Raw genomic sequence first — 141,328 nt, 5'->3', positions numbered from 1 at the left:
CGGAGCTCTGCCCTGGCTGTGGTGGCTGGGAGCAGAGGCTGCAGCTGGGGGTGTGTGCTGTGCCCGCAGGTGTGGATCAGCCTGGCGCAGTTCGAGCTGTCGGCGGGGCGGGACGAGCGGCTGCAGCGCTGCCGGCAGGTCTACGAGGAGGCCAACAAGGCCATGCGCAGCTGCGAGGAGAAGGAGGAGAGGGTCATGCTGCTCGAGTCCTGGAGGAGCTTCGAGGACGAGTTCGGCACAGATGCCACTAAGGAGAGGATAGATAAACTGATGCCTGAGAAAATAAAGAAGAGGAGAAAGCTGCAGGCCGAAGATGGGGTAAGGAAAAATTATGGCAGCAGTAGCTGTGAGCCCTCGGTGGCTTTGTGCTTTAAGGAATCAGCTGCTGGGCAGGGGATAGCAAACATGGGCTTTCATTTTATATCCTAACTTCTTTTTCTTATTAGAAGCACCTCCTAATAGCCAATGTTAACATGCAAATTAAACTTGCTTTGTGGTGTTTTTCTCCCTAGTCTGATGCTGGATGGGAGGAGTACTATGATTACATTTTCCCAGAAGACACTGCCAATCAGCCCAACCTCAAACTCCTGGCTATGGCAAAGCTCTGGAAGAAACAGCAGCAGGAGAGCGAAGCTGCAGCCATGGATCCTGACAAGGACATTGATGAAAGCCAGACTTAATACCTTGCCTTTTCTTACCCCTTTCTTGGGCCACTGTACAGTATTTTCATTGGTGATAAATAAATGTATTTGGAGAGTTTTAGTATTACTGACTTGAGATGAATTTTGTGTGGAAGACAAGCACAATCTTGGGGTGGACTCCCTTTAATAGTCCAGCAGGTGTCCATCAGTTAAAGGAGAGGCCCTGGGAGCAGTGCAGGGCTCTGCAGCTGTCACCAGTGCCAGGAGAACTGAGAGAACTGGGCAGTCACTTCTCTTTCAGCACAAGGGCCTGTCCAAGGCTCCCACAGCCTATCCCAGCACTGCTCAGGGACATTACTGTGCCAGGGCAGCAGACCTTGAGTGACAGAGAGGTCTCCAGCCATCATCCCTGATGAATTCTCCTGTAATTCTGTTAAATACAAGAGTATTGTGAGAATAGTTAAAAAACAACCTGGTCAACTATCCCAGAAAACTGTAAGACTGAAATATTAGAAGTTATGTAGACTGAAAGTAGGCCCTAGAGGACAAGGCTGTGGACATCAGTACCACAGTCAGTCTGTGTTTGAACACTTCCATGTCCTGGCAGACCCCAGCAGAGCTGTGTCACTGCTCTGGGCTGGGTATCACTCTGGCCTGTCCAGATCTGGCCTGTCCAGAGCAGCCTTTTTCTGCCCCACCTGCACCTCTAATAACATGTGCCTCCCCTCTCCTACCCTCTCATCTCTGTGTGTTCCTGCTGATCCACACTCCATTACACTGTAAATCCCATTTCTGTTTTCCCTCTTTCAATCCCTCCTGCTGCTCTGTGCCCCACTGCTTTTCACACTTTATTTGGATGTTTCCCTCTGTCCTACTCCCTATCTCTGCTTTTTGATTTCATTTAGTTGAATTTGTTATGGAGTTTTCAGCGGTGGTAAGACTATTTTCTTGTGTATATTGGTGAGGCTTTTTTGGATGGCTTATTGTGTGTATGGGGAGAGGTTTGTTTCTTTGTTTTTGTATTGATTCATTCTCTGAGCACTGCATTTTCCAGGAATTCCTTCCTTTTTTGAAGATGGAGCCTTGCCTCTTTTTCTGCTAGCTTTGCTGCATACCATGTCAGTTGCTGGTATTTTCTCTCTTAATAAGGCCAATAGTGAGGTTGTCAGCAGGGGCTCAGGTGAGCATCTTGTCTGTGTCTGCACAGAGAGCTTTAGCAGCTCTCCAGGAAGCAGCAGGGCTGCAAGGCACAGGGTCTTGCAGGGGAAGAGCCATTTGTTACTCTGAGTTAAAAAAACAGACTTTTGGATTTTCAAGCTAGGTTGATTATTGTGGGGTGGTTGTTTGTAAGAACAGGATTTGGATTTTTTTTTTCTTTTTCAAACCCTGAAACTCCTGTGATGAGTGATCTGGACTGACACCCTGAACTCAGCACTTCCAGGAGTAAAACTATTCCCCCTTTGGAGCACTAGTGAGACTTGGGGGTTTAATGGATTTTTCTCCTTCCACAGCCGTGTTCCCACCCCATTTCTCTCCCTCTGCCCTCCTGTTACAAGCCCGTCTTGAAAAGGGCAAACAGGAGGTTTTTATTCCATAACAAGTAAAGCAAAACATACCAGCTCATGTGACTTCTGGGCAGTGAATGGTTCCATGGTTGAAGCATTGCTTCAGGAGTGATGACAGACACAGATTTCTGCCCCCTTTTCCCTTGGAACGTGTGAGGCACCTGTGAAGCAGCAGCTTTGTGCCAGAGATGTCAGGCTCTCCAGGAGCTCTTTCCCAGACTCATGCCTCTGTTACACCAAGCATGAACCTGAAGTGTTCTTTGAACACTTTTAGCATTAATCTTTTGCACACTTCCAAAATGGGGAAGCCAAGCTCAACAGTGGGGCTCTGTTTTCCAGGGATCTACAGCAAGAGTTTTCCCTCACTCAGACTTTAGGTTGCTGAACTGAAGAAGGAAGGAATTCTTCCCTGTGTGGGTGGGGAGGCCCTGGCACAGGATGCCCAGAGAAGCTGTGACTGCCCCTGGATCCCTGGCAGTGCCCAAGGTCGGGTTGAAGGGGGCTTGGAGCACCCTGGGATAGTGGAAGTTGTCCTTGCCCATGGTAGGGGTGGCACTGGATGAATTTTAAGGTCCCTTCCCACCCAAACCATTCTGGGGTTCTCTCAGTGCTTTGTGCCCTGCTGCTTGACTCCCAGTAGCTCTGTCCTCTCTGAGCTCGTGCTCTAAGAGATGCTGAGATATTCCTGCCCATCTGATTTATGTCCATTTGCCTCGCTCCTGCAGAGCTGTGGGTTCTCACGTTTAAGTTATTAAATGCCAGTGCCCTCCTGGCTCGTGCCTGGGTTTATCACCAGGCTGGGTGGAAGAGAAACACTCCTGCTGGAGAGGAGAAGGGGGACACCCCAGTGGGGAAATAGCCCTCTGGAGAAATGGCACCCCAAAGTTTAACCCCACAGCAGCCTGATGCCTGAGGGGCTTTGGGAGAATGGCACTCTGGAGAAATGGCACCCCAAAGTTTAACCCCACAGCAGCCTGATGGGCTTTGGGAGAATGGCATGCTTTTAGATCTTGCAAAAATCAAGATTTTTGCAAAAATTCAGGTGTTCATGTGGAAGAGGGAACATAGAGTGTGGATTTGTGTAGTAGAAAGGTGATCAACTCAAGTGGCAGAGAAGGGTCCACAGTGTGGGCAATGGAAAGCTGTTGGGATTTAGGATGCATTTATTCTGGGATAGCTATTTCAAACCAGATTTGTACATGGAATTGCTTGTTTAAGAGAGGGCTGACTCCATCACTAAGTGAGGAGTAAACAGATTTTGTGCTCTGGAACTTGTGTGGCACAGCTTAAACTGTCTCTGTCTCCCACTGATGGAGCAACAGCTGCTGTGTTGGGGTGTGGAAATCAGTGAGCTCACAGGCTGCAGGGTTTTTGGGGAGCATATTTTTTATGTCCTGACCCTGTTCTGCATGGTATCTTTTGTAAAGCTGCCTTTTCACCTGTTTTTTATGAAAAATATCTTTCTTCATGAAGGATTTAAAATGTTTGTGTTCGTTCCACTTGTGCAGATACCATCAGTCAATAAAATGCTGCACTTGAAAGAAGATAAATGCTTGTCTGTGCTTGGAAGTTGTGTTCTATTAGTGGATGGTTTATCTGCTGCTACAAGAGCTCAGAAGAGAGATAAATCCCAGGACCAGTATGGAATACTCAGTGGGAGCTGAGCCCTGTGCAGGTGGGAGGTGAGGGCTTCTCTCACTCTTGGTGGCAATTTGAGCTGTTTCCTCATACCTGTGCCAGAGGCACAAGGGTGGGCAAATCCCTGGTGGATACAAGAATTCCACATGTCCAGGGAAAGAGGAGGGGCTCAGCAGTGAGGGCCTAGGAGTCACACCAACTGTAATCTTCTCTTGAGCAGAAATGGGGGGAAATCTGAGCTGTTTCATGGGAATGTGAGTAAACTGGCTGAACGTGTAACAATTGAAGAGACAAATTTAGGGTAACATGGGTGGGAATAGTGCCATTGTTTTTGGGGAAGAATTCCCAAGAAGTCATCTTCCAGAGAGGGGTAAATCAGGGATTTCTTTTTGCTCCTGGCTGTGATACAGGAAATGTAACATCTCTGTTAATGGTCTGCAGCAGCTTTGCAGTTCCCAGCATTATTCTGTGAAGTGGGTTCGGAGAATGCCTTTTGGGAGTTGAGTGTATCCATCTGGATGACATTGGGAAACACTGATTTTCATGGAGAAAGTAAGGACGTGGGGCAGCAGCTGTGGGATGGGATCTGGATCCAGAGCTGTAGCAAATGTCTCTGCTCTCTCTGTGAATGTCCACGTAGGGCTCAGCTAAGGTTGGCTCTGCCCAGGATGATTTTTGGTTCTCACCATTTGGGGGAGGCTTGGAGTGGTGGAATCTGTCTGTTTTGTGAGGAATTTGGACCCAGTGAGAGGCAGCCAGTAAGAAAGGGAACAGCGAGAGGTTTATGAGGTTTCTCAGGAAAGTGACATGGTGACATCTGAAAAGAACAGAAACCTTTGAGAGCATTATGGATAACTATGGAATTCAAATTTGGAATGTTCTGTGCATTTTTCATATCCCTACCAGGAGGAGTATAGCAGTTCTAATGTTTAATGCATGTACAGTAATAGAAGGCTGAACTGATCTCCACGGGCCTGTTTGTTCCATTACTGTCCAGAGGGAAATAAATTAGATTCCATTAAATTCTAAATTCTATTATATTATATTTGGACCTGGATGGTGCAGAGGGAGAGATCAGAAAAAGGAAAGCTGAGTTTTAGAGGGTTGATGTTTGGGTGACATCAACATAACATGCCCAAGGTGCAGCTCAGTTAAAACCAACACCAGTGAGTGCTGCTCTCCTTTGGGAGTGTGCACAGGACCCTTAGGCTGAGCTCAAAATCTAAAGGTCCTCAAGAGGAGCCATTTTATTCACAAGAGTATTTTACATTTGGTTGGACTGACGTGCTTGGTGCCCAGCCTGCTCCAAGTCCCAGAATTTGAATAATGGGAACATTTTGGAGACAAATGATTGTGCCGCGCAGTCTTTAGAGAGGTTGGTAGAACAACCCTGGGTTTTCTTCTTGGGTGTTGTACTGAGACTGTTGAGAAGAGTTTGCAGAGGTGTCTGTGGAGTTCTGATCTCAGAACAGGCACAAAAAGACCAGAGGAGATTTTGGACAGCTTGGAGTATTTTAAAGCATCAGCTTCTATGCCAGTCTCTGTCCAGACAGAGGATCTTCTCCAAGATAAGGAAATCACCCTTTATACACACTTGTCTGCCCCATTTTAATCTTTCTTTCCCAGTTATGTAAATAGCACCAGACTAATATTCCCTGTGTACCCCTGGTAAGCTGATTCGCTCGCTCCCTTTATCAGACACAAAAGCACTGCAGGGCTGGTTTGTAAATTGAGTTGGATTTTTTTTTTTCTACATCTGTGTTATTCCAAGCTCTTATGTAAATACTTGGAAAGCAATTTCTATATATACTCAGTTTGTTATGCAACTACTCTGTGCAATGATGCCAAAGGGATTTAATTTTCTTATCGGCAGTTTTTAGAAGAAGTGATCAAGCATTCTTTCTGTGGAAGGCTCAGGGAATCATAAAGTGAAAACCAATAATAAATGGTAGAAAACAAGGGCAACTACAAAATTAAAAAGAGGGAAAATGAAAATGTTCCTGAGTTACAGAACTATTTAGGGGGGCTTTCACTGAACTCTGATTATTGCTCCAGTGTGAGTTGGCTGCCTTTGTTCTTTATGGATATTATTGAATGATTCAATGCATACATCTGTATTTCAGCCCTGTGTGTGTGCTATTGATGAAACTTCTCATTTAGAGCAGATGTTGTTGGGCTGGCCACTGCTGGCTACTGCTGGCCACTGCTCTCCCAAAAACCTCTTGGAAACCCGAAAACTCCTTGACATAAAAATCGATTTTTAACTGAAACCGATTGAATTTTGCCATGAATTAATGCGTTACATGCTGAAAAGAGAACACTGAGGGAAAAATGAAGGCTGAAGCACTGAGCACTGAGGCTGCTGTAGCAAAGCTCCCGGAGTCCCAGAGGGCTTTTCTGCCCATCTCAGAGCCATCCCTAGAAAGCCACTGGAGAAACCCAGTCCTGATTCCCAGCAGGCTCCTCTGACAGCGAGCTCCCTCCGTGCATCCCGAGCCACTGCTCCCGTGCAGCTCAATGCATTCAGCCAAGCCTGCAGCATGCAGCTGGGTCGGGACATCCGTGCCATGTATCCCAGAACCTGGCTGGGATGTGTCTGGGACCAGCTGGACTGCTCCTGGAGCTGGCTCCAGCCTCCCCATGAGCTTCAGGCTCAGTTCTGGGCCATTACTATGGACAAGGAGATGATGAGGAGATGCTTCCACCAGAAGCCAGCTTTGGCCATCAGCTGATTTATTTTAGCATCCTCGGTTTGGTTTGCAAAGCTCTGGGAGCCCAAAGTCCAATACATTGCTTGCTTAATCCTTTGGAAGTCAAGGCAAACACATACTAAGTGGATTTTAGAAATGAATGTCAGTAATTTTACACATTTCTCTTTTCAAAGTAACCATGCCAGTTGGAGGTTAAACTGCAGCAAAACCCACGTGTCTTTTGCCCCCAGAAGGGATGGGAAGAGGACAGAACTGCATCTCGTGTGCTCTGGAGTGGTCCTGCAGATTTGGTTCGTGGCTGTTGTGTCTTGTAAGAGCAGTGGAGCTGAATGCAAGGGCTCTTGGGCATTAACCACAGGATTATCTGACAGCTGCTGCATCCGCGCATCTCCGACGGCCGCTGGGAACGCGGCTGCACTGCCGCGCCATCCAGCCAGACCCTTTCCCTCTTTCATCAGGGATCTGCCTCATCCAAATGCCCTTGCATAAAGCTGGGGGGTGCTCGTGGGGTTAGTTTATGGCTGTCCAGAACCCAGCTAGCTTGTCTCCTGGTTTATATAATGTTTCTGAGTCGCAGGACAATCTCCGCAAACTCAGATGTCTAAGTTGCCACAGGCTGTGGGCAGGAAATAAATTTGCTTTTTCCTTCTCGAGGCTGATGTGAATTTCATTTAAAGGGGAACTAAAAGGATTTATTTTTAACTTCATTGCTTACTTAACAGTTGGACTCTATGGTCTTAGATGTCTTTTCCAATTTAAGTGGTTTCCTAACTATAATTTTCTGTATTTGAAGAAGGAATACATTGCCCTTTTACCACTTAAAAATACTGTTCCTTCTGCATTTTGCTCTGTTTCAGTAATATAAATAATGGCATTAATTTAATTTTGTAGTAATTTTCTCATGCATGTAATGAAATCTAGTTCTCTTGTTAATCCAGCAATCTAAGCAAACACATTACAGGAGAACACTTAATCCCCCACCTCTTGTTTCTCTCTAATGTGATTTTGACTTTTTTAAGGGTGAAATGAGAGTGTTTCTGTGCAGACAAGGCCAGGTATTACCTTTCCACCTTTAATACCCAATTTTAGTTGTTGATGTTGCTGATACACATCCCGCAGTTGGTGGTGGTTTCTGTCTGTACAATTTTTGTGTTTGGGAAACCAAACCCCTGCAAAGGGGCTGGAACATGCAAGTTTCAGACTGGGGGAAGAAACTGCATCCAATTCTCAGAGAATTCTTGTTGGGTTGGGTTTTGTTTTGTTTGCTTTTTAACTCTGAGAGTTTTTGCGAAAGACAAATGGATGGTGGAGGTGATGTGACACCTTTGTCTCTGCAAGGACACAAAGCCTCTCCGAGTGCTGCCAGGCTTCCCACCAGCAGCATCCCGTTCCCAGGGCTTTGTGTCTGTTGTGTGCTGTTGAATTTTGTCAGGCTAAAATTTGGCAGAGGAGCTGCAAGCCCAGTGTCAATCCTGAACCTTTCCCAAGGTGGCTGCTGCTCCGTGTTCAAATAAAAACCAAATGCAGAGACCCTGGGGCTGGGCTGAGCTGAAGCAGAATTAAGGCTCTGTATTGAAGGTCTCACCCACTTGCTGGTCCCTCTGTAGCTCTGAAACTCTAAAATCCACAACCTCTGCAGAAGCCAATTTGATTCCGTGGGGGCATCCCCCTGAAGATGTCTGCTGGCCCTGATTTATGGCTGTGCTGGGTTTGGGGTGGCTGTGGTGGAAGCAGTGAGAGATGCAGTAGATCACAGAGACTGGCCAGGCTGGTGAAGTGTCCCAGCACAGCATCCACGAGCACTTAAGGAGCTGTTGATCCGTGGTCCCTGCACTCTGCTCCTCTGAGAAGGGGGGGAGAGAGGGGAGGTGATGGCCAGCTGAGCTGCCTGGCCACCCAGAATTATCCCCTACATCCAAAGCACAGCACCATTGCACCAGCTAAGAGGAAAACTACACCCCAGCCAAACCCGGGACAATCACAGGGAGAATCTCATGGAATATTTTGTCTGTTTTATTGCTGCATGCACTGGGAGCTGCCATTTTTATAGAAATGCTAAAATTTATCATTTCTTAAATCTCCTGCGAAGATATTTTTGTTACCTTCAATGTTTTCTCCTTCTCTTTTCTTTGTGCATAACTGATGAAACCTCTCAGAAACAGTGGCAGAAATGGGAGAAGACCGGAACAAACGGAGCAAGACACATCCTGTGACAAGGGTGACCTCAGCCCAGCAGGAGCAGATGTCACTCAGGGAGGACACTCAGACAGAGCCCCAGGAATGTGTCTCCCTCCTTGCAGTGAAGCAGAACCTGGAGCCTGTGGAGAATTGCCTGGGATGTGCCAAAAGGTGAATGATGACAATGCTGTTAATTTTGGGCTGGCAGCAGGGCTGGGGCAGGTCCCTCTGGCATCACCCTCTGCAGCACATGACAGCTCCCAAGTCCCAGGCACCACATGGGCTAAGTGGGGTTTGGGGTTTTTTTTCCTTCTCCTCCTGACTCAAAACTTTGCTTCCAGGTGTCTGGGCAGAGAGCTCGGGACTCCACAGCCTGGGAAGAGAGCTGAAAAGCACCTGTACATTCAGCATGTGTCAGGCTGTCTTCTCAGGCTCATAAATAATGAATTGTATGGATTTGAGGCTCTCTCTTGAATCAGAACATCTAAACCTGGGCACTCAAAATGTAATTTAAACTTTAAATTTGAAGGTCATCCATGCTCCCATCTAATTTTAGATGTTAAACTTGTTCCCACTTGCTCTCTAAAACCAGTGGAGATGCCTGAGTGGGCCCCTCCTCTCCAGAGCAAACCTCAGGGTGTACTGCTCCTGACACCCCTGGAAGAAGGTGCCATGATCTCGGGAAGTAAAGGAGAGATGTGTATTTCAATCTCTTTAAAAAGTCTGTCAGCTCCCAAGGTGCATGAAAGCAGACCATCTTCCTTTTCCCCTGTTTTTTGCTAATGGTGCCTGTGTATTTTCACTCTTTGGTTCCCTCATTTGGCTTCAGTTCTGCCAGATGACTCATGTCAAAAGCTCATAAAGGCTGCAGTAAACAGCCTACTGTTCATCAGAGCAATTTGGGAGCTCCTTCTGGGAATACATTTCGGATTGCTTATGTTCCAGCCCCGGGGGCATTACAGTACTGCTGCTTTCAAAATCATTGGGAATCCTTGGGTGCCCTAAATTTTTGTTCCTCACATGTCTAAGTGTGTTGTTTGGAAATTAATAACTACACCCTTTCCTTTTGAAAGCAATTCCTGCCCCCTGAGTCTAGTGTCCTTTGGACTTGAGCTGCTCCAGATTAGTGGAGTTGTCCATGGAATCGTGGCATGGTTTGGGTTGAAAGGGACCCCAAAGTCCACCTAATTCCAACCCCCTGTTCTTCCAGCACTTATGTCTGGGCAGGTGACTTGTCCAGCTGTCTGTCCTTCCTGAGGAAGCCAAATGGAAACCATTGTGTGGGCTGCAGAGGCACCACTTCCTGCGCTGTTCCCGATGCCTCCCGGCTGCTTCTGGATGCCCCAGTCCCTTCCAGCCCCTCGCCCTCTGCTGAAACAGCCCTGATTTCAGACTGTCAAACATGCATGGAAATGGTGCCAGGCACTGAGGGATCGTTTCTCTCATCTGGGTAATTAAACCCTCAGCTGGCTGCGCAGTTGGATGTGAGCTCTGCCGAGCTGTTCATCAAACCCTTCCTTCCTATTCCCACCCGTGCAGCTCAGCCCGGGCTGTGATTTACACAACCCAACATCAAACACTGCTCACAAAGCTGCTGGGAATTTGGTTCTTTATTCCTTTTTAAATCCTTCCTGGCAGTCAGAGATGGAGCAGGGGGATGCCTGTTTTTACACAGGGTCATCTCCTCTATGTGGCATCAATTTGAATTAAGTCACACAAGGTGTTGAGTACACTTCTGGGAAGGCGAGAACTTGTTCAGGATGGAGCTTCAGAAGGAATCAGGACAACTTCCAAGCCACTGCTCCTGCTTTCCCTGGGCTCAGGAAGCAGCTCTGGCCACATGGGAAGGGCTGTTCATTCCCTGGACTGGCTGTGACACTGCAGTTGTGTAACGCAGCAGCTGCATCAGATGGGCTCCTGCTCCCCTGGGCTTCATGCTGTGCAGCCAGCAGGCTCATCCATGTTCCTCTCCAGCCAGAGCCCTGCTGGGAGGGAGAAGGTAAGCTCAGAAAACAGAGGGGAAAAGGCACTGCTGATCAGCAGCTGCTGGGGCTTCCCCCGCTGCTCCTGGATGTCAGCTGGGAAAAGAGCACTGCCATCAGGCTCTTCTCAGCAGCATTTTAAAACACAGGAGCTGGGATGCTTTAGGAATGTAAAGTAACAGTTCAGCACTGGTTTGCATGCCATGACAATAAGATGCTTTTTTTTCAGCTGAAAGAATCCTATTTTCCTCTTTTTCTGTTTCTCTGCAGCTCTTCCTCATGCAAAATCTCCAAAGGACCCTTGAAGGGTTGACAGGAGGCCTGGCTGCTGCTCCCCTCAGGGAGCATATTCCCCTGGCATAAATATTCCCCTGGCACTCTGGAAGAGGACAGAAAATGAGGAAAGAGCAGCAAGACCTGAGAAGGCCACGCTTTCTCAGGGTGCTGGAATGTCCCAAGCCAGGTGCTGGGCTCGTGGCTCAGAGCAGCAGGAAGATCTGCCTGTCTGCAGGCAGCTGCTGCTGGCAGAAGGGCTCCTGCTGCAGGTGCTCTGCTTCCGACACAAATCCCAGTTTTTCCTTAAATTTCAATCCTGAGCACTGACAGGCACACTCCATGCAGAGTCCAGCTCTGCAGTGCCATTTCCAGCTCCCTGTTTTTGGCTGTTCCTCACATCTCCTGTGTAGCTGGGCTCTAAAGAGAGGTTGTGTGCTCCCAGTGAACATGCTCTTAAAATTCCAGCCAGGGTCTCTTGGTGGGGTTTCTGGGAGCCCCCGTGGTGCTCCTGTGTGCCAGGCAGGCAGTTTTCCTGTTGGAAATGCCCACCAGTTGCCAACACAATGCCAATCTGAATACAAACCTTTTTTAGGACTTCTGTTAAGTGCTGGCAAACAACAGAGTGGCTGAAAATTACTGCTATTGAAATTCACGTTCGTATTCTTGCTTGAGCAATTTACTGTAGTTTTCTTTAAAACCTGTTTTTATTTTCTCAATAGAAAATTCCCCAAGGAAATCTCCATGGTAACCAGAGATTATGTTAGGGGTCCTATGAAAATGTACTGCTGGTTTTCATGGACTCTTGGAAGACAAAATAATTTTGCCAGTAAAAAATCCTGGTCAGTTGGTATCTCCCAAATATTTCGGGCCAGGTGCTGAATTGAAGGGCATTTTCTCTCCTCTCACTTTCTCTGCTCTCCCCACAAGCTTCTCCAGCCCTCTGAAGCATGAGATTTATTGTAGGCAAACCACAGAAGCTCTTTAAAGTGTTCCATGCCTTGTTGCCTTGTTAGCACAAGGAACAGGCACTCCTGATGCCTCAGTTATTCTCCCTGCCAGACTCTGGAGTGAGCTCATTCCCTTGCCTAATTCCACGCTGTCTTCTTTTCCTTCCTCCCTCCTTCCCCATCACTTCTATCTCGTATTTTGCTGCAGTCATAATAATGGCTGGTACATGCAGTGAAATCAAGTTGGATTGCAGTGATTCCTTCCTCCCTCCTTCCCCATCACTTCTATCTCGTATTTTGCTGCAGTCATAATAATGGCTGGTACATGCAGTGAAATCAAGTTGGATTGCAGTGAAATCAAGTTGGATTGCAGTGAAATCAAGTTGGATTGCAGTGAAATCAAGTTGGATTGCAGTGAAATCAAGTTGGATTGCAGTGATTTGGAGCTGAAGGGCTGTTGGATGCCTGGTCCAATCGTTTTGTTTGTGAGGAGGGAACAAACCTCACCATTCAAACACGTGGTGGGAATGAAGGTTGGCATACTGGTGAGGCAGAGCTCCATGGAAGCAGCCCTGGACAGCATGGACAGCAATCCATTGCCCTGGATCCCAGGGATTTCTGCATTAATGGGCAGTGCTAGAGCCATGACTCACTGGACCACCACTACTGTTGTCTAAAAATACCTCAGGAGAACGTTTCAGATGGATATTGCAAGTGAGTCACTCTTCCCAAGAAAAGGGCTTCAGGAAAAGTGTGTGTTCTGCTGGAAATGACTGATCTCCAGGGCAGGGGTTTTCAGGGAGCACAAGGGCCTTGGACATCCCACTGCATCCATCCCAGCTGCTCCATCTTGTACTTGCAGGGTTCCCAGACGAAGGAAGGAAATGATGAATCTGACCCCACGTTCTTAGAAGGCTAATTTATTATTTTATGATCTATATTATATTAAAGAATGCTGCACTAAAACTATACTAAACTATACTAAAGAATACAGAAAGGATACAGACCAAAGGCCAAAAGACACTAAAGAAAAACTCATGACTCTTTCTCTAGAGTCCGACACAGCTTGGCCCCAATTGGACAATAAGTCAAAAACAATTCACATGAAACCAATGAAACAATCACCTATTGGATAAACAATCTCCAACCCACATTCCAAAGCAGCAAAACATAGGAGAAGCAAATGAGATAATATTGTTTTCCTTTTTTCTCTGAGGCTTCTCAGCTTCCCAGGACAGAAATCCTGGTGAAGGGATTTTTCCAGGAAATATGACAGTGACAGCTCCAGGATGGCTGTTACCCCAGAGCCTCTGTCCTAGAAGAATGAGAACCTAATTAACATCAAAGGTGAAGGGTTTTGTAAAGGACAAACCCTTTGTAAAGGACAAAACAACTTACTGTGGGTAAGTTGTTCAGTTTCCTAAAGACTGTGAGGAGCAGCTCCGGAGGCAGGCAGGGAAATGCCTGCTGAATTCAGGCAGCCCCATTTCCTCCTCTTGCACTGCTGCCTCCCATCCAGGAGCCTGAAAATCTGCACTTGGAGTGTTAAAATCTGCACTTGGAGTGCTAAATTCTGACCTTGGAGTGCTAAAATCTGCTCTTGGAAAGCTAAAATCTGCTCTTGCAGTGTTAGCCAAAACTTTATAAAGTTTTCCTGTGCCACTGCTCACAGGGACTTGCAGGAGCCCAGTGCTCAGCCTGGACAGCTCTGGAGCTCGAAGTGCAATTTATGGTGTTGTTTGGTCACTTTCTGACAGTACTGTGTTCCTTGGAGATTACATTCCTCTACAAAATAGCTCCAAAATGAAACACTGCTGTTTTCTATGAGTTTTTATTGTGGGTAGGAAAAGAATAGGATGGGTTGGGATCTGGCCTGAGGCAGTTTGTTAAGCACAAGGAGGAGGCTTATAAACAAAAGGACAGTGAGGGGCTGGAATAAGGCTTGGGGCAGATTTAAGAGCAAATTTCGTAATTTTTTCCAAACATTAAGAGAACTCCATCTCTACAGCTGCTTGAAAGGAGACTGTGAGCACAGGTGGGGCTCAGCTTCTTCTCCTGGTTAACAAGTGGCAGGAAAAGAGGAAATGGCCTCAAGTTGTGTCAAGCCCTCAGACACTGCCTGGAGAGATCATTGGGGTAAAATGAGGGGTAAGCACACACAAATACAGCAACTGTGCAGAAGTCCCCTTATGTAGCTGGCTGGGCTGGAGCAGAGCTAACACATGGATCCCTTCACTTACCTGGGCTGCTCCCTGTGCTCCCAAGCAGTGGAAGTGTCCTTGGTTCCTTGTGGCAGGGTACAAACATTCACCCTCTCCTTCCTGACCCCGTCACTTTGATCCCTGTGCTTTTCCAGCCATGCCTACTGGCCATGGAAAAACACACCAGCCTGAGCTGATCTGCTTTTCCTTCGCAAACAAGTGCATTTAGTCTTGGGAAGTGGGACAGGGAAGGGAGGTCATGGAGCTGCAGGACAACCAGCACATCCCTGACAAGGCTTCAGGCGTGTTGGTTATTGCAGGCAGTGGAGATTTTGGGTCGTGGTACCTCTGCTGCTTAGAAAGATTTGATGTCTCTTCTTTGGTGCCAGACAGGAAGATGTTTGTTGCTTCTTTTGCCATAAGGAAAACAAACCCTAAAGTGTGTAATGTCTCTGCCCCCTCTGAAGGCTGTTTTGCTTCAGCAGAGAGGATTAACAGGAAAAGAGAAACTTAGGAAATTGTATCAGCATAATTCCTGGGGCCAGCCTGGGAGTGAGCAGGGATCGGGTGCTCCTTTTCTGGATCCATTCTATTGCTTTTGAGTGCTTATCCCCATCCCTTCCCTCCCTCTAAAGCTTGCAGAACACGAAGAATGAGCCCTGCTTTGTGAATCTCGCAGCCCTCAAGGGAGCCCCAGGATTTGGGGGGCTTGACACATAATTTCTGCATAGCTGGGGCTGGCAGCTCAGCATTTAATAGCTGTGTGCCTGGAGGAGTGACTATAAAAAGTCATGTTTAGATTTCTGCAGCATTCATCATTTATTTGAGAAAATACAGCAGCAAGTGTGGAGGCAGCCCCAAATATGGTAACTGCTCTGCCATCCCTGTCCCAGACAAAGGAATAATCCGGGTTCCAGTGCCTTCTTCTCACCCTGACCCACACCTGACACTAGCCATACATCTGTTAAGGCTGTTCAGCACTTAACCACTGAACTCATGGAAAAGCAGGCCCAGCAATTAGCAGTTTAATGTCTAGAGCTTGGAAATATTTTCTTGTTTTGTTTTGTTTTTGTTTTGTTTTTCTTGTCTATGTAAGTGGATTGCTTAAACTGAATTTAACATACACGGGGTCAGTCCTCTCTGATTGAAAGCTGTGTTAATATTATTTAAGTTTGGAAATGACTGGAGGTAAATCAAATTTAGGCCATTTTGCTTCTGAATAAGAACTTGCATTGAGGGATTGAATGCATTTTAACTAATCCACTTAAAGTCAAGCAGTGACTTAATTTAGATTATTTTTCCCAAGCAAGTCTGTCTAGGTAAGACGTTGCATTGCTTTCCAACCCATCCTGCCTCACTCTGGTGGAGCGGTGTGCCACCAGCAGAATTAAATCCACGTACACAAATCACAGTGCTGGGTTCCAAAGTGTGAAATTAAATACAAAATATCTATTTGGGAGCATGAAGTCATGGCCTGGATGAGGTTTTATTTCTCTCCTTTCTAAACAGCCAGTGGAAACACAGCACATGCCTATTTTGGGAAAAATAGAGTACATAGGAGAAGAATTTGAAGCCAGTCCAGAGACTGTCTTTGCTGTCCCTGAGGTATTACACAGTGCAGCAGCTGGGTAAGGGTCTCAAGTGATTTCATGGTCCCACCTGCCTTCAAAATACTTCTTTATCTGTTTTTTTTACAAAATACACTGTCCTGATGAGTGTCAGCTTCTTATATGTGGTGTTTGCACGGCAGGCTGTTCCAGGTCACCCAGAAGAACTGGGGCTAATTTGTCACTGAAACAAAAGAGAGCACAAGTGGGTGATGTGGCTGCCTTTCTTCATGGTGGGGTTGCTCACTCAGGAGGTGGTGAAAGTGTTGTCCTTCAGGTGAGCAGAAGTTTGGTTCAGTAGTGCAAGGAAGTGTGATCCTGGATGCTTAATTAGGAGTTCATTTCACCACAAATTAACCCAAATCAACCCTTGCTGAAGTAGGGATTGACTGTGCTGCTTTTCCAGCACATCTTTACACAGAATCACTTAGGTAGGAAAAGTCCTCTAAGACCATTGAGCCCAACCATTCCCCCAGCCATGGCCAAGGCCACCACCACCCCGTGTCCCCAAGTGCCACATCCACATGGCTTTTAAAGCCCACCAGGGATGGGGACTCTGACACTGCCCAGGGCTGGACAGCCCTTTCCATGAAGATATTTTTCCTGATACCCACCCTGGCAGAACCTGAGGCTGTGTCCCCTCATCAGGGTCTCCCTGGCCGTGCCAGCCCTGGGCAGTTCAGTGCCGCAGCCCCTCGGGCAGAACAGCCCAGCTTGTGAGAGGTGTTACACGAAAAGGGATCTGAGGAATAAGCCCAGGGCTCACAGACATCCCTGGCTGGCAGCAGACCTCCCTGTTTGGGCTGGATGTGATGGCTGTTTCCTGCTGGCCGCGATAACGTATTGGGAATCGGGGACGGCTGGGAGCCAGCCTGGGATTATCAGCTCCTCGCAGGGCTGCTGCCCTCTTCCCTGTGGCTAAAAGTGCCAGAGGGCTGTGCTGCATGCTGAAAACGTGCTGGTAACAGGAACCCTTGAAAACAGAGCAGAACTTTTGCACTTGGATATTAATTTCTGAGAGATGTTGGAGATATAATTTCATTTTACGATAAAGATTTGAAATAAATTTGGCTAAATTACAGATACACTTACGCCTGAGAACTTGTGTCAATCTAGTTAAACAAAACAGTAATGTCTGTCAGAGCGCAGTTGTTTTAGGCAGGTCAGGCCATGCCAGTTCAGAAAGTGACAGTGCTGCTCCAAACTGTTACCTCCTGACATCTGAAGCACACTGTGTGCCAGAACCTGGGCAAATATTTTGGTTAAATTAGATGTCATTGAGACAGCAAAGTTTTCCTTTTCCTTTTCCTTTTCCTTTTCCTTTTCCTTTTCCTTTTCCTTTTCCTTTTCCTTTTCCTTTTCCTTTTCCTTTTCCTTTTCCTTTTCCTTTTCCTTTTCCTTTTCCTTTTCCTTTTCCTTTTCCTTTTCCTTTTCCTTTTCCTTTTCCTTTTCCTTTTCCTTTTCCTTTTCCTTTTCCTTTTCCTTTTCCTTTTCCTTTTCCTTTTCCTTTTCCTTTTCCTTTTCCTTTTCCTTTTCCTTTTCCTTTTCCTTTTCCTTTTCCTTTTCCTTTTCCTTTTCCTTTTCCTTTTCCTTTTCCTTTTCCTTTTCCTTTTCCTTTTCCTTTTCCTTTTCCTTTTCCTTTTCCTTTTCCTTTTCCTTTTCCTTTTCCTTTTCCTTTTCCTTTTCCTTTTCCTTTTCCTTTTCCTTTTCCTTTTCCTTTTCCTTTTCCTTTTCCTTTTCCTTTTCCTTTTCCTTTTCCTTTTCCTTTTCCTTTCTTTCTTTCCTCTGTGACATGCCCACACAGTGGCTGTGAGACCCTGGCATTTGCTGTTTCTGGAGTGCTGAAGGACTCAGTGACCAGAAGCAATGGAGCTGCTTCACCAGCAGTGTACAGGAGCTCTCCCAGAGCAGCTCTCTCTTCCCACAGGGATATTTTTGGGTGGCTGTGCTGGTTTGCATTACGCTGATGCCTCACTAGATGTCTCCAGGAGCAACCTGTGTGCTCCGAGATTCATCGCCTGATAAATCCGGGGCTGGAACGGGGCTGGAGCTGACTCCAAGCAGGAGCTGGCCTGTTGGCATGCTGACACTGCCTCTTCTGGAAATGAGAACCAATCTCTGCAGCATGCTTTCTTGCTGAGAACTGGTGACAAATTCTGTCATGTAACACATTTATAGGCAGAGAAGTGAGGGCTACTGCTGGGCAGGGGAAAACATCCCAATGAACTCTCTCTTGTCAGCCCTGGGAGGTTTCACTCACAGTTTAGGATGCCAGTAAAGCTTCCTACATAAACTACTCCTCCATGCTCTCCTATATCTGGAAATGAGGAAAATAAATGGTAAGCAATAAACCATATCTCTGCTCACAGGAAGGATGATCACAGCTTCCTTCCAGTGACTTTAATTAAGCTACCGTGGCTGGGCCAGTAAGTTCAGCTCCCTCAGCCAAGCAGCAGCATTTCCCCTCCTTGTAATTGTGAGTTATCTCATGGAGCTGCAGCCCTGCACTCCGATTGCATCAGCTCATGTGTGAAGTGCTGATGAGCTGGTTTCAGAGAGGGACCCGGGGACAGTCCCGGGGATCTCAGGGAGCTGTGTACAGGTCCTTCCAGTGCCGAGGGAACAAACAGCCCCCGGTGCTGGAGGCTCTTGCACCTCTCCTGCAGACCGTGTGCTCCTCTCCTGCTGGCAGTCGCCCTTTCCAGCCTTCCATAAATCCAGGCACGCTGCTGGGAGGGTGGAGGGGAAGGAGGAGAGGAAGGTTTATCTGCTGTCTGAAGGGAAGTCACACAGAGTGGCCTGGGAGAGGCCACTGGAATCACCCCAGGGCAGCCACCTCTGCAGAGCTGAGGGGATGGAGACCCTGGAGGGAAGCGCTGCTCACAGGCTGGTGCTGCTCAGTCCTTGTGAGACACCTGGGGATGGTCAGAGCATCCCCCTGGCAAGCCCAAGGACATTCCCGAGCTGGGGAACTGACCAGAGCACAGGAAGGAGGTAGGGCTGCCATTCAGGACAGTGGGCTGGCAGGAACCAAGTGCTGGTTTGCTGGATGTGCCCCTTTTGTGGAGGGCAAAGCCTCTCTCATGTGCTTGCCATGGCATCCTCCAGAGCAGCCCAGCGTGATGGTGCTTTTTGGAGGACAGCATCCCTCACAGGCAGGCCACTGGGGAGGGCTCCAGCAGTAAAGGGGGGCAGAAGCATTGGTGATGATCCAAGATTTATATTAGATTTCATGGTCTTTTTTTGTTTTCTCAGACTTTTACGAGCTGTAAACTGTGAGATCTGGATATACCAATGTTAGGATTCATTCTGACACTGCTATTTTCAATATTTACACAGCTACCCATCCTTCTTCTTCATTTCTGAATTTATTTTTTTTTGGCTTCAGAAACATCTTCCTGTGGCAAAGGCTCCTCCAGGGCAATTTCACTGCATGTAATAGGGTTTCATTTGCATTTGTTTTGAATTGTCTGCCCTTTAATTTTATTAAATGTTGCTTTTTTTCCAGCGCCATCGGGCAGGTAGAAGAGCCTCTCTTTTCTCTGGAGCAGTTGTTACTCCCTGGACGTTTCCAAGGTGGGATGTGCACACACACACAGATACACACACCACCAGCCCACCCTGTGCCCACAGAAGGGGAGGGCAACACCCAAGGACAGCCCATAAGGAGACACAGAATCACCCTGTTTGTAAACCTGACCATTGATTGGAGAGCAAACAGGCTGCTGATGAAAGAAAAAAAAAAGAAAGTGTCATCCTGAGGCATTCAGCAATGAGCTATGCAAGGCACAGCCTCAAACCACAGGAAGCCCTGATATCCCATGAAGTAATAAATATTTTTCTATAAATACCAGCGTTTTTATTGCCTCTTTCATCCAGAAAGAACCCTAGTTGGTTTTTATGCACTGCATACTCAATTTGGTAATTGCTGCTCCTCACCACTGGAACACAAGATATTCCCAAAGATGCAGCAGTAGCAGAGGGTTAATTGCTGGGACTAGCAGCTCCAGCAGGGGAGGGCTGTCCTGCTCCATCCTGCCTCTCTGGCTCCCACCCCCTGGCCTCAGTAAGGGAAAACAGCACCCAAAAAAAAGGGCTGCAGGAGAAAATACCTCCAAGCCTCAAAAAAGGGACAAATACACATACAAATACAGTGTATACTGTTTCTTTAGTCTGTTTGCTCATCTGTGTGTTTAGTTGTGAATCAAGAAGGGAGAATGTGGAAAGCTTTACAAAAATCTGTCTAGGGAAGGGTACAGACCAGAAAAGGAGTGAGCAAGCTGGATACTGCTGCTTTCCTTTAACTACCAAAGACCCCAAAACCCTCTGGCAGAAGGAGAGCCAGAAACTAGCTCTGTCACAGCCCAGTTTGTTTTCCCAGAGAGCTGACAGCGTGTCCCCTCTGCTCCCTCCCGTACAACAGGCCTCCCTGAAACCCTGAGCTCACCACAAAGCCTGTAAGCACAAACACTTTTGTTCAAGCTTTTCAGAGAGAGGAGAGAGCTGCCAGCCTTCAGGAGGAGGACACCCAGCTTTATCCAAGGCTGTGACCTTAAGCTCTTTCATCCAAGCAGATGCAAACTTATTTAAATGTCCTTAAATAAAACGGGAACAGGCGTAGCCTAAACTCCTGTAAACTATTTTTACATTAAAATCGCCTCAGCTGGGCAGCCTTTTGAACCAGCCTGAACCTGGAATACGGGTGCATGGCTGGGAGGAGGAGGTTTGTCCTCACTGCATGAGGCACTGCCGGGAGCTGACCAAAAGCATCACTCCTTCAGCTGCCAGTGACATCCCGGTGTACACACAGCTCCCTGGGCTCCCTCAGGGCACGGCTGGCTGGATTTGCTGAAACCAGCTCCTTCAGATGGGTAGCTCTGTTAAAAGTAGGTTAGGAGCTGTTGTAAAATAGTTGATAGTTGTTAGGCATGTAGTGTTAGTTTGGCTGTTATATAACATTATATATTACATATATATTACATATATAATGTTAGTTTGGCTGTTATATAATATTATACATTACATATATATATGTAAAAGGGGTTAAAAGGGTAGTTATAAGAAATAGGCACCGTATTACACACAAGTAAAGTGCACCCCTCCCCAAGCACAACCAGCCAACCTGGACAGAACTGTAGTGGGCCAATCAAGTGCCTAAAACCCTCATGCAAATGAAGGATCCAAAAAGTAACCAATCCAAAGGGACAAAAAACAGGTTAAAAAGGGACATCTGACCCAGGGAAGCAGTGCTGCTCCACCTGGAACCTCAGGGACATCACTGCTGAAGAAGACCCAGCACCGGTGCCACAGCATCCTTGACAGGAACGCTCCTGCTTGCCCGTGGGCCCCCATACTTTAGGCCTTCATTTTTATTATAATAAATGCTGAAATTAGTATTGGGAGTCTGTTCCTGTTTTTAACATCTCTACCTGGGAGCAGGGCACTTGGGCAGGCTTTCAGCCCGCTGAGCAGGCAGGAAGGAGAGAGCAGTGGCAATCAGCAGCGTGTTTGATTGCATCCTCTCTCTTGCTTGTGTGTCTAAGGTTTGTGGCTTAAACAGCTGGTTTAAGCCAGCTCCTCTTACCTCACAGGAGAGGCAACCATGCCAAGCCACCCTTGCTGCTGCTTTTAACCTGGAACTGGAGCTCGGCCACAGCCCTGGCAGTGAACTGCTCGGGGAGGAGGAAACACACCTAACACATCCAGCAGCACACGCCTGAGGTGAGGGTGCAGCTTTCCGTGTAGGCAGACACTGGCAGGGAGGGTAGAGGAGCTGTGCTGCAAAGGTAGGGCCCAGGACTGGAAGCCAAGGCAGGGAACTGTCCTGCTGTCCTCTGAGACCCGGCTGGAGTGCCACAGGTGGGGCTCCACAGTTCTCTGTGTGTGTGGAACACATCAGCAGTGAGACTTGGTGATTCTGCCACACAGCACTGCAGCACTGCCCAGCCCCAGCCACATGGTGCCCCTGTCCATGTTTGGCTCCATGTTGGGGTACCAGTTGCTCGTCTCTCTGGGTCTGGATTGAAGGCACTGGAGATGGTAGTTCATATTCGGACTCAAGTGTTTATTATTTCATTTCAGTAAAACAGTCTCACTGCTGTGAGTTCGGCAGCTTTTCATTAGAAGGCACAAAATGGCCAACAGTCTCTTGTTACAAGGTCTTTTAAGACTAAACTATCCCATTAAGAACTGACACCTAGATTATTTTCCCTTTTAACCCAATAACTGATCCCACAGAGCCCACAATGTGGATTTTTCTGCCCAAACCCATGAAGAAGAAGGAAGAAGCATGAAGAAGAAACCCAGGACAACACCCTGTACCCTCCATCTTGCTTCCATCCACAACATACTAAAAATCCCAAAACTTAAATTTATCAGCAAGTGATACACCTACACTACTCTCTATAATCTATTTCACACTTTTGTGGATTCTAGTCTATTTTGAAGCCTAGGAAACTTTCTCCATGAATAAGGGTCAAAGTCAGTGCTCCCCTGGGGGTCAGGGCACCCCAGAGCAGACAGAGAAATATTCTTGGTGCCCTGGGCTTCCACAGGGAGCTCCAGGGCCACTCTGAAGTGCAGCTCCCTTCAACCCTTCAAACTGGCTTGGGGAGCTGGGATCACCCTCACTGGCAGCTGGATTCTGCCCAGCCAATGCGCATCGATTGTGCTCTCCTTGAATCCCAAATATTTTTTCTCCAGAGCTGAAAGCTCTTTGTGAGCGTAATCTGCAAGTCCAAACAGAAGAAGAATCTCTGTTTGGTCTGAAGCGCAGAACTTGGCGTGGCTCGCGGGGGAAGATGCCAAGTACACGAGGGCTGTTTGCTCTCCTTGCAACAGTCACGACTGCTCCTCTGCTCCGCCGAGGCACATCTGGCTGTCATCTCTGCACATCTGTATCCTGCCATTTACACAGCTTTCTCCCAGTGCTTTATGTGGCTTTGCACTGTGGGAAGAACAAAAGCGCATCTTTCTGCCCCTCTGAGAGCCAGCTCTGTGGGAGCCTTCCAAGGGCCCTCGTGGAGCAAGGGGATCTCCTCCAGAGCCTCCGTGGAGAAAGCTCTGCGTGGCAGCAAGCGTGGCAGACGGTGGCAGAGGTGCCACAAAGCAAACCCTGTAATGCTCATCAGCGTGCTAGTCACGTCTGGTCTTTAACAGGTTTTTTTTTTGTGCAGAAGACTCCTGTAGAAGGTAAATATAGAGTGTTTGTTCCAGAAGAGTAACATCCACCACGGTTCCCTTCCTTCTGTTTCTTCCAGCAGACGGAGCTGCTCAAAGCCTGTTCCACCCACACAGCGGTTTATCAGTGGGAGAGAAGAGGGAATTCTCCTGTCTTATGCTCCCCAGAAATGCACATGCTTCAGGAGCTAGTACTCACTACACTAGTAAGGCATTCGCTAACTTGTAATTCTGAGTGGGAAATTTGTTCCTGAGCTTCGTAGGCTTCTCGGGTAGTCCCAGTCTCCATTCTCAAGACAGTGAGCTCTCACCTGGTATTTACAAGCAGCCCTGCAATGGGACCAGGGGAGGCTTATGATGGAGGCATGAGTAATGATTTTGCAGTGACTCTCAGGGCCACATTTTCAAGAAGTTATAGACTTCAAAGGGACATTTAAATTTAAAGGGAGTATTTCAGGAGCACTGTCACAGTGCTTTGTCATGTCAGTAACAGGGGTTTTCACCCCTAAGCCTCTCTCACCGCACAGTGTGTTGATTGCTTTCCCATGGCATCAATTGGTGACAGTCAGGATCTCTTTCCTCAGCTGGAGTGACTTGCTGTAGTGTTTGACAGAGCTACAGGTTTCAGAGTTGTTTACCATGGGATAAAACCTGCCCTGCCAGGGGGAAGGGAGTGTATCCTACCCAGAAAAAAACACAAACCAAAACAAAACCCTTCTTCCACGGTTATATCCTAAGCCAGTTCTCAACTCCGTTTACTGTTTGGATGGGAGCTGGCTCTGCCTATTCCGAGCCAACAGAGACACCAGACTTGTTAAAGTTGTGTATAGGAGCATAAGCAGTAAATGTGTAAGAGTAGAGTTGGGAACCAACATCCTGGTCAAGCTCAGAACTGGCAGAAACCCTTTCACGAGAGGGTGGGTGCACGTAATTTGTTGCTGCCCCCAGAATGAGAGTCTCTTTATTGAGAAAGGCTGGTAACTAACCAAAACTACTGACTGTGATGTTTACTTTCATTTCAGTCTGCGTCCAGCACGCCATGTCAACTCTTGGGGAACAGTCAGACCTTAGGAACAGAGGTAGAACATTCGTTCTACAGAGGTAGAACATTCGTTCTGCTGTCCCATTCATCTCAGCCGAAGGCGGCTCTCCAGCCAAAAAGGTCGATCCCTTATGAAACTCCAGGGTCCCTCCTGGATAATGGTGTGTCTGCACAAGTGTGGGCCCTGTTCCCTCATGTGGGCAGATGTTCCCTCGTGTGTGCACAGCGCTCCGGGTTCAGCACAGCCCCTAGGCGTTTGTGTCAATGCTCCAGCAGCAATTACCACATTACAAGAGGTGGGGAAGGAAGGTTCTGGCTGGCCCAGGTTTCTCGAGCACGGCAGCCCCAGCAGAGGAGGGCTGGGGTGGCTGTGCGTGGGTTGTCCTGTGCCAAGCAGGTGGCACAGCTCTCCACAGGTGTGTGAGCCGGGGTTGCCCAGCAGAGTGATGGGAAGCAAGAGGGCTGGCACAGGACTGAAGGGCAGGTGGCTGCTCACCCGGCAAAAAGTTCAGGGCAGAGTGTGAGAAAGGGGCAAAAATCCCCGGCCACCCGCAATGAGAAACCTCCCGCTGGTCTGAAAGGCACAAGGGGGGCAGCGAGGGCTGCGTCCGGCCGTGCCGGGGATCTCTGGTGAGGGCTCAGTGATGCACAGGCCGTAGCCCAGGCGAGGATGCCGAGCGCCCCAGCGGCGGCGGGAGGCGCGATGGAGCGACGCCGAGCCGGGCGATGCCCAGCAGCCCCCTCCCCGCCCAGGACCCGCGGGCAGCCGGCAGCGGGCCCCGGGGGTCCCGGCGGGCACCGGAGCGCCCCAGCGGAGCCGCCGCCCCCGGGGGTGCCCTGCCCGCCGCGCCCCGGCTGCGCGGTCGGAAGCGGTGCGCGCTGTTGCCGTGCGGAGCCGTGAGTGTAAGCAGAATTGAGGCAAGGCTTGTTTGCCTTTAAGAAGGGGAGAGCGTACGCCTCCGTGACTCGAATTTGCTTTTTGAATAAACAGTCGTGTCTGAAGGGTTTCACGGTGGTGTCCAGCATGGTGCGAAGAATGCTCTCATGTTCGGAGAAGAGCACAAACACCAGCTACGGCTTGAACGCAGTGTTTCTTGTGGAGTATAACGATGTTGGGATGTATTTTTAAGATTCAGGACTTTGATGCCCTCAATTTAATCGAATTGTCTTTATTTTATTTTTTTTTACATGTCTTCTAAAACTTATGCTTTTTCTTACGAACGTGGTGATTGCTTCCAAGAAGTAAGGCCAGGAAAAACATGAGCATCGTTGTAAGTAAGCAGGAGTTTATGTACGTACTGAGGTGTATTGAAGTCTGCCAGCACGGAAGATGCAGATGTGTGACACCAGTGTCCATCCTTCCTTTACCTAAACTTCAGAGGCTGCGGGTGAGAAGGGCTGTGGTGTTGGGGCCTCACCTGTGCTCTCTTCCCCCTTCCCATCAGTGGGAAGATGATCCGTGTCCGGCTGAGCAGACTGGCTGACACTGCTGCCTTTGCCACACAAAATATTAATAGGTGATATGGCAAGGGTGATTTTCACACTTTTAAAAGTACACTTAAGTGCAGTGCTCCTTCCCATCCTGTTGTTATAAATGAATTATCATCTACCACACTGTGTTTTGGGGTCTCTGCCCGTGCAGAAGGAGCTCCATCTGCTGTAAAGGCTGGTGCCACAGGTGCGTTTGTGCTCTGCCTGAGCTGCCCGAGTGTCCCCCAGCTGGTGCAGCAGCCTTCTGTCAGGGCTCTGGCTGCTTTGCTTCAGTTTGGGAGCCTGTCTCACGTTGTGGTCAGAGTTTGCATCCGAGAGGTGAGGAATGGTGTTTGCAGAGCCAGGAGTGGCAGGGAGAAGAATCGTGTCACAGGGAGAAGTTTTCCACAGCATCCACTGTGTCGCTGGCGCTGCACGGGCCCAAAGTGAGCAGGCTCTCGGGGAGCCTTGGATACAGCCTGATGCTTTCCAGTATTTCTGTTGTGCTCAGGAGGTGGAAAGGTGTATGTCTGTGTAGTTGTTTCAGTATTTTTCCCACATAAAAACACAGCGTTTAGGGTTCACAACGTAAACTTTTGACTAGACTGCGGTGCTTTTGTGTCAGCTGGCATCTCTCTCCCCGCTGCCCTGGCGGGAGGCTCTGGGGTGGCTTTCACTGTGTGCTGTCTGGAGTGCACGTGGCATGTGCAGCTCCCAACATCCTTGATGCCAGAGGGACTGATGGCAGCAGGAGGCTGGGCACAGGCTTCCCTGGGCTGCTGGTGTCGAGGTGTGATGCAGCTCAGAAACCTAGGCTTGAATCACCCCGTAGGCTTGAATCACCTCTTCGCATGATGCACGCTCATTTTGAGTGCTGCAGTTTTTCTTTGTCAGTCCCCTTCCCCTCAGGCACGGTTTCAGCCGTGGTCTGGATCTGGGGGAGCCAGGCTTTCTGGATCACTGCAGACCTGTGTGTGTGTGCAGAGTGTTGGGTGCCAGAGCCTCCTTGTGAGGTGTGTGTGCTGGCACATCTCCGCAGGAAACAGGCAAGAGGCAGGTAACCACAGCAGTCTAGCTGATAAACCATCTGGAGCAGGCAGCTCTAGGGGACAGGGCACGAACTCTGGGATTCTGCTCTGCTAGCTCCCCCTGCTTTTCTGAGGGTCTTAATCAAATCTCTCCGTGTCTCCTTTGGCTGGGTCTCGAAAACAAGGCTACTTTGTGAAGTGAGTTTGAGATCTCCTGATGTTAAATGATGTGTAATAACAAAGTGTTAAAACATTATAGTGTTCTGTGAGGCTCATTCCAATGATCTCTCTATTCCACAAGGGTCAAGCTTTTGGAAAGAGATATGGTGCTAAGAAGAAATCCAAGTTCATGCTGTTTGTCTGGGCAGTGATCATGCAGCTGGGGTGCCCCTTTCTTGCTTGCTGGCAGTGTAAGGCTGTGGTTATGCCCTGGCATTAAGGAGGTCACACTGGTAACTGAGAGGTGTAACTGAGACCAGGCACAGCCCTGCAGACCCCAGATCCAGCTGCCAACCTCTGGCTGCTCGACTGCCACCCATGCAGAAGGGGTCGAACAAAATGTGAAGTTGGGTTTCTTTCTTTTCCCCCTTCTTTATCCCCCCATCAGTCTGACTCGAATTCTCTATGCTAAAGAGAGGGAGGAGTGGAGGCTTCATTATATGAGACTGTCTTGTAAATTGTAATGATTCAGGTTTTTCAAGGGAGGCCTTCTGAGTCAGGCCTTTTACCAGTTTGCTGTCATGGACAGCAGAAATAGCAGGGGCATCAGTCAGTGGGATTTTTCTCTTCTTCTTTGTGCCCGTGTCTTTGGCAGGATGGTGAGGAAAAGCTGGGTCTGATTCTGCAGCCCTTACTCATGGGGATGGGCACATCCAAGCTCATGGAGTTGCCTGCGTGATTCAGGTGGGGAAGATTCAGGTTTCTTTTAAGTCTTGTTTTAACTTGATGGGATTGAAGTGTTCAGGATGGTGGAGCGGGGCCTGCCAGATGCGTTTTGACTGGCTCTGAGACTTACCCTAAAAACGAAGCTCGGGCTGTTTTCACAGGACTGGTATTTGCCCGGTCCTTGTGGGCTGTGGTGTGTTGAAAGCATCCATGTCATGAGAACACACTCTTAGAAAGCCTCTGAGCAATCCGGGGTGGTGTGATGAGAGATGGGGAGCAAAGATCCCGGGCACGTCCGCCTTCCACCCCTGTGCTGGCTGGAGGAGCTGGCAAGGCTGGAACGAGCCACGTAGGCTGTTTGCTCCTGACCGCTTTGTCACGGGCCCTGCCTCAAAGGGCTTTTCCTCGCAGATCTCCTTACTGCCAAAATAAGGCTGAAGAACCTTGGTGGGACAGATCCGGGTGCTCTAGCTGAGAGTTCAAGTGAAAACTCCCTGATTGGAGTGTTTTGGTTTGTGCGAACCAAGAAACCCAAACCGAACTTTAGAGGTCACACAATGAAAGCACAAAAGCAGTTGTTTTCCTCACTTCTTCAGCGGAGCGTAATCCTAGCTTCAGTGTGAGTAATCCTAGCCCAGATGTATTGCTGTAATCACTGGACCCCTGGATATGGGAATTTACCCTCACAAACTCGGGAGAGGCATCAGGCCAGAGCGTGGTATGTGACCTCTTTGGCAGGGAGTGTGTTTGGCCTTGCAGGAAATGACTTGTTCATTTATTTAGTACTTGTTCAAGGTCCTGCACCCACAGCTGACTGAGACTGAGCCCTTGTGTCGAGCAACTGGGAGAGCAGCAGGGCTGGGACAGAACCGTGCTTGGCTGGCAGCATCAGCTTCAGGTGCCAGCAGAGCAGGGCTTGCACACCTGGCTGTGGCTGGAGGACTGCCTTCAGAACTCCCAAATCTCAGGGTCTGTGTGCAGCCCACTTCACTGAAGTGCTGTGGGAGCATGCCAGGCTGGCTGGCTTGCTGAGGCTGAGGTGGACTCTGGCACAGCACCTGGAACCACGGGGTCGGGATGGCGATGCGGATGCTCGGGATGCTCAGGAGCTCTGGCTCCAGCAGGGCATGAGGGCAGGGGGCTGCTGGCTGCCCCAGCTGCTCAACAGCAGAGAGAACATCAGGCTGGCAGAGGGTGAGTTGCAGAAGGACTCAGCAGCTGATGTTCCTTTGGTGCTTGTCAAGGTGAGGTAGGATTGTGCTGCACACCTGCCTGTGCTGATGGAGCTCTGCGGGCTCAGTCCTGCCCTGTCCATGGCTTTTGGCTGCTCCTGCCCTCTTTGGTGCCTCCTGCCTGGGCTCTGGCACGGTGGTGGCCCTTAGCTGAGCCTTTCCAGCAGGCTGACCCAGCAGAAAACTAGCCCAGGATGAATAAAGGAGGTTTATTGCCAAATCAGCACACTGAAGTGACTTGGTGAGGGGCATTAACAGAGAGCCCTTGGGTGCTGGCTGTGGTCAGAACAGCAGAGCTCATGAGCAGGTGGGCATGCTTGGTTGGTTCTGTCCCAGCCCTTTCCCAGTACTTCCTTCCTGCTGCTAACCTTCAGGAGTCCATAATTAGAAAAGACAGGCTGATCACACTGTCCATTTTTGGTCAGAGATGTTCAAAAGACTCAGCTGAACCTGTAATATATTCATGTAGCAAGTATTTGTGCCTGCTTCCTCTTGGGAGGATAAAGACATTAAAAAAAGTCTGTGCTGGAATGGGACAGGGTCATTTAGGGGATCAGCATCCAGCCCCACATTTGGAAACCTCCCCTCACTCTGGACCTGACCTGCTTTTAGGTGTTAGTCTGTCCCAGGGTACTTTACTCTGTTTTGTGTCTGTTCTTTTAATTGATGGCAACTCTCTGGTCTAGGAAGATCATTGGATTTTTTTCTGGTTTCTGTTCGTTTGGAGTGGTTTAAGTTACCCCTTCTGGATTTCCTGTTGACTAGCATAGAAAATTTAGTTTTCATAAAGCCTTTCCTAATAATAAAAGAAGAAAGAAAACAGCCAGGTTTCGTGAAACTGAGCCTGAAAATTTCAAAATTTTGTGGTTTGGAATGGAAACCACATGAGGTTTGTAGGAGTGCAGGATCTGAGGGATGCTCCTTAGGATCCAGTGCAGCAGTACAGTGGGAGCTGTACTGTGCTGTGCTCTCTCTCCCAACTCCTTCCACAGCCAGGCAGCTGAGCTACAGAAGTGCATTTTTAAAAACAAATTCAGAGAGTTTCAAGTTTTTACTCTTTTTCTAGCCTTGCCTTCCTTGCCCTTCTCTAGAGCAGTCTTTAGGCTTGGGGCTTTGGAGAGCACCGGGGATGTTGAAAAGCTTTGTTCTGCTCTGGGTTTTATCAGCAGGAGCCAAGTCAGACCAATGCCAAAAGCCACTGGTAACCTCATCCTAATTTTTTTCCGCTGCTGTGGCTTTCTGGGCAGGAGTGGTCAGGCCTGCCCAGGTGTGGGCAGCATGTTCCAGGTCCTTCCGTGGTAATCATCCCTTCCTGTTCTCATGCTCTCAGGAGAGCAGGGCTGCACGGTGAGTAAATCCTTGTGGCTGCTCCTCATTACTCACAGCATCAAAGGGAAAGCCTGTGGAAACAAGGTGGTAAATGCGTGTAATTTGCAGCTGGTGAATGGGTTCTTGGCTGACCCTACAGGGATGCAGGTGTTCTGTCTCTCCTCCCTGTGGGATCCTTGCTGGACTGTCAGACTCCTGCAGCCCTGAGCAGCCTGTCCTTGTTCCTTACTGCCAGGGGCATCTGGATGGGAGTTTGCAGTGAGCTGGAGATCCCTCGGGATCCATTCCCTCTGTCTTGTCCCATGGCAAGGTTCACGTTCCCTTTCCTTGCATCACTTCCCGCACGTCAGGTCTGCACAGCAGTCAGCAAAGGAATGTTCAGGTGAGACTGAGCCCCGATATTGTCAGCTTGGGATCCTGCTGGGACAGCGAGATGGCCATGGGATGAGCCTGCTGTGCCCAGGAATTTGGGAGGATGCTGAGGCCTCCATCGCTTTGGCCAGGAGACAGCTAAATCAGAGGAGCAGCTGTACCTGTGTGAGACAGGGAATAGGTGCAGTCCCTGTGTCTGTACTGTTGCATGGCTGGATTTCAGCTTAATGCTCAGATTTAAAAATAAAGTGGGTACAGTCTCTAGATGTCAAGCTTTTCTTCAGAAGCAGGCTGAGAAGACTCTGGAAATAACAGGATTTCTCAGTGTGCTTGATTGTCAGAGGGAAAAGAAGGGAAGGGAGTGGGACAGGATGTTGCACCCAGCAGAAAGGGCAGGACTCCAGGCCAGAGTAAAGACTGAAGCTTGAGGTGAACTGGAGATGTTTAAGCTGGGTTTTTCTTGCTGTCTTTCTTTTTGGTTTGTTCGTTTGTGGGCTTTTGTTTTGTTTTTCTTTTTAAGCTTGATGTCTTGTTTTTGTGGGGTGGGGTTGGGTTTTTTTTGTATTCCTGGGACTAGGAGCATTGTACCAAGGACTCCAGGGAAAGGTCCTGGGCCTTGTTCTTTTGGAAGAAGGGAGGCATTGAAGAGGAGTCCAGATGTGGTGTCCAGGGAGAAAGCTGTGTGAGACAGTACTTGCTGGGACTTTATTTGCCTTTTATGGACTCTTTTGGCTAACACGGATTGTCATCTGCCTATAAGCCTTGCCTGTGGGAAGCAGATGGTCCCCAGGTCCTGGCTGGGACCTGGGAATGGCCTGGAGGAGAGGGGAGCAGGGTGTGTCTCCAGCTGTGTCTCCTGCCCCACATTGTCCCCTTGCTCAGCTCTGCAAGGCCAGGGCACGGGTCCTGTGCTGGTGGATGTGAGTGTGTGTTGGCAAGGGGAAATACCTGCTTTTAGTAGGGGAAAAGCCCTCTGGGGCACAAAGGAGTGTCAGATGGGGTTTGGAGGCGTGGGTTTGGTTGTTTTGGGACGTTGCTGTGCCGAGCTGCTAGCCAAGCAGCCGTGTAAAGTGGGATGCACAGCCTGGCCTGACCTGGCTGCTCCTCCGATGGTGTGCGCAGAGCTCAGTTCAGGGCTGGGCTTGTGTCCACAGGCAGGATCAGGATCAGGGTGACATGCAGTGTGTGGAGTGCTGGGGTCCAGTTCAGGTGATTACCCTGGCCATTCCTCACTCTGGCCATTCCTCAGCCCCTGATCCTGCTGGGGGAAATGGGAGCAAGCGTATCTGCAGACTGCAAGGGAGGGAAACTGAGGCACGAGAGAATCTGCGGGGTTCTCCAGGCTCGGGAGTGATAGGCACCCTGGTGCAGCTCTGGTCCCCAAGTGTTCTGCCCTGTCCCTGTGGATTAGCCCTGGGAAGTGTGCCTGTCCCCGTGGTGGCTGAGGGATTGCAGTGCAGAGCAGCAGACCTGTCCAATGAGAACTGCAAACTGATTTTAATGGTTTGATTGGCAAAGAGCTTGCTGAAGTCCAGGAGAAGAATATTTTTGATATGCAAGCCAAAAACATGCTAACTGAGCTACAAACAACTGAAGGGTCTGCTATTAAAATCATCCTTATTCAGAGATAGACTCAACTGTTTTTTTTTCCCTAAAATGGCCAGAACATCCTGTAACATAAAGCAGGAGGAGAAGCGAGCCTTACATGGACATTCCTTTTTCCTCTGACAAGACCTACCCTCCAATTCTCAGTGCACCTCTACGTGGTCGTTGATTTGTGTGTTGTTGAGAGGATGGGGCAGAAAGAAACTCTTGTAAATGAGTGTTGCCTGTGCTGAGACAGTGCAGGAATTCACTTCAGGGGGAGCTGGTCCCAGCCATGCCCAGCTCGCTTGTTCAGCAGGTCCCATCAGCTGTGCTCACAGCTGGGACAGCAGTGGCATGGCAGGAGAGGCAGGCAGCACTTAAAAACACCCTCAAGTTAGTTAAATTTGCTGCTGGCTGTTGGCGGAGTAAAACAAATTGAGTTTCGTGTTCTTTGGATTTGTTCTTGCACTAAATCAGAGGAGGCAGCAAATCAAGCTTGTTCAGAAGCGGAGTTGTCCAAGAAAGTAACTGAGTAATGTCAAAGCCTCTTGAATGGAGAAATGATCCAAAGGGAGGTTGCAGGGGTGCCTGTCTCCATAGCAAAAGCATCTTTGTGGTCTCCTGGACTTGCTCCCCCAGGTCCATCCATCCTTCTGGTGTTGGTGGCCCCAGAGCTGTATTCCAGGTGGGGCCTCACCAGAGCACAGTGATATTTTTAAAGCTTTGATCATAAGGCTATTTAAAAAAAATCCCAAAAACCAAACCAGGCTTTTTGTTTCATTTTAGGAAAACCATGTACTGTCCAAGGGAAGCAGGAGTTCTCTTTTTTCCCCTCTCAGTGTCCCTCGAGTGCCTCTCGAGTGTGGGGGTGGCAGAGCTGCTCGGGAGAGGAAGGCTGAGGACCCGGGGGCTCTGGGGCTGGCATCTCAAATTGTTTAAATTGGCTGTGGTGGCACAGTGCCAGCTGACACCAGCTGAGAATCTGGACAGAACAACTTGTCCAAGGTCACCTCACGGGCTAAGAGTAGAGCAGTGAATTAAACCCGGGTCTGCAGTGTCTCACTTGAGGGTAAATAAAGAATAAAGAACTTCTTGGAGGGTCTGGTCTGCCTGTCTTAAAGCCTTATAAAGAAAGGACAGCCACAAACACTTGATTCTGGTATGATGTGGAGTGCTATCCTTGTGTTCCAGGACCTCTGGTTACAAACAAAGAGTTTTTTTTTTCCCTCTATAGTATTATTTATTTCCTTAAAACACTTCATAGCATTCCAGGCTGGCTTCATTTCTCAGAGGAGGGCTGGGGTGCTGCTGGGGACTGGTACCTGCTGCCTTTGTGCCTGTCTATCCCAGTGGGAAGAAGTAAAGAGTGTGGGTGCCAGTTTGGACAGGGATTGCATCCACGTTATCCACTTTTAGGGGTGTTTCAGGGATCTGCTAAGGAGCCTCTACAAGCTTCAGCCAAGCCTTAGACAGATCTCCCTTGAAAGGCTTCAGCAGCTTTGTGCTCTTGGGCCACCCTGATGAGGACCAGTGCAAAATCTGCTGAAGCCAGGAATAGTTTTTGATAGTTCTCTGCATTGATCTGTGCTGATTTATGAGGAGCTTCCTGGATGTGTCCAGAGAGACTTTTCTTTTTTTCCTTTTTTAAAAGTTTTTTTAGTCGCCATTGTGTTGGTTTGGGTGTGGGAGAGAGGACAGGGGTTGTGTTATAATTCAGGGTCTGCAGCAGAGGGCACAAGGCTGAGCAGCTGCCTCGTGCTGGAGGGATCCCAGGGCTGATTCCCTCCCGTGGGACTGGGAAGAAGGACCTGGAGGCACAAAGGAGAGTGGGGTGAGCAGGACCTCCCTGCCCCATGAGGCTCTGCCGGTGCTGGGGCTGGCACCCACATGCTCAGTGATCCTGGGCTTCACAGGGAAAAGGGAAATTTCATCCATTTCAGCAGGGAAATGGATGTCGTGGGAGGGATCTGTGGCAGGACAAGACTTACTTTTTCCAGATAGCCCAAGCTGGCAATTTTAACTGCAATGTGCCTGGCTCCAGCTCTGTGATTCCCAGGCTGCTTGGCCACGTCCCTCTCTTTCCTGACTACCAGATTTATTTCTAGATATGTTTGCTTACTCCTAGTAAATATAAGAAGGAGATGTCCTGAGGCTTACCTATATATTTGTCTGTAATTAAGGTAGGATTAATTGCTTAAAATGGTGTATAAGGGCCTGTTATGAGATCAGCAGATAGGAGCATGGGATAAAATGCATAATGAATACATTATGTTATAAATAATGGACACAGCCAGTGTACTGGCATCCCCGAAAGGTAATAGCTCTTTCAATATTTAATGGAGTGGGTACCTGAGGGAAAACACTCTGTCACTGAGGTAATTTTCATTGGCTTGGGGACACACAGATGGGTGTGAAGGAGGGCAGGAGCCCCTGTGCAGTGGGGGGCACTGTTTGGGGTGTGGAACCAGCTTCCCCTGAGGATGCTCAGTGGGTGCTCCCTCCTGCTCTCAGAGCCACCAGATCCATTTGCTGGCCAGTGGCAGGGAGCAGGACCACAGGCACCCTGCAACTCCTGGAGCACCTTGCTCTCCCATGTTAATTCCAGCTGTTAATTCCTGGGAACCGAGTTGCATTGGTGTCAGGAACTGATTTTCCTGGGGAGGAAGGCACAGTCACAGGCCAACAGCTGCCCTTCAGCACGTTCTCAGCACTGACAAGAATCATCCCAGGGGTTTTCTGAGCAGATGCAGGAAAAGGGGAATTACCAGCGCTCCCTCTGCCAGGCCTGGGTTCACACCTCTGTCCCCTGCTGCTCGTTTCACAATTCCCAGCTCCTCCACGCTCCTGTCCCACTCTGTTTTATCCCTGTCCTTTCACTCTGCCCACTGCAGCTCTGCACTGCCTGGTGAGAGCTGGCTGTCAGTGAATTTTCCTGAGTGTCACCTCATGTTTCAGGCAGCAAATCCAGACTTGGTACCAAACAGTGGGGTTAAATACCAGAGCCAGTGTCTTGTCTGGGGCTGAGACTTGTCTCCGTTCCCCAAGTGCCTTTCCAGCACTGTGGAAGCAGTAAATAACAGCAATTAAACAAATAGCAATTACAGATTCATGTGGTGGTGTTGCAGGGAAACACAAGGGGAAAGGAGATGTAAGGCAAAAGGACAGGAGAAATAGTCTTTTTATCCCTCATGCTTGTTTACTTTTACGCAAGATCCAGTTTTTTCATCATCTTTTGTGGAGAAAAGCATGAAAAAACCCTCTCTTTTGTGATGTTTTCCCCATCATCAGAGATACCAGAGTGGGAGCCTGGGCTTACAACAGCCTTTTTTTCCTTTCCTTTTTCTCCTGGGAGGGGTGGCTTGGTTTTAGTGCCTCTTCCACTAAACCATGTTGCTCCTAGCCCTGTCCAGCCTGGCCTTGGACACCGACAGAAATTGTTCAGGCAAAGCTACAAGGGTCCTACTTTTCAGTTTAACTGGGATAAAGTCATGGTTTTCCCCATTTTTTTTGTTTTGGTTTTTTTTTTGGTGAAAAAGCTGCTATGTTTCTTTTCCCAGCACATTTTTATGGCATTTTCAGACTAAATTTAATTCTGCGGAATTCTGTTTAGCTAGAAGTGTAAAAGAGAGCAAACCAAAATGAAATATTTTATTCCACTAAAACATCTCATCTGACCCAAATCCGTCTTTCCTCCCACTGTGTCAGCTCAAAATTAGGAGAGAAATAGATAAATGTGGGGGAAGGAGCAGTGACTGTTCAGCTCCCCAGCACAAACCCCCAGTCAAACCCCAGGTATTCCACCCCTGTCACAGGGGCTTGAAATACACTTTGTTTTTTCACTGCTTTTAAAAAGATAAATGCCTTCTCTGGAGAGTTAGCTCTTTCTGTAACACGTTACCCAATCCTTCCGAGAAACAAGGGTCTGTCTGGTAACAGCGAGGCTCTCAAGTGCTGCTTTTCCAGCCTTGTAAGGTCATGACTGCCAGGTTCAAGCAGCCACAGGATCTTGGAATGGTATAAAAAGTAGCTCTGTTAGTGATGGAAAGTCAGCTGGAGATTAATTCATTGCTGCTCTCTTTTTTTTTCCTCGCTGTCTACCATGAGGAAGGGAAATCGTGATGGATGGTTTTGGTAGGGATGAGCCAGATGTGCAGCCACCTGTAGCACAGCCTTGCTGCTGTGACTCCTGCCTTCTGTGAGCAGGGTTTCCCAGTGGAAATTGGGAAAGGGAGAGAGCAGGGATGTGCTTTAGGATTCCCTGGCATCCCTCACAGGGAGCAGGGATGAGGGCGCGATGCATGGGAAGGAGTTTGGTCAGGGAGAGGAGCTGCCTCTGGGATATGTTGGAATTTGCTCTCCATCTCCCTTTTCTGCCTCTGAAAAGTTCCTTTCTGTTTATTTGGGGCAGGGGGGAAAGTGCTGGTGCCTGCAGCAGGATGATGTGAAGGATGCTGCTTCACCTACTCCTGAAGTTTTCCTCTATGACATCCATAAGAGCAGGAGGAGGCACAAGCAGCTTTCTGGCAGGTGTTAGGAGACTGTCCCATGCTTGGGACAGAAGGCAGAAGGAGTGAGCAGCAGCTCTGCCAGGGGAGGTGTGCTGTGCCAGCAAGCTCTGGAAATCACGCCAGGCAGTCCAGAGATCCTGTCAGCAGTGCCCAGTTTCCACTGTGCCAGGTGAAATGCTGATGAGATGAGAGTGGCAGCAGGGAGTGAGATGTCCCCGGGAAACCAGAGCAGGGAATCGGGCACACAGTACCCAGTGGGAAGCTGCTGCCTTGAGAATTATCTGAATTAGGGCAGGGTCACACAGGTATGTCCATGGTGAAACTGGGGAGTTTATAGAAGCATGAAAACATTGTCAGGAGAAGTAAAAAAACCCTGTTTACTTTTGAGAGGAGGCTGTGATAGGGAGAAGTTAAAAGTGGTATTTTTTTACCAGGTGCAGAACTGTTCCTTTTGCACTTAGGCATGGATCAAGAAGAATGGAATGGTCAATTTAATGGTCAAGCTGATACAAATACTAAAGAAAGCAAAAGTTTCTGCACAAGCTGGTAATGAACAATCATGGAAGCTTGAAATAATCACATATCCAGTAACAGTTTTTGGCACAACACAGTAGGGAACACAAGACAGAATTTTATCTTCACTTAACTAAACTTAATGCATCACTCTTTGGGATGTAGGAACCAGGGAGTTCTTGGGGAGTCTGTTCATCTCTTGCAGGGATACTTTTCCATCCCCTGGGTGAGATTCCATTCCCCTGGTTGGTTTCCCAGTGTGAGGTGGTGCAGGCACTTCACCTGGAGCTGGATGAGCCATGGGTGCATTTCTGCTGAGCGCTGCCTGTCCTTGAAGTTTCTTTGCTCTCAGGGTGGAGCAGAGGCAGGCCCCAGCAGCATGCGTGTGGAAATTTCACTTCCAGAGGTTGGGCAGCTTTTCAGAGTTAAAATAAACCAAAAGTCACATTTTGCTGTTGCCATGAGAACTGTGGAGCTGTTGTTGGACCTTCAGAGTGCGCTCTGCCCTCCCGACTCCAGCTGGGCTTTGTTGAGAGCAGTGCTGGGCTGGGAGGGGCAGAAGCTTTGTGGGACCCTCGGCGGGCTCTGTGCTCCTTAGGAGGGAGCTGGGGAGCCTCCCTGGAGGAGTGTGGGAGCTGTAGGTGTGCCTGAGGTTTTGTAGGGGCTATGGGTTTTTTTCTACTGGTGGTCACATGGAAAATATGCGAGAGGGTGTGTGGTGAGGGGCTGTTGGTGCAGGGACCCTGCCCTGCTTGGGTGCTGCCTGCAGCTTGGCTCTGGCCTCTGTGCCTCATTCACTGTGTGGTACAGGTATTATCAGCAGTCTGGTACAGGTATTATCATCAGTGTGCTTTCCCTGCCCTTCTGCACCTTTCCATGTAGGTCAGGATCCATGGAAATACAGCTTTGAAATCAGGTGTAAGAAGCAGGCTGCCTGTCAAAGCCAGGTGTAGGATTTCTGGGGCTTTTGTTGTTTGGGACTTTTTTCCCTTTTTTCCCCTGAGGATGCTATATTTCTGTTCCTTGCTGCTGATGATTTTGGAAGAAAGGCATCTCCCAAACCAGCCTAGGCAAAGGGCTAATCATTTATGATGTGTTTATGCAGTCACAAGCTCGGATCCTGTGGTGGCTGTCTGCAGTAGGTCTGATGGTGCTGGGGCTAACTGGACTGGCCCTGAGGGTCTGGGGCCACAGGGACACGGCCGTGGGAGGGCAGCTGTGGGGCAGGGCTGCAGCTCATTCACTGTGTGCTCATCTTCCACCAGGGTTCATCTGTTCTGTCCTGAAGCCACCACACCACTGCTCTCCACCTCTGCGCTGGCTTATGCAGAAGCTCGTGCTTGTTCCAGCTTTTTTTCTTCCTCTGAAATATTTCCCTGTTGTATTAACTGCAGGAACGTTTCAGGGAGACAGAGATAATTCAGCTGGTTGTGAAACCAACCCTCCAAAACCCAAAGCTGCCACCATGAAAACAATAGATAAAAGGGACAGACGAGAGAGGAGGAAGGGCAAGCATATTTCAGAAAAGCTGTGCTGTTTTTGGCTCTGGCCAGCAGTTTGCATAGAAAGTAGTTTATTGTCAGCGAGAGCTGTGGACACCTGCCAGCTCTCCTGTGCAGCAGTGCTTTGTGCCAGAGAAAGGCCCTGCCTGTCAGGTCTTCCCTGCTCCAGCCCCCTGCCCATCAGCCCTTCCCTGCTCCAGCGGGCTGCTCATGAGCACCTTCCATCTTTGTTGCCTTTCTTCACCTCAGCACTGTTGAGCTGAACCCTTCACTGCAGTGGATGAATTTCTTCTCCTCTTCCAGCTCTGGGGTTGGGTGCTCTTGTCTCCTTTGGGTGCTTGGACGTCCCTGTCCCATGGGACCCCCAGCCTGCTTTGTACCCTGTGGGAGCTGGGTGTCTGCTCCGAGTTCTTGCTGCTGTTCCATCTCGTTGGGGTTCCTGGGCCTTGCTTGCTGCTGAACATAGATGTGCCTGTGAGAGAGCAGAGTGCAGTTGGGGAACGTGGGGATGTTGTTCAGCATTGTAAGGTGGTGTTCTTCGTGCTGGGAAGTGCAGCCAGGATGAGTTTGGCTGCGTTTCTGCAGCACTGAAAGTTGTAAACTCCAGCCAGAGCCATCTGGAATAGAGTAAGGAGCTCCTGAGCTCCCATGTAGGGATCTGGGTCACACACAGAGCCTTTCCAGGAGCTTTAAGCTGTCTGATCAGTTCTTTTTTCCACTCCACCTCATCTCCATGCTCATCAGTGGCACAGGTGAGCAGTGTTGGTGGGGAGGCTGTGCCCAGCAGGCTGCCACCCCAGCCCAGCAGGGACAGGAACTCCCAGCAAGCCCACACTCGTGTGCTCCCTGTCTTATGGGAAGAGACTGCTCGAAATGCACCGTCTGCATTGTCTTAGTTCTGTTATGAAATGCAGAGCAGGCACAAAGACAGGGAAAAATGACTCATGTGCTTATTGTCCATGGGAATATCTCCGGGAGGAAGTGCGGGTAAAGCTCTGCAGAACCTGGGTTCTGAGTGTGTAATGCAAAACTGGTGCTGGGTAATTGGAGTTGTGAAAAACACCTTGTTCAGTGCTTGAAAAAGTAATTCTCTCACTTTGAAATACGCTATGGTACAGAACTTTGGAAAAACTCTTCATTGTACCAGAGCTTTAGAGGATGTCACAGTATACTTTAGTGTAAAGCCAGAGCTAGAACATTAATAAGAAAAGTGTTCTATCTCGCCTGCCCAAAATGGCACTGTAGCTGAGGCAGGATATTTAGCAGTCTTTACCTCTGCTGAAAAAATGGAAAAAACTCTTTGTTGTGGTTCCCATTAAAAATTATCCAATCCTGAATATCTACAGTTGAGAAAGAAAACTGTTAGCTTCCTTTTTTATAAGTTTTCCTGCTTTTCCTTGGGAAGAAGAGTTTGGCCATGGTGGTGGTGGCCTGGCAGCCCTGGTGTGGAATTCTGTGGCCGAGGTGATGCCCCTGGTGCTTGTGCCTCATGCCAGCACCTAAAGCAGGGCAGGCCTTGAGCAGCCTCTACCACACCACAAGGAAACTGGTGCCAGCACATGGGGAAACCACAGGAACCCTCTTATGTGTCACTGAGTGTCCTTGTTAGCAAGGTTAAAATCTCCACGTGTCCCTGTTTTCACAGGGAAATCCTTGGAAGCCAAAGCTTTGAAAAAGGTTCATCTCTAACTTCTGTTTTCTACTGCTCTGTTGAGTGAAATGTGTTTAGAATGGAGATGCCCTAGGCAGGATTTTGGGGGTGGTGGGCTGCAAATTCTGCTGTGGGACAGCTGACCCTGCTCAAGCCTGGAGGTGCCAGAGGAGAGCTTTTCCTGGTGTCAGCCACCGCGTTGAGCTCGGCCGTGGACCAAGTCCACTGCTATTTACTCTGATTTTTGTCAGTGCTGGATGTAGCCTTTATAAACACTCCTGTTGCCAAATTAAGCTTTTCCCCTTCCAAAGTCACCTTAAGTGACATTCTTCTTCTTTACCCTTCGCTTGGAAGAGTTTGCCACCCAAGAGAGGCAGAGGTTCTGCCGGACGTCCGGGGCCGTGGCAGTCCCTGTGTGCTCCCTCCTCATGCAATGACACAGAGAAGCCTTGCTGGCTTGGAAAAGAGTTCCTCTGCTTTGAAAGCAGCTTGTATGTGGAACTGAAACTGCTTTGCTCAGGCTACCAGAGTGTTGTTAGGGGAGATCCCTGATGCTGCATTACGGCTTGTGCTCCTTCTTGGAAATGCAGCCCGCTTCCATCAGCTTAATCTTACTGGTGCTCACAGACTAAACTGACAGCAAATTCCATTCTCTAACATTTGTAAAGCATGGAAAGGACAAAGTGCTTGAGCTTCAAATGATGGCATTTGGTTTACCAAGATATATGGGGTTTTTTTGCTTAGAAAACAGGGGTGCTTCAGGCTGCCTGTGCAGCTGCGGCTCTTCCCCCAAACGTGCACCCAGATGGCTCCTGTGTATCCTGAGAGATTGGTCCCAGTTACTGCTGGTGGCCTGGGATGCAGATTCCCAGGCATCCCTTTCCCAAACATTCCCTCCTAGCGTGGCATGGAGTGGCCTGAGCAGAGCATGATCTGGGCAAGGCAGACAAGTCTCAGGTTGGGCAGCCCTCTCAACTGGGTGTGCCAGGGAACCTAACACAAGGCTTGGGACCTGCAGAGAACCTTTTCCTTTGTCATTAATCACCCTCTGAAGCATTGGCCCAAGATTTGAATCTCTATCCCACTGCTTTTTTGCCTGTGATCCGTTTCCAAGGTAGTGGACAAAAGTGGGAATAATTCAGAAGTCCTTGTGAGAGAGCCCATGTTCTCCTTGTTGGGAAGGGGATGGAGGGATGGGAGGAAATCCCTCTCAGATGCTGTTTGTTACTGGAGGGCTGCAAGGTCTCCATTTCAAGAGGAGTGATTTAGTGTGTGGATATCTTCTGGCTTTAAAAAAAAATAGACTTTTTTCTTCCTCCCTTGAATCTGAAGCAGCATAAGAGGCATGGAACTAACACATGAGCATGTTTGTCCAGCTGATTAGGCAGACATGGCATACCCAGGGCTGACCAGCCTTGTGCCAGGAATATTGTAGAAATCAGCCAGCTGTCTTTGTTGACATTGCTAAAACAGAGCTTCACTTAGCAGCACCAAGGAAAAGCTGAAGGGGAAGCAGAGCAGGGGTTGAGTCCAAGGTAGTGAGACAAAGTACTGCCCCTCGTGTTCGTGGATATTTCTTGTTACTGGAGGTGTGGAACTGAGTCAGAGGCGTGCTCTGGCTTCAGTCAGGTGGTGCTGGGTGGGAAAACAGAGATGCTCTCCTAGGATGAACTTCAGGAGCTATGGAGGAATGCACATGGCTCCCGTGGGATGGGGAGCTGCTGGCAGTGTCCCATTCCAGTGGGCTTAGAAACACTGCCCCTTTAAACCCAAGAAGCCGTGGGATTTTTAAAATGCAGATGTTTTGGCTGCTTCAAGATGATGAGGCGTTGCCTTTCCTTATGTACCTACTGCTCTCTTCCTTCAGGTTACGAGGCCCTGAGCTATTCTGTGGAAAGTGGTGACAAGTGGAGCGGGCGGCAGCTCCTGCAGGCGCGCGAGCAGAACGCGAGTGATCTTCCAGAGGATGGGGGGCAGCTCTACATCAGAAACTGCACTGAACCAGGTAGGAATGAAAGCTGCCTCTGGCTCCTCAGCCCTGCTGATGGCTTCCTCACATCTGTACTGCCAAGACTCGCTTGTTTTTAAGTCCATAAATGCTGCTCTTCGCAGCAGAGTTTGGATATAATTTCCTCAAGTTTTGGGGAGGGGAGGGGAAGGGTTTTTCTCTGTTCTTCAGGACTAATGTAGGTTACCTGCCCCAGGAGAAATTCTAACAAATCCAGTTCTGGCTGCACTTCTCTGCCTATAATTTTTCCTCTGCCATAATCCTTAATAACATTTCTGGACAGATGGATGATTATGGTCTTTTTTAGACAGCAAAGACTGGTACAAAAATTCTTCTTACTCAATTTTTGCTTGTTTGCATAATTCTGGCAGAGTGCAGACCCAGTCTCACAGCCTCACATCAGCACTGGCAGTAATATTTTCCCCCACTGTGCTCGGTACCTCAGCACCTTCTGTCTCACCATTGCAGCTGTTCCTGCTGCCCTTACCAAATACAGTGGTCTGTAGGAAGCGTGGGAGATTTTATTTGTGGTGTGTGGGGTTTCATCCCCTTTTTTTTTTTCAGAAAGTAGAACAATAACTACTGAGTACCCTGTGTTTTCTCAGGAAAGAGAAAGCAGAAATACCTAGATATGTGAAATTACTGTTTCTTCTTGAAATTGTCAGGATGTGACATTCCGTGGTGGAAACCGATGTGAAGTACTGCAGAAAGTGAAGTGAAAGTAACAGAGTTAAGGTCCTGCCTGTGGTTCTGTCGATTTTGTTTGTGTTTGTCATAGTGCAAATGCAAATAACGTTAAGTAGTGTTAAGTACTGTTGGTGTCGGGCCAGGTGGCAGTCAGAAGGATTTGGGAGTGAGACATTCCCAAAATGCAGTGTCTGTGGAAGTTACCTGTGGGGCTGGTGGGCTGAGGATGACCTGCAGGATGCATCAGTTCTGCTGCTCAGCGAACAAGAGCTGGCAGAAGGGCATGGCATGGGCACATCAGTGGCAGCAGTGCTGCCTGTGGTCCTGCAGCACGAGAGAGCAAAGTGGTGTTAGCTGGGCTTTCATGTTTGGAAGTGTGGCCAGGAGCAGGGTGGCTCAAATCCTGTCAGGCAGAGCTGCTGGAAAGCTCCGTCCCACATCCCCAGGGCAGCCCAGTCCTTCTCTTGGCTGTGCTGGTGCTGGATCAGGCCCCAAATGGTGGCACAGCAGTTGGGGTTTCACCAAGCACGGCTGCCTTTGCCTTCTCCAAGGGCTGCTCAGGGAAACTGGGGCACTCTGTGGTGCTGCTGAGCACACTGCATGAGTGCTGTACAACCAGAGCCTGGGGGCCCCTTGTAACCTGGGAATCTGCAGAGCTCAAACCTCCCTGGCATCCCCACAGCACCACGTGTGTTGGCCTTCAGGTTCTTCTCCTTCCCTTGAGCAGGTGTCAGGAGGGAAAGGCTGCCTGAAAAGGATTTTTTTTCCTGCTTACTTCCGAAGTGAGCCTGTATAAACCCCTTGCAGCTCAGCAGAAGTGGACATGGCACTTGGTGCTATGGTCTAGTTGAGGTCTTAGGGCATAGGTTGGACTCGATGATCTTAGAGGTTTCTTCCAACCTCATTACTCTGTGATTCTGTGTTTAAGAAAGCAGTTTTACCTCGCCTGCTGGTGGAGGGAAGTGGAATGCCTCCTGTTAAAATGTGCTGTGGCTTTTTGCAGTGCTTGGCCTCTGTGCTGTGTTGGCAATAAACACACCTTGACGTGCTAAAGGGGAGATGTGTGTTCTTTAGCTGCTCGGGTGATTGCAGGCTCATTTGAATGCCTGCCATGACATTTGCCAAGTGCTGCTTTCATTTCCTAATGGTTTATCCAATGGCCTGTCTAGTATCATTTCATCATCAGGGGGTTTTGCTCACTTTGCCTTTGCAACAAAAACGGTAGAAGTATTAAAGTGGAGAAATGGACTGATTCCAGCCTAAAGACCATTTTTAGGATTTTTTTGGGGTTTTTTAAAAACTTTTTCTGAGAAATGCCTATCATGGGCTCTGGCCTGGTCCTGTGGCTGTTTGTGGTTGTGTTGAGTGCCTGTGGAAGCAGAACCACAGAGCAGCCTGCTGCCTTTTCTCAGGAGCCTCTTGTCTCTTGCTGCCTGTCCTCTGAGTGTCCAGCCCTGCAGTCAGGGCTGCTTGTCCCCTTCCTCTTGGATCTTGGTGGCTTCTCGTGGCAGTGTCTGCTGTCAGACAGCAGATGCTCTTCTGGCCTCTCCTACCCATCCCCTTGTCCTTGTGGTATCCACATGAATGTGTGTGGAACTAGAAATGGACAAAAAAAAAAATTGGACAGTTTATTCACTGAAGTAGTGATACTGTTTAAATGAAACACTTGTGATTCTGGGCCATGTTTGACAGTTTCAGCTCATGCAAAAGATGAAGAGGAAGGAGTGAGAATTACTTGTGTCAATTCAGGCAAAGTATCATTTACTCACCCAGTCCTGTTCAGAGATGTGATTCACCCCCTGGAAGCCAGGAAAAAGGATGTTTTAAAGCTGGTTTAATGTTGGGTCAGGTCCCTGTGCTACCAGATTCAGAACTCGAACTGCACTGGAGGAACTCCAGAGCTTGCTCTTGTTTCAGACGGGGTTCATTAACTCCAGAAGGTGACAGGCTCTGGGGCTGTGTCAGGGTGGGATGTCACCTGTCTGGAGGTGCAGGTTGGAGGGGCTGGCCGAGGTCCTGGTGCCAGCCCTGGTTAGCTCCTCTCCAGACTGACATATGCTTGCTCTGAGGAGCTGTCATCACCTTCTTTCCTCCCCCGCTTTAGCGCTTCCACTCCCGCCTCAGAAAGGCTGAAAATAAAGTAACAGCCCTGCTTAAATGTGCTGTTTTAAAGTCATTATCAGTAATGGCAGGAAATACTTGATTGCTGCAGGAACAAAAAGATCTCCCCGTATTCATTTAGACCCTCAGGCATGAAAGTGCTTAAATTAAACAGCCAAAGAAGTTTTTGTGCAATTATTTTTTTACATTTCCTCGTCTTATTTCGAAAGCAACTTTATCAATATTTCTCCTGTGAGTCATAGCTCATTTGTAGTGCTTGGCTGTGGAGCAGGTAACCCTTGCTGGCTACTCACTTGTGGCTGTGTCTTCAGAGCCCCTTTGGCACTGAACCACACACCCAGACCCCTTTGAGTGGAGCTGAGCCTTCTGATCTCTTCCCTCTTTTTTGTTTATGCACGTGGTGGGCTTGATGTGGTGTGAATTCTGCTGGGCTGTTATGCCCAGAATGAAGTCCAGAGGACTGCAGAGTTTAGAAAGGCCTTCTTCCCAAGCAAATACAGCATCCTATTCACTCTTCACATGAGTGATTTTGTGTTTTGTGTTCCTTTTTTTTCGTGTTCCTCCTTGAGCCTCAATCCAATTGAAAGTTGCCTTCCCTCAAGCAAAATTAATTTCATCCTAGCAAAATGAAAAGTAAAAATTTGTTCCTGCCTTGCAAGTTGCCAAACCTTGCTTTCACTTGGGAGAACGTTAGAAAAATAAATTGCTGTAAGTTTAGTAACAAAATATCCTTGAGGAATAGCAAAAAAGATGTTCTTCTCTCACTGAGCTATAAGTTTGGTGAATTTGACAGAAATTTGCTTGAACTTCTGCTTCTGCTGAACACTTTGCTTCGCTTTGTCAACTCCAGTCCTAAAGCATCAGAAAACCAAGATGCTGGGGTTAGAACCTCGAAAATAAAACTAAAACCATGCTTGTTTCTTCTGGGTTCTTGTGCTGGCAGGGAGCTGGGTTCTCCCTTAGTGCATCCAGGAAGGAGAGATGTTTTGGTGGTGGGACCAGGGGCTGAGCTTTGGTGCTGGCCCCAGGGAGCTGGGGCTCGGGGAGCCAGGTGTGTCCAGACACTGGATTTGGATGTGTCCCATTTGAGGGGAATGTGCAAGGCAGCTGAGGGCTTTGGAGCTCTCCTTGCAGAGCTTCCTTGGTTAGAAACCACGGTGGGTGTTTCTCCTTTTCTGTGCTGCGCTCTGGACTTGGTCGAGCTTGGGGTTCGCCTTCGGGGCTGGGCTTTTTTGTGAGACTGCTGGATTGTAGGGTCTCTCAGCAATAAGAGGTATTTTCTCTAGGATTTTTCAGCCATCCAAAGGGGCAGCAGCCCAAGTGTGGCTGAGTTGTGCTGCAGTGCAGGGGAGCAGGTAGCTGAGTACCATTGCTCTGGGGCAGGATGTTTTACAGCAGGGCTGTACCTGGACAGTGTGCCAAAGGGGAAGCTCAGAACAGCTGCTTTTGGCTGGGTACTTGAAAATCTGAATTGATCACCAAAACCATGCAGTTCCCTGTAAAACAGGGCCCTCTGGGCATACACAGGAGGCCAATGGTGTTCTTTTTGCTAAAATTTTGCCAGTGTTCCCATGCGATTATGTGTGCAACTCCAGGAGCCGGAGCTTCAGGGAGGAAAATAACACAAAGCTTGTGAGATAAAAATCAAGAGGTGGCAGTGGTATTACCCAGTTCATCCTCAGTGTGTTCTATTGCATCAGTGAAACAAAAGCAGGAGAAAGCAAACTCCAGATTTCAAAGCCAGCTTTGTCCCTGCAGTGCGCAGATTAATGAGCGGTGCTGAGCTCCAGAGTATCTTCCCCTGAAATGTGCTGTCAGTTTTTCCAGAATCCATAACTACACATGTATCAAACAGCTGTAATTAAACTGCTTGTTCAGGGAGAAAAATAACACAAAGCTTGTGAGATAAAAATCAAGAGGTGGCAGTGGTATTACCCAGTTCATCCTCAGTGTGTTCTATTGCATCAGTGAAACGAAGGAGAAAGCAAACTCCAGATTCCAAAGCCAGCTTTGTCCCTACAGACTGAGGAAAGGTGGTGAGCTCTAGAGTGTGTTCCCCTGAAATGTGCTGTCAGTTTTTCCAGAATCCATAACTACACATGTATCAAACAGCTGTAATTAAACTGCTTGTTCTGGGGGAGAAGAACCTTGGCTCAGCCTCCAGCGCCGCAGCGCAGCCGGGATGTGCACCTGTAGTGTGGGCAGATCTCTCAGGCTGGGACTTGCTTGCTCTGTTGGTGATGCTTGTGATGAGCCTGTTCCTGTTTTAATTGTTGTTCCTGGTGGAAAATGCTGTGTTGTCACGGGCTGGCTGTGCAGGGAGGGCATGCAGAGCTCCGTGGGAAGATCAGTGTGGCACGCTGCATGGGGGGTGAGGAGCACCAAAGGTTAATTGCCTGTTGCTACCCAAGAATCATGTTCATAGTCTTGAGAAATGATGGCAAGGAGGGAGGAAGAAAGGAGTTATCCTTGTAGGAAAAAAGGAGCAGGACCTGTACACTTGCTGCTGCCAAAGGCACAGGAGGAGGGTATTTGAGAGTCTGTCAGAAGTGCAGCCCCACCTGCATGGTAGCTCTCCAATGGTGGAGTGGGGAAGCCCTGTGTCCTTTTTTATGATTATGTTTTCCCCTCTGGAATAACTTAAAAAACACCCAGAAATTTTCTTGGTTTTTGGATTTATTTTGGCTTCTTTCCTCCGTTCCTTTTTTGTTTGTTCTTTGTATCTAGAGGAATGAGGCTTGCTTCCTTGACCTTTTAGCGAGCTTGGGTTACTCCTTTGGTTATTTTGTGTTGTGGAAAAGGCAGCAGAGAGGCTTGAAATACTGAAAGGGGACCCTTGCTTCCAAATCTTTAAATGCCTTTGCATTTAAAAGGTGTTAAGCAACAAAGCGTGACTTCAGATGTGAATAAATATCACATTGTACCTCCCTGAATTGGGTTTTACTTCTCTGACACTTGAGGATGCCAGGCTGCTGCTGTGCATCACTCTGGTAATCTGAGAAGTCTTCCATGAAGCCTGTGACCTGAATTTCTAAGGAGGCAGTGAAAAAAAAATAAAATTGTCAAGTCAGACTTGCTCCTTTCTCTGGAAAGAAAAAGCACTTGGATTTTCACATGCTGAGCATGGAAAGCAGCGCCAGTGGAGGGTTTGGGGCTGGCAACTGGGGAGAGTCAGTGTGGTCCCCTTGTTTGGTGGCTCTGGCTGCCTCGGGACAGTGCTGAGGTGCAGATGGCTGCGCACAGCTGCAATAACATTGCAGTTATTGTGTGCCAGATGTAGATGTTCTAGACTGGCCAGATACCAGAATGGTTTGCTTTTTTTCACACCTGAATTATTTGCCTGGTGTAATAAATGCAAATTGTCCACTTAGCATTTAAAAAACATATTGCTACATTTTTGTAAAATGTCCCAATTCTCCCCAGGAAAGTCTGTGCTGCTGTAAATTTTTGGTTGTTAAAAATTTTAGACTTGCAGTACCAAGAAATTAGGAAATGAAGTAATTTGCCTCAGTGCCTGTTGACCCCATGCCATGTAAAATGTGTGATCTGATTTTGTTGGTTCAGAGTATGAGGTTCCTGACCAGATCAGGTGAATGACAATGTCTTTCCCAAGCTGTTTGAAAGTTTCTCTATGATGCTAGAAGGGTAGAAGGAGGAAGCTTGATAATGAAGGAAATCAGAGCAAGTAGTTATCAGCCCATGCTTTAAATGTTGGTGTGTCTGCAGTATTTCACAGATCAAACATGAATGTGTAAGCAGGGGCCTCAAGCATTAACTTAAATTTCAGGGCTGAAAGCTGTTGTAGCTCTAAGATCCAGGACAAGCCTTTCTTAGAGCTCTGTTTTAAATTTGGTATTTTTGAGCTATTACTGCAAAGGAAGAAAAATAACATCTGGCCCCATGTTGCAAACTGGATTTTTGTTGCTTGTTTTTCGGTTCTTGCCAGTAGTTAAAAATCAAAGGTCCAGATTTTCCACGAGTGTAAATTATTACTGGCTTCATTGACTTCATTGCATTTACACTAGATTTAAATGACCAAGAATCAAATAAAACATCCCAAGTCAGATTTAATACAGTCAGGGTGGAGTTTTTATCATCTGCAATCTGCATTTTAAGCAGTGTTTAATTGTGTAGTTTTTATATACAGACACGTGCGTAAATTCACTTATGCATGCACAGAATAATGGTTTCATGTATTAATGCTGAAGCAGTTTGATTTAGTGTGCAGCAGTGGGTAAAATAAAAATATTTAATTAAAATGCCCTTTTTTTTGTGGACTGCATTAAAAAGAATTCCCAGATTAGATACTAATTACCATGTCTGCAGGTCCTTTTTAATTTCCCTGCTGCTCCTGTTAAAAAATGGAGAGGTGAGTGGTTTTTCTTTCCCAAAGATCCCAAAATGCCTGGTGCTGGCAGAGGGGTGGAGAGCTCCTGCTTCAGCCCAGGCTCTTCAGGGGCTCTCCTGTTGGGATCAAAGTGTTCTGTGGTGGGTGTGATGAAACCACACAGGAACAGGGATCACCCCTCCAATCCAGAGCTGTCCATGTCAGCAGGGCACGCTCCAGGCACAGCGGGGGAATAACAGAAGAGGATGCCAGCTGCTTGGAATGTTCAAACCTGGCAGACACCCCATAGTCACTCATGGATGCTCATCCAGAGATACTGGGTGGTTTTCAGATTTTGGCTTTGTCAGGATTTTAGGATATGGTCAGATACCCTAAAATTTCAGGATAGGGTCAAATATCTTCTAAAAGGCTTATGCTGGTGCTTTGGAGGAAAAAGTACTGATTGTGGGGCAGCAGCTGCCCTAGTGCTTCATGAGCTGCCTGGCAACTTCTCTCTCAGGGGAAGTGCTGCTCCCCAGCTCATTGTGTGCCTTTGCCAGTGGCCAAAAGGAGTGTCCAGGCAGTGCCACAGCTTTCTGTCCTCACCACTGGTCTGGGCAGTGCCCCCCATAGGCACGAGCTTGGATGAGGTTCTGCCAGAAACTCTCAAGGTTGTTTGCACAGTCGTGGTTGTGCCTCTCTGCTGGAGGGTGAAATACTTAGGAATAAATACTTTCCTTGGTTTTATATGTATATGCAAATTAAAAAGAGAGGTGTGATAAAAGGAAGTGAGCAGTCCTGAGCAGTGTTTGTAACCAAGGCCAGTCCTGAGGCTGCAGACTGGTGAACACAAACACAGGATCAGCGTTAGCCCAGGCACCTGGTGATGGATGGGCAGCTGCTGACAGCCTGAATGGCCACTTCTAATTAGCACTCATTAGAAGTCTCAGAAGAAACCAACTGGAGAATCAGCTGCTCTCCCCATGAGTGTGAGTCCCCCGTGACCCAAGCCTGGCAAGCTGTGCAGCCCAGGAGAGCATCCCAGTGATTCCCCACCACTGCAGCTCCAGTCCCAGGGGGCTCTGAGGAACCATGAGCCAGAGGTGTGCTGTCTTCCCATCTCTTAACTGGCAGTAGAAGAGGGGGAAAGGAGAAAGTGATCATTATTTTATGTTAAAACAGAGATAATTACTGCTATAGAATTTCACCAGAAAACAAAGCGGCAATTAATTATTGATTGTCAGAACTCCAGCACAGCTCAGCAGAGTGGGGGTTCACATGTCCTGTGGGCTGGGGCACGGGGAGCCCTGGGCCTTGTCACTCTGCAGGGATGGCTCCCATGGGAGGAGGCTGCTTTGGAGTCTCCTGGGGCTGCTGCCCACGGGAGCTAAGCCTGTTGCTCCATAAAACCTGGCTGCAAGCCGAGTGCCTGATGGGATCCCTGCCTGTGCTTGTGGTAGACATGGCCATGTTGGTGTGCCACAGCATGCCTGGAGAAGGGCCCTGGCAGTGCCAGAGGTGGCTGCTCAGGCTGGAGGGGTGTGTCTGACACTGCTTTCTGGCTCCCTGAACACCCAGTGCCGTGTTCACTGGGAAAAGTGCAAGCAAAGAGTGAGATGTGTTTGCCACTGGGATTGGACCAGTGGACAGGGTGACACCTGCCCAGTGCACTCTTGCATCTCCCAGTTAACAAGTCAGTAACTGGTATCTCTGTATGAAATAGCTCCTTGCCTTTCATTTTCCCTGGGAATTTGTTTCCTGTACCCTGAGCGAGCCTTTGTGCTCTGCAGTAAGAGTTGCTGAGCTTTGTGCTCCTCTCAAGCTGCCTCTCGAGAGTGTGCTGAGGAAAAGGGAAGGAGGAGGCATGGATTTTCTGTGAGAGGACATCAGAGCCACTCTTGAAGCAAGCAGGATCTCAAGGATGTCCTCCAGGGCAACTGGTTGCTGCAAGGACCCTCAGTGAGGCAGGATGCTGCATGCAAGGATGCAGTGATTTTCCTGTAGCCATAGCAACAGCTGGGAGGTTTGGTGGTGACTGCCAGCATCCCTGGGCTGGTGGGGCTGCAAGAGAGGTGTGGCTGCAAAGCCAGGCAGGGGAGTGACCCACAGTGAGCCATCCAGGTGAGCAGGGCAGGCGTGGTGAGACTGTCCAGCTGTGCTGCCAGATCCTTTCTGGTCACCATGCTGTGCCCCCAAAGCTGAGGGGTGGCAAGGGACCAGACAGGACAGCTCAGAGAGCAGTGGACAGGGGAGTGCAGGTGGATCCCATCCCATGAACTGTGTCTTGGAGCGGGATTGTCGGATCCCTGTGGAGCGAGGCTTCTGTGGGTAGTGCTGAACCTCGCCCTCTCCCCCATCCCCAGTTATACCAGGGTTACAGATTTAATCAGGATGCAGGAGCTGACAAATACTTGGACTGGGAGATGGAAAGTTCCACTGAGCCACCACTGCTCGTGTGCTTGGGGGGAAGCTGGCAGTGGGGGAATGGAGCTGTTCATGCAGCCTCCGTGCTTGAATTAATTTTATGTTCTTTTTGCACTTGGGTTCCTCCTTTGGACATGTCTTTCCAAACTCACTTTTTTTAAAAAAACCTCCATAATTTCCAAGTGAAGCTTTTGTTGAAAGACAGTACATCTTCTGCCCTGCCTCCACTCATCTGTGCTGAATGGTTTGGATTGAATCTCTGTCTCCTGGGAAAGACTCACAGGGATATTTAACCCTCCCTCAGAACAGAATCAACGAGTAGGTGAGCACAGAGGAATCCAAGAGGACCCAGCAGCCCACACAGCTGAGTTTTGTGTTACATCATTACCCATAACCTGATGGCCAGGTTTCCCTGGAGCTCTTGGTGGTGTTTGGAGACTGCTGGAGGAGACCTTGGTGTGCAGGCAGTGCGCATCCGTGTTGGAGCACGCGTGTGAGCCTGAGTCTGTTTGCTCTGCAGAGCACATGGAGTGCTCTGCCCAGCCAGGCACAGCGGAGCTGAAGACAGGATTGATGTTTCCCCTGGCAGATTTTTCCATGTAGGAAATTCCCTGCTGCTTCGAGCCTATAAATCAGCATCGGATGGCCTTTTAAGGGTGTGTGCTGTCAGTCAGTTTCCCATCCTATTTTGATTTTGCAGATCCATGAGATGTTCCCAGTGGAGGTGCAGACTTGCCTGCAGCCAGTGGAACTGGAGAAAGTCCTGTTGCTCTGGTTCCTATTGCCAGCCCCATGGATGGTGGTCCCACAGAGCCTCCCTGGGTGACCCTGCTTCTGCAGGTGGAGCTGGGCTGTCACTCTGGGTGACAGGGCTGGGGCCATGCCCTTCTCCCACAAACGGGGTGCTGCCAATCCTGCTGGAGCTTGGGTCAAAGCACAGCCTGTTGCCCAATTTCAGAGGGAGGAGGTTTGCAAGCAGACCAGCTTTAATTTACTGCCTTATTTTTCTACTCCCACAAGTCCAGTAGAAGAAACACATACTTTGTAGTTTATCTGTAAAACTCAAAAGAACTAAGTGAACTGCTCAGAGGATATTGCTGGGAGTGATTAGTGTGTGTAAAACTGAAACAAACTGGAGCTTGTGCTTGGTGCTGGGGAGGTGACAGGCTGTGTGCCGTGCCAGGTGTGTGCTCTGTGTCAGTGGCTCTGTAGGTGCTGGAAATTGCAGAGCAGGGAGGTTCTCTGGTGTGCAGAGATTCCCCTGCTGGGCAGGACGGGCTGTGGGAAGCTCAGGAATTGTTTGGGGAGGTGTTGCCCATCTGACAAGCTGCGTGGCACAGCAGCCAGGGCTGGGACACTCAGGCCTGTGAAAATGAGGTCATCTGATTTTTCAGGTAAACAGAAACTGCTGGGGAGGTTCTGTACGGAGCCTCAGGTGTGGCTGTCAGGGCAAATCCCTCTTTATTTCTTGACATGCTTAACAGCAGGCACAGTGGGATGGCCCTCAGAGTGCTGACACAGGCAAACACACACTCTGGCACTGTGCACTGTTTCTATGGGGGTGAAAATACTTACAGGAAGGGCAGAATAAATAATTTCCTCTGTTGCCTTTATTGTTCTCTTTTTTTTTAACATTTAATGGCTTTTCTGTGTATTACTGTTTTGTTCACTCAAAAATTTTAACAGAACAGTTTCACCTGGTTTTTAATTTTTGGGTGAAAATACTAGAGACCCTCATCTTCACATTTCAGCGTGGTGGTGCCACAGGTGATGCATCCTCTTCCCAGCCTGGAGTGTCCCCTCAGGATGTTGGGAGCAAGCTCCAGGATCCTGCAGAAGGCTGGAACAGCTGAGGAGAAACCTGTGCTGTTCCAGCTCCCCTCAGGCAGCGTGTCCTGAAGTGGGAGATGATGGAGCTGCAGTTTTTGGATTGAAACGCTTTGTTTCTAACATTGGCTGCAGCAAACAAGTCTGGAGAAGCATTAAATCCTGAAGCAATTAAATGTATCGGCAAAGATTTTTTCCCCCCCCCTTTTGTGAGATACTTTGCCAGCTGTTGTTTATGGAAAAAATCTCAATCTTTTTTATGAGAACTGTTTTTAGGTTTCTTTGTGTTTGGGGCTGATTTATACATTATGCATTAGCTTGGGAAGGCAAAACATTTATTTACCAGCCTGAATATTTAGAGGAAGAATAAGTGGGAGTCAGTGCAAAGCCTGTATGGATAGCTTAGCCAGAGATTCAGAAGAGCTTTCCTGGCGTTAGGAATGGCACAATTAACTTGTAATGGAAGAGCCAGACAATAAATGGACTTTCCTCTGCCTATGTGTGGGTGACCCCTCTGCCTGCAAGACCTTCTGCTCCATGGCCAATGCACAAAGGCTGCAGAAATCCCTCTCTGCTGGCTCGTGGGGACTGATAGCAGCTGGGGATTTCTCTGTTGTTGGAGGTACTGGCTTCATGGAGGCCAGAGAAAGAAAGGTTGGATGGTTCCTGACTGGGCTGGCTGTGTTTGGGAGGAACTGAGGAGGAGTGGAGTGGGTTTTCTTTGTTTAGGTTTGCTAAATGGTATTTTTGAGGGAGTTCTTTCATAAGGCACCGTGCTGAGAAATGCACAGTTCTTTATGCTGTTCTCTTTTCTTTTTTGCTTGTGAATGAAAGAATGTTGATTAGAGCTGGGGCCAAGCAGCATGCCCTTGTCTGGGATGAGGCATGCCATAGGAATCGTGCTGCTACAGAAGGAGGCTCAGAGGTGATTTTATTGCTCGCTGACTGCAAAAACTTGCCACCAAATGATGGTTTATGGGAGCTGGGCTGTCCTAGGAACAAATGGAGTAAGTGGGTTGGAGCTGTGGAGAAAACAAACAATATGGGGGAAAAGACATCCTTATAGTTCAGAACATCAGTTTCAGAACAAGGGGTGTCAGGAAGTGACTTCCCTGGGAGCAGGTCCTTGGCTGCCTCAGGACTTGGCAGGAAACTGTGAATTTGAACGAAATGCAGCTACCAACAAGCACCCTGAGCTGTGGGACCCGTGAGCATTGCTTCAGCATGATGGTATCCAACAGAGGAGCTGCAAACCTCCCTGAGCATCATTGCTGTGGGAACAAGGACTGACCCGTGGCAGTCACGGAGTAACACTGTGTGCTGTTCCCTGGAAATGCTGCAGGAACACACAGCAAGCTGCCATAAATCAGGGCTCACAGAGAGGGAGGTTTTGGGGTGCTCAGGGAGGGGAGGAGGTGTGTGGCACAGGGCTGCCTGGCACACGTGGGAGGCTGCCCAAAATCTCACTGCTGGTGCTTGGCCCTTTCATTGCTTTTCCAGGCTGCTGTGGCTGTTCTGTGCCTGCCTGTGGCTTCACTTGTCCCCTGCTTGCACTGAAAAATTATAAAGGTACCTCTGGAGGTGCACTGAGCCTGGCAGAGAACATGGGGGAGAAAGCAAAGCAAAACCCCCCTGGGCTTTGTGTCTGAGGAGAAAAGAGAGGGTGTTCAGTTCTTGGAGGGGGATGCAAGTGAACCATGTCTGGTTGGCAGGAAGCACATGGTCCAAAGCAGCCAGCCCCAAATCCAGAAGGGTTCATTTGCCCCACAGCATGTCCTGAAATAGTAATGTTTGGATAATGTTTTGGGGGTAACTAAGCTGGAACATGTGTATAACTGTTAAAGTTGTGAATGCCAAAAAAGGGAATCCATGTTAAGCTCAAAAATCTGGACTCATCATTCAATTAAAAAAAATGTTACAATTGCAGTTTGGTTTTGTTGCATTATGCTATAGGCTTTTTGGCAGGGATTTCATGGGAGATGAGGAAACAGCAGCTTGATGCTTCCCTCAAGCTTTTTTCAGACTATTCTCTGCTTTGCCAAAGTGTACGTGATGCATCCTTAAAAAATCCAACTTGGGTTCCTCGGCCTCTGCTGGAAGCTGCTCTGGAGGGTAAATGTGGGACAAAGCAGATCTTGGATGCCCTGCTTCCCTGCTGGAGCTTTTGTCTGTGAAAACCAGGGTGAGGGGCTGCATGTAAGCCCAGTAAGGAAGGGTCTGGCCCTTCTGCTCAGCTGGACCTGGTGTTCAGGGAGGCAGGGGAAGTTCTGTGCTCCATTGGGCATAATTTGTGTGATCTGCAGTAAAATCATAGTTACGTGGGGTGGTCTTCAGTGTTGGGGCTGAGCTGAGCTCTCCCAGGGGTTTCTTACCTCTGCATGTGGGCACCAAGCCCAGGCAGAGCCACTGCATGTCTCTGAGCACATGGAATTGCTTTATAAGCCTTGCACGAGGGCGTGTCAGAAGTGCCCTGGATGGAGAGGATGATTAAACATGCAGAACCTTTTAACAGGGGGAGTTTCTCAATTTCTTTGAGGACAAAATAAAGTTATAAAGGCTGTCCCTTTGCTTGCATCTTAAATTAACTCAGAGTTTAATTTGTTGTATTTGTTTTAGTTTGTCAGCTGGGCAGGGGTGAGCTCGGGCAGAGATACGTCAGAAAATGATGCTTTACTCCTTAGAAAAATCCACAAAGCCTTACAGCTGCATTTATGCAGGAGTAGCAAGGTTGGTGAAGGGGAGCGAGGGGGAAAAGGAGATTTGTAAAGCCAATAGATTTCTTCTTTTAGTTGCTTTCAGGTTTGAGGAACCTCAAAAACCTGAGGTTTTTAAGCTCTTTTCTGCAAACACAAGGATTCAGGAACACTTTTTGACGTTCGGTTGTTTTTTCCTTGTTTTGTTTTTTAACTTGCTTGTGATGAAAGTGGGTTTGACCCCCTGGCTGTGTGAGCCTCACTGGGTGAAGGCTGCCAGGCTGTCCTGCAGGGCAGCTGGCATGTGGCCCTGCTGCTGCCTGGGATGGCAGCTGGGAATGGGGACAGGGATGTGCTTCGGAGGCAGCCAGGACTGAATGTCCCCTTTTCACAAGCATTGCCTGGTCCTTCAAGGGGTTCTGTCTGGTGGGGTTCTGTCTCTTGGGTGCTGATGGATTTTATCCCACCCAGGTGATTGCTGCTGCATGGCTGGGTGGGCAGCACAGGGAGCTGAGCTGGCAGGCTGTAGGAATTCCCTCCCAGTTCTTCCCAGCTGTGCTGTGCAGAGGATGCTGGGCTCAGGCACTGAGAGCCATGGGCATGTGGCAGTGGTAGGTAGGAGGGGTTTCCATGGAAACCTTTCAGCAGCATGACATCACCAGCACTGTCACGTTTAAGCTTTTCGAGGCTTTTTGGATTTTAGGGATTACATAACATTGGAGGGGCTAGGCTGGGGCTTAGATCTAATCAGTATTCAGGGTCTTAGTTGAATTAAATTTTTAGAAAATCCAAACACCCCAATCCAAAAGTGGCCAGCAGCAGCAGCAGTGGCTTTCTAGTCATCTTGGGCAGGCTCTGAAAACCTTGGAGCCTTAGGGGCTGGGGCACAGCCACTCACACCCACCTTTATAAATGTTCGTGTAGCTGAGTCAAGTTTTTTTTGCTTGGAACAAAAGAAGAATCTTCATCTTGCTTCTAGGTATCTGTAATAATTTCCTAGTAGCTGTTTGTGTTCATCGTTCTGCCCAGTAACTTTTCTTATATGTGAACTTGAGGAAAATACTCTGTGGTTTTCTGTTGAATGTAACTTAGTGTTTTTGTGAGACATTCAAGACTGAAGCGCCTTGTGGGAAATTTGGAAATAATGTAATAACATCCAGTGAGGCAGTAAACCCTGCAGATAACGCAGGGAAAGTCTTGAAAGATGATGGATTTGTTTTTAACCACAGCACAACTGCTCCAGACTTGGGGTTCCTGGCTCAGCATTCCTGATGGGAACAATTTACAGCAGTGAAAGGCGAGTTAGTTCTGGGATTCCCTGGAACAAAAAGATTGCCTGGGCTGGGGAGGAAGGACTTGTCTTGCTGAGAAGGAGGTGCAGCATGGAAATCCCCAGTAAATGCTATGAAGACTTCTCCTGGTGTCTTTATTCCAGCTGGAGGGCCCTGAGCTCTTCTGCTTGCCAGCGTCTCAGGGCCAGATGTGCCTCTGAGCCACAGGAGCAAGTGGCAGTCTGGGCTTGGAATGGAATCCCTGACTGCTTTGGGTGGGAAGGGACCTTAAAACTCATCTCATTTCACCTTCCACTGTTTCAGGTTCCCCCAAGTCCCATCCAGCCTGGCCTTGGACCCTTCCAGGGATCCAGGGGCAGCCACAGCTTCTCTGGGAAACCTGTGCCAGGGCTTCAGCATCCTCACTGTAAAAAACCATTTTTAAAAAATATCTGATGTAAACTCACCGTCCTTCAACTTAAAACCATCACTCCTTAGCCCTGATAAAGGAGTGAAGGGCTCTGTTACAGCTTTGGGGGTTTATGGAGTGTTACCTGAGGGAAGGCAGCTTTTAAGCATTATTTTTATTTATTTATTTTAGCAAAACACATTTGTGTATGTCAGAAGATATATCATCTGCCAGAAGAGTGTCGTACCTAGAATATGATAAACCAGATGGTGTTTGTCTGCATCTGGAGAGTTAATCTCCTAATCTGTTTGTCTTTTACCTGCAATTGTGTATTGCAAATGGTTATTTTAAGGAAAAATTACAACCCCCCCTTTTTACTTAACTAATATCATTAGAGTGCACATACAAAATTTCGTTTTGCTAACAAGAAATTCCTGTGACTTCCTCCAGTGAGATAATTATCTGTGCAGGTAGCAGAATCTTTTCTGCAAAAGATTATGGTTAGGAAAGATCAGGCTGCTTTTTTTTTCAGGAGTCAAAAATATTGCAATTCAGTAATTGTAGCCAGAAATAATTGCATCTACCTTGTTGAACAGGAGGGTAGTTATGTTCAGTGAGACAGGGGTCAGTTGTAACCTTTCCAAGCCAGCCCTTTAGGAGCCACTTCACCTTGTCATCCTGTGCCAGCTCTTTTCTGGTGTCCTCCTGTGCCTGTGTGGTCTGTGCACTCTCTTTTGCTGCCATCAGAAGCAATTCTTCACTCCTGACAGGAGCAGGAGAAGGAGCACCTTGGTGAGGAGCTGGGTGGATTTTATTTCATCCTGGGCATCCTCAGTAGTGTTGCCTGGCCTCTGCTGCTTCCTCAGCCTTGTGTTGGTTTGGATCAGAGAGGGGACAGCTCCACTGTGAGGAGTGGTCTGAGCCAGTTCTCCAGGCAGACACGGCCAAAGGGAATGAATTCCCACTCCAGTGCTGGCCATGGGCCTGTGTCACTGTCACCGAGCTTGGGTGGCTCTGGAGAACGATCCCACTCCCCTGGCCTCTTTCCACAGCACGGGAGAGGGTCACTGTGGAGTGGAACTTGTTGGATAAAATGTACTCTGAGGTCTTATGGATGTGTGAAGTGTAGGGAAAGGATGCACAGGTGAGTCCATGCCTTTTCCAAGCTCCCTGGGGAACCACTGGGGAGTAAATCAATCCCTCAGGTAGGATCTGCACTGCCCAGCTGCTTGACACTGAAGTTCTATGCTCCTGCAGAAGCAGGCAGCTTGGAAACAATTTAGTAGATGAGTTAATCCAGATTTGGGTTTTGGGATTGGTTGTTTTCTGTGTATTTGGTTTGTGTACAGAGGTTGGAAGGCAGGCAGCTGTGAGTCGGGATGGAGGAGAGCTGGGCTGCCATGAGGATGAGCACAGCAGCCATAGCTGTGAGAGGAGCTCACAGCACAGCTCCTGCACAGAGGGCAGCCAGTTCCTGAGCTCTGGCACATGAAGCATTTCCAGCAGGGATCAGAAAATGCTCACAGCCCACAGTTCTGCTGAGAGCTTGTTAGGACTGCTCGCTGCAGCAGCACACTGAGGAAGGAACTCAGGCTGGAGCAGGTAATTGTAAAATACTGGAATAATCAGGGGACTGTGGAGGCTCAGAACAAGAAAACAGCACGTTGGTCTTACTTGGTGCAATAATTAAAAAAAATAAAGTGCAATCTGATTGTAAAATATTGGAATAATCAGGGGACTGTGGAGGCTCAGAACAAGAAAACAGCACCTTGGTCTTACTTGGTGTGTGCAATAATTAAAAAAAAATAAAGTGCAATCTGCATATCCAGGGGTTGGCACTAAACTTGTGGGCAGGATTGGCACAACAACAGGAGATAGGAACGGGCAATGGATAAACACAGGCTGGAAACAGGGAATTTCTAGCCACGAGATGGGCAGTGTGGAAAAGCTTCCTAGAAAGGGTTGAGAAGGAAAACCAGCCCAGCCCCAAACTGGGACCAGTGAGGTCCCAGCTCAAATCCAGTGTGCAGAAGGGCTTTAGAGGACTACAGGGAGGCATTTATGGTTCATGGAGGTGCCAGACTGGAGCCCCAGTGGAGCGGCTGCCTCGGGCACTGAGGGCTCTCAAGGACCCTGTGGATGCTCTGCTGTGTTTCATTCCTAAGCTGAGTGACATTCCTGAAGCACCAGGAGAGTGTGCTGGGAGCTCAGTGTTCAGGTGGGAACACATTTCTGTTTAATGAACTGCCATGAGACAAAAAGGTGAGCACAGCTTCAGGTAACTCTGTCACTCTGTGGGCTGGCACCTTTGTGTGCTGAGAGTGCTTCATCTCCCAGAAAAAACTTCTGCTTGCAGCCCAGGGTCCCATGTGCTCACCCACGTGTTGAGAAACAGCTTGCAGATCATTATCTGATTGGCATCCAGCCACTAAACTTCCAGTGACCTGCCTGCTGATATTATTCTGTGTGCTGCGTTCTCCTGACATATCTTTGTTGAGCACGTTGTATTGTTTTTGGAATAAATATGAGGGTAAACAGTAAAAACTGCAAGCAGCTGCCAAGGATGGAGGTGAAACATAAACTTTGTGGCTGGTGTTGGAAATAGGATCTTTGGTCTGGCTGCCCTCTCTGGAAAGGGGCAGGCTTGCTTGAGCAGTGCCAAAACAAAGCACACTTGACCTTTGCCACTGCTGGATGCCAGCTCAGAAGGCATTGTATGCAGAATCTGGCTATTTTTGGATCTTGCCCCACAGAGAAAGTGCTGCAGGTGTGTGGCTTGGTATATTTAGGAGGTACAGAGAGTTTCTGCAGTGGGCTAGGCCAGAGGTTGGTTTTACTATCCCAGCTCCAGCAGAACTGGTTGCTCTTCAGCAGTTGCATCCAAATTGAGGAGTTTGATAGGCACTGACAGGACCTGTCTCCCATGAGTTAGTCTAATGTGCTTTTTAAATCAATCTAAACTTTTTGGTTTCAACAAATCTAACCCTTTTGGTCTCTGCAGGGCCCTGAAATGCAGCACCAACATGATGAGTGTTAGCCATCTCTAAAATGGCAGGGAGCTGGGGCAGCCCTTTGTGGCACACAGGGCTCATCAGATGCAGGACTGGCAGCCAAAACAAATCAGCAGAGCAGGAATTTTGATGCTTATCATTCCAGATCTGCCACCAGCCAGCTGGGTGAGACTGGGAGAACCCTTTTTCACCTCTGTTTTGTTCACTTACAAAAGTTGATCCTGCTCTCTGTGCCAGGCCCAGCAGAGCGCGGTTGGTCCTCGGGTGAATAGCCAGCTGGGTGAGACTGGGAGAACCCTTTTTCACCTCTGTTTTGTTCACTTACAGAAGGTGCAAAGTTGATCCTGCTCTCCACGCCGGGCCCAACAGAGCACGGTTGGTTCAGGTGAAGCCTCCTGACTCTTTGCTGGACAGTGAGGATGCTAACCATGTGTTTTTTGTGTCCTCGTGTCCTGCTGTGTCTGGGGAAAGGTCTAACCTGAAAAATGCAGTGGGCAGGAGTGGCTGATTAGCAAATCCCTGTCATGTCTGTGAGGTGACAGCAAGAGGCAGATTGCTGTCTGTACGCTCCTGTGGCACTTGAGGGTGGCCAGGCATTAAAAGTAGAAATGTAAATTGCACAGTAGGCAGGAAAGGACAAGAAAGAGGTGTGATTTGGGAGTGCTTTTGTGTTCCTGGTGTTTCTCCAGTGTTTATGAACTGTTGATTTTTTTTGCTTTGAGTGATGGGATCCTAGCAAAGAGTCTGGGGATTCCCTCCATGGCCTGGTGCCAGGGGGATCATGGAAGGTCAGCTTAGGTAAAGCCTCATTAGGGAGCTTGACAAGCACTGAAATACTGCTTAAATGGAAATTTCAGTGTTAGGGAGTTTGGTTCTTTCTTCTGTTTGAAATATAGCTGTTGTTAGAGATGTTTCAGCCAGACCTGCTCACCCTTGTCCCTGACATGGGAACAGCTAAAGCTTCACAGATCCCTTGCAAACCTTGCCACTTCCACTTTAAATGAGCTCATTATGTTTCAGCTTGGCAGCAATAAGAGGAACAACGGGGAAGAGGGAAAAATCTCAGCGTTAAAAGAGATTTCAAAAACACCTTAGGAAATGTTCCCGGCCAACCACAAACCCTCCCTGGGGATCCTATCCACATGTTAGACCTCCAGCTGTGTATATCACACAGCTGAAAAAAGGAAAACTTGGCCTCTGCAGTGCCTGGATGGAGAGCAGGCAGCTGTGGTGGAGTGCCAGAGAGCCTCGTCCTGTGCTGGGAAAGCTGACCTGCCACGAGCCAGGAAGCCTTTCAGGAAACTCATCAGAAAATGCATTAGGTGGCGATGGTAATGCCTTCCCCAGGCATCATCCAAGGGCGTGCTGCTTTACAGATTAATTCTTTCCCCATGGCTGGGGCAAAAGTATTCTGCTTCGCTGATCAATGGAGCCTTGCTGTGGGAAAAGCACAAAGTGTGTCCTGTTTCCATGGCTGTGGCACTGTGTCAGCGTGTGCTTTGGGAAGGGTGTTTGTTCTCTGGGATCCAGGGCTCTGTCCCAGACACCTGCACAGGGGCCAGGGAAAAGTCAGGCGTGGAAAGGGAAGAGGGAAAATGTGGTGGCAGGAGCTAACTCCTTGCACCAGGGTGTCCCTGCTGTGGTTTGGTTAACACTGGGCAGGGAACTTCCTTCCATCCAGTCACTCTGTACAAATGGAGATGGCTTTGGGTACTTCTGGGGGGTCAGATGCTGCTCTCAGTCTCAACACTGAATTATTGACGGCAAGCTGAAGGGTACATTCCAGATTTCCCTCAGAATAACCCACCACTGGGATGGGTCAGATCCTCTGTCCCTCAATACCTGAGCTGTTTTCCATATCCAGGTCCCCTCCAAGGGGTCCAGACAGGCAACCCTGTGTGTTTAGGGCTTCAGGTGGATTAAAGCAGTCAGCAGAAAAACTTCTCTTGGTTTTGGTTTGTGCTGGCTGAGCCAAATTACAATAGGGAAATTCTCCGCAGAGAGCTGAATAAAATCAGGGCTTTTGGAGGCAGGAGGGAGGCATTTAGCGAAAATAATTCAGTTTTCCATAAATGCTTTGTGGTTTGAGTCCCATAAAATCAGGCTTAAAGGGTTTTTATGGGGGTTTGGAAGGGGTGGGGCTGTTTCTGGTGATGATGCTGAGCCTGGTGGAAACGAGGGAAAGTGTTTCAGTCTGTGAGTGTGCAAGGCAGTCCCTTGGTGTGGAGCTGCCTTGCCATCTAATGAGTCACTTCACCCCCCTGCCCCTCCATGGAGTGACAGGGGTGATGCCTGTGCAGTGAGAGAATTTGTCAGCTCATGGAAAGGAGCCTTAGAAGTGGAACAAATGGGTATTTGTGATCCCAATACTTTGTCGCTTCTTGCCCAATTCCAAATTTGCAGCTGCCAGCAGCTGCTGCATGCCCTCGTGCAGGGCACGGCCATCCATGGTTTTGGAGCTGGTTTTGTGGAGGAATGCAGTGCAGGGATGCACTAGTCCTGGCCAGCAGCAGCCTGGTACCCTCCTGGTCTGGTGACCCTTGCTGGGCTCTGTGTGCAGGTGGTCAGCAGAGATGTGCTGGGTCACTCTGGTCACTGCTGTTACACTGCAGGTTTATGTTTGTTATGTTCATTATCACAGAATCGTGACATGGCTTGGGGTGGAGGAGATCTCTGAAGATCACCTGGTCTGACCCCAGTTCTGTGGTGTTGAACAGTGGGACCTGGAGAGTGCCTGGGGCTGAGCAGAGGGGGCCTGAGTTACCCAGAGCTAGGGCAGGGAGATGTGGCTTCCTCTGGCTGTGCTGTCTGTTGGAAGGGGATGTTTGGGTCTGTGACCCAGAAACATCCCTGTTTTCCAGCTCAGGGGCTTCTGGACCTCCTTCAGGAAAGAGCTGGAGGGTCAGAGCTGGCGGGCTCCTGTACCCAGGAGTGCTTTCCTGACCTGTTTGCTGCTGGGAATTAACAGTGCAGGAAAATAAAGCAGATAATGTATCTGGCTGTGTTTGTCATCTTCCACAAAACAGCCTGAAGGATTTTCCTGGGTGAAGATCTATGGCTTCCAGTCTCATTAATTAATATTCAGCTGCTCTTTGGTGATATTTTGCTTTGCTAAACCTTCCTTAGCAATGTGGCTATGGTTGTTCTGTCAGGCCCTGTAGCAGAGGTACTGTCAATCCGTGGCAATATCTGTGTAATATTTCACTTTTTGACCAGGCCAGAAGAAGCACTTTCACGTGTCTGGTTATTGAGCATTGGTGGCAGATTTAGGGCTGTGCCACCCTGTAGGACAGCTGTCATTCCTGTCATGGATCTCCTCCTGTTAAACCGTGCCATGGTTCCAGCAGAGCCTAGGGGTGGCCAGCAGTGGTGCTGGGGCTGTTTCAGAGGTCTCTGGGGTCTTGCTGTCATTTAGGGCTGTGTTTGTTTCAACAGCCTTCTTACAGCTTGTTGTTGCTGATGTTTGTACCCTGGTAAGGGTGATGCTGCTCCTGATGTTCCTGCTTTGGAGGTGCTTGTGGCTGTCTCCAGAAGTTGATAGTGAAGGAATCTAGAGAGAAGGTGCAGGGGCTTTCCATGTGCCCTGAAAAAATGTGGCCTTTTCGCTAGAGAAAAGCTTTCCTGCAGATCTTGCCCCCAGCTAATTCCAGTAATTATTTCTTTACCAGGGCTCTGTGTGAGTAGTTCTGTGCTCATCTTGGGTTGCAGCAGCACGGATCCAACTCCACTGGTGGTGTTTTCCATATTGTGTTTGCCATGCAGCCTGTGCTGAAGGGCTGGGGCTGCTGGCAGCAGGAGATGCCAGTTCTAGCAAAGCCTCTCCTTGCAAACTCAGCTTGTGGTGTGTTTGGGGTGAGGAGTATTCCTCACCACTGAGCTTTCTGAGGGCAGCCCTGAGCACAGGGGAGGGGGTCAGGAATTGTGGCCATTGCCTCTGTTCTTTGGGGCTTTTTCCCTTCTCAGCCTGCCAGCTGTGCACCACTGGGCAGGAGGGAGGTGGAGGGGACACTCTCCTTGCCCAGGCGTCAACAGAGGCACCTTGGTGGTGGAATCAATACCCTGGAGTTATGAGAAAGAGGAGAGAGAGTGTCAGGAGGCAGAAAGGAAAAAGAGATTTATTTGTGTGTTTGTTTGTTTGTTTGTTTTGTGTGCTGCCTGGGTTGCAGGAAGGGCAAGGTTTGGGCTGTGCTGAGGGCAGCAGGGCTGTGGTTCTGCACAGGGGTTACAGAGGCTGCCTGGCCTTGAGCAGAGCCCCCCAAACATGAGCAGACCCCTTCCCCAGGCTGCTGTGCTTTAACCTGCACACAGGAGCAAACTGTGCTGCCCCTTCCTGCTGAACAACAGGACTGGTTTGCCATACTCCTTCTCAGCAGCTCTCTTCTCAACCCTCTTACCCTGTAATAATCTTTTCTGATTGATGTGGAATGATAACTGGGGGGAAGGAAATGAGCTGCATTTTGAATGTCTCCTGTGTCCAGGTTTTTTGTGTAGAGTAAAAGGGATGCCTATCAATCAGGGGACATCTGATGGAATTAGCAGGGGCTCAGAGCTGACACGAGGTGCACTGGAAGGTGCTGGTGCATGTCCTGTTTTCTGCCATGCCTGATTTGTGCCCTGGCACCTCAGTCTGCTTACAGAGGGGCACAACTGCCTTGTTGCTCATGATTCCTTGCCTGTGCCTTCCCTCTGCACCCACTCTGCTTCCTGGCAAGCCAAATGCATTGGATGTACAGTAGTCCCAGCTTGATGGATTTAAAGCCTCTAAAAACTCAGGCTGTTCTGGCAAATAGAGGAGGAGATTGCCAAGCACGTGATGTTGTCATCTTGTTTTCTCTGAGATGTCCCTGCATCTCACCTGTGTGACAGTGAAGTCTGCTGTGCTTTAGGAAATCCAGTTTAGCCACAGAGGTGCCAGCAGCATGTAGATAAAATGTTGTAGAGCTTTTCCTTCCTTCACCAACACAATCTGAGTCAGGACCTGTTTGTTCGCTGCTCTGTCCCTGTGTGGGATATCACGGCTGTGCCCGCTGTGGTTTGTCCTCCACTTCCCTTGCTGGGGCTGAGAGGGGTGTGCAGCCCAAGGAAGAGCCTTGGGCATGAAGCTGTGAGTGGAAAGGTGCTGCTGTGGAGAGTCCCCTGCTCGTGGGGCAGGGCAGGGCACGGAGGAGCTGCTGGCTCCTGTGCCAGTAGTGCTGCTCCTCGGAGAGTGCCGGGGCGCTCTGGTGTCATTCCAGCCGTGGGGGCCCTGCCATCCAGCAGGATGTTAGCATGCACAGGCACGCCTTGCCTGGCTCTCAGCAATCCCCTTTTCCCAGCCCACTGCAGCCACAGGATTCACTGTTTCGTGCCCGCTGGCCCAAGGGCTGCCTTTGCAGCAGCGAAGCGCCCGCCCCAGAGCTTGGCAGGGCGTGGTGCTGTGTTGTGCCCTCGGTGTGCTGCAAACACCCAGAGTTTCCCCTGCTGAAAGGACTCCCAGCTGCTCTGCACACACGTCTCTGGAGCTCCCCTGGATCCTCCTCCTGGTTCTCACCAGTAGGCAGGCACAGAGAGGTGCTTTGCTATGGGACTCTGCATGGCTGGAATGACACCTGGGAATAACGCCCCAGAGCCTGCATTGGGGTGCACAGGGTCCCTTAGCAGCCCTGAAATGCCTCATGCAAGGGAGATGAGAGGCCTTTTTGAGGCTGTTTGCAGATTATTGACGGCAGGGAAGTGTAACAGTTATGCAAAGGTTATGCCACCAAGGGAAACGTGGTATTTAGCTGTGTGATTGCCACTGAAATCCATTGCCCTTCTGGCTAAACCTCCCCAAAGCTCTTTGAAAGTGTCTGGCATGTGTTCCCCGAGTGTGACACAGCAGTGTATAGGTCAGCAGAGGAAATTAGCCTGGATCATTGTGTGGCTGAGGGAAGCCTCCTCCTGACAGGATGAATCACTGGGAGCAGCTCACAGCCTGGCTGGCTCTCTGCAGCTGGTTCTGGAGTGTCCCCCTGTGTCCCTGCTCACATCCAGAGCTGGTTTGTGCCCTTTGCTGGGCTGCCTGGCTGTTCCTGCTGCCTGTGCCTTTGCCAGGTCTCTGGCTCTGTATCTTCAGTGGTACAGTACTTTTCTGTAGCCTGATGAAATGCAAGGAGACGCCTGCCATCCTCCCTACCTTTGCTTTAAACGTATTTTGTCTCCTTGCAGCCATTAAAACTAAAAGCCGCGTGTTGTGCAAGTGGATTTTCCCTATATTAATGCTTTCAGGGGCTCTGGGCCACTTCTTACTGCAGCATGTTTGTGCATTGCTAGGAAGTGGAGTTGGATTGTGAATTTATGATATGAAATGGCTGAGGTTTAAGCATTTGCATTTTTCCTGTGGCTCAGGAAGGTCCCAGTCATAGCTGAGGAGCAAATTTCCATAGTGGATTGTAGGAATCAGCATTGTCCTGCCCAGGTGTTTGTGGAGCAGGCAGCAAGGGATGGGCCTGGTTTTAATGAGCTGCCCTTGTAAGCTGTGTGTTGGGATGGGGTGGGATTGATGGATTTTGTGTAAGTCAGGGCACAGGCAGCAGCACACAGTAAATATTTGGGCCCAGCAGCTGGAGGTGGTCGATGCCCTGTCCTGGACCCAGGAGTGCATCCAGAGCTGCCAGAGAAGGAAGGATGGGAGCTCATGGCCCTGGTCTGTGCATGTGCTTCTTTGGCAGTATCTGGAATTTGCTCAGTGAGAAGCTACATGCAGGGGGGGATTCTTGTCTGTGATGTGATCCTTCTGCCACTCCAGCCTTGCCAAGGCTGTGCAAAATGTGTGTCTGTCTGGCTTCCTCAGGGATCAGCCCTTCACACAGAGAGGCTTCCCTTGAGGATAGGAATGCTGCCTTCTTGCTTTTCCATCTTGGAAGGCAGGGTGGCAGGAGGAGGATGATATTTGACATAAAAGTGGAAGGTATTAAATAGTAAGAGAACATCTCTGGGGTTTTTTGCTTTTTCTGTCTCCAGCTGTAGCTGTAACATCAACGATGCCAGCACCACCCTGACAAGCACAGGATTTTGCTGTGGAAAACAGAGCTAGGAGGGCTTGCAAGAGGAGAAATAGTTCAAAAGCCCCCACAGATTGCTGTGTCATGGTTCCCTCCCTGCCAGCTGGCCTGTCCATCCTCAGCTTCCTGCGGGCTGGTGGCACCTCTGGGACCAGGACATCCTCCCTCCTGCTCTGGCAGGTCTGAAGCTCTGGAGGAGCACCAGAGTGAGGTTCTGGGGTGCTCATCAGAGGAGAGGCTGGAGGCACTTCCCCTTAATGCTTCTCATTTGTTGCCTGGTGAGTGTAGGCTCTTGCAGGGTAATGAAGTTGTAAGTGTATCCTCTGGAATTGATTGAAAGACTAGTTCACCGTTTTAAGGTATTTAAAGACTTTAAAGGCTCTCTCATTTGAAAACATAATCTTATTTTAAGACTCTGGATATTACCAGTGCAATGCTTCCATTTAGGGAAGAAGGGGAGGACAAGAATATAATTGGGATAAAAAAGAAAATTAAAAAAGAGCCTAGTAGTGTCTTCGTAAAACAGATGGTCCTTTCTCCAGCCGCATGTAAAAGAGCCTGCCTGTGTGGGGATTTAGATTTTAGATTTAATTACAGCTGTCCTTGGAGCTCCCTCTGATTGTTTGAAAGAACAAATTCTTGGGGGTCCACTGAAATCAAACCTTTTTTGTGTCCAGCTTTCTCTTGTCATGTGAGGGAGGTGAGGGGGTTCCTCCTTCCTCTCTGCTTCTCCTTTCTTCCAGCTGACTGCAGTGAATGCTTTTTCCATGTCAACACAGAAAGTGTATACATGTTTGCATATGTAAAACACATGAGAAACTTAAACCATCACTGAGAGGAGCTGTTCTTTCACTTCTTCTGCATTCTGATTGATCCTTTAAGGTCCAATGATTTGTGGTAGGAGGGTGTGAAAGGAGCTGCCATTGATGATGCCCCAGTCAGCATTGTCACCTGCCACGGGGCTGTGGCCACACCAGTGTCACTGCTGCTGGTCTGCAGCCCTGCAGTGAGCAGGGGGTGTTGCCTGTGTCCAGTGGCCACTGCCACCGAGGAGCTGGGACTCTCCAGCAGGCTCTGCTGAGAACATCCAGGGGCCTGGAGGGAGGAGGGATGGATCACTGTAGGTGTGGTCTGGGGTACGGCTTGGGGAGAGGAGTCCCACCTTTGAGACAGACCTTCCCAGCAGCCTTGTGTGGTCAAGCTCCACGGAGCTGGCCTCATGCACAACATCATTTGGGAGCTGACAAGCATGAGGCATCCAGATGGCAGGAATGATGTGTGTATTGTAGCAAAGCTAATGCTAAGGCCCAGTGGTAATGCAATGTTCCTTGGGTATCAGTAGCGATGTTCTCTTCTAAAATGGTAATAAAGGGCACATTTGCTTATTAGTAATGAATGTCAAGCCATTCACCATCATGAAAATATCCTATTCCCATGACTTTGATAAATAGCTGCTGAAGCTCATGAATTTTTAACAGTAGTCCTATATTTAGGGGCTTTCAGTTTCTGGGTGAGATGAAAGGCGCTTTGGAGATGGAGTTCTGGAAACGCCTCGTCTTCTGCAACCACTGGTACCTATTTAAAGGCAGTATTGTCTTTCTGATGTATGAATAGTATGTTGACATTGATTGATGTGATTTTTTATGCTGGAGATTGGGCTCTAAGCCTGCCTGTCACCATAAAGCAAAATGCATAACTGCAGAGGGACCTGCTGTGTACTTTGCTTCATCTGCATGTGCTGCGTGTTCACTTTTCCCCACAGTCATAGAAAAAACTGAACCACATCTTCTTCTGTGTAGGAAAACAGGAAAGCAAAACTGAAATCTGCCAGGGGGACTCCAGAGGAAAGGGCAGGACCCAGCTCTGCCATGTGACACAGGACAGAGCAAAGCCTGGGGATGGGTTTCCCAACAGCTGGACCCTGATGGTGCTCGCTCTCTGGCCTGGTCCCCTGAGCAGCACTGAGTTCCTCCATCAGGGATGCTCTCCTGGACAAAATGAGAATAAGAGGAAGAGTAGCACTTTATAGATAATTACAAAGGAGACAAAAATCTTCCTGCGCAGTTCAGAGGCTGAGGTGTGAGGAACAGAAAGTGTTCACTATGTCAGGGCTGTGCTGGAGAGCCAGAAGCCCCAGCTTCACTGACCTCAGCCCTCTGAGGGCACTGATTCCAAAGGGTGTTGTGGCAGCCTTGCTGTGGGCGTCACATTGCAGCATATTGAAGTCAATTGGAGGTTCTTAGTCAATGCTAATTGCTGGAAAGCAATTAGTTTGTTTAGACAGGGCTGTGGTGGTTCCCATCCATGAAAGACCTTGCTTGCTGCACGCTCCTTTTTCCACAGCCATCCCCAGCTCCAGTCTGACTCTTCTCAGCAGAATGGTGTGCAGCTGCCCGGACTCTTTTTAGAAATAACGTGGTTCATCCCATTTCTTGGGACAGCACACGTGTCTCAATCTTTGAGATGGTCATTGCCAAGTGCATGATGAATGCATGTAACACTGAGAAAATAGTTGAAATCTCAACGTGGAGTAAGGGAATTGCTGGTGGCAGGGTAATAAGCAGGCTGAGAAACCTCCCAGTTGAACCTGGACGTGATGAACTTCACAGTGCAGTAGCTGAAAAACTGGATTCAATAATGCCCAGACCATTAGCAGGTAAATGGGGAACCTGTCAGGTGTGCAGTTGGTGTGAGCTGAGGGTCTGAGGTACGCTTGGAGGAGCAGAGTGGAGTTCAGAAATACCAATGAACTGGAAAAGGAGCTGGAGAAGATGTGATGACACTGAAAGGGCACAAGGAAGTCCCCTGTGCTGTGGGTTTCAGCCAGGCAGAGAGCTGACTGCAGCTCTCTTCCAGAAGAGCTGGGCTTGTGGCTGATCCCAAGCCAAGCTGAAGCCAGAGATGTTGGGATGCTTTGGAAAAGGCTGGCTGTCATCCTGAGAGCTGTGCTGAAAATCCCTCCCATGCTAATGTTTACACCCCCAAGAATTCCCTTCTAATGTACTTTTATTGCTCTATCAAAGTGAAGAATTGCTCTAATTTCCTTTTATAGATGCTTTAGATAGGTGTAGCATTTTAACCTTGCAAACTTGGAATGGAAATTTTCCCTGCCAGTTTTATATGCAAAGAGCTAAATGATGGATGTCTGAAGCGTGGAACTCTCTCTGATTTGCTAAATATAATTTTCATAAGATTTAAGTGCCTGAGCACTTTAAGCACCTTGTGTTGGGATGGAAATGGGAAAGGAAAATTGCTTCTGTTGTGGCTGAGAGGGTAAGGGACCAGATCCTCTGGGTGTCATTTAAGCTTAAATGGAAAATCCTAACATGCTCTGGGTCCTGTCCTGTGCTCCCCAGGGTGTCAGGACAGGGCTCCCTGTCATGGCAGGGCTGCCCTGCCTTTTCAACCAACTCTTGGCCTCTAGAGGAGACAGGCCATGTGTCCTGATTATCCAGAACTAATCTCCAAACAATGGTAAACACTGATTATATCAAAGCAAGAAAATAATGGGATGCCTAATGTAAAATAACAGAGACTGTAATGGCTTTAAGCATTTATACATTCAGTGGAGCTTAAAGCATATTAGAGCTGCTCCACAGATGAGTCTGGACAGTTCAAATGTTGAAATTCATTTGCAGGCAGTAAATCCCTGTCCTGATGGCCTGTGTGAGGCAGAGCCCCTGGCAGCCTCCAGGGGTGACCTGGAGCAGAGCCTGCTTTGGCAGGAGGGCAGTGCTGGGTCTGTGACCTGCCAGGCCTTCTCCAGCCTAAAAGATTCTGTGACTCCAGGGTCTCTATCCCCATCACATCCTCCTCTGGCCCAAGGTGCTGTCCCTGTGCCACATTCCAGGTGCTCACAGTGGCATCACCCTGCTGCTTGCCCTTGCAGGGCTGGCTTTGGCCAGCCCACGTTGAAACTGCCTTTATTCCTGGATTAAAGTTGTGTTTAAGCCACAACTTTAAACGTGTTTATGACAAAATCCAAAAGTTTGATTCTTTGCAGAAGGTTGTGGTTTTTTTTTTTTTGGTTTTTTTTTTTTTTTTTTGTATGCTTCAGTCCAGGTTCCCAGCCACCCCTATAATGGGGCTAAAACTGAAGCAGACAGGGGAATTTGCTCCCCTTCTTTGAACTCATGGCATCCCTGCATCCAGTACTTGGGATGCTGAGAGATTAAAAAGTCCTTCTCTTCCCCCACCACCCCAGAAAAGAAGAGAGGTGTGACAGCAGCATCTCTTCCTTTCCAGGTGGCTTTATAGAGGTGCTTCTTGTAAAGTTGCCTTTTTTGGTTAGCCTGCTTGTGGATATGAACACAATATAAATATTTGTTACCCAAAATAAAGCTAATGAAAGAGGGACTGTATTCCGTTCCAAATCAGAAGAAGTCTGGGAACTCCAGAATAGCTGTAATTAAGCCAGTAAATGATTAGGAATTTCTGGCAGTTCGTGTGAGGACAGGAACCAGCCAGGGATTTGTTCTTTTGTTGCTTGGTTTTTGTTCTTCTTTTTGCTAACAGCCTTTCTTGTACCAGCTATTTCTGACCAGAGTGTGTGGCTGATAATGGATCACTTTGCAGAAGCATTGCATTTGTCAAGGGCAACATCTTGATCCAACACCAGCTGTGCTTAGGTCTGTAAAAGTTGTACCACTGGCAGCTCTGCTGATAGCTCCCTGTGCTGCCTCTCACAATTCCTGCTCAGGATGGGGCACAGAGCAGAGCAAAATCTACCACAGAATCCCAGAAAGGTTTGAAGGGACATTAAAACCCATACAGTGGCACCCCCTGCCCTGGACAGGGACACCTTGCACTATCCCAGGGTGCTCCAAGCTCCTTTTAACCTGGCCTTGGACACTGCCAGGGATGGGGCAGCCACAGCTTCTCTGGGCAGCCTGTTCCCTGGCCTGCCCACCCTCACAGGGAAGAATTTCTTCCCAATATCCAATCTACCCCTCCCCACTGTCAGTTTAAGCATACATTTATATATATATATATATATATATATATTTAAGCAGCTTAACTATAGCATGGTCAAGTGAAACACAGGAATATAAAAGCTCAAAGATCCTGGGAAACGATTGCCAGATTCTTGCTGTGACAGAAATTAGTTCTTGTACTGACCAAAGGAAAGTATAACCTTCTCTTTAAAGGTCACTTGCTGCTGTTATTTGACTTAAACTCTCTCTGAACCATATGCTGTTGCTTATTATTTATTATTTCTGATTTCTCCCCATTTATGCTGAGATATATGTGCTTGTTGTCCTTAGATCTCAATGCACCTCTGACCTTGCAAGCAACTCATTTGCACTGAAGCCAAGGCAGAACCTTTTTGACTTCACAAGGGCTCAGCTGGTGTTTAGGGGTTTGTTCCTTCAAGGCTGTACTTCCTGCAGCAGAGGAAAGCATCAGGAGAGTGTGTGTGCAGCTGGCATAGAGAAAGAGCCCGTGATGGAGCAGGACTTGACTCTTGGGGCACAGTGTCACCCAGCACACAGCCAGGAGAGCATAGAGAAAAGGGGGACCACAGTGTGCAGTGTGCAGGGCTGGGCTTTTCACGTGCTTCTGTCAAAGGAAATGCATTTTGCAATTTCTGCGCAGTTCTGAACCTCTGAAATTCTGGACAATTGTCATCCAGAGGTGTGTGGAATGACAAGCTGCTCACAGAACCACGCGTGCTGTAGCTGTGGGTGTGTTTACACCCAGGTAAAATGGTTTTTTTTAAACCATTAAAAAAAAAACCAAACCTGCAGCCCAATCCCACAAGTGTGTGTGTTTACACCCAGGTAAAATGGTTTTTTTAAACCATTTAAAAAAAAACAAACCTGCAGCCCAATCCCACAGGCCTGGCCAGAGCTGCCCTTCCTGGAATTGGTGCTGCAAGGCAGCAGTGGAGCTGCAATGCCAGCTGCTCCATGGGTGGAGGGCCCTGGGAGCTGCTCTGCCAGCTGTTGCAGGCCGTGATTTCTCTCCAGTGCTTCCTCCAGAGTAGCAGGGAGTGATGTTTGTTCTCACTTGCCATGCAAATGAGCTGCCAGTTCTGAAATCCCCGTGGTGCACAGGGTTCACCATCTCATATTCCTCCATCTCCTCCCTCCTTTCTCAATAGAAACACAGACCTCTCCCATTCTATTCACACCACACCTACTCTGTGTGGCTCATCCCAGGCACCTGTGAACAGGTACCTGGCCAGCCTCAGTAGCTTCAGCAAGGTGCTCCCACCACTCTGCCTCTTGCTGCCACCTCTGTGGGATGGCTGTCCCCCCAGGGGCCAGGCACAGAGCCTGGAAAAGCCACTGCAAGGTGTGGGATGGTGCCTCTGGGCATGCTGCATGATGTACTGTGGGCTCTGTGCCCCGTGCTGCTTCAGCTGCTGGTTTGCAGCAGTTAAGTGGAGACAGGAGTGAAACATTAGCAAAATGTTTTATTATTGATGTATCACCATGGTTTGGCTCTCTTTGCGTTTTGGCTCATGCCACTGTAATGCAAACACCATTTTCACTTAGTAAACAGTAAAACATAATTATATATATGTATGGGGGTTTTAAAAATTTTTTTAAAGGTACTTGCCCTCCCTTCAGAGGGAATTTGACTGACCTCATTGATTTTAAAGGCAGCTAAAGATGTTCATGTGATTTAACGTTGTTCCCCCTGGGAGCAGGGTCTGGTGGGCTCTGTGTGCCCGAGCTGGTCCCCAGGCAGGGGAGCTCTGATGCTGCACAGATCCAGCAGTTCCTGAGCTCTCTCACCTCCTGTGCTTGCAGGTTCACCCTGGCTGGTCCCTGCTCCCTGTGAGGGACAGCCAGCAGGGAGGCAGGGCAGGTGCTGTCCAGGGATGCTGCTGGAGGTCAGGGAGTTGGGTGAAACACTCTGCAGGCAGGTGTGATTGCTGAACCCAGCAGCAATCTCGAGCTTGAGTTTAAAACAATGATTCTGAGTGTACTAAGAGAAAGGTGACTAATTGCTTTAAAGTTTGCTTTTGTTTCCCTGTGTAAAAAGCTGTCAGCATGGATGCAAAAGGCCTTGTCTAGGTTCACATCACAAGGTCTGCTCCACTAACATCTGTCCCTCATAGGTGACAACAGCAGAATTTGCAGAGAAAGAATTGTGGGGACAGCATAAGAAAATGAACTAAGGCTGTAAATTGGTGAGTTTTTTGTGCTGGTAACTCATTGGCCAGGCTGAACATCTTTAATCTCTTAGAGCTGTGGGAGATTTCCCAAGGGTTTTCTTGTGCCCAGAGTAGATACACTGGCTAGCAATATAAAGACTTGTTAAAAAAAAATAAGTGGATGTCGCAGCATTTAGAACTATTGATCCAGTACAGAGCTGGATTTTTTGAAAAGTAATCCTTTTGGAGAGATGGGAACAATAAATGTGAGAGGGAAAGGAGGAGCTGGGAAGGGGGTTGTGAAAAGTGCCACATCCAAGGACTGGTACAGCAGCACCTTCCCTGCACACCTGGCCTGGGCAGAGACAGGTTTGTGCTGTGCCAGCCAGTGCAGAGCCTTCTGTAAATCACCTGTGGCCAGGGCTGAATAGGGCTCCAATTTTACAGAATTGCACACCAATTGAGAATAACAGGACAAGAATTAATTCCAGCTCATTGTATTATGACCAAAATAATTTTCTTTCAGTGGGTGTAGGTCCAGACTTTTCCTCTGAATCTGGCCATACCCTTTTGATGGTGTCTCCAAAAGGTGTGGGCTCCCTGTGCTGCACAGCAGCCACTGCCTGCCAGGACACCTGGAGTCAAGTGCAAAAAGGCACAGCTTCTCACACCTAATGTCATCTGTTCCTGTAATATTTAGGTCCCTTTCCAAGTCCAATCCCTACCTTGCTAATGGCCGTCTAATTCCAGTTGCTTCCAAACGTGAATAATCCTTATGTTCATTCGTGGTTCTACAGGTTGCCCCAGTGCAAGGTAGAACTGCACCCCTGGAAGGAGTGTGGTGTTGAGCTGCAGGCTTCAGCCCTCGGTTTTCTGGGAATGTGACCCTCGGGAACTGAAAACTGAGACTGAGTTGTGTATGTCCAAGGGCTGGAACGCCCTGGGAAAGGCACTGGGAATGTGCTGGGAGCTGGGCTGCTCCTGGAGTTGTGCCCAATGCCCACAATGCAGGAGGTGACCAGGGAGGTGCTAAGCCCTGTGAAGACCCTGCCCTTCCTCTGCTCCAGGCTGATACCTGCCAAGTCTGCAGGACCAGAGTGGATTATTAGGCAGAAGTCTTTTATTCTTTGAGTTTAGGTTCATTGGCAGGGTGGTTGGGTGCTTTTTTTCTGTGCAATCAAAATAAACCTGGCAAAATCTGCACCTATTTTCTGACAAAGGCTGGGGACTCTTTGGTGCAATAACAAACTGTCTGAGCTTTTATGATCTGCTAAATAGGGCAGCTGTAGTTGGAGTGGTGTTCAGCAGCACCCTTTATTTCTTCTTAGAAAGGAGCTCCTGTGTTTTGCAAAGCTCTCCTCTTATCTGTACTCATCTGCACCTGATGCAACTAATAAAAATGCAGCAGATTTCAAATTTGCATACATTAGTTTATAATTGCATGTTTCCAAGTGTAATCCACTGAATGTGTTTGTGTTTGGACGATGCTGGGGGGGATGTGCTGCTGGACATTTTGGATTTTCTCTGAAAAGCAGGTGCATTTCCTGCCAATGTGGGGTGGGAACCTGAACCTGAGGGAGCACTGGGCATTTCTGCTGTGCACAGGAAGGAGGGCCAGGATTCCCAGCTACTGACACTAGAGACAGCTTATGTTATTTTTGTACTGTTTTTTCCCCATATGCCTTTACCTTAGGTTCACTTCAGGCTCCTTGAACCTCCCAGAGACTCTTGATAAAGGGATTGTGTTTTTATCATCTGTCTGTAATGAATGTAAAATCTCAGAGGCAGCTGCAGGAGGAGGGGAAGCACACACACGTGTTTTGGCAATCCAGTTTGCATGTTGCTGCAGGCAGACCTCCCCGTGTTTCCTTCGCTTGTGGAACGGGGAATGGTCAGGAATGTTTCTTAAAGCTTTGAGGGAAACATCGGATTTTCACATAATGATGTTTTGCTGAGGAAGGATGAATCCTTTCCACCTGATTCGCCTTCATTGTCTCTCAGCTTTCACAGTGTTTTTTGTGATGTTTGTTGGGGTTTTCCTCACTCCTGTCCTTGTGCTGGTACCTCCCTTAGGTACCTGCCTACTTCCTTAGGCTGCACACCTGTTTCTGGCAACCTTTGGCAGCTCTAACACGGCAGATGTGCTGGGGTGGGAGGGGAAGGCAGCCTGGCAGGACTAATTCTGCCTCAGAGGGAAGTGGTCACAGCTCCTGGAAGTTGACACAGCTCTGGTAGGTGAGTTCTGGCTGGTGATAAAAAGTCACAGGCATCCCTGGTTCTCATAAAGGAGAAGGGTATTGCTGTGTTCCTCTGCTACAGATATTTTAAAGCTGCTGTCTGTTCTGCTCCAGTAGCTCCTGCTAGTTTGTTAGGACTCCTTATAGAATTTTCCGATCCATGAGAATACAATTAACAGTAATAACCTGAGCCTTTGGGTAAAAGACTGTATGTAAAAAAGAGTGGTTTCCTCCTCTGCTGCAGTGCCTGGGTAGAGCTGTTGCTTGCATGAGGAACAAAATTAAAATGTAGCTGCCTTTTGCTCAGTTATTGCTTCAGAGGCAGCAAAACCAGGAGTGTGAGCTGGATTGTTTTTCCATTTAATCTTCTGTGCAATTGCTAATTAAGTCCCTATTGCTGGAGCTTTATTAATGCTAAAGATGTGAAAGGCAGTTTGATTTTTTCCAGCTGATGGCTGAATGTGAAGAGCTGACCATTAGAAGAAAGCTGTTGTTTCAAAATCTGGAATTACTGAGAAGCACTTGAATGCTAGAGCATCGTCTTCACACTGGCTTTTTGGTTTATAACCCAAAGCCATTCCTGCAGCCTAATTGGCAGGCTGTCCTTAAGAGCTTTATAATCCAATTAACATCCAGAGCAGTAATAAGGCATTTGAGCAAATGGAGGGAATTTGTCTTTCAGTGACTTGCGACAGTGCCTTTGCAGCAAAGGCTGTGGAGTGCTTGCTGTGCTCCTCTCCATGGTTCTGTGGATTGCTGGGCAGTGGGAAGAGAGCTGCCAAGCCCTCCAGGAGCTGTTGCACCTGCTCTGGACAGCTCTGACTGCTTCCCTCGAGGAAGGAGCCGTGCTGTGCTCTAGGGGGGCATCCGTGGGTCACAGGGTGGTGCTGGCCACAGAAGGAAATGGCACAGTGAATTTTGGGGCAGGTGGTGCCTGAGGACAAGGTAAGCTGAGCCCCAGGGAGGTGAGGCAGAGCCTGTGGCAGGTGGCTGCAAGGCTGGGTTGGGCAGCCTCTCTCTGTGTTACCGACCAGCACGTGGGGCGGGTGTGAGGAGCTGATTAAACATCTGAGCTTTCTTTCCCCCCCTCCCCACTTTTTGCAGCTCTCCATGAATTCCCCAATGACATCTTCACGAACGAGGACAGGAGACATGGAGCAGTTGTCCTGCACGTCCTCTGTGTAAGTGTTGTGACTTTGCCTTTCTTCTGCTGACATGGACATGGCCTGGTGTGCTCTGATTGAAGTTATTTTCTCTTTGGTGCATTTCCATCTCCTGTATGGACTGTGAAGTCAGGGATGTGATTTTTTTTTTGGTTTTTTTGGGAGTCAATAATGGAAGGATGGTTTAAACTCGCTTCCCGTTTTCATTTTTTTCTGTAGACACTGTTAGAATGTCAGGCCTTAGGAAAGAGAAAGTAGTCCTGAAAATAGGACAGTTTGGCTTCTTTAAGATGAAAACTAAATGTCAGAGAGCTAAAAGATACTTCTTCTGCAAGAAGTACTCTGAAGTTTATGGGATAGAATAATTGACATGGAAATATCCATGGCATTATGTGGATTCCAAAGTTTTCTTTATCAGTTCTTTGAGTTACATTAGTAGCATTCTTAAGCAGCCAAGAAAATACCTGCTCCTAATGAATGTTTAGAAGCTTCTAACAATTTTTAGTCAGCTTAAATGAGTAGTCACCATTAGCTGTGAGAAGTGATTAATGATTTCTTTTTGAATATAAATTAGATTGTATTTTGTATTTTAATGTGAGCCCTCTGTGTGAGGATTTTATTTTGGCTAAATAGCTGCAGAAATTTGTTGAGTAATGTTGCTATTGACCGTGCCTGGCAAGTTCAAGAATCTCAAGTTTCCATGGGAACATTGAGCTTTGAAATGTTTTGGAAACTGAGCACTGGACCTGAGCTGGATTTTATATCACCAAGAAGAATACTCCTAAAAATTCATATATTAATTCAGTTCTGAATGGGCTGAATGTGCCTTTAACATGTCCCAAAATGGAGTCTGGAGGACTGAACTGTCTAGTTCAGAATAAAAAGAAAAATCTGTTTTTAATGAGAAGTAGGAAAGCATCCACTGTCCCAGCAGAAATGTACTCAGTTTCTTCCCTGCTAGCAAACAGCAAGGCAGCTCCCTCAATCCATTGTTCCATGGGTGCTCCATTGTTCTCTGTAGCACTTCCATGGACTTAGGAGAATTTACTGACCACTCTTTGTCTTGTGGTCCCTGAGGTGCAGGACCTGGCTGGATTCAGCCTCTCCAGTACTGGGATAGCTGGAGACAACCTCTTGTCAAAGAAAAAAATGGTACTCAGAGAAAACAGAAAACTGTTAGCATTTAGCAACCTGTGTTGGAAGGGGTGCTCTTTGTACTTGGATTCAGCCTCTCCAGTACTGGGATAGCTGGAGACAACCTCTTGTCAAAGAAAAAAATGGTACTCAGAGAAAACAGAAAGCATTTAGCAACCTGGGTTGGAAGGGGTGCTCTTTGTACGGGGATAATGAACCTCCAGTCCTGGTTTTTACCTCCCAGAAATACAGTTACCAAACGTGTGATGAAATCAGAGGAGAAGCAGAAATGCACTTTTTTGGGGGAAAGAGGATACAGACAGAGAGGTTTTTTTTTGCCTCTACTGAGGTTTCTTCATGGGTTTGGAGAAGTCTTCCCTGCTAGCAAACAGCAAGGCAGCTCCCTCAATCCATTGTTCCATGGGTGCTCCATTGTTCTCTGTAGCACTTCCATGGACTTAGGAGAATTTACTGACCACTCTTTGTCTTGTGGTCCCTGAGGTGCAGGACCTGGCTGGATTCAGCCTCTCCAGTACTGGGATAGCTGGAGACAACCTCTTGTCAAAGAAAAAAATGGTACTCAGAGAAAACAGAAAACTGTTAGCATTTAGCAACCTGTGTTGGAAGGGGTGCTCTTTGTACTGGGATAATGAACCTCCAGTCCTGGTTTTTACCTCCCAGAAATACAGTTACCAAACGTGTGATGAAATCAGAGGAGAAGCAGAAATGCACTTTTTTGGGGGATAAAGGATATAGACAGAGAGGTTTTTGCCTCCACTGAGGTTTCTTCATGGGTTTGAAGAAACTGGACTCAAAAAGGAGCTCTGTAGTGGTAGGAAGAACAATGCAGTGGTGATTAGAGGTCATCACCATGCTTCTCATGTTAGTGACCCCCCCCTTAAACAGTTTATATTCATTTCAGTAAAAATGTTGTTCTCTGTCCTCTGCCCCTTTGCCCATACTTTCATGTTTAATTCTGAAAGACATCAAGGCAAAGCTGGTTTATCAGAAGCCAGAGAAATGGGACAAAAGCTATCACTGGGACCTTGGGGAAGAGCAGGAGGCTTCCCAGGGCATCTTCTCCCTATTGTTTAATAAAAAGGGAAAAAAGACCCCAGCAAATCTTCTCAGTGGGGCTCTGTGAATTACTAAACGATCTGATACTTCACAAAGATGAAAATTAATTCCTAAACACTTGAAAAATCTATGAAAAATGGAGCAGGTCAGCAGTAGTTTTAGGTCTGAACTGAAAATACTTTGGTTTGAAGAAGTGGGCCACTTTTAGAATATTACAGGTTGGAGTCATGGTGTTTAATTTCTCCTGGATACTTTTTCAGAGCTCAGCAGCTGACTGCTTCACTGCCATTCATAATCTCCATGTCCCCTCTGAGAAGAGGCTGAGCTGCTGAGTAACTCCCCACTAAGTCACTGACTTGGGATGTTCAGTTTGGAGGGGCCAGGGTCTGGATTTTAAGTCTGGTGCTGTTCCTGTAGCCTGGGAGTTCCCCAGCACTCAGGGCTTCTTTATGCAATCCTAACATTACTGTTTGTAGAATCATGGAGTGGGTTGGATTGGAAGGAACCTCACACATTATCCAGTTCCAGCTCCCCTGCTATGGGCTGGGACACCTTCTGCTATCACAGGTTACTCCAAGCTTTGTCCAACCTGGCCTTGGACACTTCCAGGGATCCAGGAGCAGCCACAGCGTCTCTGGACACCCTGTGCCAGGGCCTCAGCACCTTCACAGGGGAGAATTCCTTCCCAACACCCAATCTAGCCTGCCCTCTGTCAGCATGAAGCCATTCCCCCTTGTCCTGTCACTGCAAGTCCTTGTCAAAGTGCCTCTCCAGCTCTCCTGCAGTCCCTTCGGGTACTGGAAGGCTGTGTAGGGGCTCTCTTAGCCTTTTCCTCCTTATTATTTTGTTCCAGCTGATGTCCCGGTGCGGGTTTTCAGCCCTGCCATGTGTAGGGGCACTGGCACCAGTTACCCCCTCGAGACAGGAGGGAAATGGCTTTGCTGAGAAATTCCCAGGGTTTTGGCTGGCAGCTGAGAATGGGGGGTTTGGGTCTCTGCATTACCCTGCTGTTTTTGACAGCACAGTGTTGCTTCCCCTTTCCCCAGCCTCCTCCAGCAGATCTGGAGAGCAGAGCCGGGATGTGTTGGGTTGCCAGCGTGAGGAGCCTGTCCCTGGGCAGAGCTGGGCAGGGTGGAGGAGCAGTGTCTGTGCTCAGCCATCCCTCCTGCTCCCCGTAGCCATGGGAACGGGGCTCTAACAGGAACCTGCCTCCCTCCTGCGAGGCGCTCAGGAAATGTAGGTCACCCTGGACGGGTCCTGTCTCCATTTCTGCATCGGGTCAATGCCCAGACACATCTCATCCTGCAGCACAGGGCTGTCTCCTTAGGGGGTGGATTTCTCCAGTGCCCTGGCTGTCTGTGGGAGCACTGCTAGGCACATCATGGTACCCACGCTGCTGGCTGGAGTCAGCCCAGGCTCTGTGGCTTCCTGCTTTGGTTGGGGTTTTTTAATTTCCCTCAAACAGTGGAGTTTTAGGTGGGTTTGTAATGCAGAGTTGAGAAAAGCCCTGTGCTTGGTTAATGTGGGCTTCCTGCTTTGGTTGGGGTTTTTTAATTTCCCTCAAACAGTGGAGTTTTCACTGGGTTTGTAATGCGGAGTTGAGAAAGCCCTGTGCTTGGTTAATGTGATTTCAGGGGTGGCCCCTTGCTAGTCCTGCCCCCCAGGGCAGGGTCTGTGGGGCAGCAGAGGCACCCCTGCTGATGCTGCCTGCAACAACCTGGGCCTTTCACAGCCCCCTGGGAAGCAGGCAGGGCTGTAGGGATTGCTGCTTCTATGGCATTATGCTCTCTTTTAAAAAGCTTCTTTCGCTCACTGAGGCGAGTTTGAGTTCAAGTGTGAAGACTGTCATGGGAAGCTCAAAGGACTGCTGGACAAACAGGAAAAATTACCATTTCTGTGACCAAAATGACCAATGTTCTATATGGTGGAACAGGTATTTTGAGTAAGAAATTTAATCACCTTTGATGCAGAGATTGCATCTTTGTTTGTTAGAATCATTTTAAACTCACTCCTAATGTAGTACTTAATCTGGCATTTATAATCCTTTTATGCAGGGCCATTGCATTTTCCTAATTTTTTAATGTCCTTTGGGGGAGGAGGAGTGAGTGTATTTCTTAAAGCGTGTTGCCTGGCTAAAGACTCCCATATCATCACTAGGAGCTGAAAACAACTGAGTGAAGGTGAAGCCTTATTTTGTGTGTTGAGTCCTCCACATTGTATTCTGCTGCCATTGCACAGGCCATATTCCATGTCCCCCAACCACTTCCTTAATTCCCAGTGGCAGTTTCAGGTGGAGCAGCCTTCAGTCCGTGCTGCCCTGCTCCTTTCCAGAGCTGCTGCTCCCATGGTGCCTGTGAAGACAAGGGGCCATGTGCTGAAGGAAAAATCCATGTGTTTCCTTGGTGGAATATGAGGATGACTTAGGTGGAAGATGATACCACCTCATCATGCTGAGTGTCTCAGCTGTGCTCTTAGCCCTCTCCTCATGGGACATGCCATGCAGACTGGCCTCCCTGATGCTCCTGCCTTCCTCCCTCTTGCATAAAAAAGCCTCCTCCTGTTTGTGTTCCTGCTGGCCCAAACTCTAAACATTGCTTTGTTTTGTTTGTTTAAAAAGCCAACAAACAAGCCCCACCAAAAAGCCCGAAGAGCTTCTAAGGAAGTTACACTTACTATCCTCCTGTGTTCACTGACTGTGGGTAGCTTCCAGTGATTTAGTCTGTGAACAAGGCTGGGGTTTATCCAGGTACTCCTTCCATTCTGACGCTTTACACTTCATTGCACCCAAGCCACTTGAATGAACTTAGGGAAGACTCACAGTCAAAAACAAATTTGTGACAGCAATGAGGTGTTTAAGGTAAATGCTGGAGAGTACAGGTCATGTGGGCTTCAGTCAGTGCTGTCAGCCCTGTGCTAGTGCCCATCCCGAGGAGTGCAGCAGGTTTGGCTTTGTGCTTCCAGCTTCTGCAGCAGGGGCCCAGTCCCCACTCCTGAGGGGGATGAAAAACAGCCTGGGAGGACAGTTCCTTCCCATTTATTTTTCCATTCCATTCTCATTTCAGTGCCCTTTTTGCCTTTTGTCTTGTACCTGATCCTACTGATGAGAAAGCATGGGCGGACAAAACAAAATTCCCTTGTCACCCTTGAAGGTTGTTGTGCCCTCTAAAAACCTGGACACCATGAGATTCCACTTCAGTGCTGAGACATGGAGATGCTTTGGCAGTCTTGTGTGCACTGGAAGTGACACAAGCCTTCCCCTGGGATGTGTATCTAAAAATCCAGAGAAGGAATTGTCTGAACTGAAGATCTGGTGGGTGCCTTGCCCCTGCTGAGCCCTGTGGAGTGTGGCATCATCTGTGGACACCTACAGTGCAGTGCAGTGTGTGTGTGCCACGTGTGGCGGCATCTGGGGTGAGCTGCCTGGGCTCTGGGACATGGGATGCTGCCTCCCCTTGGCCCCTGTTCCCTTGCCTGTCTCTGGGAGGTTGCAGGAAGCCCAGCAGGCACGTGGAGCCCTGTGCTCCGTGGGCGTGGATCGTGTCAGAGAGGGCACGCTCACTTTGCAGGAATGATGCTGATGGACAGATTGGCATTCTTGAGAGGCATTACTGTGTGTTTGGACAGGACAGCGAGGGCATGACTCACTGCAGATTAATATGATTAGCAGATCAAAAACGAGGCTGAAGTTAGGCACCCTCTATCCGTTGTATTTCAATGGAATTTGGCCACATCACTCTCTGGAGCCCTTTCTGATCCTTGTTCCTATCTTCCTTTATCTCTGTTCATACAATTGGTATTGTGTCAGCAGCTGGTGCTCCCTGTGCAAGATCAGGTTCTTTGCTTCACCCTGCAGAGCTGGAGACCTGGAATTTTGCTTACTCTTGTGGTCCTCAGGGCTATTTTGCAGCATAAGATTTTCAAAAACCTAAGTTACACATATTCATGTTTATGACGAGGGACAAAGAAGCACAGAAACTATCCAAGTGACATTCTAGCACTTACTGTGTTGAGATTGTGTCAAAATAATTTGTTATGATGAAATTCCCACCTTTAATCCTGAAAAAAATACACTTGAATTATTTTTGAGCTCGAAAAGTTTTCATGGCTGAGATGTACAGTAATTACTGGCTTTTTTGCAGCAAAGTTGTGATTCTGGCAAATGAGAATCTGTGTTTTTGGTGGGGCTGGGGGGTTTAAATCTGTTCCTGGAAAGTGAAAACAAGAACAAAAAACCTGGAGGCCATTTTTCTTGCTGCTTTCTCTCCAGAAAAAAAAAATACTCTGGTCTCCACACATTGCCTGAGCTTCTGCAGGACTTCAACAACAAGCAAAGCCAGAGGATCGGTTGGTGATGTGCTTGGAACTGTGGTTCCCTAGGATTAATACACTGTTTTACTACAAATATTGGCCACTTCTCTCAGCTGTAGTTAGTCACTGGAGCTGCACTGCTTCTAGAAGTAACTCTGTGCTGGTCCTTGGCAGGTGACACCAAAAAGGTGGAGCTGTCTTTGGTCCTTGCAGCAGGTCTTGGATGTGTCCGTGCCAGAAAACCAGAGTGGGCTGGGAGGCAGACTCAGCCTGGCTGGGGGGTGTGCTCTGCTGGTGCCTGGCACACTTTTCCCCTGGTTTTCCCCTGTGCCAATGGGCATTTTCCCATCTAGTGGCAGTCTTTGTGTCGGGGTGAGGAGGGAGCTCCTTCCCCGTGGGCAGGATGGGCCAGGTTGCCCTCCAGGGCTTTGCTGCATGGATGTGAGCCACACTGTGCTGTTTGCCTCTCGGGGCACAGATCAAGCCCCAGCACATTCTGTTTAATAGTACAGAAACCCAGATTAAATGCTTCTTGCATGAAATTAAAGAACTGATTGGCCCAGTGTTATTTAGAGTCCTGTGTTCCTCCTTGGTTTTATTTGTTCCTATGTGAAGTTCAGTAAGATTTACCACTGGCACCCAGGTGACATGGCAGGGCACTTCAGTCCAGAAAAACAAGCTCCTTTTCCCTTTTTCAGAACACTGGATTTCAAAAATTACTCCTCCAGGGTTTAGACTTTCATAGAACAGAGTGATAAAAAAAAGCCTTGCACTGCCCAACGAGGAAAAAAAGGAAGGCAAAAATACTTCAGTGTGGCTTAGCAATGTCCAGAGGTCTAAAAAAAAAACAACAAAAAAAAAAAAAAAAAATAAACAAACAAAAAACCCACCCAAACAAAACAAGGAAAAACCAACAAAACAAAAAATAAAACCACCAAAAAAGGAGCCTTTATAGTGAAGATAAATTGTTGGCAGCTTCTGATAGTTTATAAGAACTTTTGGATAAATACACCACAATCTCGCAATTAAATCTCAGACAGCTCTATGAATTCTTATTGCAAGAGCATTTTATTTTCTTGAAAAGTGTGTACCAAATCAAACCTGGGATGCTGCTGTTCACTTCTTTGTGACATTCTCCAGACTCAGCCTTTTCTCTTCTCCCTTGCAGGCTGTGTACATGTTCTATGCGCTGGCAATCGTCTGCGATGACTTCTTCGTCCCTTCTCTGGAAAAGATCTGTGAAGTAAGTGTCAGATGTTCCTTGCTCTTGTGCTGCTTTCACAGCACTTCTGGAGAGCCTTGGGGTGTGGTGATGGGGTATTTGCTGTTGTCCTGCAGTGTTGCCCGTGCTGCTTGTCTTGTTGCTCAACATGACGTGTGCGCATTGACTCAGCTCTGTGTTCCTCCTCGCAGGACAGGCTCTCCAGGTGCTCCAGGCATTCACACTGTGCTGGTTGCTGTTGCCTTTTGCTTGTGTGTCTTTGCAGATGTCTCTGCAGAAACGCCAGGCCCCAGCCTTAGCTGACACAAATTAAAAGCTCTGGTGATTTACCCCAGTAGAAACCGTGGATCTTGTAGCCTGCCCTCACAGTCATGACTGTCAGACCTTGTGTTGTGTGGGTGTAAGTTGTAAAGCAGCAGGGACAGCTAGGTCAGCTGTAAAGAAGCTTCTGAATGCTTCCAGCAATTACAAGGGATTCTGTCCCTCTTTGGTAAGGTCGAGATGCCTAAATTTTAGAAGACAAGGAGTACATTTTTGCCTAAATCAGCTCAGACAGCCACGGAGCAAACACAGACCATGTGCCCAATTGCTGCGAGCCATATCTGCTGTCAGTTCCAGACAGTGAAATCTCTGTGTGCGGAGAATATGGTTGGTCTTGGCAGTGAGAAGTCTGTGCCATTTGTAGAAGACACCTGTCCATGTGCCTGGGAACAAGTGTCACCCATCAGGGCGTGGGCTGTGCTGGCCCTGGGAGAGGGGTGGAAGCTGACAGGGCGAGTTATTTGTGCTGACAGCACTGATGGAGGCTGTCTCTAAACTAACCTGATTTTTGAAGTTCAGCACCCTGCTGTGCGGGCATTTTTTGCATCATCAAAGGAAAAAAACCCCCAGGGAATTCCACTTTTTGGTGCTTAAGTATAGAAGTGACTGAAAGGTAACAACATAAGGCAAGAGCTTCTGTCCTGCAAAGTTGTTGCACCCACTGGGGCTGAATCTGGAGAACCCCATTGCAAGGTTCAGGAGAGGGAATATTGGTGTGGACATGGGGATATAGGCGATGCTGGGGGATGTAAACACACTGAGTTCTTTGACCTCCCCTCTCGCAGGCAAGTGAACCTCAATGGGAAATGTGGCTCTAAAAGCTGGCTCAGATGAACAAAGCCGGAGCTGAGTGAGCAGTGTCCAAGACAGGCTTGTATTTTGGGGTGCTGTCAATATGCCCAAGGCAAGCCAGCCATCCAGAGGGACACAGGGAGACAGAAGGAGGGAGATTGTTATTTCTTTTGTCTGTACACTCGTTAATTACCGCCCATGAGTGTGTTTGGATTGAGCCCCACTCCTGGCCCAGAGGCCTGACCTGGGTCTGTGGAGCACTGGCTCTGACTGGCCACGGACAAGCTCCATCACTTCCCTGTGCCTCTGTTTCCTGCTCTGCTCAGTAGGAAAGCTGATCCTTGACTGTGTTTACAGATGACAGTAGGAAACACTGCGTGGGTTGTTACCAGTTTGTAACTTCACTGGTGGTAAACTTCATTGTCACAAACAAGGGGCTTTTATGGTCACTAACTCTCTGCACATGCAGGGTCTGTGTGTCTCCACCATCTCCCAGAAGTTGGTCTAACAAGTGCCAGGCCAGCCCTACAATTGGTCTAACAAATGCCAGCCATTTGTTCTTCTGACAAATTCTCAGCTGTGCTTGAGTTTGTGCAGACATCTGATGTCTAAAAAGCAAATACCCTCTCTGTGTGATTTACTGCAGTATATGCACACCCTGGGCCTTAGAAGGCAGTTTTCACTTGCTTAGATCTTTGCTGTTTTGGTTATTTGTTGTCTTCTCACTGGTACACAACAATTCCTCGTGTGCCTTAGTTGTTCTGAATCATTCTGTTATCCAGCACCACAAATAAGATGACAATAACAATTTTTATTCAACTGTGTGTAGAAGAGAAAGCTTAGCAACTGAACACCAGATTTGGAGTACTCGTTTTGAGAAGTTGCTGTCCAGGAGAAAGGTGCTGTGGCATTAAGGATTGTCAAAATGGGTCACATAAATGGATCAGATTTTTACTGTTCTATTGCTCCTGCTTGATTCTCTCCCAGGAAAGTCTTTTCTCACCCCATAGGTGATGTTTGGAGACATTAAAATATTCTTATGTATTTTATGCATCATGAATTCAGGCCTCCTGCCTGAAGGCTTTTTTGGCCTTGAAGACCTGCCAGTAGTTGTTCTACATCTTCTCACAGTTTAGATGTTCTAATTCTAAAACAAATGTCCTTTTTCTGGCTTAGCTTCTTCCAGTATGGGAAGCAGTTGTTGAGTTGAACCAACAAACCATTTGTGCTCCCAAATGTGTGTTGACATGGGAATTTGCTCCAGAACACTTGCTATGGTAGACTTTCTGTGTTAGTTCAGACTTACGAAAAAACCCTGATTTTATTTTGTTTTCTAAACCAGTTTCTGCTCGCACTTGCCTGGCTGCCCCACTCCTGGTAGTTTACACTGTGTCAGTGGCAAACATTTGTCTGCAAATACATTTTTGCTGTCTACACAGAGTGCTGTTATCTGCTCTGTTGTATCAGCTTAATCATCATGTGCATTTCAGTGAATTCTCTAGAAACTGTCCTCAAGGGCTCCTGCTGTAGCTTTGAATTAAACCACCCCCCCAGGAAGTCAGCACAGCTGTTTCCTTGGCTGGTGGCTTGGCTTTCAAAAGAGGCACTGTGAGTTCCAGCAGCTATTGTAGGATGGATGTCTCCATAGTTTCATAGAGCATCCTGCGGGAGAACCTGGCCTTTGGGGATCTGCTTCTGGTCCTGTGAACTTCTTTCACAATAGTTTTAACCCTGTTTAAAATAGTTTTCCATAAATCTGTATTTTATCAGGTTCCACAAGCTTTATAGCAGTGCTGTGGTCTTCTGCTTCAAAGGCACTCCTGGTGAGGGCACATCCTGTCCTTTTCCCTTGTCCCCATAACTTTATGCACAAAGGGTTGTTACCTCTGTATGGGCAGTGGGTAGAGTTACACCCTCCCTTGGGGGCAAGGAATACCCTTTGTGGAATCTTCAGAAAAGGCTGCTATGAGAATTTCTGCTCTCTTGTCTCTGCAAAGGTCCTTGGGCAAGGATGAAACAGCAGAGGATCCCTGCAGTGCTGCAGGGGAATGGGGGCAGAGGGAGGTTTCCTGTGTCCTGCCAGGCTGGGGGGCTGCCTCAAAAGCCACCTCTGCCAGGGAGACTTCCCACCACTCTGAGCTGCCTTTCCCATGCTCCTGGCTGCCTTTCCTGTGCTCCCACAGTGGCAGCAGCTGCCTCCGTGTAGTAACAGCTCGGGGTGGTGGCTGTATGGCAGGAGCTGGGTGTTACTCCTCCTCAGCAGGGGAAGGAGCCTTGTGGCATCTGCTGAGCAGATGCAGATGGGTGCTGGGTCCATGGGAGCTGGTGCAGATGGAACAGTGGGGGTGCAGACAACATAGAGGGTGTAATTAACCAAGGAAATCTTTGGAAGCAGCATATGCTGATGAAGTTTTTGTAGAACAGTGGGCCCTTTCCCTTTCAGAAGCCCCTGGTTTTAGACAGTCCCTGGGTACTGCTGAGAGACAGTACAGGAGGTAAGTGATGTGGTCCAGCAGGAAGGGAGTAAGGCAAGGGTAAACTGAGGTAAGTGACATAGTCCAGCAGGAAGGGCGTAAGGAGAGGGTAAAGCAAGGCATAACTTGTACCAGGGAAGGTGGCTGGAGGTGAATGAAGCCTGAGCTCTGGCCCTGCCCTTTACAGGGAAAGGGGGAAGGATAAGGTGTGTGTTGCTGGGGTTGTGGAGCAGATAGACCCATGAATGGTGAAGCTGCCTTCTGGGGGAAGGATAAGGTGTGTGTTGCTGGGGTTGTGGAGCACAGACCCATGAGTGGTGAAGCTGCCTTCCGTGTTGGCTGGAGTGGTGACCTTTTCCTCCTCTCTAAAACTCTCACTGGCATAACCTGCCCTCTCTGCCAGGTGATGCTCACTTCAGTAGCCAGTGCCTGTGGTGGCTTTTCCCCTGTATTTAACCTTTGTTTACACAAAACTTTACAGGTACCTGCTCCTGGCAGGCAGTTTAACATTGGGAGTGGAATTCCTTCAGCTGCTCAGTGTGGTAATCAGTGACTCTGTGTTTCTCTGCAGCGCTTGCATCTCAGTGAAGATGTGGCTGGGGCAACTTTCATGGCAGCAGGAAGCTCTGCTCCTGAGCTGTTCACATCTGTCATAGGTAAGGAGCCTGCTGCTGCTTCCCAAAGCCTGCACGTTTCCCTGGCTGTTTTCAGAGCTGAAATGGGATTGCTGTGTGCCTGCAAGGTTTGTTATAACCCTCCTGGGCACACATGGCACTGACTATGGGGAGTCCTCGCCAGGTGAAGTGACTCAGGAAGTACTCTTATCTCACAGCAGGGCCTGGGTGTGGCCCTGCCAAGCCAGGACCAGTGGGCACTTTACCATAGCTGCACATTAGCCAGGCTTCACCTAGAGTGTCATCTTCTCCTGTCCACTTTCGTGTCCCACCTGCCACACCAGCTCCAGGGCACAGTGGGAAAGGATTTCCCCCAGATTTCCCTCTCTGGTACCCTGGCACACTGTTCCTGTCCCCAGTGGCATGTTCATCACCTCCCCTCTAGTCAGTCTTCCAACACTGCTTTTCCCTAGAAAAGCCCAAGTGGGGAGGATTTGAAATGCTTTCTTACAGCAACAAGTTGGTCAGAGCATCACATTTCCAAAGCAGCTCTCTGCTTATGGGAAGTGTGATGAAGGGATTCAGCAGTCCTTAAGTCTGCAAAACCCAGGAAACTCTGGGTGCCCCCACAGCAGGCAGTGTTAGAGTAATGTTGTACCTAGCCACGTTAGGAGGGTGAAGTGTTCCTGCAGTCTGACTCACCCACATCTCTGTTGGTGGGGTTTCCTGCAGTCTGACTCACCCACATCTCTGTTGGTGGTGGATCATCAGGGCAGCAGCTGGGAGGGTGTGGGGGCTCTCCATCACTGAACAGAATTAATTCTCAGCTCATATACTTTCTCTAGGAGACACTTGTCTTTCAGTCACAGCTGCCAGATGAAGAGCATGAGTAAATTCACGCAAAGCTGCGTTCTTTGCAGAGGTCTCATTGCACAAGCAAAGCCTTGTCATTTGGGAACTTAAATTGGACCAAGTTGGGATTGTCCTTTGGTTAAGGGTAGTGCAGTTCCAGGGTGAAAGTAAAAGCAGATTCCTTCAGGTGACTTAGGGAAGCCCTGATGGTCATCAGGATCATTTTCCTGCTGTGGTGTAACCTGCCAGGTGCCACGTGTCACTTGGCAGGTGAGTGCTTCTGTGTTTCTGAGAAAAGGATGAAGTTGGAAAAAATACGTGAACAGCACTGGCCGGTTTATGTATGACCAGATAAATAGTGTTGGAACCTTAAAAGCAAGTGGTAAATTTAAATAGACTGGCAGCTAACAGGAGATGGAGTGTTATTTTTAGGCTGGCTTCCTAAGGAAAGGACTATGCACCACCGTGATGCATGTGTCTGTCAGTTCATCTCCCCCACCATTAACCTCATTGGCCAATTTTAACCAAATTTGATAGAAGAGCTCTGAAAAAAGCTTGTAGCATAGCCCCATAACTCATCCTGAGAGGCATCACTTGGCTGTGGGTAGCTGTGGCCAGACAGCTCTGAATCATCTCCAGCTTCTACTGAAGCCATTTGGGATGGGAATATGGGAAGGAGCAGAGTACTGCTCAGGGAATGTCTTATGGGAGACAGTTTCCTGTGGATTTGTGTCCCACCAGCTGCTACCAAGAGCTTGCAGTGTTTTGTGTTTTGCCATAATGTTGAGTCACAATACCAGGAAGTTAATAACTTGGATGTGCCTGAAGTACTTGGTTTCCATCACACTGTCTATGCAGATCCCCTCAGAAAGCAGCTCTCTGCAGTTTGCCTAGTACTTACCTTTAGATTCATGAATAGGGTGCAAGGTCTGCAATTTTATGTGAAAAAAGTCAGCTCTTTCCCATTTACACAGCTTCTCTTGAACTTGTTTTTCAGGTGTTTTTATCACAAAAGGAGACGTAGGCGTTGGAACCATCGTGGGCTCGGCTGTATTCAACATCCTCTGTATTATTGGTGTGTGTGGGCTTTTTGCAGGACAGGTAGGAGCATTTAATGATTCCTTACAGTTCTTGCTTCACCCTGTGCCTTGGCTGTGCTGCAAAATCAGATGCCAGGTTCACCACCTTGCCACAAATTTCTCTGGCTTTGCTGTTTTTAATAGGGCCCTGTGCTGTTCCTCCCGCATTTTTGAAATGAAAAACAGAGCAGCAGAGTTCAGCTCAGGCATTTTGAGCTGCCCAAGGTGTGTGGGTGGGCAGAGGAATAAATGTTGCTTGTTTGCTCATTGTGTAGTTTGTGAGTGTTCTCCAGCGTGTCAAACCGCTTGTGACAACACAAGCTATTCATCTGAAATTAAAGCAATTAAGTTGTGAGATCTGAGCTGCTGTCTGAATTGCAGACATGATTGACTGTATAATTAAATACCTGAATCTGCATTTACCTTGGCACTTGCCAGCATGCCAAGTATTTTTACAGTCTCATAAATGTTCTTTGGCGTGTTACTGTGCAGACTTACTCATAAAGAGGAGAAGCAGGGTCATGTGCCGGCATAGGGCAATGGAAGAAGAACTGAGAAGACCTTGGTCAGTCTGGGAAAACACGCAGAGAGTTGGGGTTTTCCTTATGATCCAGTTCTGGTTTCATTAGCAGTGAACTTCTGCAGGCTGAAGATGAACATTTTCAGCGTGAGGAGGCCTCAGGTTAAGGTCACAGCAGTGCTTTTGAACCACCCACGTGTCCTGATTTGCATGCAACAGATGCTCAGTGTGTCAGTGGTTCTGCTGTAACTCTTACTGTGAAAACCCAGTTAATTGAGGTAAATTTTTAATGACCAAAGCCTTCCCAGGGCATGAGGCTCTGTTCCCCAGAGGTATTCTCCTGTCATCAACAGGACTTCCTTCTCAGGCCGCTTTTTTCATGCAAATGAAGGTGATAAACTATCCAGCAGTTAATGATGGCAGAGGAGCCAGTTCTGATTTTTACTCTCAGCAGTACTGATTGCATGCCTCAAACCTGCTAAAAAATGGCTACAAACCACCTTTGGAAATGGTTTGTAGGCCTACTAGAGTTTGGGGCTTGACAGAGAATGTCAGTCTTCTTGAGAGGCCTTTTGCAGGTGGGAGATCGTTGTTTCAGAAGGATAAATCACAGGCAAAATGCTCTTGTAAAACATCTTCAGCCTTTCAGTCATGGTAGCTTTCAGAAGTTCAAGTCATCCTAAGCATAGTCTGTGAGTTTCTTTCAAGCCAAGCGTTGAGATTTTGACTGCTTTGCCTCATCTTTGTTTTCCTTTGGGCTCTGCTGACGATTTGTGTGTGGTTTTGTCAAGTCACATAACCTCTTTTTGCTGCAGTCTAACCCTCAGAGGGTGGGTGAGCACTGGAATGATTGACGTCACCATGTGGAACTGTTATTTTAGAAATAAAGAAATTTCAGTGTCAATAATCGCAGTGTTTTAGATAAAACTCTGGATCAATTTATGCTTTTCATTGTTTCCCACTCCCAGCCTTTCACCAAAAAGTCATTCCCTCTTAGTGGTGTGATTCATCATTTGTTTTGTGTTAGTATGAGTAGGAATTTGATTTGATTGTTAACAGTGTCTCTACAGAGGCACTAACATAGGTGGTAAATTTGGGTGTTGGTAAGATTTCTGTTCTGCTGGGACCTGGATCTCAGTAGTGAGTTGCCAGGTGAGCCTGTGGGCTGGCTGTTGGTGAAAGCTGCTTGCTGTGCTCCAGGATTTTTTCTTTGAGCTCAGACCTGTGGATTGAGCAGCTGGAGCCCTCAGATTTTCAGATGTATTGCCTGTGGGCTGGGAATCCCAGAGGTCAGATCTGCAGGGGCCTTTTTCTGTGTTTCTGGAAGCTTTCCTTTGGTTTGTTTTGTTGTTGTTTTTTTTTTTTTTTTTTGACTGGTAAACAGTTGAATTGTAAAATACTGTCCAGCCCTCTCCAGAATATGTTTTATTTTTAAATTAGGTTGTAGTTTGTATGTGCTGTGTTGGATGTGTTCTTCTTTGGCCTAAGAAAAGATTGGATTTGGTTGTGTTCACCATGTTTAGAAAAAAACCCAAATGTACAGCCCCCAAAAGCTGGTATGCATTTGCTTGAGCACCAGCCCCAATTGTTTATTCTTCCAAGCCTTTACTGGCTGTATGAGCACACTTTTCAGGATAAATCAGAATAAGCATCCCACTGCTTACTGGAGCAGGAGAAGGGAAGCGTGCCCACGCCTCTGTGCCACACTGCACACCTAAAAAAGGCATTGAAAGAGCATTGTGAAGGTTGAAAGTCAAACACTGCAAAGTTAGAAAATAGCAGTGTGAGGGTTCCCTGTGCACCCTTGATTTGCCCCCCCAGTGTGCGTGTATTATTATCCAGGCTTTAATTATGGAGTCTCTTGCCGGGTTCTCCACGGGCTCCCTGCCTCCCTCTGCACACAGAATGGACTTTGCTCACTTAATGAGCAGATATTCAGGATTTTGTTTTCTCTTATTGTTCACTCTGTGCCCTTCTGCCTTATTTACCAGGCTCTATTCAAGTCCTGTTCCAGCAGCAGAATTATTAATTTCCTCTTGAACTTGTGCCGATCTCGGCGCTATTGTATCTGAGCAGTTGATGAGCAGTTAATTAATCTTCCCCAAACCTCTGTGAGATGAAGGGATGCTTTAAAGACGGGGAAACAAAGCACAGAGAGATTAAATAAAAAAGAATAACTTGTCTTTTTAGGGGCCAATTAGAGCTGGCACAGGCCTGCTCTTTCCCCTGGTGCATAGCATTCTGTGGCATGCTCGTGGGTCCTGGCTCCAGGTGCTGCTCCCACTGCTCCACAGGGCTTTCCTTGTTGGAAAGCCTTGGTTTGAGTGGCCATGTCAGTCTTCACACAGCCCTGCTCTCCTTGGGAGCATTCAGCTCCTTGAGCCATATGAGCCCCTCTTCTTCTCTCTCCTGCTTCTTTCCACAGGGCACCACACAGAATGTCTCTGTCCTGAGCCCTGCCCTCATCCCTAGGGCTGTTCTTGTCTGGAACTAAGCAAGTGACTTAACTACCTCTTCTAAAATTTAATGGTTGCTCTTGCCAGTGTGACAGTGTTCCTTCTTGTCATTCCTCCTCCAGCTCTTGAGGCCTGAGAGAAAAGCTTTCACCAGATTCCTCTCTTGGGTTATGCATCCACCAATAGCTGCTTTCTTCCAGTGGTTTTGATCCCTTCTCCTCTCCACACTCCTCTGCTCTATGTCTCCTTCTCCTGGCTAATGTTAGCCATGCCAGGGAGGCACCTCTAGAGATGCAGGAGTCTGCTCTGCAGCCAGGGAAATCATATTTTCCACTGTTTTCATCTCCTCCTGAGATTTTGGATTGGAGGAATTAAAAAAGCAACAGTGAATGCAGGCTGCCTGTGTGTTTGATGGCCAGACAAGAACCATCCCCTAAAGGCTGCATTTTCTGACTAGCATCCACACTCTGAAAATCAGAGCTTTCAAATATAGCTTAAACTGGGCCTCTCAGAAGCAGAACTTCACGTGTGGTGTGTCTGGAAGTGTTTGACCAAGGCATGTTTGTGAGAGAGAGCTCAAGTTTTCCCCGTGGATAGTGAATGTTGCCCAAGTGCCTGTGGCAGTGAGCCTTAGAAGCTCCTCCTGCTTTCTTCTTGCAGCCTGTTGAAATATTCTGCATAGCACTCACACCCAGAGGAGGATTTCTCTTATTTCATCCAGGCAGTAGATGCAGCTTCTAAGCTGTAGATGGTTTCAGTATGTGGAAATATGTTAGGAGCTCTTCTCATTCCCCACTTGCCTGTGCAGTGCAGGTTGGATGTGTCTGCAGCTGTTCCCTCCTATGTCCCTACACCTTGGACACCAGCACTTCTTGCAGGTAGGCAACTGCTAAGGCACATAACCCAGCTGTTGTTTTTTAGCTGCTGTGTCTGCTTTGCTTCCTCCTGGCAAAGGGGGAACAAGGAGGTCAGGGAACACTGAGGGAGAATGAAATGGCAGCAGATGCAGCCTTTCAGAGAGTAGTCCAGCAGCATTCACAGGGACACAGAATGGATAGCAGTGAGGAGGCTGCTGTCTGCATTGTGATGGATTGCATCGGGCTTTTTCCATGCTTGCAAGCCAGCTGTGTATGGGGAGCTTGACCTTAGCCTGGGGTCCCCTCCAGCCCTTGGTCGTGCTGTCCTGTCTTCTCTCACGCTCATGTTTGTGCTTCTCAAGCTCTCCCCTCCTTCCCCTGCCCTCTCGCCGTCCTTGGCGGCAAGGACGCGGCATTCTCGGAAGCAGCCCTTGCTTAATTCAGCTCTCATTCAGGCCAGCACAAGCAGAGTTTGTTCAGTTTTGGACATTCCCCCATCCAGATTCATCTTGTTTTCACGACCCTGCTGCTCTCTCCTCGCCATCCTGTCCTCCCAGCCCTGACCCACAGCGTTTTGCAGTGTTGCAGAGGAGGCTGAGAACTTCTTATGTGAGAGCAGTATAACCACGAGTTGCAAGTCTCACTCCAGCATTGCCTTGTAATTTTGAATGTGCATGGCTTGATTTGTTAATTAGTATTTAACTGCTCTGTTTTTCACTTGAGTCCAAGTTTCTTTATTTTACCTTTCCCCAGAAATAGACAGGCTTCTCTGGATGGAGCAGGGGACCAGGAATGCTGGCTTGTGCCACAGCTTTTCCAGTTATTGGTTCTGTCAAGGGGTCTGGTGGGTGGCGACGCATCCTCAACATACTGGAGCAGAAAAGGATGACTGTGACTGTCTGACCTGCCTCCTTCTTTCCCAGTGGGATTCTTTTACCTCAGGAATTACACTAAATTCAGCAAGTTCTCCTTTGTCCAGGTCACAGAACCCTTGTGCCAGCCGAGGTGGCTCGAGGAATTATCAGCTGCCATGGGTTATGTCAGTGGAAAATATGCCTGTGTTAGGCATGTTGACCAGGACACTAAACAGAGTTTAATAACCTGGTAGAATGTTTTTTAATGAATCAACTGAGACTTCTGTAATCTGTTTTATCCCGCTTCTGCCATTCAGCTGGCTTGCATGCCTCTTAATCTTTTAAGCTTTAATTTCACTCGCAATTCAGACTGCAGCCATTACTGACTTTTGGCTTTGTGATTGCATTCATGAGCTTTTTTTTTTCTTCTCCTTGACTGTGGAGAAGTTTTAAAAGGTGAGAGTTGAAATCCTGTTGCTTTTTCTTTATTGGTCTGTGAACATCAGTGGAAAACATGTAAAACTCTGGGGAGGTAGTTTAAGGAGAACTTAATGCCAGCTGCTGGGACTGTTCACTGCTCTCAGAGCCCAGGGCACGTTGGGGTTTGGTGCTGGCAGTGTTCTACAGTGACCATGAGCCTGCTCTTTCACTGACAGGTCTGTGTTGCAGACATGGGACAGACTAGCAGGTCAGACTGAAGTAGTGCAGAAGCCAGGGCTGTGGTCCTTGGGTACCTAAAGCTTGCTGGCATGGCCGTGGTGTGTGAAAGCCCAGGAACAGGGAAGGCAGAGGGGGATGATGGCAGGATGCTGTGGAACATCAGGCAGTCTGTGAGGTGCCAAGACTGCAGCTGGGACAGGGAGGTGTGGATGGAGTTTCAGGATGGAGAGGTACCATTGATTCAGAGATGCTGCCCAAGGCAATCAGAAGAGTTGCAAATGGATTCCTATCAGCACCAAACCAAGGCTACTTCCTAATTGTAACCAAAAAAATCACCATTTTCTGTTGAGTTTTCTCTGTCAAAATTGACACACACATCCAATAATGTGGATGTACCATTTGTAGGATATTTTCTCAAATCATTTTTAGTGTAAAAGCAAGGGAGATAATAAAATCTATTTTTAACTTCTGGGAAGGACTGGCCAGTCTGGAGAGACTGGGAGATGTTTACTCTGTGCAAGCCTTCCTGTCTACAGCTATCCTTGAATTCTGCTGTGGATCTTGTGGTCCAGCAGAGGCCTTGGGGTCCTGCTGCCTCAGCACTGTGGGAATCTGAGCTAAAGAGACATGCTGGTCCAAATAACTCATGGATGATTATAACCACCAGTTGAGCAGGGAAATATTTCTGGCTTTGTCCTGAGGTTTGGAGAGTGTCCACTGTTTCCATTCTGAGAATGTCACATAGACAGATTGCTGCAGCAGTGATGAAAATATCAAGAGAGGCCTAAAAAAGCAAATATTCTTGGGGAAGTAATGAGAATGGATGGAGTTGGTGCAGAGTGTACAGACTGGGAGCCAGAGTGACAATTGAGCTCTGCAGAGAATGGCAAACCAGAGGTGGAATTAGGGGGCTGGTAATTGGAAGGAGGCTTTCCTCACAGCAGGTCCCTTAGATCATGGCAGCTTTAACTGCCTGAGAGAGACAAATATGTTTAGGCCTGGATTTTTCTTTGGCCTGACCTATATTTGGTGCTTTGCTGAAGGTGGGAGCTGTGGTTAGTATTGATCAAAGCCTCAAGCAAGCCTGAATGCTGTATCATGAGACCCTGGGGTCTTTGGCCAAAATTATGGTGTGGAGACTGAGCTGGATACTTGCAGCGTCCTGGAATATTCAGACACGACCATGGGGTATAGAGGGAGTGTCACTTGGTCCAGGACATCGTGCTGTGCTGTCAGTGCCAGCTCAGGGCCCTCTGGCTGATGCTGGCTGCCTCTGGAAAGCCTGCCTGGCTTCCCTGGGGCTCTGCACAGGAGAGCAATGGCTTCCCATGCAGGAGTCTGTCTAAAAGGTCTGCTGTGGCAGAGTGGTTCAGTGTGCCAGGAGGGGATGTGGGATCAGGACTCCTGCTGTGCTGGGAGATGGCACCTCTGGGATCCTGTTGGACCTGCTTGGCTGATTCTCTGTCTGAATTATGGATGTATCAGAAGTGTCACCAGGAACCCACCACCCTCCAAACCAAGTCCTGCGTGTGTCTCCCAGAACAGATGCAGAGGCTCCATGGTGGCTTCTTGCTGACAGCCATAGGTGGATCTACAGCCTAATTTAATGTAAAGATGAGGTCAAGTAAGGCAGTGGCACACTCTCCCATTAATCCGTGATGCTTTACTGATGCCTTGACCTGTGAGAATGAGCAGGCAGGTGGATGGATCCTTGGAATTACCGAGCTGAGCAACATAATCAGCTGCTTTAAATCAAAGTTTAAAGGCAGAGCTTGTGCCCTGATACCTGAGGTAGAGCCCTTTTTGTTTTTATATAATTCTGAATGTATAAGACATGGATTAATGGCAAGCTATGGCCAGCCTGATTCCTTGAAAATCTGTCCCAGACCTCCACCTGAGTTCACTGCTTCCTGTAACAGTGGCCAGCAGTGGGTAGTTTCTTTTGCTTTGGCATGAGATCCTGCTGTGTTACCACGGGACTAATTTGAGGGTTTGCAGAACAGTGGTGTCAGCACAGCCCTTTCTGGAGGGGACCCCATTCTCTTGCTTTGGCATGAGATCCTGCTGTGTTACCACGGGACTAATTTGAAATTGCATTGAGGGTTTGCAGAATAGTGGTGTCAGGAGCACAGCCCTTTCTGGAGGGGACCCCAGCAGGCTTCAGAAGGCCCCTCCTCGGCTCCGAGGGCAGCTCCTGCAAACCAGGAGCAGGGTGTGAGGAGGTTCCATGGCACAGCTGGCTGCAGCTCGCCCAGAGGGCTGGCACAGCACACTGCCTGCTGGCTGCTGTGGGCCAGGGGCTTGTGAGGGATCACAGTGAGCAGCAGCTTTTCAGGCAGCACAGACCAGTGCTGGAAAGCCAGATCCCTGCATGTGCTAGGGTGGTGTAAGGGCTTCCCTAATCACTTCTGTGCCATCCACATCAAAGAGGGGCAGCATGAGGACTGACCCAGATTCTCTGCTCCTGGGTGCCTTTTGACAGTGGTGGATTCACTGCTGGCACATCTCTGTTGACCTCCATAGACTCTTACAGCTAATCACTTGCAGGGATTGTCTTTAATCTTTTGACACCCTAGTCCAAGCATTCCTGCCTCTCCACATCAGCAAATTAGGTTATTAGCTCTTAATACCTCAAAATCTAGACCTTCTGTGCCAGAGGGTAGCAGAGAAACAAGATTAGGGAGATTGTTTCCAAAGCCTAGCATTTCCCAGCAGTGTTAGTAGCTGATCAGCGCTTGAGAATGTCAAGCAAAGAGCCAGCCGTGAGATGAGGAAAACCCTCAAAACAATTCAGAGTGAAGAAGATCCCTGAAGAACATGGATGTGATTGCATGCTGCCCCTGGAAGTTTAGCAGCCAGAATACTCAGGAGTGCCTCTGGACTCCAGGAGCACAGACATCCTTGCTGAGGGAGCAGCAGCCACATGTGCTTTGTCTCGGGCCTGTTGCTGCCATGGGCAGAGCAGGCTGGAGAACACCCAGCTGGGTGGCCTCTGCTGGTGGATATCTCCTGGATGGGAGAAGAACTTCCACGCTCCTAAGAGCAGAGAAACAATTTGGATGAGCAGAAGAGAGACGGGTCAGTTTTACAGAGGATAAAAGGTGGAGTCCTGGGATGAAGCATGGGGCATATTGCCACTGAGGTCCTGGTTGCTCTGAGCCAACTTCAGTGCTACAGGAAGCAGACATCAGTGTCTGATTTTAGGGGAGATTTTCCCTCTGGTGGGTGATCTCTACATGTGTGCTAAGTGGAGGAGGTGGTGTGTGCTGCATAGGGCCACGGCTTCAGGAGTTACAAACCTCAGAAATCAAGCTAGAACTGAGAAAATCTTGATTTTTCTGCTCTCCAGCCCATCAAAAAGGGAAGTAAGCATTCTGAGAAGTAAAATTCATATGTAGGATTTTGCAGGGTGAAAGTTGACCTGTGAGAAACCAGGTAGCTATTATGGGTAAGTTTACCCTTAAGACTGATGCTGTAGCATGCAGGGGAGCAGGCTCAGTTTGTCTTGTGTGGAGCCATCAGGGGATGCTCTCATACAAGCCTTCACTTCAGAGCTCTTCTTTTCAGCTCAGCTGAACTAGGTTCAGTCCCCAATAAGTGGTCAAGGGACAGCTAAGAGGCACTTGTCTGGTGTTTGGATTTCAGGTACTCACTTCAAAAGGAGGAAACATCACTGCACTGACAATCAGTGGCTCTACAAATGCCTCCTTATGCTCAGCTCCTGCAGGACCAGCTCATTGCTGGGTTACAGTATGACAGTATTAATGATTTAAAACTCAAATTTGATCATGTTTTTACCCAAGCTGATTGCTTTCCTGATTCCTTTTCTGCCTCACTGATCTGTACAACTCACGCTGTAGTTTCCAGCATGTTAAGATTTATGTGGAGTCCTTGGTGGCTGCAAGGCACAGTTTAGGCCTTCAGGAGCTCAGCAGTTCTGCCTCAGGACGTGGTTTTGACCAGCGGGGTGAGCACTGCCAGTGCTCATGAGCTCCTTTCACCCATGGAGCACGGTTGCTTTACATGTGTGGCTTCCCTGTATTACATTAATCAAATGGCTGAGAAACTTCAGCTAAGTGACTTGGGCCCTAAAGATGTCTGAGACTTAACTGTCCAAGAGTTAACTGCTTCAGGGAGACCCACTCTGATGTCTGTGAAATGTGAGCAGCCTGTACAGGTGGCAGACATGAGCACGTTCCCCTACAATCCGATCTGGAATCACCACAAGAGCCCTTGTGATTCCCACAGGATCTTGGTCTATCAGTTCTGTGCAGTAGGTCCTTGCTGGAAAGCTGCATTTAGGCATCTGCATCTTACTGTGCTCGTTCAGGTGCCTGAGGAAAATTCCTTGGGAAAACATTATCTTGCACCTTCAAAATCATTGTCAGAGGATGTCAAAGAACAGGAGGAAGACTTGACTCCTTGTAGCCAGGCACCTTGCTTTCATAGGTGTGCTGTGCTGCGTGGTGACACCCCTTAGGCCAGGGACAGAGGTTATGAGACAGAGCCCTTTCCTGTGGGGGCTGCCCTTTGCTTCAGAAATGCTACTTCTGTGTGCAGAGCTGAAGTTTACAGCTGTAAAATCCCCACCAGCATGCATCCATGCTGAGGCAAGTGCAGAGGACCTTAAGCAGCATCCTGAAAGCTGAGTGGAATAATGTCCAATCATTCTATAAACTTCCTTGCAAAATTTGCTCAATCAGAATGAAGGGGCACACTGATGTAGAATGTGAGATTTAACTGAGGATCTCTGAATGGAATTATGAACCCAACTCCATGTTCCTGTATTTGGAAATTTCCATCAAAAAGCATCTTAATTTATCTATGTCTGTGTGCTGTGAAACGTGTTGTCAGCTGGCAGAAATCTGGTTTGACCCAAGGGCTTTAAAAACCTGTTTTTTTGCTTCATGTAGGAGTTTCCAACAGGTAAATGGTTGCATAAAGAGATTTTACACTGGGCATAAATTACATTAATTTTTTAGAAAACCATGCTACTAAGAGACTGTAGAGATTTTTCAGGTATAATGGTCAGTATCTTTTTACAGCATTTGTTTCATTAGCAGTTTTGGAAAAATCCAGTATTGGAGAAATTTGAGAAACTATTTTTGCTGACACTGAAATAGAACTGAAAATGATGTTACTTTTCATGTGACTGAATTCATGCACAAGTATGACTGGAGGGTACAGTCAGAAAATTAATGTATATGTTCAGATCCAAATCAGTGAAAATGAACCATCTCCCATCTTCCTCCTTCAGCTATACATCTTTGAAGGAGTGTTTGAAATGCACTCCAGAACTGGGAAATATAGATTTGAGGAGAAGCTTCTACTGAGGGGACTTCCTAGAGCTGCAAAAAGAATCATATTGAAGATGTTACCTCCAAATGACTGCTTTTAATCTGACCTTTTGAATACTATTAATTAAATTAAAGATTAGCTCATTCACTGGTGTTTTCTTCTAAGATCTGAGTTGCAGGCTCATGCAGCCTGCAGTGAGAATTCTTCCTCATTTCTGTGGCTTTGGAAGGTGACAAGTGAGATGAACTGCACAGTGACCCCTTTATATTCTCCAATGCATACAAATTCCTGGGTTTTGTTCGTTACACTTTGCTGGAGTGTTGACTTGAGTGTTTGTCCCAAAACCTGTGCAGATGCACACAGAGCTGTAGTAAAGCTCATCAGTGTGCTGGTAAAGCCTGAGCTCCTCCTTTGCTGTAAAGCAGCAGCCCTCACAGACTCCATGGGGACACACAGCCTGACATGGGTGACATCTGAGTCCGTAGGTACCTCCTATGTGGCAGTTCCTGTCTCCCTTGCAGCTGTACCCCCAGCAACCACAGAAAGTGTTTCCTGTCTTCCTCAAGTTCCCAGCACGTGTGGGGACAGCTCCCTCAGAGCGACAGGTGGCACCTGGGCACACACTGCTGATGTGGCAGTGGTGCTGGCGAGAGCCTGGCTGACAGCCTGTCTTTGCCTGTTTCCCCAGGTTGTTGCGCTGTCGTCGTGGAGTCTCTTGAGGGATTCGATCTACTACACGCTGTCTGTTGTTGCTCTCATCGTGGTAAGTTTCTGAAGGTTTTCCATCTGTGGGAGCCCGTGTTCTACTGCCACCTCTAAAGGGAGCCTGACATGGCATAGCAGTCGTGTAGCTGAGATCCCAGCTCGAGCATTCTTGGGAATTTCTGCTTGTGGAAAACTGCTTGTGGTCTCCCTGGTTGTGCTGGGAAGCTTGGCCCGAGGGCAGGAGATGGAGGAGTGTCTGGGGAGCCCAGAGGGAAAGCTGGAGCAGAGTGTGGTGGCCCAGTGCAGACGTGGGGAGCAGAGCTAAACCCACGTTCTGAGCCCTGGGCAGCCCTGCAGTGCGTGGGTCAGTGCTCTCCTGGCCTTCATGACTTGCTGAAATTCACGTAATTAACCTGTAAGGGGGCAGCACTTGTGCCCAGAGGAGAGAGATCCTGAGCAGCTACTACAAAACCTTCAGGTTAGTTTTCCTCACATAATAGGGGCAGGTTCAGTGGGTGCTGACAGCAAGTCCTCAAACCAAAACTACATTTTCAGCAGTTCTTAGTGCTGTGCCTATCCCAATTTTCATCAAGCTCAGAAAATGCTCCAAATCTCTCAGAATTGGGCTATTCCATGAAAAAAATTTTGGCACAAGAGTTCAATAAAGACACTGCTATCATTTTAGCATTACCTTTGCAACCAATACCAAACAGTGCCAGGAAATGTAAAAATTGAATTTTCAGGTAGCAGTTGCATGTCTTTTTTTTCCCCCCACCCTAGCCTAGTACCCTAGATTCCCTAAGACAGGAAGAGTGATTCTGGGAGGTTAACTTCCCTATGTCAGCAAGAAGGGGACTTAGAGTCAGAAGAGGGTGGCTTGCAGTCTAGTTTACCTTGGTTATTGTGTTTCAGCAGTGGGTTTTGGTTTGTTTCCTGCTGAACAAGTCTGTGTTTCCAGATATACTCTGTACCTGCAAAGGCCTCTCTCTGCCTTATCCCAAACAGGGGGTCCTTCTCAACCCGTTTGTACTTTTATTCCCTGTACTGCAAGGCCAGCCATTTTGTACCTGGTGAAAAATAACTTTTCTACATGATTACTAGCAATGAGCTGCAAAACAAAAAGCTTTTTGTTTTGTTTTGTTTTGAAAGCTTGACAGTAACCTCATACCAAAAAGTGTTGCTAAACAACAAACAGAGCCACACATACTCATTGTAGTGAATTCCATTGCCCAAGTTTAAAGACATCCAGCAGGCATTCTCTTAGTTCACTCCACAGGAAGCACAGATGTGGGCATCTGCCTGGCATCTGGCCTCCTGGTGCTTGGATTGGACATTTCATTTATTGCATGGAGGCAGACAAGTTGAAAATCGGTTGATTCTGTCATCAGTTTTAAATTCTTTAAGCAGGGCGGGGTTTTTTCATGGCTGGTTCATCCCTGTGGTTGTCAGCTGCATCAGGATGTGGAGAACAATTCTCTACTCTTCTGTGTCCCTGAAATTCCTGTATACTGTTTCTGTGTCATGAGAAACTTGTATGGCTTGGAGAGCAGACATCTTTGTTACTCCTAAGACTTCTATACTTTATTTCTGTACAAGCTGTTCTTTGTAATTACAGAACTGAGAGTCCTTTTCTGTTGGGAGTGTACCCCATAATACCAGGACACGGTTATTTTTTCCCTAAGCTGTGAGTTAGCTTCTCTCCAGCTGTATGCCCACTCTTCTCCTCATCTTTTCATTGGAGGAGTTCAAGACCCTCCAGGCAGCCAGGGTAGCAGAGTGGTGACACTCCAGGCATCAGTGCAGGCTTGAAGGCATTGCCAGAATTTTTATTTCCGTGTTACAGCACCACCTGGCTAATTTGGCTTGGGAGAGGTGGAGCACATCCCAAGTCTTTCAGTGTTACTCCGTAACAATCATTGCAAATGACCTAGGGAAAAGCAGAGAAAGATGGGAGGGAGGGACAACATTTTAAGTCTTTAAAGGTTTCGCTTCTTGCTAGCTGATGTATCAGCCCTTTTGTATACAATATTGCCCCCCAGTTGATAGTGCACAAGAATTTTTCCTTTCAGAGTCAAACTCTGCGTCAGTTTAAGAAGTTTCCCCTTGCCTTCACTCACCTAAGGAACCTCTGGCTTTCCAGTGTCTCTAATTTCTCCTTTCCTTTTAAGACAGAATCAAATGGAGGTGGCAGGACCTCAGTTGTTCCTCAAATTCTGACTCTCTAGTGCCCCATGGCTCAGGTGGGAGATGAGCTACGGGCTCTATGCAGAGCACAGCATAACCTGCCTGTGGTTCCTCCTCCATCAGATTTGTGTGCTCCTTTTAGAAGATGCTTCAGTGCTTTGTGTGCAGGGATAATTTTTCCATATGAGGGCATTGAGACTTTTCTGCAGCTCGAATAGAGTCATCAATCTTGAAAAATTATATTGTTTGTAGAAGTTTGTTCTCATGGCATTTAAACAATGGCCTGTGGTGCTGTGTTAAAAGTTGCACTCCACTGGCATCTTTACTAATCATAAATACACCTGAGGGGAAATAAATATATTCCTTCCATTGCTGAGATACAGCAATTTAAAAAAACCTGATACTGTGCTGGGTAAAGCAATATGACTTTGTCTCTATTTGCACTAGAAAAGGAAGTACAATGCTGTTGTAAGAAATAGAGCAGTATAGACTCACCTGTTTGCTACTCCAGGCCATTTGATGAGAGAGTGAACTCTGAACCACAGAGGTCAGAAGTGGATGTAAACCACATTTACTGTACTTAATTCATCTTGATTTAGATTTTTTTAAACTTTATAATAATATTACAATGCTACCTTGTCCTCTAGTAGAGTTTAACAAAACTTCTTAATCTGTTGAAAGGAAAAAGATGCCTGTGTATCTTAACTTGAAGGGACATGGTCAGAGTCATTAGAGTCAAAATTGAGATGGGTGCTATTTTTAGTCACAGAAGTCAGTGCACACGCTTTCACATCCCATCACACCAAACAGTGTAACCTAAAACAGGCCTTGTCAGATTAGATCATGGTGACTGGGAACTGTAATTTACAACGTTTTGTGGTCATGTTTTCTTCCAGTAACCAGCGTAGCTCTTGCCTCGTGCCGGCTGTCACACAGGAGTTGCTATTTACGGCTGTATGGCCAAGGGGAGGTGTTCACTGTGCTTTCAGGGCCTCGATCCTTTTCCCTCCTGTTTCCGTTCCTTTTCCCTCCTGTTTCCCTGGGGCACAGCTGTGGATCTGTAATCCCTGGTGCAGGCACACGTTTCCCTGCTGGTGCTTTGGAAGGGCTGAATAGACCACAGCCTGTCATTGTGGCCACGAGGGCTCCATGCAATTCCAGCTCCAGCCTCCTATGGAGGCACTGGCACCGTGGGCCCCCTCTGCAGCCATCCCACTGCGGTGGGAGGAGAACTGGAGCCACGGGGAGTAGCAGGGCTAGTGGAGCACGGCAAGGGGAAGGGCTTGGTCATGGAGCATGGAAGCTACTGCCCATGTGAGCCTTCAGCCACTGCCAGTGTGAGCCTTCAGCCATTGCCAGTGTGAGCCTTCAGCTGCTGCCCATGTAGGCCCTTCCCTCACCCCTTGCCATGGTGCTGCCGCTTCCTTCACAACCCTCACCATGGTGCTGGTTTTCCCTTGATGCCCCTCAATGAGGCGCTGGTCCTTCTCTCATGCCCCTTCACCATGGTGCTGGTCCTTCCCTCACACCCCTCACCATGCTGCTGGTCCTTCCCTCACAGCCCTCACCATGGCGCTTGTCCTTCCCTCACGCACCTTCCCTCACACCCCTCAGCATGGCACTTGTCTTTCCCTCACACCCCTTCCCTCACACCCCTCAGCATGGCTGGTCCTTCCCTCATGGAGGAGTATATCCCTTGCCCGGGGAGGCTGCACAGCCCTGTTGGGGAAGCCACGGTGCCTGTCCATCAGCAGGTGTGTCAAAGGGGCTGTCAGTCAGCTGGGGTGGCGGTCACCACACCCTGGGCCCAGCAGGACATGGCAGCAGCTTGCTGTGGATCCACATCCACAGAGCTTGCTGTGGATCTGCTGGCGAGTCACTCAGGGTCCAGCCGGGAGCAGCAGGGAGGAGGCCATGTCGGTGAGACAGCCAGGCGGGTCGGAGTGGTGCAGCCCTGTCTTTGGCTCACCGCTGCTTTCCCACCAACTGCTGTACAAGGATCCAGTGGCATTTAGGAAAGGATTGCCTGCTAGCCTTGACTAGGTGAGAGAAACTAAGGGTTAAGAAGTTCAAAGGCTGGGCAAGAGGGCAGTGCCAAATACACCCGAACTTGATGCCATTGCCATGAGCCCTGGCTTGTTTTACTCCGTCCCCCGCCTCAGGTGATGTGCTGTTTTCAACTGTGGTTTTGTGTATAACATGCTATTTTTAAATCTTTTCTCCACAGTTTATTTATGATGAAAGAGTTTCCTGGTAAGTGAATCCCTTTTCTTTTCATTTTTTCTGGTTATACCACAAAAGCTGCCATAATTAGTGTTTATGAGAAGGAGAAAGCTAAAAAGTTCTGCTGGGCAGCTATTTGCTGCTGTGTGAGAAACATCAGCACAAGATGGGCTAGAGTAAGTAATTTTTTGAGCTAGAGAAGAAAGCCCAGGAGAATCAGACTGTTCCTGATACAGTGGCAGCAGTCAGTGCCCTGCAGCAGTCTGGGGATGACAGTGTGCTCAGCAGAGCTGTGGGTGTGCAAGAAGGAGCCACCTAAGCAGTCATAAATAAGTGTATAGTTGGATTTTTCATAATTTAGTGAATGCCCAGTTAAAAGAAATTTAAAAAAAAATCCCTGTTAATGTGTTAAAGAGCAGTGCAGCAGATATAGTAGTCTAGGAGGGCTGGGCTGCTGATACTTATCAGTTGCTTTGGTCTCATGGTTTTGTTTCTGGCACATCCCAGAGGTGATGTGGTGACATCTGGAGGTGACAGTGGAGGTGACAGCGTTGGCTTTGGTGTCACTCCCAGCTGGTGTCATTTGGATTACAAGCACTAGGGAGCGTCAGGCTGCTTGGGCTGGTGTTTTCCCTCACTGGCTCTTTCCCATTTCAGAGGCAGGTTTCAAACACCCATTCTTGGCTGTGGCCTGGTTTCTTGTGTTGATTTTTTGTGTGGTTTTTTTTTTTTAACTAAAATTCACTTGAAGGCCAGTTGTATTTAACTGTGGTCTGAATAAAAACCAAAACACAACACAGAAGCTGAGTGTTGAATCTTAAGAAGCAGGGAATGAGGCATTGATATAGTTAGTGTAATATCTCAAGATCCTTGTGGAGCAAATGTTCCATGAGTTTAGCATACAGTAGTTTGATAATGGATGATTTCCACGAGGACTAGCAGTGTGCCATGGGGAATTAATCAGAATACAGCATTTCGGATAGTAAAAAAGATCACCTAGGAACAAGCTCTGAAAGTCATATTGTAATTTGTTTTCATACAAATTTAATTATTCCATTAGTTTGATGCAGAAACAAGAGAGGGGAAAAACCTGTCAGTATCTAATCAGCAGTTTGAACTGCTGCCTGCTGCATTCTCAGCACTCATGCAGCAGCAGTAGTGGCAGAGCAGCTGCCCCTTGCTGAGGTTGTCTCAGCACAATTGGCTTTTCAAAACCCAGCATCCTGTTCTACACTCCTGCAGGCAGCGCAGGATGGCTGCTCCTCTCCCTTGGCTGCATCCTATGGTTGTTGTCCCTATGGAAGTGTTGGTGGTCCTTAGATGTGAGATTTGCTCACTGAACCCCTGGGTTTTGTCACTTGTTCTTAGCTGACTGGTCAGTTTGGCCAAGTAAAATCACAGAAGTCAAGAAAACAAAGAAGGATGGGTGAGCCATTTCTTTGTGCATCCCTTTCTAATAGAGAAATGTTAAGGCAGCCCAGGAGGGTCAAGGCTTTCTGCACTCTTGTGGCGTGTCAGAAACACGGGGGAGTGACTGAACTGATGCAGTGCCCTGCTCTGATGTGTTTATGTGTTGCTCTTGTTTCCAGGTGGGAGTCCTTAGTCTTAGTGCTGATGTATGTCATCTACATCTTCATAATGAAGTAAGTCAAATGTGCCCTCAGCTTATCTAAATTCTAAGGCTCCCTGCTCCCCTTGCCTCACCTAGCCCTTACTACAAGAAGAAGAAACAGCTTCCAGTTCTGCCAGAGGAGGTTTAGCTTGGCTGTTAGGGAAAATTTCTTCACCAAAAGGGTTGTCAGGTGCAGGAACAGGCTGCCCAGGCCAGTGGTGGAATCACTATCCCTGAAGGGGTTTAAAAGATGTGCAAATATGGTGCTTAGGGACATGACTTAGCAGTGGGCTTGGCAGTGCTGAATTAACATTGGACCTGATGATTGTGGAGGCTTTTTCCAACCTAAACTATCCTGTGAATCTGTGCTTTGCGGATCTCGTCCAGTGAACTGACCAAGACTAACAGCAAACGTGGCAGAGCAGAGACCTGGATCCATCCTCCGGTCCCACCAAAACAGTCTCTTCTGACTTCATCTAGCATCTCTACTCAGAAAGAAGCAGGAGTGAGATTCCATCCACTTTTCATGGGTGTGAAGCTCTGTGGCAGTTCTTGCCTGGAGATCCGTGATAAAACTACAGTACAGTTGGCAGGGATTTTCTGAGCATCTGGCCTGTGTGACTTCTTCCACACAAGCTCTTGCTAGTAAAACTGGTCTGTTCTGCTGTTCTGTTCACCTCCTCCTGTCTTGTTTTCAAAAGCCAGTGCAAAGGAAACCCAGATTCAAACTGGAACATTCAACAAAACCTTCCAGCTGCCAAACACACCAGTGGTCTTGTCTCCACAAGTAAGACTAGAGATTTGTTTTGAAATGATGAGCAGAGTAATATTGTGAGAGCAATTCTCAGTGAGAACAGCAAAACACTCAGACTGGCTAAAGGGAACACAAGTCAGAATTCATCTATTAATTAGAAATTTTGACATGGAGGGTAGCTTTTTACTCTTGGAACAATTAACTGACCAGCAAGACAGTTGTAATGTGTGCAGTTTTGTTTTGGTTTTGTGTTTTTTTTCCTAAAAAAAAACGTTGTAATGTGAATAGGCTTTTCAGACCTGTTTGGATATAGCTTGAAAAGTTGTCAGCCTAGTTAGGGACCTCTGCCAGGTGTTTATAGGGTTTACCCTTGCCTCTGAATGTCATGGGGAGAGCCTTGGCTTATATTTGTGTCAGTTCCCAGATGCTCCGAGAAGCAAGGATTATTCCCCACCCCTGCCAAAGTTGGGATGAATTTAGCATAAGGTGTTGTGTTTCTGGGTTGAGTCCTCCCAGTAAAATAATGCTGATACTCAGGTGTGATTGTGTGATAAAAAAATATACTTGGATAATGATAGGCAAAGGTTATTCATGATACAGAATATTCATCACACCTAACACATAAACATGCATGTCATTCAAGATCCATGGCTTCTATCTTTCATAGCCTTCTGGGTATAGAGAAACTGTGTGATGTACAATTTAGCCGGAACTCTGGGATCCTCCTTAAAACCAGAGGAGCTTACTTCCCTCCCTTAGCTGTATTGCACAGAATACAAGGCTAGGAAAAGAAGACTGTCAAGAATTAAAGGTACATCCTTAGTTTGTTTTGTTTGTGCAGGTACAACTCAACCATACATCACTTCTTTGAGAGGAAGACAAAAAACTCTGCAAATATGGTGAATGGTTTAGCAAGTAACACAGAGATGGATGACAACAGCAACTGTGATGCCACAGTGGTGTTACTAAAGAAAGGTAACTGTTCCAGTAAGTCACCCTGTTGCTTGCATCATTCTGGGTGTTCTCTCCCTGCTCACACAGTGGGAGCTGCTTCTCTCTTGTAAGCCACGAAGCAGTAGAGGGCAGGTCGTCCTTCTGGAGCCCCTCTCCCAGATGGGGATCATGGTGTGGTGATCCCAGCCACCACAGCCTATGCCACTGGAGGTGGCTGAGGCCTCTTGTGGCTGGTTCTTGCTGCTGGACAAGTTGCTTGGCTGCAAGGTCTCCTTCAAGCCCAGGGGCTGCTTATCTGGCCTGTTACAGCCATTTTAATTCCTCCTGTGGGCGCTGTTACTCTGCACTGAAGTTGCTCATTTACAGCATGTCCAGTTAAATTTAAGTCCACTCCAAAGGGACATGACCTGAGCAGGAAAAAAAGGCCCTACTTAGACCAATGTACACTTACCCCAGTGAAGGAAGGGTGGGGACTCTGTGTGGGTCTGGGTCCTGTGCTCTTACTGCACCTGCTGGCTTTACCATGCCCAACTTTTCCATGTAAGTGGTCTTTAAGGGTATTTCACTTTGGCTGAAATCTGTTCCAGTTTGACTTTAGTCATGATCATGTATAAAAATGGCTGTATTTCTTCAGCTTAAAAAAATTCCCCCATCCCATAGCTCAGCAGCAGTTGTTCAATGTCTGCATTTGCAGGGATGTTCTAAACTCTATTCACAGTGGATTTATTTTGGCTTTAAAACAGTCAACAAGCATATGCTTGGGGTGTATATGTACCTGTTCTCAGGAATAATGCCTCCCATTTTCCTGAGGCACTGACTTAGCCTTAGAAGAAGCTTCGTCCTGACAAAATCAGTCCTGGTCTCTGACCACAGATGGGCTGCCTCTTTTGTTTATCTAGTCTATCAAAAAACCCCAACCAACCACAAATAGGTCTCTTTTCCTGCAAATGGGGCTTGAGAGGCATAGTCTGTATACAGTGAGCAGTTAAGCGTGAAATGTAGTGGGGTTTATTTGCATCTGCAAATGAGTCTGACAGCTCTCAGTTACAGGCCTGCTGCAGAGGGAAGGTTGTCAGCAGTGCTGTGCAGTCTCATTTGGGGAAGCTGTTTTTTTGGGGACAGCTCTCTGTTGCCTGGAGCTCTCCACAGCAGAATTATGCTGGCAGTTCTGTACCAGGAGAGCTGGATTGGGAAAACTCAGTGAGCACAAGCTCAGGCCTTGCACATCCAACTTTTCCCAGTGGGTTTTGGTTTAAACGTTCCTACAGTGGGTTTTTTGCTTACTCTGCTGATAACTTTTTGATTTGGACACTTGTGGTTACTCAGTCTGGCCAAGGAAGGAAGATGAAAGTGTTGCTTCATCTTCTTGCAGATTGTTCCTGTATTTCCTGGGGACTGGGCCATGGGAGGCCTGGAGAGGCAAGTGGTGCTGCTTTGTGTCCCAGCTGGGGATACAGGGCCACCAACAGCACCTGTTGCAATGAAGTGCCTGGGGGTTTCAGACACTGTTTGTCTTCTGAGGCCTTTTCTGAAACCTTTTCTGAACAGAGGACCAAAAAGTCAGAAAGGTTTCTGTGTTTGTCAGTTTTTCCAGGTGCCATTCAACAAGTGCCAGTGTGGAAAAACTCACGAGGAAAAGCTGTGTGGTTGGTTTTTGTAGTTGGTTTGCATTTTTATTTTTTTTTAATATGGAGGAGCTCACATATCTACCCTATTCCATGGAAGCCTCAGTAGGCAAAAAAAGTAACATAAAGGCCGAGGAGATAGTCTAAGACTAACAGTGATGGTTAAAAATGGTAATGCTACAAAACATTTGTCACTGTTTAACACTGGTTTTAATAAACCTTTACAGAAGTGTGTTGGATGAAGCCTCAGGTTTCCCTGCTGCCAAGTCCCAGTTGTGGAACAGAATTCACAGCCCAAGGTGTCATCCAGGTGAAAGAAGGATGAACCCCAGAGGCAGTGGGCATTGGCACTGTGCTCCAGGCAGAGCACGATCCAGGGACTGGCCTCTGTCTCCCTCTCCCTTTGCTCCCACACTGTGGATCACTGGCACATGCAGTTGCTGCTGGATTTGGTGGCAGTTCCCAGCCATGAGCTGCAAGCCCAGGGTGCAGGAACGTTCTTTTCATTTGTGTTGGTACCTTGCAGGAACACAGCAGTGAATGAGGAGAATATCCTCACAGAGGTTGCAGCTGGAAGTAACTGCCTTGGTGGGATAGCTGCTGTTGAAGCAGTGGTGTGCCTAACACAGGCCTGTGATGAACTGTGCAGAGCAGATTTAGTTCTCTGAAAGGAGCATGAGTGGTCATACTATGTTAACAATTTATTTAAAACCAGGCATATAAGGTGTGTAGAAGGCAGAAATTAAGGACAGGTGAGGCCTATTTTGAATGGTGTAGCTGAAGGAATGGTTCTTACAGAGAACTTCTGGAGCCCACGGGTTCATTCTTCTTAGAGCCACGTAGAGCAGAGGGAGAGACTGCTGGAAAAAGGCCTCAATTTGTTTTTGTTCCTTGGCTGCAGGAAATTTCCACCGTAAAGCCTCAGTGATCATGGTTGATGAGCTGCTCTCTGCCTACCCACACCAGCTTTCATTTTCCGAGGCTGGGCTCCGGATCATGATAACCAGCCATTTCCCTCCCAAAACACGTCTCTCCATGGCCAGCCGCATGTTAATCAATGAGGTGTGTCTTTTATCTCCCCCACCTGCCCCTCTCCTCCCGAATTTGCATTTTCCTGTAGCAGTGTTTAGCATGAAATGCAACTCTGGTGTTTCTTCTGGATCCCTGATAGCGCTCTCCCAGATTTTATCCTTCTGGCACTGACTTCACTGGACATCCCTTTCTCTCTGTGCCCATGGAGATTTTAGCAGAGGTTGTTATGCAGTTGTGTTCCATGTAGCTGTTGCTCACAGGAGGTGCCTTCTGCATAGATCTGTTTCATAATATGGTATTACCCCGAGACTGCACTTAGTGTGTCACTGGTCTTGGAGTACTCCTGGAGTCAATTCCACAGCCACTGGACACTCTCTTGTAAAAGTTGTACATGTGAGATTTTTCTAGTGGTCTGCAAGCAAGCATCATGTTGTACCTGTTGAAAATCATTTTTTTTTGCTTTTAAAGATACATTTTTAAATAATTCTACACACCTCTCTTTCTCTGTTCCTCCCTTTTGCTTAAAAAAACCCCTCAGATTTAAAAAAGTCTTACTTTTCAGCAAGGCTGCCTTTATTTACAGAGACAGAGGCTGATCAACAGCAGGACTTACACCAACGGCGAGTCAGAAGTAGCAATCAAAATACCCATCAAGCACGTGGTGGAGAACGGAACAGGCCCCAGCAACTCTGCTGAGCGTGGCGTGAACGGCACGCGGCGCGACGACGACGTGGCCGAGGCCAGGAACGAGAACGAGAACGAGGACAACGAGAACAACGAGAACGACGAGGAAGAAGATGACGATGACGACGACGACGATGACCATGAAGGGCCCTACACGCCTTTTGACCTCCCCAGTAAGAAGCTCCTGCGTTTGTGTGGTGTTTGTTTGGGTGTGCTGGAAAGCATTGCAGACGGATGTAGAGGTAGAAGTGTCTCTGAGAGCTTCCGTCAGCTTTCACTTGGCGGTGAGGCTTGTAGCCACATGTAAAAGAAATAGGGAACTGGGAAGCAGCAGGAATCTCTCAGGATGCAGACTCCTGGGGTTGGGCACACCTCTGCTGCAGCTCCTGTGTTGGCCCTGTGCTGCTGTTGCAGTAACAGGGGAGATGCAGCAATCTCCACAGGGTGGGTTCTGCCCCCAAAACATGGCTCACCCCCTGGAGAGAAGGATCTTTGCTCTCTGTGGAGGAAGCTGAGGGTAGCTGGGCTGCTGGCAAGGAGCCTGAGTGAAGGTCAGAGTGAGGACCCACGTGTGCCTCAGGCTGCTGAGCACTGCCCCTGCAGGATGGAGATCTCCTTTTAGCCTAGTGCTTCTTACCACATGAGGGCTCTGGTCCTGGGATGATCATAATATATCCCTGTCCTGCCTTTGAGTCACAGTTGCCATAGCTGGCAAGATTTGCTGTGTTGCAGATGAGCTGGAATACTGTAGGGAGTGGTCCTGCCCTTTGCAGTCCAGATACAATTTTGGGAACTCCTGTTCAGGTCTCACTCAAATAGCATTTCTGTAGTTTGAGTGAGGAAAAGGCCTCAGCCTTAAAGAGAGTAGTTTAGAAGTCCTATGGACTTTCATAGTTTGTGAAAGGCTGGCACGGGCCTCTGGAGATCTTTGGTTCCACCCTCTACTCAGAGCAGGTCCTCCTCCAAGCCTGTGTCCAGTTGAGTTTTATTATCTATAAGGATGGACATCCCACAGACTTTTGAGTAGCTGTTCCAATGTTTGACCACCACCCCCCCGTCCACTCTAGTAGGAAAAAAAAGAGAAAATGCACAATTTAATGTACTATCTGTTCTGAATTTCTCCTATTGGAAGTTGAGTCCATTGGCTTTTGTAATTCCCTTGTGCAAGGAATTTTGTAATTCCCTTGTGAAGGGCCTGCCTCCATATTTTCTGTACCTTCCCATTAGGTGATTGAAGGTGAATCAGATCTCTTTCTTGGACTTGCATTTTACGTGGTTTTGTAAGAACTTTACTAAGGAGGAGGGGGAGCACATGTGGTCTAACCCGTTACTTAAACTCTCAGGGAGGCCCTTCATACTCCTGTGCCTGTCTCTGCCCTCCTATCTGCCATCACATCATTATCTTTTGAACAAGGAATATGTTGGCATAACAGGCTGAGGTGTCCCTGGCATCTTGTTTGCACATGCAGACAAAATAATAGCATTCTGAAATACAGCAGACATGACTTGTGATTGTTTCCCTTTGTTTTGTTGTTTGGCAGCTGGCAAGATAGAAATGTTGAAGTGGGTCTTCACATGGCCCTTGAGTTTTGTCCTGTACTTCACAGTGCCCAACTGTAACAAACCCCACTTGGAAAAATGGTTCATGGTCACCTTTGCTTCTTCTACCCTGTGGATTGCAGCTTTTTCTTACATGATGGTGTGGATGGTACGTACCAGCTAACCCAGAAACCACTGCCTGGGAGAAGCAGCAGGAGGGGGTTTGACAGTCTAGAGAAATGCATAGGAAGTTCTACACACCTGAATTTTCAGGTGAGAAACCTTAGGTTTGCTTCTATTTCTTTTGGACCTGTCTAAACTCAGAGAAGAAAATTAGGGGCCAGTAGCCATGGCCTTTGAGCTTGATTTAGGTTTGGCATTTCATCCAGATTCTTTACCTTGGGCAACAATTACACCTGCAGCAGTGGAACATCTCCTAGTCCTGCAGGGTAGTGTGAGGGGTGCTGAGTGACAATCTGGTCACAACAACTTTTCATTCTCTTTCAGCAAGCAAGCTCAACAGACACGGAGTTGTGAATGACAACACTTTGAACTTAGCATGAGCAATAGCATTCAGTCAAATTCCTGCGGAACTAGAACCATGGGGTGGTTTTGTGTCTGCTTAGCTAGTATTTGTATATAACAATGTTTACAAAATTCATCCAAGATCGCCAGACAGTTACCCAGGGTAATGAGCACCATATAGTCTCTTTTCCAGATTAGTATAGGAAAACCATGGATGAAATGTATGAAGCTAACCTGAGAGGGTACTACAGCAGGTGAGTGCTATTGCCAGTTGATGAATATACCAAAAAAAGCTTGTCACTGCCTCTATTAAAGGAAATATGAGTTTGAACTGAGAGATACCCTCTGTCTCACAACATTTTGCAGATTTGGGGCAAATTTGCCTTGGGTCTTAATTCTTGTACACAGCTTGACAGTTTATTTCATACTCTCCTTAGGTGACAATCATTGGGTACACACTGGGAATTCCAGACGTGATCATGGGCATCACTTTCTTGGCAGCAGGAACCAGTGTGCCAGACTGCATGGCCAGCCTTATCGTGGCCAGGCAAGGTGGGTCACTGCAGGGATGGCATCCTGCTGTGGAACTGTGTCCTGACATTCTCCTCCTCTTCAGGTAGCACAGATGTTTCCTCAGCAGGAGAATATACAGAGCTCTTTCCACAAGCCTGGAATTTAAAACAAGAACAAAGAAGGAAATAAATTGTGTTGCTATTGCAAAGCAGTTAACAGGTTCTCAACAGAAATGTGGAGCAAGTTCTGGCCGTATTGTCAACTTCAAGCCTTCCTCAATAATCACAGTAATTTTCTTAATTTGAATATCAGTGGTATAGAACTATTCAATGGCATAAGAATTTTTCAGGTCACTTTTCAGCTTTTCTTCACAGTCATAAGGACTGGAAGATACTGCTGTTTTTAAGGAAAGCAGCTCCCCCGTATTTGTGGCCCAAGCAAGAGATGTGTAAAGAGGAAAAGCAAGTAGCCAGTACTGCTTTGGGGAGCAAAACCAGTGGCTTGTCACTGAAATAAGCAGCTGCTGAAGAGATGACTCAAAGACCTTTTGCAATTAATCCAGTACAGAAGCTCATGTGTCATGGTCACAGTGAAGGGTCAAAAGTCCCCCTGAGCATGGCACCAGAGAGCTGGCAGGTCACAGCCAGCACAGTGGGTCCCCTCAGCAGCAGAGGATTAGAGGAGGGAAATTCTCAGATGATACTGGAAGGTGGATTAAGCCCCTTTAAACCTGCTGGCCTTGTATGATGGGGGCAAAGGGAAGGGAGGGAGTGACGGGTGTCTTCCACAAATCTTTGCCTTAATTGGGGGAAATTGCCTGGATGACCTCAGATTAAAGCTGCAGGACTTTCCTGAGACATGTCTGAGTGTTTGTGGTTTCCATTCCTGCAGGTATGGGGGATATGGCTGTGTCCAACTCCATCGGAAGCAATGTTTTTGATATTTTAATTGGCCTAGGCCTTCCCTGGGCTTTGCAGACCCTAGCAGTGAATTATGGATCATACGTAAGTCCTACATTTGTTCACATCATTGTTACTTATTTATTATTTGTTTATTTACTTTTAATAAACCCAGATCTATCTAGGAAAAGGAATTCCAAAATTCTATGGATTTTATTTGAAAAAACAAGTAATTTTCTCTGTTACGATATGGGAGAAGTAGAAATTAATTGTCACTGGACATTTCCCATCCTTTTGAGGACAAGTACTTTCATTTCTTCCTTAAAGACAGAAGTCTGTGCTGAAGTAAGCTAGCTTACTAGAGTGCACTGGATTTTCATACTCTTGAATATATTCCAAGTAAGAATGACCCTGTTTTTAATAAGGCAGAGGGGATAAACACATAGGTGTAATATAAAATGTAGATGAGATCTGTAGGGCTTTTGCTAAGAAAAATTCTGGCATTACTAAACTGTTAACACAGTGCAAAGTGAAGGAAATTGTTAAATAATTGGATGTTTCAGAGCGTGGAAATCAGCAGGAAACTCTGCAGAGCCTTACTGTTTAAGACAAAACTACCAAACACCAATGAACTTATGCTTTACTTCCCAAGTGATAAAAGAGCCAACCTCTGCCCCAGAGTTGTTGCAAGGTTCCTTCTGAGAAGTAAAAGCAGGAGATGCCAGAGAGTTCTAGAAGGAAGTCACTGTGGCTATTGCTGTTACCTGGACACCACTCAGACAGCATGTAGGGCAGAGAGAAGACTGTTGATTACAGTCTCTGAGTGAATGCAAAGGTAAAAGGTAGGAGAATGACAGAACTGCTGAGCTTGACAAGTACTTCTGTGGATTGTCTAGTCCCCAGCCCTCTGCTCAAAGCTGGGTCAGCTAGAGCAGAATGCTTAGGACCTTGTCCTGTTGGGTGTTGAAGGATGGAGTCTGCACAGCCACTCTCAGCAGTCTGCTTTGTTTTTTAACCACTCTCAACAGTCAAGAGCATTCTTATATTATAGTGGGATTTCTGTATTTAAAGTTGTGTGGTTCTTCTTGTCCTTTCAATGAATATCACTCAGAAGAGTCTGGCTGCACCTTCTCTGTGTTCTCCCATCAGGTATTTATGCACATGGCTAAGATCCCCCTGAATCTTCTTCTCTTCTCTAGGCTGAGCAGTCACAGCTCTTTCAGCCTCTCTGTATGTCAGATGTTGCCATTCCTTAAATCTTCCTTGTGGTGCTTCAGTGGACTTGCTCCAAGAAGTCCATATCTCCCTTGTATTGAGGAGCCCAGAACTGGACCAAGCACTCCAGATGTGAGCAGAGGAGGATCATCTTCCTCTCCCTACTGGCAGCACTTCTCCTGATGTAGCCCAGGACCCTGTTGATGTTCCATGGCACAGGGGTGCATTGCTGACTTCAGCTTGGTGTCCACCAGGATCAACAGGACTTTCTTGGCCAAGCTGCTTTCCAGCTGGTCAGCCCCATGCTGATATGTGGAGTTACTCCTTCCCAAGTGCAGGGCTTTTCATTTCCCTTTGTGGATATTAAGGAGTTTGCTGCCTGCACATTTTTCCAGCCTGTCCAGCTCCCTCTGTATGGCAGCACAGTCCTCCAGAGCATGAGCCATCTTCCTTGGTTTTGTATGGGCTGTGAACTTGCTGAGCCTGCTCTCTCCCCATCATCCAGTTCATTAAAAAGCAGTCCTGACCCTGGGGTAAGGCCCTAGTGACTGGCCCCCAGCTGGGCTTGGAGCACAGTGCTTTGGCTGCTTATCAGGCCATTCCAGTGTCCACTTTTCTAGGCTGTTCTTCCTCTGTTTGTCTCTGAGGATGTTTGAGAGAATGCCAGAAGCCTTGCTAAAGTCAACATAAACAATATTGTTGTGCTCCCCTCACCCAGCAAGTCCCCCTCATCCTACAAGGCTGTCAGGCAGGGTCAGCGGGATTTCCCCTCCATAAATTAACATCTGTCCTTTGTGTATTTAGAAGTGGTTCCCATGATCATGTGCTCTGTCATCTTCCCAGGGATCAAGGACAGGCTGACCAACCTTTGGTTCCTCAGATCTTCCCTCTTCTTGAATACAGGAGTGCCACAAGTGCTGTAGGAATAAAATCCCTTTCTTTAATGAGCAGTTTATCTGTAGCTCATATATATATATATTTGTGAAAAAGGATGGAAACAAGTGGCTGAACTGAAGCAGCCAATTTTAATGGAGGCATAACAGTATCTCTACTGTTTTGCATACCCAAAATGTCCATTATACAGTGTGATCAGGTGGTTAGAAAAGGCATTCTTGGAAACTGCCCCACAATTAGCAAAAGCGAGTTTCCTCAGTTGTCACTTGCTGTTCCTGGATTTCTCTCCAAATTCTTGGGTAATTGGACTTTCAAACAAAGCAAGCCCCCTTTCCCCACCCTGTTATTAATAATTAATTTTTGAAGTATTACTACGTTGCTAGCAAAGGCTGGCATTAGCTGGGTCAGGTGCACCTTGGTGACAGTTCCTAGAGCTCCAGGATGCTGGTTGTTATTCCAGGAGTGTGGCCGTTGTCCCTGGCACCCAGGTCAGAGGGGGCAGCAGATGTGGAGCTCAATTTCCTGAGGCCTGTGAGGCTGAGCCTTGGGCTGCTTGCATGAGCAGGCCCTGCTGGCTGCACTGGGGCTGTGGGCTCAGCCAGCCTGGTTGTCCACTGAACATCACCGTGAGTCAAAAGCACTAGGTGATTTCTGAGCTAACAGTACAGGGTTTAGTACTGCTCCTTTGGTGTTGGCAGGACCCAAATGTGTCTCTGTAGTATCTCCTCCAACAGGGGATCTCCTCAAAGCAGTCTTTGTAAGTGGCTTCACGTGGAATCTGGACTTGTTGTTTAAACAAGCTTGCTCCATGGGATAGTGTCTGAGTGGGGAAGAGGCAGCTTTGTGATCTAACAGAATGAGTCAGGAAAAGAGCAAGAGGGGGACCTGTCAGAGAGATGGATGGGCTTGCTGGAGTCACAGTAGGTGAATGTCAGAACTGGAAATAAGCTGTGAATCCCTGGAGACACATCCTGGTGCTGGGTTGCTAAATCACATTTTGATTGAGTGCCTCTCTTCTGACTGTTGCTTCCCCAGCCCCATTGTCAGTTTATGCTTCAGCTTAGTGTTTATTTTATTTTGGCTTTCTTATTACAGAAGGGAAAGGAAAATCATCTTATGATTCTCAGGCTGCATCTTGGAAGCATCTGTCACCTGGTGTAGAGAAGGAGGTTTTCCTTCTGTCCTAAAGATGTTCCTGCTTTAAATGAAACATCTTCCCCTAGGATGTGGGTACACTGCAAGTGCCTCACCCTTTGCCTTCAGCTCAAGTGTCAGTTCCAGAATTCATGGCTTGGACCTTTTTCCATGAAAAGGCAGATCTATTCAGCATTAAACTTCCCACTTCACATCCCTTCTGTTTTTACAATGTCAAGTCTTTAACCCAACCATATGTTTCTTATTTCAAAGGTCCATGTTTCTGAACACTCATTAAGGTACTAACTCTGCCTTCCTCTGCTTCCTACTGGAGCTTCCATCTCCACTGCTCACTTGGCCACCCTCTTGCAGCAGCTCTCCCCCTCTGTTCTGTACACAGCTAATCTGGCAGGCCAGCAGGGCTTTTGGAGGAAAAGCAGCATCTCTCTGGACCTTGAGAGTCCTTTGACAGATTCACTCTATCCTCTCTTCCAGCATTGAGTCTTGGACACGTTGCTGACTCTGTAATCCAGTAAACATCCTTCCCCAATGCACCTGGCACATGCAGAGTGGAAGGATGTTTGCTCCTTACATTCTATCCAGTTGCTTTCCTCTGGAATATTTTTTTGCATGTAAACCAGACATCATCCAGCAGTATTTTAGAGAACAGGAATTTTAGCCTAAGGATAAAGAGCCAGGTTGATTTGATCACGTCAGCATTTGGGAGTATAATCATGTCAGTCCAATTTGCTCCTTTGCCTGATAACTTCAGGCAGTATCAGCAAAATTTGACAGTACATTAGAAGTCTGAGAGACCTGATATTCCTTCCACAAACAAGCAGCTTGAGACAGCAGAAATAATCCCAGTGTAATCATATTTAGGCATCAGAGGATCCAGAGGGAAGCAAATGCTTGCAAAGCACACATGGAGATGGGAAGCCTCTCTGCTTTGCTCCTTTCTGACCAGTTGATTTTCACTGGTTAAATTCCAAGGCCCTGTTTGTTAGGACAAAGCTGGCTCCCTGGCTTTGTGGCAGAGAGATTATTGTGAGGATTCTACTGCAGTAGAGCAAATCTCCCTGCCAATCCTCCTAGCATTACAAGAGTTCTCTCCAGCTATAGCTCCTGTATCTCCTGCATGATACTCTTGAGTGGCCAAGCACTCCAGGTGTGTACCCAACCCTCTGCAAAATGAATTTTGTGATACAGAGCAAAACAGGGACGCTTTCTTGGAAGTCTAAAAACAGGTTTAAGAAGGAAATTCCATTTAAACGTGCAGCAATGCATCAATGTTTGAAGTTCCAGTTTGTTTAGACCGCTGTCTCATGGCAAGACCTCAGGAATGCAGGATTTAGACTGAATTTCCACTGCCAGGCAGAGACACTGAAGGAGAAGGATACCCAGACATACAGAAGACCTGCAGCTTTTTCAGCTGAGGGACTGGAAACAAAGCATAGCCCTTCTGAAATTCCTTACTGGGGTAATTTCTGTCATATTAAGGCCCTGAGGCAAAACCAGTGTGGGTTTTGGCAATAGCTCCTTGTTTTCCCTTAAGCAGCTGCCAGAAAAGAACTTAAGAATAGAATAACTTTTATTTCCATTGTTTTTCCTCTGCTGTTTGGCTTCAGCCTTGGTTACCACAGCAGCATGGGAATGGCTGGAGCTGGTGGCAGCCTCTTTGCATTTGCTGCACAAGCAGCAGGGAGGTGGCCCCCCTCAAACTCTGACAGAGGAGGCTGTGAATGTGCAAACCTTCTGTGCATGATCAGCCAGAACAGCCTTCTTCTGCCTTGCTTCAGCCTCTACACACAAGCCAGTCCTCAAAGGGGAGTTTGGGAATGTTGGTTTTTCCTCCTTGCAGTACGAGGGAGTGCTTCTCCTGCAGCCCTTTTCTCTTGGGGAAGAGGCATTTGCTATTCTTAAATGAACAGGGGACTGGACTATTCCTTATACAATTAAAAGGACTCCAGCTGGGGCTCTTTTGCCAAAACCTGAAATTATCTCCTCCCTTACTGTGAGTTTTGAATGTTTTGCTGCCCTTGTTTTCCCTGAACTCGCACATTTTCATATATCCCAAGGAAATGTATTCTGTTGCTTCTTGCAGGAAATGCCACTCAATCTCATGAGAAGGCTTGACTATTTCTGGCCCAATTTGACAGATCAAGGACACATTTTTCTTAAGCTTTTGTTTCAAATTTCAGAAACTTCTGGGCTTCTGTGCTCTTAGTTAAAAGTCATGATAAGAAATAGGGTAGGCTGGTGATTACCATAGGAGTGGAATCAGTTAAATCTCTATTTCCAGAGCTGTAGACTCATGGGAAATTTGTGAAATAGCAGCGGGTAGTCCAAAGTCAAATTCAGGAAAAGAAACGGTTTGTCAGGAAGCTCATTTGGCTGAACTAGATACACATTACAGCTGGAATTTCTGGAAGAAAAAGTCCAACTGTTTGAGTAAAAGAATATTCCTGGTGAGCTCAAAGTACTGGAAAAGGTGTGAAGAATTCCAGATGCTTCTACTGATGCTCAGGAGGTGACGTATGCACGGCACCTCCCTGCCATGGTAGAAAAGGGACAGAAAAGGACAGAAACCGCATGTGAAAAGGGCTATAAAACAACTGAGAAGCAAATAGAAAATAACAGAAGGACAGTTGGAACAAGAGGATGTTGATGTAAGCCTGTTCCCAAAGCCCATTTGGCCTGGCATGACTGGGAGATGGATTCCATAGGTGGGTGCCTGGTGTAATTCCAAATGAGCTGGACTTGCAGTGCTGTGGGGTTACCCTGTGCACACCAACATTCCCGTGGATTTGGCTTGCAGGGAGCACTGCAGGGCTTGGCCAGGGGCCCATGGAGGCATGGCTCACCTGGCACAGGTGGCCAGGCTCACCTCAGCAGCCTCTGGCACATGGAAAGTGGGAGCATCCTTCAGGTAAACAGGGAAGTACAGGGAGAGCAGCAAGGCATGCGTGTGAGCCGTGGGGATTCCTCCTCCTTTGGGTTTCACTCTCTCAAAACCCTTCAGCAGCACTGTACAAAAACCACCCATGTTCTGTAGGCTCACTTCCTGAAGTAGATACATGCCTGTTAAAAAATGTGGCAGGGCTGCCAGGAAAGTTCTTGTTATTTAGGTTAATTAACAGCTCTCTGCTTTGTCCAGCAGTGGGAGCTGGGCTGGATACCAGGCCAAGAATGTGGCTGGTTAAACCCAAGTTGAGAACTGTTAACCTGGAGTGAAATTTTCCCTGTGAGGGTAACTTGGTGCTCACGCTGCAGGAATTGTCACATTTGCTTGGCCCACAGAGGAACAGCATGGTGTGTGTGTGTGTGGCTCTTACATTGGGAAAGCTGCTGTAAATAATTAGCATACATTTTCTGCTTTTGAATTAAATTTTGAAATTTTGAATTCCCTAAAACATCTTTTATTCCCCTAAATGACCTCCAAGGAAGAGCCTTGCAGATACTCTGAAGAAAGCAGCACCAAACATCTCTTTTTCGGAGCACTGCCCTCAGCAAATTAGACACAGAGGCCTTTGGAATGCTCTGCTGGTTTTATGGAGCATGAAGTTGTAACTGGGAAACAGTGTTAAGGTTAAATTTTTGCACTTTAGGTTAAATTCAGACATTTTCCATGGTAAAATAATTCCATCTTCTTCATTTGCTTCCTTTTCTTGTAGATCTCTTTCCAACTGATACATTTTATACTGACAATTTTTAAAAATATTTGCACTAGTCAAACAAAATTCCTGACCAAAATCCAGACAGGAATTTATTGTAAAATATTCTCTCTTTGCTAGCCAGCTGCTGTTCATTTGGGATATAGCAGGGAAGGCGGCTTTAAATGTGCACTTTACTTTTAGTACACAGAGTTAGTGTAGGGCTTTTTTGAACTTTATAATAATGGAAATCAGGTTAACTGTTACTTGTGGGTGGAAGCAAGAGAGGAGGAGTGGATGCACAGGAATGACTGAAGCCAAGTGGGCTGGTCCATCTCTCAAGTTTACATTAGCAGTGGGATCATGACATTTTTCATCTTCAGTTATGCAGACAGTCCCAAAATCAGTCTTTATGCCCTGAAGCAAGCCAAATCCTCCATTTCTTTGAGCAGTCTGATGAGAATATTGTATTTAAGTTATAATGGCCATAGAAATGTAATGGTCCTGCTGTCCATCCATACCCTTACAGCACATTCATCCTGAAGAAATCCTCCAGTACCTTTCAGACTAAATGATCATCGTGGTTGCAGCCTTTTTTATGGTGTCAGCAATCAGTAGGGAAGGGCAGTGTGCTGTTTGTGTGAGCTGGTATTTAACATGTGCAAAGGGAACAGCACAGCTCGGGCAGCATGGATTGGCTTAGAGGATCCTGGGTGTGCAGAGAGCAGTGCAGGCTGAGAGTTCCCAGGTGTCAGGACCGGTCATCCTTTCTGACTCTGCAGGTCAGACTCTCCCCTCAGTGGTCCCTGGGGAGTGAACCTAAATCATTACTCTGGATTTTGGAGCAGTAGTGGGGTGAAAAGGATTTCCTGGCTGCGGTGCACAATGATACAAGTCTATCTGTATTCCTGCATTCTTAAAATTGTAGTGCTGCTTGACACATTAGCTATACCCACTTCACTTGCAAATGGGGCTCTTTATAATCTAACTAGAAGGATGGGAGCACTGAGAAGCCAGCCTTTCCTAGAAGGATGTCCTCTACACATAGGAGCTTCTGGAGCAGTGCCTTGAGAGACTCCACTGAGTGCTGCCCTGATGATGCTGTAGGTCATGCTGTTGAGATCATAAAAAGTGCCCAAGAGGATAATGGTTAAGTTCCCCAAGAGAAGGATGGGATACCAAGGAGAAGTGGTTTCCCATCCTTCTTAGGAGAAGGTTCCTAGCTGAGGAGCAAGATTGGAGAGACAGCTTTACTCCCTGTAGTCTTCCTTTGTAACATTAGCTTTATGTCTCACAAAAATCACATTTTAAAAAGTAATTGGGCCTTAAAGATGCAGGTGATTTCCTTAGGTTAGGTTCAAAGCCTCTAAAAGTGGCAATTTAATGGCTTCCCAGCTTTGTGGACCTGCATCTCAGTTTTTCTCTTGGACAGTGACTGTAACTGGGGCTCTGCCACGAAGACAGCTTGCACCAGAGCCTGTGATGTGCCTGGTACACAGCCCTGCAGGCAGTAAGTTGTCTCCTTGTCTGATCTGCCTCAGTGCTAAATTATGTCCAGCCTATGTTAGTGTGCCATGATGCATTGATACAGACAATTTTTCAGCACCTGAGGCCCTGGTTTTGAGATTACTGACTTGTTCCCTTCAACAAGAGGAGTAAGATTAGGGAAGAAATAAGGTGAGAGTGGGGAAGAAATCAGGCACTTGTGTGTGTCCTTGTCTATTTTCCCCCACTGTGAAGCACTAATTGGGGACTGAATGCAAAATTTCATTTCCCCTGTTTGTTCTTACAGGACTCATAGAAGAGTTAGAAAATGTCATGATATAATAGTACAAGGGATGGCAAAGCTCACATGGAAGTGGAACACTGTGAAATGTTGTCAGGTCCTAAGGATGCTCCTCTAATAACACTCCTTTGGCAAAATAGGGAGTAGGCAAAGTTATCTGCCATGTGATGGTCTGACTTGGCATTTACACCTTGCAAGCCACTGTTCAGCAGCTCAGCAGTTTAGGATCATGGAAATATAAGCAGAGAGGAATGTTGTTTGAAATTGTGAGATGGTTTGATAAACTTCCTTCTTTTACAGATTCGGTTAAACAGCAGAGGACTTATATATTCTGTTGGTCTCCTGCTGGCATCAGTTTTTGTCACAGTATGTATATAGTCTTTTGTTCTTATTTTCCAAAAGAGGGATTTTTACAGACATTTTCTTCACCTGCTCCTTTCTCAGCTCCAGCTGAAATAGTGCTTGTAAAGTCTGTTTTTACAGGGTAGGGGTGCTTCCTGCTTGAAAAGCTTCCCAGGGCCTTGATTCAGCCCTTTGCAGGAGCTGTCACTCCCATGGGATGACACTCCTGCCTGTGTGTTTGCTGTGGGAGGAGCCTGGGAAAACCATTAGTAATCATTAGGAATTTCTATGCTAGAGCTAGGTCCCTTGATGCATGATGAGATCCATTGTCCTGTGAGACAAGCAGACAAAATGCTGAGCAGGTTGCTTGGCCCTCTCTGGGATCCTTCTGAAATACAACACAGTCCAGAAAAAACAGTGCCTGACAATGTTTCTGTTGAAATCAGTACTTGGTGTTCCCTGACCTTACCCAGAAATGATAGAAGAGGAATGATGTGACATCTTCCAAATCTTGTGGGAGGGGCATCCTGTGCAGTGCACACCAACACAGTTCCCACATACACAAGATGTTAATCCTTGGTGGGAGCAAACTGTGCAAAGTCAAGCAGTCTTAGACTGTGTGGCTCTAGATTGGGATGCAAAGGAGTACGTGAAGCATTTTGAGTTTAAAAAAAATAAAGGAACCTGGCCTTTAAATCCATTTCTGATTGAATTAAATGGGATTGTTCTTGCCAAAATTAAATTCACTGCAGAAACCTAAAGTGAGATGATGTAAGTCAGGGTGGCTTTTGTGACTGCTGCTCTGATTTACTTGAGCTGTGGTTTTCAGCTCACTTGGTGCAGTTTGTGATTGCTTCCAACTCATCATCATCAGTAAGGGGACAGCCCCTCCTCTAGCTGAGGAGGGGATTTACCACTTTATTCAAAATGTTCCTGCTGTGGTGGCTTACTCTGTGTTTATTGTAGGTTTTTGGTGTCCACATGAACAAATGGAAACTGGATAAGAAGCTAGGGTGTGTGTGCCTTTCCCTTTACGGCATCTTCCTGTGTTTCTCCATCATGACAGAATTCAATGTTTTCACTTTTGTGAACTTGCCAATGTGCAGAGATCACTAACCCAGGTGGCAGACTGTCGGGAGGAGCTTCCTTTTTACCTGTGCAATACAAGCCACGGCTGGCATTTCCTGGATGCAGTGCACCTCCAAGTCGTGACCTAGATCCTGTCACTGTTCATAGGACCCGTGGCCCCGTCTAGGTTTGCCCTCTCCCTGGCCCTCACAACCTGGAACAATCCTTCATCGATGTGAAGAGCTTTTTTTCAACATCCATGTGATTTCCTTGCTCAGTTTTTGAACAGTGTGACTGAGACTCAAGATGAACTGGCTGCTAACTGGCGTTAAGCCAGTCAAAACTGGTCTGCTACAATTCCTTCTTTTTTTAAGTTATTTGATGGAAGACTAATTAATTTATGACTTAAGACTATTGCTACAATGCAGGAGAGGGTACGTCATATGGAGGCTGACTTTCAAGGAGAATCATTGGGAATTTTTTTTTGGTTGTGGGGAGTGTTTTTTGTTTGTTTTTAGCTTTTAGTTTCGGGTTTGCAGGTTTTTTTTGTTTGTTTGGGGGTGGGGGTGTTGCTTTTGTTCTTTTTTTTTTTTACTTGCCAGAGATCAAAGTCCTCTCTTGCATCTTCTCCTCCTGAGTGCTGGGTCTCCTGTAACAATCCAAAGGCCACAGGGCAGTGTAAAATGGAAATGCAATTCAAGGTACTCAGCATAAGAATGGACAAAAGAAGATTGTCAAGGAAAAAACTGATTGACTTTTTACTATAAATAGTTAACCTTGTACAAGTTTGTTAAAGAATGCAAGCTAAATGTGGATTCAAAGGGTAAACACTGCTACCATTTTACTATGAATGTTGGAGTTTTATTACTAGGGTGTTTGTTATTTCCAAGCAATAGTTTGATCGCCAGCCCAGAAGGGCTACCAAGCAGGTGTCCTGGTTTTTAATGGTCTGCACATGGAAATGGAAGGTCAGAACTTTCTCTGCTTCATCAGATTTCTTGTTTTGGGGGGATTCAATAGTTTGTGTCTTATTCGTTCTGCGAAGGACATAAGTACATGTGAAAACTTTTCTAAATGAGTTACAGACACTGGTTTCTTTAAGAGGAAAGAGGCATATTTTGCACAGATATAGTTACTGAAGTCATAATTTGCCATTCTTTAAAGAATACACTGGACCTGGCCAGATATTTTTTCGTCTTAAGCAGTTGAACTTATCTGATAACAGATCATGTGGATTCATCACCTCTCCTTTTGGGAGGGAGGAGGACACAGACACAGATGGCACATTTTAAAACGTGGAATATCTTCAATGCAGACTCGCTCACAGATCTTAAGTTATTGTGAAAGTTTAGCTATTCATTGTTCCAATATCCCTGCTAGATTTTGTATAATTCTGTATTAATATGCAGGCAGATTCCACCCCTGATAAACACCATCACTGCTTCATTTGTATGTATTGATACTGTGCGTTCTCGCCACTGCGGCTCTTGTATTTACTTTAAGCACTGATCACTTCTGATCCTCTTGTATATGTTCTGCTATGAAATGTATTAAGAGACTACCAGCTAGGTGAATGTTTTTGTCTATGGTACAAACAGTGACAAATAATAGTAAAGGTACAGCAAACCCTACATAACAGAAAGAAAGGAAAAAACCCAAAACACCGAACCCTAAACTATAGCAGAAAAAGAAAAGCACTCCAGTTTAAAAGAAAAAAGAAGAGAGCCACGTTGTGTTCACAGATGAAAAGCCAATTTTTTTTTCACTTGCACTTTTGGAATCGATTTTTTCAGTCTGATTTTCTTTGAGCAAAATGTTGTAAATGAAAATATTTACACCCTGTGGTTTCCCTTCAGCTCAGCAGCTGGTTTTCTTTGTTTGTTACACCAAACATGCGGAGGCACTGGCAGCTCTTGCACTGTGCATGGCAGCGAAGTCCTGTGGAAAAAGCCACATCCCACTGGCCTCGCTCGGGGAGCTACGTGTGCAGGTGGATCCCTGGCAAGAAGAAGAAGGGATCCAGGGACAGAGAGCAAAGGGAGTGGATGACATGCCTGCATCTCCAGTTTTCATCCTGGAAAGCAATTGTGTTGCTGCTTGTTGAGGTCTGCAGCTGAGGTTTGAGCAGCCTTCTCACACCTGTGCCCGTGGAACATCCTCTTGTGTTAGGAAGCCCACTGTACCTTCCTGTTGTTGGGTTTTTGTTTCTTTTGTTGTTGTTGTTAATGAGATGATGAATAATAATAGCAACTGTTAAAATGCCTAAAATACTTCTGTAAGTCAAATGATGTTTGCAGCGATGTGGCACGGATCACTAAAGCCACCCCACAAACACGCAGCTTCACTTCCTAGCGAGATGCAGTTGCTCCTAAGAGTGTGTCCTTGCTGATAAGGGGAAGGAAAAAAAAAAAGAAGTTTCATATCAGGGCCTATTATTTCTTCTATTTTGAATATTTATACTGCTGCTCCAATGGAGCCAGTTGGATCTATTTCTGCGAAATAGCCATTACCTATCCCGTGGCACAAAAACTACACACGTATTTCTTAGGAACTTTTCCTACTGGTGTGCGTTAAATACTGTAGTAATTGTAGTTTTGTGTTGTGTGTAAAACCTGAAATACCTTGCTTTGATACTTGTGTGTGTTTCTAGAATGTTCTGCAAGCAGCTTGTTCTAAGCAGAAGCAAAAGGTACCTTGAACTGCTGTTACCTGTGCCGTAGATGGCTCGATAAGCACGTCCTAAAGCGATGCTTTCTGCCAGATGTGCTGATGATTTCCAACGAAATCATCAGGTCCAGGCCTGGCTTGGGACAGAGCAGACCGACTGTGCCAGGAAAGAGCGTGCCTCCCATTCTTGTTAGCACAGTCACAGCCTATGTAGAACAGCAAAAAAGCAGCAATTTTTGGCATCCTTCCTGTATGCTGTCTCCAAAAGTGGCACGGATAGTTCTATTCCGATGCAGGGCATACTCAGAGCTTTACTGGGCCTTGCAGAGGACTGTCTCTCAGGAGTTCTCCTAGGGAGGTTGTCCCCTGCCAAGGTCAGACTGGAGGGCAGCCAGTGCCTGGCTTCAGTGTCCCCGTGGGAGGCTCTGCTTTGCCCATGGATGCACGAGCTGTGAGCTGTCACTGGAGGCAGGGCCCCAGGAGCTGGCCAGGCTGGCACAGCCACTGTGGTTGGAAAGGGGGAGCTGAGGGGCTCTGGGCTCAGGGTTGGGGGGCTGCAGGGAGCCACCAGGGAAGCTGAGTTCTGTTGGGTATTTTTAGCATGATTGTGATTCAGTTTTCATCTTCTGAAAGCAAGGGTCACCTTCGCATCCGAGGCTGCTCTGGTTCTTGGACCAGTCAAATGTTTTTGTTTCCATTCCTAGCAATTTCAGATGAGCTTCAGTGAGTATTTCAAAGGGAGATTAAAGAGCCTTTTTCTCCGTGGAGAGGCTTCACTGCAGTTCTTACTTTGACTTAAATATGTGACCCTTGGCTGGCTTCAGATCTGCTTGACATGGATGGCCTTCCTTTGACAGTGGTTCAAAGGCAGAATGACAGGAGAGGGTATGATAAGAGATGGTCTTAAACATGCTGGGAAAACTGCTTTTGTCCCTACCAAAGGTGAACTTTTTACCTGCCTTTTTCCCCCTTTTTTTAAAATTTATTTTTGTTTTTCATGTGCTGTGCTTTTTAATAGACTTTTTCTGTGATAGGAACACCAATATGAAATGTGTGCATGGGAGATTTTCACTTGGATAATTTGTTGGTTTTGCTGTGATGCCACTTGCATGCTTAGTTTCCAGATCTCTGTCCTCAGCTGTGTCACTGAAATCAATTGATTAGCTTTGGATATGTGGTGGTGGTGCTTGTGGAGAACGAGGTGCAGGACTGGGTTTTTTTCTTGACAAAACAAATCAGGTAGAACAGCAGTTATATTTTAGAAAAAACAACATTCAAGGCAGGTGGAGTAACCTGAAGGTAACTTTTAATACCCTGCTGCCAGAACAGGGATTTTTATGTCTTTTTCAATTGATACTTGTGAGATAAAATGTACATTCAGTATTGTTGAATAACTTTTTAGAAAACCATAGCTTTCTGCTGACTGACAAATATTTCTTATATTAAGATTTTTTGGAAGCCCTAATCCTTTCAATTAAAGTTCACAGAGATGCAATAGTGGCGAGGTTTGTCACTTTCAAAGTTACACCGCTGGAGCTTTAAACTTGTTTAAAAATATATTTTAAAAATCAATCTCAGTGGACCATGCTTACCTGAATTTCATTCTGCCTTGTACTTTCAAAGTTTCACTTGATCAGCAGCCACTGCAAGTTAGTCTAAAAGAGACTTACATCCTGGTAAGAATGTCCCTTTTAGATTGGTACAACTTTAACTGAATCAGTTTAAAGCCATGGTTTTAAGGAAAGCAGTGGAAGTTTGAATATTTAAAAGACCTCAGCCACTTCAGATTTAAGGAGCTGCAGAGTCTGAGTGTGCTGAATGGATGTACCGAGCAGTATGCAAGGCTGAGTTTCAGGAAGAGACTTTTCAGTATTCAGGGACTTGAGTGAAATCTGACCTTTGTGAAATCAGGGGCAGAACCCCCGTGACTGTTGTGGGGTCAGTGATGTGTTTGTAGCAGTGAGTCCTGGAAGGGATGGGGACACTGCGTTTTTTTGGGTGAGTGGCCTTATTTTCTTACCTGAATAGATAAATTACTATTAATTAATAAAACCAAGCACCTTTAAGGGAATTTACATGAATACTCTGTTACCACTTAGTGGCCTCAAATCCGAAGCACAGTTCCAAAAAGCATCTACTTCTGCCCAAACTGCTTGCACTTGTCTGGCTGAATCTGCAGAATCAAGCTCTGGTGAGAACTTGATGCCTTTGGGAGAAGTTCACTTTATTCTGGGAAAGCAATAGGGTAAGAAAAGGCAGTCTGTTTTGTTGTGTCCTGGGGATGTAAATTGGCTAGGAAATCGATTATTGGCTGGCCTGAAACAGTCTGACATCTAGGCCAAGTTATCCAAGTTTGGGTAGAAGCACCTAATTTCAGGAAGGCATCAAAAAAAAGCAGATTGTTTTAAGCAACATATTTTTAAACGTATTTATGTAGCAAAAATTACTTTATTGTGGTATTTTTTAGATAGGTTTCTGTTTTTCTAATATACTTGCAGAACAAATTTGAAACCCCCCACACCAGAACACCCTGACAGAAATCTTGTCAGTGTAATCTGTCTCTGCCAGGTAAGATTTGAATGGTGCTAAAAGTCAACGTGATAATTTTACAGCAGCAATTCAATGTAACATTTTTACTGCCAGCTGAGGAAAACCACACCACTGCATGCCTGACCCTGTGAGGAGCATGGTCACAGATCTGCTTCAGTGCTGAGCATTTGCCACTGAGGTTTTCCATTGGCATGCCTGACAAGCCAAGTGAGACCTTGGTTCCCGGAGGAGCAATGCCTGCTGCTGAGCATTTTGTCCTGTCAGGAGAGGAGAGGGCTGCAGGGGCACAGCCCCCTTGGCTACTCGTTACAGCTGCCAGCCTGGCATTACACTTGCTGCTTTTTCAGAGCAGGGGCGTATGTTTTTCTGAGGACCAAGTCTTTGCTTAGCTCTGGTCAGGGTTGCTTTTGGCTGATAAATGCTGGAGCAGGGGAGGGAACAAGGGCTCCGTTCACTTTATGTGTGTAGAGGAGGATGTTGAGTGGCAGATGCTGTGTCACAGGAGGACTTTGGATGGAGCCTGTATAAATATTGGGATGTTCCATGAAATCTCTCCCAGGGGCAGACATCCCTGTACACCCAGCAGCCACCCACTTTACTTCCTTATTTTATCTTGCCAGGATTCAGAATTTTGCTTCCACTTTCTCATAAGCTGTATCCCTCTGGTTTGAAGCTGGCCCACGTGCTGCTGTCTGTAACACAGAATTAACGACTGGGCAAGCACAAGTAGTGTGCAGGTTTTGATCCAGTAAGCTGATGGGAAAAAATGCAAGGAGATCCTTGCTTGGCACACCAGCCTCCAAGCACCTGACTCCAAACAGCACAAACTGCCTGCCTGGAAAGTGCCTGGAAAGTGCCACTGGGATATCAGGCACTGCACAGACATGGGAACACCTCTCATGTGTTTTCAGAGACTCCCTCAAGGGAATTTTGCACCCTGTACAAAGACATGCATTATACAATAAATATAATTGATCTAAATAAGGGATTCTAGATCTGACCTGGGCCTTTTACACTTTGTGAAACCAGATTATACTATGGGAGTTTTACTGAGGGACTTGGTCACAAGTTTATATAATTCACTGCCAGGTTCTAAGTGTTTTTTTAAAATGTATGAACATAGGTTTGTATGCAAACAGAATACAATCTTTATATATATATACACTTTACCTAGTGAGTAAAGTATATGTGTTAACTGTTGTTAAATTGAAGCCCTGTGGTAACCAGCTGTTTCTGCATAGGAATAAATTCTTACCATGGCAAGTGCTAAGATGCTATAGGTGTATGAGTATTTAAGACAATCTTACACATGCCTATTTATAAACTCAAGCAAAGTTTTTATTTGTTTTAGCAAGGTATTGTGAGTGGTGCATGGCAGCTGCCATGCATCTGTGTAATACATCTGTGTACATTGAGTAATATTTCTAATTATTGTTAGTCATTTGAAATTCCAGTTCTATTGCTGAATATAAAGTCAGCTTCGGGGAAAAAAAAGAGCATGTGTGAGACATTGAGGAGGTCAGAAAGTTCTGCACTGCAGTATTTGTGCATTTTATTTATTTATTTATCAAACACAGAGTGCTGAGCCCCTGGTTCAAGAAAACATTTCCCCATGCTGGCAGAAGATCTAGGAACCTAATTTTGGTCCCCTCCTAAAGCTAATGCCAGGTTTCCCTGGGTCAGGGGTCAAGCAGACTAAGCTATTTAGAGCATTGTTCCGTCCTTTTAAGTGGCCACAAAAAGGGGTGAGACCTTCTCAAATGGTTCTTGTAACTTTTATTAGTAGAGAAGCTGAGAAATGCTGAGAGATCCAAAGATGCTTCTGCAGGTGATCTGTAAGAATAAAAACATGTAAATAGTAAATACTCCTTGCACTTTTAATACTTGTAATATCACTGTCACGAGGTACCATTTGCAATAACCAAAATTCACATTTCATAAGTTACCCACAAGTAGACTTTTTTATTATTATTTTTGAGGTTTTTATTTTTTTCTTCCCCCTTTCTGATTAAGGAATTAATCTTCCTTTGACTTGTTTTCCCCAATTCTTTTCAACAGTAAGTGATTGGCTCTGGTTAAATGTGAAGATCCCCCTAAACCAGGTGTCACATGCCAGCTAATGCTTGGGGGAAGCTGACATTTATTGTCCCAGCTTTATGACAGGGTTGTTCCCATCTGCAGCAGGCAAGGACCTCCCACCTTGAAATCCTGCAGTAGAAATGGTCCCAGCACTCACAAACACAGCACTCCCCTATTTCCACCACACTGGTTTGGTTTCAGGGGTCAGCAGATCTCCAGGGTAGAGCAATCTGTCACATCATCACTATCAGGGGGGATACAGTAAGGCTTCCTGGGGGAACACACAACAGCAACAGTGGAGTCCTTTTGCAGACAATGTATTGGAAGAGATTTTATTTTGCCATCTTTTAAAGACATGGGGCAATTTTAGGTCAGGAAAGAAAAAAAATGGAAGATAAAGCCTGACTGTACAAAGTACAGCCTCAGTCTTTCATGAAGGTTTGTAATAATGGTCAAGTTTTGCATTGAGTGAGCTCCCATATTTTGTCAAGCATAGAGCTCAGCTGAGTTTTTCATCCTTGGTTCTCAGAAACAACTTCTTTCTCTCATGTTTCTCACTGCAGTCAGGACCTCTGAGCATAACATGCATTTCTGTATCATGGAACTGCCTTGTGAAATTGCTTATAGGTGAAGTGAGCAAGCACAGAGATTGAACCACAACGGGTTTTTGAAAGAAGCCAAAGCAAGCATGCTTGTGTAGTAATTTTTGTTGTGAAGTAATTTTTTTTAATGGGTGCCAGGAGCAAAGGACACAGTGGGAATCTGTAATCATGCAGCACCAGTGGAGAGCAAGTGCAGGTGAAAATAGTATGGCATCACAAAAATTTGTCTGCAATTTAGATACGGACAAGTTTCACGGGGGTCACATTTACATGAAGATTTTCCTGAATGCTACTTGATCTTTGCAACCCTTGGTCTTTGGTCAGGAAAGGTGAGAAGTACTTTGTCCCTTTCTGAGGGAGAAGGGAGAGATGCCTAACCCAATGTTTCCAACTCTCACCCTGGCTCTCAGGTGTGCAGTGAACTTTGCAGTGCATTGAAAATTTAGGGGTAAATTTTAGTTGGCATTCCCTTGAGGAGCAGTGTGATTGACTTCATTGTCCCCCCTTGTAAAGCTGAGAATCCCTACTATGCAGGGAGTGTTGTGTGAGATTACTAATGGAATGTTACCTTCATCCTGCATCCAATCTTTGCTTTCAAGACTGAAACACTACTTGGAAGATGTTTGTAACAGTTTGGGGAATTTGTTTTTTGTTTGGTTGGGTTGGTTTTTTTTTGAAGTTTTTTTGGTGTCTGTCAAAGTCCTGTGCAATATGAACCCTCCTGGCAAGGTCTGGCAGTGTTTTGGGTGTTCCTCTTGCTGGTGCATTCATCAGAGCTTCAGCCAGTGGGACGTGTGGGAGGGTAGGAGTGCCACTTCTGCTGGGTGTGTGAAGGGGCACCTCTGCCAAGCACTCCAGCACAGGCCTGGCAGTGGGAGTTGAGACTCAGGTAAATCAGGATTCCAGAGAACAAAAAGGTGAGCAGACAGACCTGTTAATCCTCTAGTATGCTGTGCAAGTTTTAGCCCCTTCCGGTGTTTTTTCCAAGCCAAGACCAAACTGATGTGTGTACGTGGGTGCCAAGCCAGAGGCAGCCAAGCTCAGCACCCCCAGTCAGCCTGGCATCACCAAGGCATGTGGGCACAGCCCCAGGGCCAGCACTCCATCCTGGGTGGGTGGGGGGTTGTTTAAATCATTTCAGGGCCCAGCAGTCAGGTGAGATCTAATCATTTCACAGAGCTATAATGGAAGATGTGGGTTTGTACTGTTGCTGAAGTCTTAGGCTGCTGAACGTGATCCCTGCTGTGGCTTGTTCTAAAACAGAGGGCTGAGAGTGTACCAGTCTCTGAATCATGGTGTGGTCTCTGCTTTGTGATACAGTCACAGCATCCAAGCTGCAGGAAGCACAGCAATAAAAGTGACTGATAGCAGCACTTTCTATTTGATTGGGGATCAGATGACACTGTCTGGGTCCCTTATCTCTGGGCAATTCTGTGATGCTTCTCATCATAAGGAAGAAAATGTAGGTGGAACTGAGTGCAAATATACATATAATGTATGTTCATTTACAACCAGCCAGAAAGCAAAACAAGCAGTGGTTTCTAGTAATATAATTCTACTCAAAATAGCTTTCTATTAAGTCAGCTTGAAAGTGTTAAAATGGTGGAGCCACAGACAAAACATTTGTTACCTTTTGAATTAGTTGCGATGGTTTTGTCATACTTGTACAAGTGTTATAAGGTCAGCCTTTCTGTATGTTTTACAACTAACTGTAGAGTAGCCTTCTATGCATAGCTGTTCCACTTGCCTGTGTAAGTTACAAATCTAACGGAAATGAAAGCATGCATTTTTCTCTGTTTGCTGGTAACCTATGAAATTAGAAACTTGTATTTCTGTGTTTTTAATGTGTTATACTATAAACAAAATTCACAGCACTATTGTCTATGGAATATCAAAAAGTTTTATCAGAATGAATTACTTTAAATGTTTTGTCAATTGATTTAATAATGTGTCAGACATCTACACTAAGACAATATAACGTTTATCAATAAAAATATCCTCTCTTTGTACTAACTTAACATTTCAGGGTGTGCTTGGACATAGGACTAGAGCACCCCTTTGAGTTCCAATCCCAATGATTTATTCATTTTTGGCTTAATTTTGAGAGTGCTTGTTTGACCTCAGCACTGGATTAGGGAGTGAAGGAAGAAGAAAAGAGAGTTTTTATACTTTGTATTACCTGTGTCACTGAATGTGTTTGCTGTAAAAGTGTGTGCACCACAGCAGCTCCTTTAGAAGTCATCCAGTACACATAGGAATCTGTGCAGAAACAAACACTCTGGGAAATTTATGTGTTATTATATAAAGAGTCAAATTCTGCTCTTTTACAACGGTACAGATCTGAAATTACTGCACTGCTGTTAATTTAATCTCTTCTAGCAAAGGGAAGCAGGTGTTGATTGTCACTCTCCCAGCTGGAGGAACCTGTGCCTGCTCAGCCATTGGAGCTGTGGTGATGGGAGCCAGTTCTCCCTTGGAAGCAGTTCCTGGAGCAATGATTTCAGTAATGCATGGAATAATAATGAGGGGATGGGCAGCTTCCCTTGGAGTGCAGCAGGGCTGGTCAGAAGCCCCTCTGTGAGAGGGAAATACTTGTGCTGCTTTTCTACTCTGCACCAGCTAGGGAGCTGCAGTTCCCCCTCACCCCAGCTCAGCCTGCCCTGGTGACAGGATGCTTCTTCCTCCTACCTCATCCCCATGGGACACTTCAGCAGTGCCCCTCTCCCATTGTACTTTCCCTGAAGGAAGGGCTTGAGATCCTGGCATGTAACTGGGTCTGGGTGCCTCACCTTAGCCACCTTTACTTGTGTCTGTAACATCCTCTGACAGAAGGATCTGTTCCTTCTAGTACATGCCATGTCTCCAAGAGGCAGTGCTGTGTCTTAGGCAGGTTATTTACATTTACACATCCCCAGCTCATTCCAGGTACAGAAGAGTCCTGCAGTGCAGAAAAGGCACACATGCTGATCCTACGCCTCTGTCCACGAGCACAGGGATGAGGTGCAGCTTTTGATGTTAATGCACAAAATGTCTTTGATCAGTGCCAGCCCAGCGGTTGTCTTGAAAATATTTTCCATTGGTGTAACTGTTTGCTTTCCATCTCTGTGTGCTTGCAACCCAAAGCATATGTTGGAATCCATACAGATGCTTCCACTCTCTAGATATTTCCCTATGACTGGTTTTCTGGTTCAAAGATAATCTTGCTTCTCGTCACAATTTGGTGCAGCTCCAGTTGGCTGTTGGTCTCTGAAGATACTCTCACTTCCTACCCCGTGCCATGGTGATATGTCAAATGTGCATCTTTTTGGGTTCTGCCTTGTGTGCTTCACTTCAGAAAATTTTTATGTAGCTTACAGCCTGGAAAGTTAGAAATTGGTTTTCAGAGATCAGGTGAGTATTTGAATTTCTAACCACTTTCATTAAAATTAGGAAAATCAGAGTGTGAAGGAAAGCCATCATTGCTTTCAATGGAGTAGATATGGATGAACATATATTCATATTCATGTATTCACTTCTGCTTCTTTAGAAGCTGTTCCTATGTTGCCTTTACAGTTATTCTTCAACTATCACAAACCCTGACTAAGCAAAGATGTGAATTCTCAGTGCAGGAGAAAAAAAAAAAGTATCAGAGCAAAAGTACAAACTGGTTAAAAGAAAACTAACCCTCCTCTCCCACATGACTACCTTATATACGCAAAATTAGAGCACAAATCTGTTTTTTTTTTTTTCCCTTTGGAGGTCACTTCTAGCTTGCTTTACAGAGGCCTTACTTGTGTCTGCCAGCCCAGAAGTTACTTGCTTTGAAGTAATAATTGCAGAGATAAGAGATCTGTTCTGTGTAAATTGCAGATAAAAATCTCCCTCCAGGCTCTGCCCACTTGATTTTGACCTGTTTATTCCATCAGAAAGAGTGTGTGCATGCTGGGCAGGTCATGGGGCTGCCTGGCATGCCAAAGCAATGGGATTTTACACTGCAGGAAGGCTGGGACATTTCCATACAGCCCTCATGCACACCTCCAGCTCCAGGTGAGACTTCCTACCTGAGGCTTCTCCCCATCTTTGCACAGGCATGCCAGGGCATGGACATCCTAGACGTGCTAACCACACCCTGGAAAACAAGGGCTTTAATTGTTAGAGCTTTTAGTGCCAAAATCAAATTGGTCTGCTGCCTAAAGCTGGGCAGCCCGTGGGTTGCTGCTGGGCTGCACAGCTCCTGGAAGTGCAGCTCCCAATCCCTGGTGCTGGGAGGTGGATGCACACAGGTGCTCCCAGTACTCTGGGCTTGCTGGAAAGCTGAAGCAACGTGTGGCCATGCCTTGGGGAGAGCGGTGTGGAGACATGGGACTTGGGATGAGCTGCAGGTATGTTGTTTTGCGTGGTTTTCCTCCCTGCTGCAGCAGTGATCAGCGCTCTGGGCACAGCTGAGCTCCTGCCCACTTCCCGTCCAGCTGCCTTGAGCAGGCTGCAGCATTCAGAGAGGAGGAGGAGGCTGATCTTCAGCCTCTGACTGTGGGGAACAGACAGCACGCTCTTTACAGTGCCAAGCAAATCGCTAGAGAAGAGTAGCACGGAATAAACAAAACAGTTGAATGCCACAGCCTGGAGAGAGCAGGTGCAGTGAAACTACTTCAAACTGTGCACACAAGATTTTACAAGTGAGCATTTTAAAAATAACCAGGGAAAAGAAAATTATTATATCAGCTGCAGTGCAAATGTCTCAAACAAGTAACATTTTAAAAAGAACTCTGCTTTGTATGTGAACTTAAATCAACACTGTTCTGCCTGAAATTCTTTTGTGCTGGCTGCAGGGAGAGCTTGGATTTTAGAAGTGTATTTTCTAATGTTGCAGAGCAATGCCATCTAGGGCATAGAGCCTTACAGTTACCAACGGGAATCCATCATTATGACAGAGCTTCCTGGATTGAATATTTATAACTGGTTCATCACATCTGCATTAGGCCTGTTGAAATTTGCTCATTTTCAATGTCTGTTTCCAGTTTCAATATCTGTTTTCTCGACTATGCTCAGTTGTCACATATTAGTGGATTGTTTTGTCTCAACTGCAACATAATTAATTTCTGGATATACCTTATTTCCTCCTTAAATCCTCTTGCTAGCTTTCATCCATGCAGCTCAGCAGGGATTACTGATGGTCTCTCTAATCTTCAGCTACTCGAGGAATCCGCGAGGCTGTGACTAGAGCCACAGTACACTTGGGCAGT

General features: G+C 47.3%; 2 protein-coding genes across 3 annotated transcripts in view; both read left to right on the top strand.

The window, feature by feature from the left end:
* The window catches only part of CRNKL1 (crooked neck pre-mRNA splicing factor 1), a 9,877-nt gene extending 9,105 nt beyond the window's left edge, over positions 1-772 (top strand). Inside the window, exons 12-13 of the mRNA XM_039716867.1 lie at positions 70-318; positions 513-772. Of these exons, the coding sequence (XP_039572801.1) occupies positions 70-318; positions 513-680 (417 nt within the window). The 3' untranslated portion in view covers positions 681-772. The remainder of the gene's footprint in view (positions 1-69; positions 319-512) is intronic.
* A 41,144-nt stretch (positions 773-41,916) lies between these two features.
* Positions 41,917-138,100, top strand: SLC24A3 (solute carrier family 24 member 3). Of its 2 annotated transcripts, none has more exons than XM_039717180.1 (16): positions 41,917-42,049; positions 78,291-78,367; positions 86,037-86,111; positions 90,249-90,333; positions 92,141-92,244; positions 103,556-103,630; positions 107,984-108,009; positions 109,569-109,622; positions 111,187-111,320; positions 113,826-113,986; positions 114,540-114,813; positions 116,182-116,348; positions 117,142-117,256; positions 118,109-118,221; positions 127,099-127,164; positions 128,107-128,256. In XM_039717180.1, the coding sequence occupies exons 3-16, from the start codon at positions 86,046-86,048 to the stop codon at positions 128,254-128,256; spliced, it is 1,590 nt and encodes a 529-aa protein (XP_039573114.1). In that variant the 5' UTR covers positions 41,917-42,049; positions 78,291-78,367; positions 86,037-86,045. The 2 variants fall into 2 exon arrangements, with proteins under 2 accessions (XP_039573114.1, XP_039573113.1); XM_039717179.1 differs by having other exon boundaries at positions 41,992-42,049; positions 111,187-111,332; positions 128,107-138,100.
* Positions 138,101-141,328: the final 3,228 nt, after the last annotated feature.

The sequence above is a fragment of the Passer montanus genome, unplaced genomic scaffold (genome assembly GCF_014805655.1).
Source record: "Passer montanus isolate IOZ18808 unplaced genomic scaffold, ASM1480565v1 scaffold37, whole genome shotgun sequence".
NCBI lineage: Eukaryota > Metazoa > Chordata > Aves > Passeriformes > Passeridae > Passer > Passer montanus.
Note: the sequence above shows the minus strand (reverse complement) of the source record. Positions and strands in the feature narration are given on the sequence as shown.

Excerpts from the sequence above, each read along its gene's own strand:
- SLC24A3 (XM_039717179.1), top strand. The coding sequence starts at position 86,046 with ATGTTCTATGCGCTGGCAATCGTCTGCGATGACTTCTTCGTCCCTTCT. Across the intron at positions 108,010-109,568 it reads TATGATGAAAGAGTTTCCTG|GTGGGAGTCCTTAGTCTTAG; the intron begins GTAAGTGAATCC and ends TCTTGTTTCCAG. Across the intron at positions 117,257-118,108 it reads CCTTATCGTGGCCAGGCAAG|GTATGGGGGATATGGCTGTG; the intron begins GTGGGTCACTGC and ends CCATTCCTGCAG.